A 142230-nucleotide genomic window follows, 5' to 3' on the forward strand; every position below is an offset into this window, starting at 1 on the left:
TGGGAAGTGCGCGGGGTCAGCGCAGAGGCTGGAGGTGGCCCAGCGGCGGCAGTGGCCTCCCCAGCACGTGTCAGTGGCAGCCGAGTGGCCTCAGCAGGCTGACCGGGGGAAGGCCCATGTCTTGGCGCAGAGCCCCAGAGTTGCTGGCTCCAGAGTCTAGCAGGTCTGTCTCTGGGGGCAGAGAACCAGAAAGGGGTGTTTGCCACGGCCACGCGGTTACCTGACCGAGATCACTGGGGTACTTTGCTTTACACACAAGGTGTGGCTTGATGCCACAAAGATGCAAAGCCACAGGGGCCTCCAAGGCCGTGGGCCAGCCCTTCACACGTTCATGTTCATTGCAAGAAACACACCCAGGCAGCTTTCTGGGAAAGGGAGCATACGAGTTTCTAAAAATTCCAATTGTATTGTAAATACAAAGGGAAAGTTCGTTTTTTAATGAATCCTGTAATGAAAATCAAGAAGCCTTTTGAAACACAAGTCATCAAGGACTGTTGTTAAAAAGCGATTTCCTAAGTAGGATCCATGCCACTTTCTTAAGTGGGACATCAGAATTGCCCCTCTGGGCTGGAGGAAATATAAAGACCCAATTCCCAGGCACCGTAGGTATGCCAATTGGTGCGACCTCTTTAGAAGACAGTATGGCATCATGAACCCAAACAAAAAATGTGCACAGCCTTTGGACCCTAGTCGCCCTTCTAGGGACCTGTCTGGCAGATACCCTGACTCTGCTTTGTAGGAGCAAACGTTGGAAACAATCTCAGGGTCCACTAGTAGGAGATTGGTACAATGCATGATACTTTAATGGGGTGTAATAGTATTCTGGCTTTTAAAAGAATGCGGTAGATACACAAAAGCTCCATGAGATGTTCAGAAATACTATGAAGTGAAAAAAGTAAGCTGCACAACAGGGTTTTTTTTTTAAATGAGGCCTTGCAAAATTATGCTTGCACAAGCATAGATAGTGTTGCAAGAATATGAAGTTGCTGGCCATGGGGCATTGGGGCTGGGGGTCTGGGCTGATAGGAACACTTACTTTCCTGTGAATTTTTACTATGGGCGTGTATTATTTTTTTTACTTAAAAAGAAAGGATTAAAGAAAAAAAAAAAGTCCGTCTCTTCCTTATGAATCCAGAGGGCTGTGTGTTGGAGGAGGTTATCTCCTGGGAGGCCACGAGCTCGCCACAAAAAGCCAAGGCTTCCCAAAGGATTTCACCCATGCCTTCTGAAACCCGAATTGTCTTTTTATTTATTTAATTTTTATTACAGAAAAGTAGTATGTGGTCGCAAAGGAAATCTGGGAAAGTGGAAGGAGGAAAAAGATTGCTCGTGGATAAGCTACCTAACTCACTAGCCTTCGTATGCAGTGATTTCCCAAGATAACATTTTTTGGTTTTGTTTTTTTGTTTTTTGTTTTTTCTGTAGTTGGATTCATACTGTAGCCTCAAATTGGTTTCCTGGTGTTTTTATTTTTAATATGTTCCTGTGTCCTTAACAATCTTGGCGAAAGACACAAGTTATTTTTGTGGATGTGATTTTCTCCCTTACCCAATTTTTCCCCAAATCAAGCCCCATTCTCCCGGTGGCAGTTCAGGTCTATTTGATTTCCTGGCAAGGGGAAAACTGCAGCTGCCAGGCCTTTGGTATCTGAAGGAAATCCTTGAGCACAATTATGGACTCGGTCAGCCCTGGTTGGGGGGGGGGGGGGGGGGGGTAGGGGAAGCCTTGGGAAATCGCCCCCATCACTGATGGCCTTGTTACTACGGGAACAGGAGAGGCGGGGCTCTTGGAAATTGACAACCGCTGCGCAGGGTCACCCAGAAACTCAGGGCCGGAGGCAAGAGTTGGAGGCTCCCCCTGGTGGTGGGGAGTCACAGGCTCTGAATCTGACCCATTTTAGGTTATTTTTAGTTGTAGGGGAAGAGCACTTTTATAGAATCCTGTCATCTTTGAGACCAGGGTTGTTAAACCAATGGCCAGGGTCACTGACAGTGGCTGCTGGCTGGAGTCCCACCCAGATTCTGTCGTCCAGGCATCAGTCAGGAGGGCCACCGTGGCCCTCCTCATCCTCCTCATCAGAGAGCCCTCACGTTACACCAGACACTTAGGAACCTCACAGACACTCTTCAGCAGAGATAGTACTACCCGCTTCCCAGAGACACAAACAAGGATTGGATGCTGGATCTTGGGTCCCAGCTGGGGCTCGGATCGGGTCTCGCTCCTCTGTGTGTGAGCTCCAGCTCTGAAACCAGGGATTGCAGGGGAAAGAGTGTGTGTGCGCTGTGAACAGGGACCCTGCCTTCCCACCCTTCATGGTGCGCCAGGCTCTGGGAGGCTTACGCCCAGGGTGAGAAACCTGGCCCAGCACTCGGACTGCTGAGCCGAATTCGTGTCTGCAGGGGTCTGGAGAGAGGATCTAGAAAGGCAACCTGAAGCTGCCACAGCAGAAGGGAAGCCGGGACTCACTGTGAGAAGGCAGGCAGGTGCAGCCAGGCATCCTAACAGCCCTTGAAAATTATGGGGGTGAGGCTGGGAGAGAGAGGGCTAAAGCAGGAGGGACTGGACCCTTCCTTCCTGGTGGAGGGTCAGGGGTATGATGATCCTCGCTATGTCTGGAGGTGTTCCAGATCTCAGGAGATCTCCACTGGGTGGGCTACTTACACTCTGGTCAGAGAGTAAGCCCCTTTCCCCCTCTCAATAACATTATTGAGGTCCTTGACCTTTGATTTGGGAGGGTCAATGCGGGCTGGGTAAATTCTCAGGACAGAGGAGATGGGGGAGCAACTCACCTGCCCTGGGCCCCCTGACATTGGGAGCAGTGCTGCTCGATGACAGGAAGCTCAGATCTCCTGGTCCTAGCCCAGTCCTTTGTGGGCACTCTGAGGGCACTCCCTCCCCTTCTTCCACCCAAGATGCCTTTTTATCAGGTTTGGTGGGGGGGGACATTTACTTCTGATGACACCAGCTAGTGAGCAGATTTCAAACACTTCCTTCTGTATTAGTAAGGGTTCTCCAGAGCTACAGTGCTGACAGGATGTGTGTACGTGAGTGTGTACATAAATGAGACAGATTTATTTTGTAAGGAATTGTCTCGTATGATTATGGAAACTCTAAGTCCAGAATCTGCAGAGTGGACAGGCAGGCTGGAGACCCAGGGAGGAGTTGAGGCTGTAGTTCAAGCCAAAGGCAGTCTGCTGACAGAATTCCCTCCTCTTGGGGCACCTCGGTCTTTTCTAGTAAGTCCTTCAACTGATTATACGAGGCCCACTGGCAATATGGAGAGTAATCTGCTTTACTCAGAGTTTACTGATTTAAATTTTATTTTTTTAAAGATTTTTATTTATTTATTTGAGAGAGAGAGAGCACAAGCAGGGGGAGCAAGAGAGGGAGAAGCAAGCCTCTCTCTGAACAAGGAGCCCAATGCAGGGCTCTATCCCAGGACCCTGAAAGCATGACCTGAGCTTAACAGACTAAGCCACCCAGGCACCCCCAGAGTTATTGACTTAAATACTAATCTCAGGGAGTGGGGGGATGAGTGAGCCTGGTGATGGGTATTAAGGAGGGCACGTATTGCAATGAAGACTGGGTGTTACACACAAACAATGAATCATGGAGCACTATATCAAAAACAAATGAAGTACTGTATGGTGACTAGTGTAACATAAAAAAATATAAAATATAAAAATAAGTAAATACTCATCTCATCTAAAAATATCTTCACAGAGACAACTAGAATAATGTTTGGCCAAATATCTATGTACTATGGCCTCACCAAGTTGCACTGAAAATTGACTATCACAACTCCCTTTGCCTTTGGAGACTCTATGCATAAACACTTGCTCTCCCTCATTCTCCAGCAGGAGTCAGTGGGTGACACCTCTCTACTGGCCCAGGCTGGTGGGCTGTGGGGAGCCCCGGGGTCCAGCAAAGGGCTTCCGTGAACACAAGACAATAAAAAATGGGATCTGGACAGGAAGCAAGAGCCTGGACATCACAGAGACTCTTCCAGTGCCCTGACTGGAAACAAAAGGTATACAAAATCACCACTTCTCTAGCCATTATTCTCAATCTTCATTGATAAATCACTATACCCCACACGGGTCCACGATTTTATAACACAAATTTTTAGTACATTGTGTATATAGACGTGGTCCCTGCAAAAAATATTTACCCAGGCCCCACCCACCCACCATAAGGGCAGTCCTGATCCAAATGTTGCCATTTTCCAAGCCTCCCCCGACAGAAGGCTCAGTCAGTTAAACATCCCCACTCTTGATTTCCGCTTGCGTCTTGATCTCAGGGTTGTGAGATGGAGCCCTTTGGAGGGCTCTGTGCTCAGTGTGGAGTCTGCTTAGGACTCTCTCCCTTTCCTTCTGCCCCATGTGTTCTCTCTCTTAAATAAATCAAATCTTAAAAAAAAAAAAGTATTGCAGTTTTTCGAACATGGGGAGCAGAAGGATGGGGGACCAGGAAGCTGACCATGTCAGATGGCTCAGGCAACTGGGTTGGGTGGAAGTAGAGATGGGATGGGCCCTAAAAATTAGGGAAACATATGTGTCATGTATGTGTCGTGTGTGTCCAAGGGAAATCACAGTGGAGTCAAAGGACAAGGGCAGTCCCAGTGATCACCCAATTCTGCTGAGAGGCAGGACTTGGTGGGGCTAGAGGCCTGAGAGAGGGAAGGCGGAAAGCTGGAGAGTATGGCAAGAAGATAGTTATAAACGGAAGAGTCAGTCTTCCATTTGTGATGGATGAATTGTCGAAGTCCTGAGGGGCCAGGATTGCAGATGGGTCCTCCTGATGGGCCTTAGAGAGACCAGGGGGCTTCGAGACTGAGACCAATGAGGAGGCTGGCGGAGGTTAGCAGGGAGGCAAGACCGGTGCTAAGTAGGTGATGAGAGGATCCATCTGTTGACTTCTGGAAGGCCAGAGAGTGGAGGCTAGCTCTTGTCCCCATCATTTCCCCATGACTAGCTCAGGGCCTGCCCAGAGGACCCTTGCTTCCTACACTTCCTGTGTTCTGAGGATTTGGGAGTTGAGTCACTGGTCCAGTGGAAGGAGAGGGGGAGGGGCAGTGGTTAGGGGAGAGGAAGCTCAGAGTGACTTGGGGAGGTGGGAGAGAGAACTGGGGAGGTCACTGGGCTGGAGTTTCCAGAAGGAACTTCATCTGGAGCCCAGGCGGCACACTCTGGGCCTCAGAATCAGAGTGTGGTTGTTCAGAAACACCTGCTATACGGGAGTATGTCCATGCAAGGGGAGGTGCTGGGGGCGCCGCAGCGCAGGTGAGCTCCCTTAGGAGCTACTTTCCTCAAGGTAGAAAAGAGGAAACGGGCTGACAGAGAAGTCTGGCAGCTCCTGCAGCTCAGATGCGGATGTAGAGCTATGAGTTTCGGATGGAGGCTCCCTGAGTTCCGGCCTGTGGAAGGTCTCCTGTCAGGTCTTGGTGGGGGACGGGGGCAAGGTCTGGGTGTGGGATTGGGGGGCAGCACACCTTGTGCAATAGGTCACAGTGGCCCTTGGCGGGCTTGACCCAAGAACTGAGTGCACCCCAGGACTGGGTGTCCGCTTTGGAACCCCCAGGACGTGTTGGTCTAGGGTGGTGGCCCCTGGGAGTCAGCTCTCCTTTGAGCCACCGGCACGTGCAGTCACGCCCAGACTGGGAAGAGCCACAGTCTTGCCGGCCACGCCCACTCCGCTGAGGTAAAGGACGCTGGAAGGTCCGTTGCTTATCCTTGGCCAGGTGGCCAGCCCATAGCGAAGTGTGATTTCCCCATCATCTTGGAAAGACCCAGAGGTGAAAACCCAGCCTGTGTTCGCCCTGTGCAATGTCCATGTTTCGGGCCCTCTACACCCTTCTTGTGTCACTAAGCAGGGCGGCCCTGGAGAGCAGGGCTCCTTCACACCCACAGTCCCCTGGGGACGAGGGTTAAGGTTGTCACAGAGCTGTCACCTGGGCCCTTGGAGCCCTTCGGTGGTGTCATCGAAGGTCCTCCCAGCACCCAGGGCTGCATGGTGCCCTGAGTCTCTCACGTGGGGCTGGGGCTCCACCGTGCTCCCACCCCTCAGTTTTGCCAGGTTCCGGGTGCGCACGCCGGGGTCGGAGAAGCAGCTCTGGGGCAATGTAGGCCCGAAGGCGGAGGGATCTAGCCCGGGCGTGGCCCTCCCACGTGAACAGCAGGCCAGGCCGCTGGTGGCCACTGCTTTGGCCGGTCCACACCTGGTAGGCCACCCTTCTTCAGAAGCCAGCCGTGGGCCTCCCCACCCCAGAGCAGCTGCCCCCCCACCCAGGCCTCGGTGGGGAGGGGCGGCAGGCGGGTGGGCGGGGTGGGAAGGAGCAGCGCGGCCTCCCCGGCTGGTCTCCGCAATGAGGAAGTTCTCCGCGGCCGCTGGCTTCCTTTCCCCCGCTGAGCTCCTGAAACAGGAAGTCGGTCAGGGAGCTGGTGGCAGCAGCGGGGCCGCCGAGAGGGGACAGACAGACGGCAGCTCCGGCTCCCAGTGCAGGGGCCTCGGCGACCCTTAGTGGCGCGTCGGTCCTGCGGTGGCCGCCGGCCCGGCCCCGGGAGGCCCGTGCCCGCCATGGTCCCCTGCTGGAACCACGGCAACATCACCCGCTCCAAGGCCGAGGAGCTGCTGTCCAGGACGGGAAAGGACGGAAGCTTCCTCGTGCGCGCCAGCGAGTCCATCTCCCGGGCCTACGCGCTGTGTGTGCTGTAAGTGCGCGGCGCCCGCCCTGGCCGGGGAGGGGAGGCCGGCTGGGGCCTCGTGCCCACGCGGGGACAAGTTGTCTTCATGGCACGGGATGCGTGTACCTGTCTTGCCTGTTGCCCAGATTTGTTGGTGGGTCCAGCCAAGGCCCACTGTGGGCCTTGCTGGGCCTTGGAGCTCAGGTTTTTTGCCCCAGGAGCTCCCTAGGACCACCGGGGATCTGGTCACCCTTGCCCGCTATCCAGGGGCGGTGGTGCCAGGGGCCGGGCCGGGGGTCTCCAGGTTCTGGGAGGCAGGCGGAAGCTTAGGGATCCGAAGCGGGTGCCTGTGTTCCAAAGCGGCTTGGTCAGCTCAGGTGTTGGTCTAAGATGCCCAGCCTGGAAACCCTCGTGGAAGAACAGATGTGGCAAGAGAGGACCTTTCTGGAACTTAGGCTTTGGGTCCCTGGAGGAAGTTGTTGTTCAGGGAGTCAGAATATGGGGTGGGTTCACTCCAGAAAGAGCTCTCAGTTCACCCAAAAGTTGCGTTCGGGGCCCTGAGAGTAGAGGAAATCACCATCACTGATAGGGAGAACCTCTTCTCTCCACCCCCCAGCCCTGGGCTGTGTCCTCAGCCCTGGGCTGTGTCCCCAGCCAGTTTTGGCCTCTTGGCCACCGTCAACTCCCCCCCACACCCCCACTTCACCCCACTTCCAGCTCTGGGATATTGCTGAAACCTCCAGTTGTCTTAACAACGGAGGAAACAGCCACTTGCTGAAGGTTCCTTTTTAAAACACCCTCGTTTGACCCATGTCTGAAAAAGGCCCTCACGCTTGCACGCCTGTCATCTCACCATCCCTCAAGGCACTGTTGGGGATAGGTTGTCCCCCTGCTCCTCTCAGGTAGTATCCATGGACTTGCAGAAAGTTCCCTTAGAACAGGCAGGATGGGAAGTCAGTCACTGACCGCAGACCTGTTTTGAGCATTGAGTGTAAGCGTTTGTCTTGGTGTTACCCCATTTCATCCTCATGGCAACCTGAACTGCAAGCCCCCTGTCAGTTCCCTTTACAGATGAGGAAACTGAGGCTCTGATGGGCTCAGAGACTGATGACAGTCAAAGCCAGGGCCATCTACCCCCAGAGGCTGCATGCACCCAGGTAACTGGACCCTTGCTGCCCTGCTCCTAATGCTGTCAGGCCGAGTGTGAGCATAGGGTTCCAGGGGACAGCAAGGGAAGCCAGGGTGCTGACAAGGATGCAGCTGGCCAGTGGTTTCAAATGCTGACTGCACCAGAGGCTCACCTCCCAAGGCCAACTTCCCCTACCACCCCCCACTTTTGCACTCAGGGGAAGGGACCCAGGACTTCCCCGCAGGCACTGCCTCTGTGGGCACCTGTCAGCAGGGCCTTGGAAAGGATGGGAACACTCCACACTGACTCCACTGGGCCCCCATGGCTCTCTCTTGCCCTGTGGACCTTCGTGGAAGGCTCAAGCTATTGGGTGTTGGCTATGGGCTGAGCCTCCCACTGAGAGTTTCCAGGACCCTCCCAGCGACCCTTTGGTCAGCATGCTCTGGCAGGGTGCTCAGGTTGTGCACAGGTTACAGACATGGTCTCTGACTCCACGCTGGCAAGCCAGAGCTAGGGCTGGGCCTAGAGGCCCTTGCGAACCTCTTGTCCCTTGGCCCCAGACTGCGAGTGAGTGGAAGGAGCTCTGAAAGGGGAGGCCTTTGGCTCCATTGCCCTGCTGGCTGGTGGCAGGCTGGGGTCCGGGCCTAGTTTTCTGTATTCCTTCTTCCCTCTCTCCTCCCCTCTGCCCATCCGCACTGAATTACTCTTAGAGCTGCAGCGAAGATACAGGGTCTCTTTCTTAGGGACAGTGCCAGTGGTGCCCACAGATGTCTGCTCTTCTCATCAAGCTCCCATCCTCAAAGCCCTTTTAGGTCCAGACCCCAGCACTTGGATTCCTCCTAGTGCTGGGAACCCTGACAGGGTGAAAAGCAGCTGGGCTTTTCTCCGTTTCCCAAGTGCTGTCTGTCTGGAAGTCAGCTAGGAGCGCAGGGATCCCGGGGAGCCAGGCCTGCAGAAGGAAGCCACCAGGAGCTTGCCCTCCCTCTCTAGAAACATCCAGGGTAAAAGGCCTCCTGGCCTGGCATGCCAAGACTTCCTTCTGCTTGTGCCCAGTGGCCAGAGCCTCTCCCCACTGCCCACCAGTGAGTGAGGGGACAGCAGGGAAGCTAAGCTGCTGTGTTGGGAGCACCAGGAACTGCGTACACCTTCTCCCCAGGGGCCTTGGTGCCCAGGAAAGAGAACAGGATTTGACTATTTAAATGAAATGAGGGAGGGGGGAGGGACACGCCGAAAGACAAGGCTGCAATTCAGGGCCGCCCACGTGACAAGAGCGCACCATCACCCCAGGCCTTGCAAACCCACATTTCCTCCCCAGAGGTCAGCCCTACCACCTGCCCCTGGGCAGGAAAGCTCAGCTCTTTCCTCCACAGCTCAGAGAGCCCTGCTGGAGGGAGACCCCAGAGGCCCTTCTTGGGCACAGAGAGCTGGATGGAGGGGGAAGACCCCAGGCAGCTGGCCACGTGGTTTGAGTCTAGCTCTGCCATCTTGCGACAAGGGGCTTGAAAACATGAGGGACGGCGGGCTTGTCCAGATGGGGCCCGCGTCAGCCTCCCCTGACCTGACTCAAAGCTGCCACGGGGCACCTAGAGGGGGTGTCCGACCCATCTGGGATGGGGAAATGAAGGGGTATCAAGCTCACGCCCTCCTCTCCTGCCAGGGTGGCCCATCTGCATGGGGCCAGTGTTACCTTCAGGTGCTTATGCTGCAGGAAAGAGATATACCTTTGGGGATGCGGGGGTAGGGGTGTCCCTCCATGGAAGGGGCCTGGGGTCAGCAGGGCCAGCCTCCTCTTGCTCAGGCCGCACAGGCAGAACTAGAACGATGGCCCAACCTCGTTGGGAACACCACAAGCCCAGTTGGGTGGCCTTCCAACCACAGTGCACTAGAAAGGGTTGGTTTTCCTCCTGGGGGAGGAGCAGGTGTGCGCAGCCTTTGGGTCAGGAACCAGCACCTTGTCCAGGGAGCCAGGGCAGGGAAGTGGTCTTGGTTTCCTCAGGGCACAACCCCCTGTCCCCTGAGGTGCCCAGGCACAGCCATAGTTGCATTCCCAGGGACAGCGTACCAGGCAGCCTTGACCGAGGCCTCGTCAGCACAGCCCCAAGGATAAAGAAGCACTAGAAGGACACTGAGCCACGACAAGTTCCCTCAGAGAAGGCATTCTTCTTGTTGGGACACCAGAATGTGATAGGGCCACTGAGGTAGAGTAAGCCTTAAGGCTTGTTTCCTTAACAGAAGGGGGTTGCTCACCTCTTCTGTCTAAAAATAACCCAAAAGACTCCTGAAGGCTTACTGTGTGCCCGGCTCCCTATTCTAGGTTCTTTACGTGGATTAATTCACTGTCCCTGATGTCCTTTGGAGGAAGGACTCTCATCATCCCCACTTTACAGATGAGGAAGCTGAGACCCAGAGAGGTTAGGTGGCCTGTCATGTTTATAGGACTGATAACGGTCAGGGTCAGGACTTGAACTCAGGCCGTTCTCAGGAGGGAGAAAAGGAGGGGAGCCAGCCATCCTGGGTGTGCGTGGGGTCAGGTAGGCCTGGAAAGGGGAGGCACAGAGAAGGGTTGTGGGAGGGCATTGATGTCCAGGAGAGGCGTAAAGCCATATCCTGTGGTGAGAATGCATGGCATGACCCCCCTTCCTCCAATCCCCTTCCAACATTTGAGTCAGGTTTGCACTGCTCATTGCTTATTTTTGTGCAATACAAAGAACTATTGGTTGTCATACCCGGTGTTGACAGAAAGTGAGGACAAATGCTGGCCCAGACAGTCGCCAGCAGCCAGAGCTAAAGGATCACGGGCTCTTGAAATCCCCTTTACATAAGAGCTTGTCCAAGGGCTACTCTTTTCAGTCTTCTCTCCAGGTTCAAGGCAGGCAGGAGGGGTGTGCCTGTGAAGGCCTGTGTGTTGAATGGGTCGCTGGCATCTTCTATTTGAAGTGACTCAGAAGAACCTGGTCAAGTCAAGTGTCTCCAGGCTTTCTGGGCCCGTACCAGGCATTCTGGAACCAAAACAGGCTCTGGCTTTCATGTGTTTTACAAGCTGGCCTACCTGACAGGTTACATTCACATGAGCACAGACCCTGGTGCTTCTTTGAGTGGTCCCCTCTCCTGAAGTGTGAGCCCAAGCATGGTGGAGAAATGGCACTGGTGCCCCTGGCCAGGCCTTCCTGCTTGTCCCAGCGATGGAGTGAGGGGAGGCCCACCCTTCTTGCCCGAATCCCTGCCCTGGGACACCGTCCTTAGGGGGACGCCCTCTGTGGTTGGCCATATCTGGTGTGAGTTCTATTCATGAGACACTAACCTCCCTGTCCCCACCCCGCATTGTCGCTGGTGACATGCCCAGTCCTTGGGTTATAAACGGAATCATATATAATATGTGGCCCCCTCAGTCTGGCTGTTTTCACCCGGCACAATGCGTTTAATTTCACCTGTGGGGCAGCCTGAGTGTTCCTTTTTATGGCTAAATAATCATTGTGTGGATAAACCACACTGTACATGTCCATGCATCAGTTGATGGACATGTGGGTTGTTTCCATTTTGGGGGCTGTTGTGAACAATGCTGCTGTGAACATTCGTGTGCAAGTTTTTACATGAACACGTGTTTTCGGTGGTCTCGGGCGGAATTGCTGGGTCCTATGGTAATTCTAGTTTTTTGTGGGATTGTCACCCTGCTTCCAGAGAAGCGGCTCCATTTTCTGTCCCTGCAGCTGTGTGTGAGGGTTCTGATGCTCCTGCATCTTTACCCAGCTTTGTCATTGTCTTTTTGGTAATAACCATCCCAGGGTGGGTGTGAAGTGGCCTCTTGTTGTGACTTTTGAGTTGTGTTTCCGTAATGACCAATGATGTTGAGTTTCTTTTCATGTCACTTGGCTATTTCTCTATCTTATTTGGAGAAATATGTATTCAGGTCCTCTGCCCCTTTAAAAAGATCGGGTTATCTGTCTATCTGTTGTTGTCATTGGATTATTGAGAGGGTAAAACGGGAGAATGTGGGCAGCGCGTGTGACCCAAGGCCAGGCATGCAATAAGCATCCACGGGCTATTATTTCATACAAGTGATAGAGTGAGTAGTGACATCTCAGATGCAGGGGAGAATGGGCCGTCTGTGAAGAAAATTCCACAGCAGAAGGAAAGAGGAGAGCTCGGGCCTGAGTGTCACTTCAAGAACTTCCTGGAGGCCTGTAAGCGCCTCTGGGAGACAGTGAGCTGTCATGTGGGGCCTCCTCGGAGGAAGCGCTCAAAGAGATAAGGCAGGAAGAACACTTGAATGGTGCATGAGTGTCCAGTGGCACTGGGGCCAGGGTTGAGTGCCCAGAAGCCTGAGGGATAGAGGGGTGTGGGGCACAGATGCCAGGAAGAAGCACCAGGTAGATTGAAGACAAAGTCAAGAAGGAATGGCGGCCATCTTAAGAGCGATTAACTAGTTTCCATTTAGGAGGGAGATCCTGAGGGGACAGAAGTCCTAAGGTTCTGAAGAGGGAGCCCAGCTTGTGGACAAGGTGGAGATCAGTGCTGGTAGCTGCAGCAGGCCTTGTTCCGGGGGAAGTGGGGAGAACAAGCCCACAGTTCTGGGGACCAGATCTTTCCTTTCTCCCATGCTCACGTCACACCCCCTTTGCCCATTAATTAGAAAAACTTCGTATTGGGGTGCCTGGGTGACTCAGTTGTTAAGATCTGCCTTCAGCTCAGGTCATGATCCCAGGGTTCTGGGATCGAGCACCACATCTGCTCAGCAGGAGGCCTGCTTCTCCCTCTCCACTCTCCCTGCTTGTGTTCCCTCTCTCCCTGTGTCTCTCTCTGTCAAATAAACAAAAATCTTTAAAAAAATAAAATAAAAAACAAAACAAAACAAAAAACATAGTTTTAACAAGTACCAGCACCCAAACAATTTGGGTTCAGCTACTTTTTAAAAATAACCCCAGGTAGGGCTGGCTCCAAAACAGTCCGCTGGTCCAGCCTCCTCACTTGCCAGCCAGGCTCCAGGCCTTCGGAGAGGAGACAGCTTGTGAGGCCATTGCTGGCATCAGAGGCCACATAGAACTAGATCTGCTGATAAGCACTGCCGTGTCCCTTTTAAGTAACTTAAAAAAAAATACAGCATTAAGGGGGTGTCAGGGTGGCTCAGTAGGTTAAAGCCTCTGCTTTGGGCTCAGGGCATGATCCCAGGGTCCTGGGATTGAGCCCCCCATCAGGCTCTCTGCTCAGCAGGGAGCCTGCTTCCTCCTCTCTCTCTCTCTGCCTCTCTGCCTGCTTGTGATCTCTGTTTGTCAAATAAATAAATAAAATCTTTTAAAAAAATACAGCATTAAGTATAATATATGAAGAGTACAAAGTGAAAAGGAGGAAAATAATCACCCAATTGCCGAGAGACCAACATAAATACCGTTAATTTGTGGGTGTATATTCTCACTCTCTCTGCATTCCTCTTTCTCCAGAGAGAGATAAATCTCTGTACTATATATTTAGCTCTAACCGTGTCATTTTGGTTTGTGTTTTTTAGCAACGCTAACATTTCCTGGTTAGTTAAAGTTCTTTTCCCTAAATATCATATTTAATGGGTGCCAAAATTCTATTACACGATGTGCTGCAATTTCTGAAGCAAGTCTTGTATTGTCAGACATTTAAGTTACCAGCAGCGTTTTGTTGTTATAAACATGATGGTGATGAAGGTCTCAGTGCAGATGTGACATTTCTGGATATAGATTCCCAGCGGTGGAATTACCGGATCAAAGAGCTGAAAAGTTTTTTTAGTCTCTTGATACAGAAGGACAAATCACTTTCCAGAAATTTTGTTCCATTTTGTGTTCCGGCCAGCTGTATGAGGGGTGCTCACCTCATTCCAGTCTCCTGGACTGAATATTTGCACTTAAAAATATCTGCACTTGGGACGCCTGGGTGGCTCAGTTGGTTAAGCGGCTGCCTTCGGCTCAGGTCATGATCCCAGCATCCTGGGATCGAGTCCCACATCGGGCTCCTTGCTCGGCAGGGAGCCTGCTTCTCCCTCTGCCTCTGCCTGCCTCTCTGTCTGCCTGTGCTTGCTCACTCTCTCTCCCTCTGTCTCTGACAAATAAATAAAATCTTAAAAAAAAAAATATCTGCACTTAAAAACAATCTGAGGGTTTTGAAGGGGCGGGGGGTGGGAGGTTGGGGGAACCAGGTGGTGGGTATTAGGGAGGGCACGGATTGCATGGAGCACTGGTGCAAAAACAATGAATACTGTTACGCTGAAAAGAAATTTTAAAAAAATTATTAAGTTGCAAGGTGAAAGGTGTTTCATTTCTTTTCCTTTTTCTTTGCATTTCTTGATGGCCTTCCCAGTAAACTTGTTTGGTAGGACTGTTGACCTTCATAATTCATCTTTGGTGAATGAGCTGTGCATTCTGTTTGCCATTTTTCTTATGAAGCTGTGTTTTTTCTGGTATCTGTTTGCATGAAGACCTTAGATCACTTTTTTTTTTTAAGATTTTATTTATTTATTTGACAGAGAGAGACAACCATAGAGGGAACACAAGCAGGGGGAGTGGGAGAGGGAGAAGCAGGCTGAACATGGAGTTGGACGTGGGGCTCCATCCCAAGACTCTGAGATCATGACCTGAGCCAAAGGCAGAAGCTTAACTATGGAGCCACCCAGCTGTCCCTTAGATCACTTTTGTTGCAAATATTTGCACTGTGGTTTGCCTTTAAACTTTATGATTTCTTTGACATTCAGAGATTGTAAATTTTCATGAAGTCTATCAGTCTTTTTCCTTTGTGATTTTTTTCTCCTTTGCTTTTCAATGTGAAGAGTCTGTGCACGGCTATTTTGTTTTGTTTGTTTGTTTGTTTGTTTGTTTTTGTCCCCATTGGGAGGTGGGAGGGTTAGGACAGGGTCTGTGGAACTTGATAGACTCGGGCTAAGGATGACTGTGCCTGTCCAGCCCCCAGCAATTCTATGGGACCTTTGTTTCCTCATCTGAAAAGCAGGGCTGAGAGTGGCTCCGTAGTAGTGGTGGCGGGTGGATTGAACAAATGTGTATATCACATGCAAGGTACTTGGCAAAAACAGATGGAGGAATGATAGGCTTTTTTTGGATTTTATTTTATTTTATTTATTTATTTTACATTGAACACTTTAATCTCTCTGGAATTAAATCAGTGATTCAATGAATGGTGTAAGACAAAGGTGTATATGTATTTTTTTAGTAAACAATCATCTTTCTCAGAAACTTTGACTGAATGATTTATGCCTTTTCTGAGTCCTCTTTCCCTGTATATTAAGTATTACATATCTCTTTCTTGCCTGTTTACCCTTTTCCACATATGTCTGATTTTCTTATGCCAAATACATCACCGCAATTTTATAAGTTTATTTTAGGATTTTCTTGTCTGTTGTTTTTGAGTGTTCTTCCAGGTGAACCAGCTAGAAATTTTGTCAAGTTGGAAAAAATACAGTTGGGACTTCAATTCCAATGGCAGGAAATCCATAATATAACTTGTGGAAAGGAACTTTTTAGTATTAGTCATTTATTTATTTAGTTATATATCAGAGAGAGAGAGCACAAGCAGGGAGAGCAGCAGAGGGAGAAGCAGGCTCCCTGCGGAGCAAAGAGCCTGATTTGGGACTTGATCCCAGGACCCTGGGATCATGAGCTCAGCCAAAGGCAGACACTTAACCAACTGAGCCACCCAGACATCCCAGGAATATTTTAGCATTAGTCTTAATGATAAGTTCACCTTCCCTTTTTTAAAATCTTGTAGTTTTCTTTCTATAGATCCTTTCTATTTCTCGTTAAGATTATGTCTGATTACTTTATAATTTTGTTACTTTTGTAAATGAAACCTTTTCTTCTCCAGTTACCCTTTTGTGGTAATGGATAACATACAGGAGATTTATAGGTTTTTATAAATTTAACTTTTATTCTATCATTTTACTTACTCCTCATTATTTCAAACTGTTTTTCATTTGCTTCTCTTGGATTTTCTTGAGAGACCATCATGTTATATATAAATTGTAATCATTTTGTGGTCTACTTTCCAGATACTTATAACTCTGATTAAGGTTTCATAGTTTATTACATTGGCCAGTATTTCTAAATTTTTTTTTAAAGATTTTATTTATTTATATGACAGAGAGAGATCACAAGTAGGCAGAGAGGCAGGCAGAGAGAGAGAGGAGGAAGCAGGCTCCCCGCTGAGCAGAGAGCCCGATGTGGGGCTCGATCCCAGGACCCTGGGACCATGACCTGAGCCGAAGGCAGAGGCCTTAACCCACTGAGCCACCCAGGCGCCCCTGGCCAGTATTTCTAAAACATTGCCGTGGAGGATATTGGGAAGAGAATAGATGTACCTCAGGAGGTTCTGTGAGAGTCAAACATGACACTGCCTGGGAAGGACTTGATATAATATCCACACGAAGTTAGCACTTGATAAAAGTGAATTTTTGCTTTTTGTCATGTCAAACAAGGACCCATCTTTTCCTAGTTTTATAAAGTTTTGAATGACTAAGTATTTAATTTGATCGAATGCCTTTTTAATATCTATTGAGATGATTATGTTGTTTCCCTTATTTCATTTACTGGCATAATAGCTTGAATTTATAAACTCCCTAACATTAACCTCTTTTGCAGAATTAAAATGAACTGTTCTGTTCTTGATTATATTATTTTTGGTACTGTGAATTTTATTTAGAATTTTTGTATATATGCTCGTAGGTGATATTGATTTATATGATTTTGGGCAAGTTAAGGTTTAAGAGCCATGGGAATGCCTGGGTGGCTCAATGGGTTAAAGCCTCTGCCTTCGGCTCAGGTCATGATCACAGGGTCCTGGGATCGAGCCCCACATCAGGCTCTCTGCTCAGCAGGGAGCCTGCTTCCCTCTCTCTCTGCCTTCCTCTTTGCCTACTTGTGATCTCTGTCAAATAAATAAATAAAATCTTTAAAAAAAAGGTTTTAAGAGCCATGGAAATGATAAAATATGGAGACATTTATGTGGCATCATTATTATCTGATTTTTTTGAAATAGTAAAAGAAGTTTGGCAGAGGTGCTTTTCCTCAGAGCCACTTACAGAGACCATTTTTATTTATTTATTTTTACTTAACTTTTAAGCAATCTCCACACCCAACATGGGGCTCTAACTCACAAGCCCAAGATCAAGAGTTGCATGGTCCACCGACTGAGCCAGCCAGGCGTCCCCAGAGATAATTTTCAAATATTTGCTTCAGTTTCTTCTTTGGTGTTGATTGATTCTTGTTTTCTATCTCTTGTTTCACTTTCAGTAAGTTATCTTTATTTTTCAGAAAACAGTCCATTTGTTGAGCTTTTTGAGTTTTCTAACACACAGTTGTGCATAGTTTTCTGTAATTTTCAGATTTCTCTTTTATTACTGTTCTTTCTTCTTTTTCTCTTTTTGATTTTGTTTCCTCTTTGTGTTGGCTGGGCTCCTAGCAGGGAAAAGATGGCTTAATCCAGAGGGTTGACAGGGAAGGCAGCACAGCCTAGAGCTAGCAACCTTGGGAACCCATTCCCATTACCTAAAGAGCCAGGGGGACAGGTTGTCACCAGGCCTTCTCCTGGAGGCAGGGTGGGGTCAGGGGACCAAATGCCTCCCTCAGGTGCTCCTCTCACTCTGCCTGTGCCAGACCTGCGTGAGGCAGCCCACACAGGTCCATCTCCCAGACACAGGGCAGGTGGAAAAGGATGGACCCAGTCTAGATGGCGGGTAGGAAGAAGGTGAACATTTTTTTCTTTCCTTTATTCAATTTGCCCGAGGGTTGGCCACTTAATTTTCTGCTTTTCAAGTCATACACTCTTAGATTCAGTACCTGTTTTGTTTTTTATTTTTATTTAAAAAATTATCTGTGCTTTCAGAAACCTCTACTTATGTTATGTTTGAGGACAGAGCTCTGTCTTCTCTATTTCTCTTGTTCCCTCCCTGTCTTTTCTTGCTGTACTGACTTTCTTGAGTTTTTCTTCTTTGTTAGCATTCTCCAGGACATGAGCTGCTGTTTATCACCTTGGTTGTGGTGTTTCGTGCTGACTCGTGAACTCCTGGATTTTCCCATCTGATCACTTTTCCTCGTCTCACGCTGCTCAGCCCGAGCCGGAGATGCAATTGTGGACTGAGTTCTCAAGTCAGATTTCGCCAAAATGTCTTTTATTCTTTGTGTAGTGATTCTATGAAACATGGAAGGAACACCTTTGAGTCCTTAGGAAAATGATGCCCTTCTTTCGAATGGTGCAATGTTTTCATAGGTCTGGCGATTTTTCTTTTCTGACAAAGAGCTGTTGGGAAAAGTTGGAACAGATTCTTTTGGAGAACAGAGTGGGTTTCTGCCCAAATCCTCTTCCCAGAGACATAAAAGACCAGCAGGGATGGGGGTGGGAGCCCCAATCTGAGATCTAGCTGATGGAGGTAAGTGATGAGGGGTGGTGTGGCTCATAGATAGGTGGGCTTCCTCCCAGGGGTCTCATACAAGGAACAATGTGCTGGACTCCCAGCTGCTGGGACAGGGTACTCAACAGACCACCAACAGCACTCTGGCTGCCTCCCCTCCACCTTTCACTTGGTCACCTGGCCTCCTCTCATCTTCTCTCTTCTGAACTAATGGCCTCTTATAATTCATCCATTTTCTGACTCTCTTTGGCTGGATTCTTTGAGGTTTTGGTGGTAAGTAGTGAACACCCTTGGTTCCTAGGGCTGACATACATTTTCCCTTGTCTCTTTATCAGTCCAAGTGGCTTTTTGAATGCAGGGTTTCCACCACTTGTTCCCCCACCCCATCTTGTCCAGAAGTCTACAACATTTAAGCAAGAAAAAAAATATGTACAAACAACACCAGAAATTAGAACTGATATATAATAAGAATTACAAACAGGTTTAAAAACAATTATAGAGCACACTAAGACGATTGACAGAGCGAGACAGAGATGTAATGAGTTTCTTGAACTTTATTTATTTTTTATTTTTCAAAAATGTTTAAAAGATTTTATTTATTTATTTGACAGAGATCACAAGTAGGCAGAGAGGCAGGCAGAGAGAAAGGGGGAAGCAGGCTCCCTTCTGAGCAGAGAGCCCGATGTGGGGCTCGATTCCAGGACCCTGGGATCGTGACCTGAGCCAAAGACAGAGGCTTAACCCACTGAGCCACCCAGGTGCCCCAGGTTCTTGAATTTTAGAGTTTGATTTCTTTGTCCCCTCCTACCCCCACCCACCATGAGTCTCACCATGGTAGAAGATGTTTCTGGGACCGCTTGTCAGTGTTCACTTGGCCCGGAGTAGTCATGTAGAAATAGTCATATTTATCCAAGAGAATAAAAATGCCATAGTGTTTCTTTCTGCTTCCATTGGCTTGTCCTCGTGTGCTCAAGTAGACCTTCCCAAACCATATTAAGATTGTTCTAGAAATGTGCTGCTCAGAGGAAGCATCTTCCCACTTAGGACAGGGTGGGCACCTGTTGTCACTGACAGCTGTTCAGTCATGTGGGAAATTTGCTCTCAGCCCCACTGCACCTGAGAGTGGAACAACGTCCCACGTACCTGGGTCTCCGGCGGGGCTCCTCCTGACAGGGTTGCCCTGAAAGGCAACCCAGTCCATGGAAGGAGTAGCAACTGAGGACCCAAGGGGCTAGCCCCCTAAATTGTTACTAAATCCCCACAAAGAGCTGGGAAGGGCTGGACGAGACCGTCGTAGTGCGCCATCTGGATTACGTTGTAGGGCAGCTGCTGTCAAAGAGGATTTCGTCGTGGAACCTTCACTAAACATGCCACGTGTAAGACTGTGCGTCTGTGTGTGTACATGTAGGTCACACATCTGTGTGTACGCACCCATATGTACATGTATACATGCGTGTTCTCTGTCTGTATGTGTGTGTATTTGTACATGTTTATGCGTCTGGGACCAGAGTGAAGCACAGCTGCTGAGGAGTGGTGGGGGAGGGCTGGGGACCCCCCCCCACCTGCCTACAGAGCCCCTTTTCCCCCTCATGCAGTCTGGAACAGCCCATCTCCTGTGGGTGGGGCGGGGCTGGTGTGGTGATGCTGTACATTTTCCCTCCCAGACTGAACTGACCCGCTGCAGGGACAGCGTGTCCAGCCCCATGTGTGGTGGCTGCTGAGATGTCACTGTCTAAGGGGGAGTGTTCTCTCTTCCTATTGTACTCGCTTTTGAGTTCTGATCTGTCTGAGTCACATGGAACTGGAACCCCTTCGCATTTCAGTGTTCCTAGAACTTCTCTGAAAAAGCCAGAAGGGCTTGTCTGCCACACTTGATTAACTAAAGGGCCTTCCTGTTGTGTGCAGCTGTCTCTGCCCCTCTCCTGGTGACCCTCTTCTTTTTGTTGAAAGGCTGATGTTTGGGGCCTGCTCCCCTTCTTTGCCCTCAGCCAACAAAGACTGTTCTGGGCCTGGTCTCATTTGCATATCTACCAGCGGAAGTGTCATGAGAACAAGCAGTGAAAGATAAGGGCCTGGCAGGGTGGGGCTACCCCAGGGCTCTGCAAAGGGGGCTGAGGCTAGGGGGGAAGGGGGAATGGGGGTCTGGGGTGGTTCACCATTTCTGGGACATCTCCAGGAGGTGAGGTGACAGTGCCCTAGAGAGTCATCCTTGCTGACTCTGAAATAAGCCAGTAGTGGCTTCCGCTCGGGCTCTGGACACAGGACAGGGTACACAGTGATGAGCATTCAGAGACGAGACAAAGACAGAAAAAGAAACTTTCCTGCGAGAAATGAAGAGCCGAGTGGAAGCGAAATTACCCAAAATATTCTCCAAAACTTTCTTGAAACATCCATTGGCTCAAAAGCCAAAAAAAGATTGTATAACTTGACCACATAAAATCATTAAATCTCTACACAGCCTAAAAAAAAAATATATATATATATATATATATATATATATATATATATAAACACCGTCAACAATAAATAATTCCAAAATATATTGCGGCATGTATTGAAGTCTTACAGATAAATAAGCAAAAGATGATTTAAAAAAAAAAAGAGTAAGCCAAACACATGAAAAGAAATTCTCAGAAAAAGAAAGACGAATAGTGAAACATGGGAACACAGTCAACCTTTCTCATAAAGAAAGGCAGATTAAAGTGAGTACTCATTTTTCTTTAACCTCTCAGATTTGCAAAGATTAACATGTCTGATAGCAGCCTGTTGGCAGGGCGTGGGGAAACAGACATATCCGGTTAGTGGGAGAGAAAAGTGACACAGACAGCCTTGCAGGGCGGCGATCATCAGTCCTGTCAGTCTCTCTCAAAACACAAAGCCCACGTCTTTCGTGCGGCTCTTCTCCTGGTGGTGATCTCCCCACAGCCACTAGTAAATGTCAGCACGTGCAGGGTCCGGCGTGTTCCAGACACTATCTAAATGCTCCTCCCACGTTAACTCACTCAGTGGCCGCAGCAACAGATGGCCGGGATTGTTAGGGTCCCCATCGCACTGATGGGGAGGCTGAATCCGTGACTTCAGCCATCCCACGAGGTGTAGGTGCTAAGAGGCTCACTGCAACACCGTTTAGGAGAGTAAAAAGCTAAAAGTAATTACCCAACCATCATCATGGGCCGGTCAAATAAATGACCGTACAACCGCATGGTGGGATGTGAGTTGGAGAGACCTGTAAAATATGTTTTTTGGTGGGAAAAGCAAATGTCAGAACAACATATATACGGTGATATTATGTGCACTTAAAAAGATATGTATATATATAAGTTTGAGTGTACATTTAAGAGTTCTGGGATGATTTACAAAAAGGAGTAGTAAATCGAAGAAGCAGGGCTCAACAGAATGGGGAGGAGACATTTCTTTTTCTTTTCTCTGTTTTTTTTAAAAGATTTATTTATTTATTTGACAGAGAGAGAGAGATCACAAATAGGCGGGGCTCCATCCCAGGACCCTGGGATCATGACTTGAGATGAAGACAGATGCTTCAATGACTGAGCCACCCAAGTGCCCCTAACTAGTGTATAATTTTAAATACTAGTTAAAGAGGAACACCTGGGTAGCTTAGTTGGTTAAGCAGCTTACTCTTGATCTCAGCTCAGATCTTGAACTCAGGGTCATGAGTTCAAGCCCCACATTGAAAAATAATAATAATAAAATAAAATAAAATCTAGTTAAAGAACACATACAAATGTTGAGTCAAGCGCCAGACACCCTGGAGGGGCTAAATACTCTTGAAGTTATGTCTTGAGGGTAGATTCCTTTAAATCAGACCACACAGCTGTCAAATGCCCATGTAAATCATGCCCAGAAGACCCCACATGGCTTTTCCTGGAGCTCCTTGAGTGGTGGGCAGGGGGCAGAGGGAAGGGTCCTCAGACTGGGGCTGCTTGATGTCACGGCTGATCTCCACATCGGAATGGTCAGCTCCAAAGTTCAGAGCCATGCCCAGCTTCTTCGAGCCATGTCAGGGATTACTGTCCTTTCAGTTCCCAGAGAAATGAATTCCCTCACATGCGTTCTAACGAAGCCTTTGGTCTATTTCAGATACCGGAATTGTGTTTACACGTACCGGATTCTGCCCAATGAAGATGATAAATTCACTGTCCAGGTAAGCCCTTTGTCAACCTGGACATCTGGCCCTGAGTAGAGCTGGTATTGGCAGAGAAAGGGACAGAGACAAAGAAGACAGAAAAGAAAGGATGTGCCCCAAACACACGGACATGAGGGCCCTGCTAAGCCTCTTTCTCCCCAGAAATCTGCGGGTGGGGGTGGCTTGGTGGGTAAGCGGAGACCCCACTCCGTTGGGGAAGGGCGCCTGGAGATAATGGAAAGGGACTGTAGCTTGTTGCTTATTTTCTTCAGTGAGCTTAACTGAGTAAGGGTCGGTGGTCCAGGAGGGAGAGGAGAGGAGAGGAACTTCTAGGAGAACAGACCAGTTTTGTCTGAGGGCCTAGATGATCGCCCAACGGGTCAACACAAAACAGTGCTTTCCATTTGTAGACACCTGTTCTGCCAAAGGCTGACTGATGCTCGTGGCACCTGGTGGCACGGTGTAGAGTCCAAGTGTGTAAAACTTGCTATTAAACGTTAACAAAGAATCAGCTGCAGCAAGTCTTTCCAAGGCTGAGTCTGAAAAGCCCACCCCCACCCCCCATAGTTTGCATGACAAATGTCACGGGCTCTGTGTGACCACAATGCATGAAGACTGAGCGGTGTGGAGGCCCAGGGAGCTATTTTTATCTGGCTGCATTAAGGGTGGGGGGTGGTGTCAGAACAAAGGAGATGTCCTCAGGGTGAGGGCAGAGGAGTCATGCTCCATTCTCCAGACCATGGTCAGAGGCACCAAAAAAAAAGCATGCACCCACATGCCCAGCAAAGAGCAGGGATGGACCAGGGTTCGGATGCCATGTCATGGAGGACAGCCACGGGGCCTGTGAGGTTTAGCTGAAAAGAAAGTCCAAGTGGAGGAGAGGTGGGGCATGATCACGGATTCCAAAATGTGAAAGGAACGACGCATTTTGGCCAGAGCTAGGATGCCTTTGAGGGCAGGACAACAGAAAGGTGTTGGGGACACTTGCATTGGAAATGCGTCAAGGAGGAGAAGGCCTGTGGAGTAGAACACCTCTGGGAAAAGACAGGGGCCAAAGGAATTGCTTCAGTGAGCCACTAAGTCAGAGAATGAGACCCTAAGAGGGTGCTTAAACCAACCCCGGGGCTTTCAAAGCTGCCTGCCTGGGCAGCTGGGGCTCTCTGAGGCAGGGGCTTCTGGGAGATGCCAGTTTGGGCTCATTTGGTGTCGCCACACCCGATAGAGGTCAGGCTGAGTCGCTCTGGGCTGCTTCATCCTTCCCAGTGGGTGTCTGCACCGGGATCTGAAGAATATCCATTTGGATGTTTCTAGTGCGTCTGGGGCGCCCACATGTCTCAGCCCTGTCACCAGGGATAAATGGCGGCGCCCCGAGCATCAGACTGTCCTCTCAGGTCCTTGGCAGCTGCTTGTCGTGGGCATGGTGGTCTCTCCGGAGGGGAGTCCTGTGTGGGGCAGGCAGTGGCCCCCACAGCCTCCGCGGTGTTTTGTGAGTCTAGGACGCTGTGAGCTTTCCTGGCCGGGTTGGCACCCTTGACAGGCGGTTTGCTAAAAGGAGCCTCAACTCTCTTAAGTTAAAAGTTGGTCAACGCTTTTGATCTTTTTTCCCCTTGTGGTTTCTTCTATTCCTTCAAAGTGAAGACGACTTCAAGTATGACTAGGCCTTGAGCTGGAAAAGACATAACTCTGTGGCTTCTTGTACGCATGGCTGTACCCACGGCCTGCAAACAGGCACTGACTGAGTCTGGCATGGCCACTCTCACCTTCACGTCCTTGTCACCGTGGCTGTGCGTTCCTGGGAGTTGTTCCCTGTCCTGAGGTAGTTTCAGAATCTGAGGCCTCATCAGGCTTTCAGGGTATCAAAGAATGGAGCCTTGCTTTGGCTGACCTCTGTAAGGAGTGGGCAGCCTGTGAGGGAGAAGGCCTGGCCTGGGACCAGAGGCCCCCCAAGTGTGCCCCGCCATGCCTCAGTCCCCCTTTGCCCGTCTGTTCTTCTCCCCGAGACAGGTGTCCTTCTCAATTACCAGTCCCCAGAGGGGATCTGGGTGGCTCAGCCACCAACAGCTTTCTCTGCACGGGCCACTCAGGGGCCACAGGCTGGCGTGTCAGCCAGGTGCCCGAGCAGCTACCCGCCCCCACAGTCAGAGCAGGAAGACAGAGCTGGTGACCCGAGGCCACGCTCAACCAGGGCGATGGGCAGGCAGTCTTCATAGAAAAGCTGGGGCCCTGCTGGACCGGTGGGCTGGGCCAGCCCTGGGCCTGTGACCTCTTGGGTGGCCCACAGCAGGGAACCAGGGTGCAGGGATCTGTGGGGCCCAGGCAGTCTGTGGAAGCTTCCCCTCTGAAGGATACACCTTCCGGTAAAAACACGACACCTTCCTGAGATCACAGAAGTAGAAGGCTCCCGAGGAGCACGCTGAGGCTCATGTGCAAGGAGGTGAAATCAAAGATCTGACCGGCTCTCAGTTCTGACCCACTCTTGCTTATTTTTAACCCTGGTTCCTCTTTTCATGTCGAGGCAAAACCTCATACTCTTTTCTGAGTCGAGCCACAGTTTCTAAATAACTCATTCCTTACACCTGAGCCTGCTTACTGCCACCAGTGTGGGGCCCCTAAAATAAGAATCTGGCTTGAAAAACTTGTCCAAAGAAAGCACCGGCGGCTTGACTCGCTTTCTTACTTGAGTTCCCTCCGCTCTTCTCACTGGGACTTCTGTCTTTTTGGACAAAACCAAAGGGCCACCCCACCTCCGATCGTCACAGAAGGACCTCAGGCGGTGGGTCTGTGCGTCATGGTGCATGACTGCCCCATTTGGGTCAGGAAGAGGAGCGATCCTGACCCTCCAGGGCCTTGCTCTCTCTCCACCTTTCTCAGACTTCGTGGAAATCAGAGAGGGGGAGGGAAGGCTGTAGCTTCATTCCCCTCCCCTGCTGTGAGTATGAAGGTAGCTGAGGCCTGCAGAAGGCGGAGCTCACCCCCCCCCGGTCTCCACCCCAGAAAGTGTGTCCAGACCTGGCTGTGTGTTGGACCCCTGGGAAGGGTGGACTCTATCCTAGGAGGGTACAGAAGCAGGGAGCTGTCACCTCTCAGGGAGAGAGGCCTCCTTTCCTTCCCACGGTTGTCAATGGCCTCTGATCAAAAGTGACCTCTGGCCCTTGCAGTTGATCAGTGAGGTACCTGGAACAAAGGCAGGAAAGCCTACAACGTGTAAAACACCCACCTGGGTGAGTGACTGGCAGGGGGGACCCACCACCACCTCCACCACTGTCGTCTTCACTGGGAGGAAACAGATGTCAAATAAAGCAACCACATCTGCTGACCCACATAAGTCAGTCCTACCTCCTGCTCAGGTGAGGGAGGGAAGGACAAATGGAGGACAAAGAGATGGAGGGAGGGGGAGGAAGACAACGGAGAGAAAGGAAAGAAGGAAAGAGAAATGAATGAGAAGAGAAAGAGGAAGGAGAGAAGAGGGAGGGATAGAGGTGGGTGATGGTGGGGGCAGTATTCTAAAAGGTTCTAGGCAGTGCCTAGGGGTGGCGAGAAGGGGGCAGTTGCTGTGGTCATCAGTCTCTCTCAGCTCTGCCCCTGGGGCTGTGGATTTCTCTGCCTCGGTTACCTCAGGAGCCTGCAGAATTATCATGGGGCTGGTGGGTCAACAGCTTTTCTGGCCCCCCAATCCTGAGAACCTTCTGGTCCTCGGGGGTGGGCAGCCGGGGGCAGACAGGTCTGCTCCACCCCTCAGCCTGAGTTTCCCATGCTCAGAGTTGCGTTTCTTGTAAACTCCTTTTCTGACTTGGAAAGGGAAGTGACTCTCCTCCGGAGTCTGTAAGCCTCCTAGGCCTTTCGAAATGGCCCTCCTCCCTGGGAGAGTAAGGACCAGTGTGAAGGGTAGGCGCGGACTCTGGCAGGAGACTCGCGAACAGCAGCCTTCAGACACGTCACAGAAGGGGCTGCCCCCAAACCAACGTCAGTAGGGCCCTTCGGCTGTATTCCTACAACCCCTCAACCCTTGCTCTCTTTCTGACATCCTTCCTACCAAGAAGAACAAAGCCGAAAATAAAAGCTGCCCCTGGACCATCACATCAGGGCTCGCCGTGAACTTCCTGTCTTTTTCTCATGGTTGAGACTGCGTCCAGGATACTGAGTGTTTGAGGCAGGAACACGCGCAAGCTTTCTAGCACGTTGAGGTGGAGAGGGAGTTCGAAACCGCCTCGCAGACTCTTTCAGTCTTTTTTCCCCATTTAGAGGAAAGGCCCAGAGGCTCCAGCAGCCTGGGTGAGAGGCTCATGACTCAGTTCCTGGTGTCTGACAGTGGCCGTGGCTGTGTCACCAGGGCAAGTGTGGCTTTTGGAGACAGTAAACAAAACAACTTTCTAAAAGCCGTTGTCATAAGGGTCCTGGAGGGTAAAGGGCTGAGCCATTGTTATTAAGTTCAGGAAGAGGGTGTCAGCTGTTATTGTTCTGAGTGGTCACCCAGTGAAGTAAAGATTCCGTCAGAGCCGCCCGGGCGAAGGATGTGGCTCTCACACACACTTCCTGACATTGCACAACGGGACGGAGCCGCGAAGGTGCAGGCGACAGGAGACACGCAGGGCCACCCGCCCTGCAAGACGGGCTCAGCCATGGCCACGCGGAGGGCGCTGGGCTGGGTAGGGACTGCGGGGACCCAGCAGTCCCTTCACACCCCAATGGCCATGATCTAGAAGCCTGCATATTTTTTATTTTTTATTTGTTTTTAAGATTTTATTTATTTATTTGACAGAGAGATCACAAGTAGGCAGAGAGGCAGGCAGAGAGAGAGGAAGGGATGCAGGCTCCCTGCTGAGCAGAGAGCCTGATGCGGGGCTCAATCCCAGGACCCTGAGATCATGACCCGAGCAGAAGGCAGAGGCTTAACCCACTGAGCCACCCAGGCACCCCTAGAAGCCTGCATATTTTTAAAATTAATTTTATTTTTTTATTTGTATCTGCTGTTGAACACGGGCAGCTCCAAACATCCCCAGTTGCCTTTGTCTTCAAAAGGGAACTTGGTGGAGATAAAAATTGTTGAGGACCAAGTTTTTTGTTGCTGTTGTTTCCCCCAGATTCTCCAGAGGCATCGCTCTGCTGCCTTCAGAAGCGTGCTATTACAACCAGCCCCAAATACAAAACCCAAGGCCAGCCTGGTGTTGGTTCTCATATACGGAATCAGGTTTTTTGTTTTTTTTTTTTTCCTTCTCTTTTCCTGCTTTGAAGCTGGTGGGAGTTTTTTCCTACCCTTGTCATTTTCCTTTTGTCGGTAGTTCCTGAAAATGTGTTCAGCCCGTTCTGTCTCCAAATGTGGGTCTTCCTTCGGCTCAGACTGCCCTTCTGTTTGGTCCTGGAGTACATGTTTAATCCAGCTCTTCCCACTTTTATTTATCATTATTTTATTTCTGACAATGGAACCTCCAGATGACTGTCTCTGCTTTCTCTGCCCTCCCCTCCGCACCCTGTCCCCATGCACCTTGTCCCTGCCGGTCCTTGCTTCAAGCCTGCTGGTCTGCCTTGCTCCTTGCCTCCCCCTCCACCAGTGGACCCATTTCCTCTTAGCTACCAAAGCAGAGCTCACAGGGGGCCCACACCGCTGTGGGGGGTGGGCTTGGGCATGAGACTAGAATGTAATTATCACCAAGGAGATGTGAAGGAAAGCTCCATGTGGGGCTTCTGGGAAAAGTTTATTTGTCTTAGAAAGAGATACAAGGATGAAATTGTCCCTTTTCTACCTTTGGAAGCTGTCATAGTATGGAACAGCTGGGGCTACCGCTCCCATCTCCCAAGCCAAAGGGGAGGCAGCTGGGGAGGGAGGCCAGTATGCGGAGGGCAGAGCAGACAGGTGCCATGAACCCATGTCCCCAAGGATGCCTCTGAATGAACTGGACAGAATCAGCCCATGTGATCACCACCGTGCCTCTTGTCTTCCTGTTTGTGAGAGCATTCGTTTTTGTTCAAGTAACTGAATTGGGGTTTTCTGTCACCTGCAACTAAAAGTGTCCCAACATGCAGAGGTTTGGGTTGTCCTAGGGGAATTTCAAAGCAGAAAATGAAAACTTTAAACTAACATCAAGTTTCACTGCCTCCAGCGCCCCCAAGCCGTGATCAGAGACCACCCCTGTGGTCTCTGACTCTTCCTTCTCTGAAACTGCGGCCTGCGCCGTGTTGCTGGACCCACTTGCTCCCTTCCCTCCCCTGCCTGCCCCCCGCACAACATTCCTTGTGCTGCATCTCTGTGCCAGACATCCTGGAGTTCAGTGTCCCTTTGTCCCACTGTAACCACAGAAAGTCCAAACACCAGCCATTTCTGCCTGGGAAGGCACCTCCATTACTTGCTTCCTATTGATGGTTTAACCTCTTTGCTTGGGATTGCCTTTCAAGGTGATGTTCTGGGTCTAGCTTTCACATACGCAAAAGGCCACTTAAAGTCACCCAACAGAAGGGATTCTTTCCTCTAAGAAAATATGCCTCCCCCCAGAGGCCTTCCCTGATGACTCCATAAAAATGTCTACCCGCCCCCATCCCCATATCCTAATGTATCTTCCCTGTGACACTTGTAACCGCCTGCTTTCCTTGATTTATTTATTGTCTGTCCTAGAATGGTCCCTGGCATGGGGAGGCCACTTGGTAACTATTTCTCAAATGGCTGGTGTCTGCTGCCACCCGTAAGCATGTACAAAGAGCTGCAGGTTTCTGCAACAGTGGTGACTTGTTTTTCTCTTGCCACACTTAGCTGCCCTCCAGTGGGTGTCCACGGGACGTGCCTGATCTGTTTGTTGACTCCTCACCCTTGCTGGTCATGCCTTGGCCAGTTTCCTCCACATTCCAGGCAGGGTCCCCTACTGCCCGGTCTCCGCTTTGCTCTCACCCCCTCCCATGTGGATTTGAATTTCACCACTGAGTTTTTCATTCTGCTCCAAGCCTGCCTGACCTGGCTGGTCTCCCTCTTTCACTGGCCCTGTTGTCTGTTGGTCTTTTCCGTTCTCTTCTCACGGGTTTTCACTCCTGGCTCTTACAGGCCTTGCCTTCTTTATGCTTGTGAGGACCTGAGATACTTCTCTCGGTGTTTTCCTACTTCCTGCAGCAGGGGCGTCCTCCAGGTCCTATTCTAACGAACCTCTGTTTCCTCTTCTGAAATATCGGGGTAAAGGCAGTCCTTCTCTCGTAGGCGCGTTTCCGGGATGGAAGGAGATGGTTTCTGTGGAGCACACGGCTCAGTGCTGGACATACACGTGGCTTAGTAAATGACCGTTTTGCAATGACACGGAGAGGGTCATTGAGAGAATGGGGGAGAGAAGTGTGGAGGCCAGTTAGCTCAGCAACACCCAGGCAGAAGCCGAGGCCTGCCAAGGGTTGGGGGTGCCAGGTGCAGGGGAGGCCGAAAGTCCGCACACTTGGAGGCACAAAACAGACTCAGGAGTCCTGGGATTGGGACAAGAAAGTCTAGGGGGCTGGGAAAGGAGAATGAGCAGTCAGGCATCCTGATTGGCCAGATTACAGCCCAGGAGCAGAGAGGAGAAGGAGGTGCTGTGTCTGAGCTTCTCTGTCCTCTCTGGATGGGGAACTGATTCAAGAACTGTGATGGTCCTGTGTCTGCTCATTGGGCTTATGTCAGTGCAGCTTTGGAGAAGTGGGAAGACAGAAGGAGGGGTCAGGGCAGGGGCTGGTGCCTGGGGTCCCATGAAGCAGCAGGAAGAGAGAGCCTTGGGGATACGGGATGGATCCAAGGGAGGGTCCCCTTACTCCCCCTGGGCCCTACCTTCTCATCCTTTCTCACCATTCCCCCATTTCTTGAGCCCTTCCTGGAGCCAGCCACTTGATCTATGTCCTTTAACCAAATCCTAGAAAGGAGTATCATTACCATTATTCCCATCCGAAATACAAGGAAACTAAGGGGCTAACATTGTTTGCTGGGTTCATACAACTAGTCAGCGGTGGGATAGGGATGTTATTTGATCTGCCATGCTCTGGCTTAAGGGCCAGGCCACCCTACCTCTCCTTGGCTTGGCTCTTAGTTACCAAGGTGCTCTGCAACCCGGGCATCTGCCTGGAAGGCCAGATTGAGCCTGCTGCCGCCGCCATGTTTGGCTACTGACTTTGGCTTTCCTGGCCACCTAAGGTTGACCCTCGCAATGGAACCGGCTGTGAGTGGTATGGCATTTGAATCTATAACCTTCTCAAATGAAGCTCAGGATGACCATACTCTCAAACCAAGTCCAATCAGCGCTAGAGCCCTATCTCCTGACCATAGTCCCTAATGACTTGTCATTCTAGAATGACTTAGCTCAAAGATTCCCCATGTGTTCATCTGCTTGTTCATTCAGCATATTTTGGTTAGGGTACTGGGGGTACAGTAGTTAGTCAACCTTGTACTGTGTCCTTGCCCTTATGGGATAGACGTTCAGTTTAGAGACTAATGACAAGCAATTGTCAAGATTATCTCTTGGTGGGCGCCTGGGTGGCTCAGTGGGTTAAGCCTCTGCCTTCAGCTTAGGTCATGATTTCAGGGTCCTGGGATCGAGTCCCCCATCGGGCTCTCTGTTGGGCAGGGAGCCTGCTTCTTCCTCTCTTTATATCTGCCTGCCTCTCTGCCTACTTGTGATCTCTTTCTGTCAAATAAATAAATAAAATCTTAAAAAAAAAAAAAAAAGATTATCTCTTGGGCCCCAGATTTGTATATCTAGAAGTAGAGGTGTTTCAGGCATTTCCATAGCAAAAGGAGTTCCCCTCAAGTGGGAGGAAATGAATGACCCAACCAATCCCTCCAAAAAATCATCACTCCCTCTTCTGTGCTCCCCTAGCACTTCCCCTCCTCCCCCTACCATGCCCTTCCCATGTGGGTGACTCTTAGCTCTGTGTCTCTCTCCCCCTATCTCTCCACCCCCATGAGCTGTGGGTGCCTTGGGAACACGAACAAGGACTCTTTTGCTTCTGCCTCTCCTCTAGAGCCTGATATAGGACAGAGAATTCATAACCATTCATTAACAATTGGACTTGGCTTGAGATAGAAAAATCCTAATTTCTTCATTAGTCATTTTTTTTAAGTTTTATTTTTTTAAACATTTTATTTATTTATTGACAGAGGGAGATAGAGAGCACAAGTAGGCAGAGAGGCAGGCCAAGGGAGAGGGAGAAGAAACAGGCTCTCTGCTGAACAGAAAGCCCGATGTGGGGCTCGATCCCAGGACCCAGGGATCATGACCTGAGCTGAAAGAAGCAGCTTCTTTCGGCTCAGGTCATCATCCCTGGGTCCTGGACCACCCAGGTTCCCCACCGTTAGTTATTTTTACAAAGAGATTCACCATTAGAGGGTAGGAAGTTCTGAGAGTCCCTTCATTACAGCTGCTCTTGACAGTCCAAGTGAAGAGTCCCTAGGGGGCAGATGGCCATCAGAGCACCTGCCCGTCTCTCCACCGTATTTACTCTCTTTCGTGACTTGGGGAGGAAAGGTTCTGAAGTTTTGAAATGAAGAACTGTGTTTTCCACAATCCAATATCTCTGGTAAATATCCACTCTTAAGATCCTGGAAAGAGGCCATAGTACCTCATACTGGGACAAGGACAGGACACAAGGACATAGTCCCAGCTTTAAAGAGGGAAACCAGACATTCACAACAAGTGGATTTCAAGGTTATTCAGAAGTCTGCAAGAAAAACTGTTGACTGCTCTGGAACCCAGACAACAGAATAGCTCTCCCTTTGTGAGAAGGCATCAAGGAGATAGTCACTCCTACCAACACCAAACTCCTCCCTGCCCCGGGATCTTTACACTTGCCCTGCCCTCTGCCTGGGACTCTAACCCCTAGATTATCATGTAGCTAACTGCCCCAAAGTTACTCCCAGGTCTCCCTCTCTAAAGCCATCCCCTGCCCTGACAGTCATTCCGCTATGACCCTGTTTTATTTATTATTTTTATTCATTATTCATAGCTCTTACCACTGTCAGCAATATATTAGTTTTCTTTTGCTGCTGTAACAAATTACTGCAAATGTAGTGATTTAAAAATCACCCAGATGTGAGGCACCCAGCTGGCTCAGTTGGTTGAGCATGTGACTCTTGATCTCAACATTGCAAGTTTGAGCCCCACATTGGGGGTAGAGATTAGTTTAAAATAAAATCTTTTTAAAAACCAACAAATGCATTTTCTTACGGTTTGAGGGGTTGGTAGTCTGAAATGGGTCTCACTGGGCTAACATCAAGGTGGTTGGCAGGACTATGGTCCTTTCTGGAGACTTGGAGGGAAATCGGTCTTTGCCTTTTGGCTCATAGCTCGTTTTTCCACCTTCAGAGCCAGGAATGGTTTTCTCCCCTTTCCACATCTCTAGTTCTGACTCTCTTCTTTCCCTTATGAGGACCCTCAGGATTTGATTGGGCCCACCTGAATAATTCAGAACACTATCCCTGTTTCAAGGTCAGTACATTGGTGACCTTAATTCCTTCTACATCTTAAACCTCCCCCCCCCCCCCCTGCCCCCCCGCCATGCCGTAAACATACCTCTGGGATTCAGGGATCAGGCTGTAGACTTCTTGGAGGGGGTTCTGCCCACCACAGTGACTATCTGTTATTTATTAACTCGCTCATTTGTCCTCTGTCTCCATTGTGAGGATGTGAAACCCAGGGGAGCTACGACCTTGTCCTTCTTGCTCACGGCTGTGTCTGCAGCTCTTAGGAGAGCAGTGGCCCACGGGAGCTTCTCAATAAACATTTGCTAAATGGTTGAACGAAGGGGTAAATTTGTAATATGAGTGGGGGAGGAAAGGCCTCCATTTCTTTATCTCTGCAAGGAGGGGAGTGCAATGGAGACCTCCAGAGGCCTCTGTGCTCTAAAATTTTACGATGCCTTCCATGACAATGACATTGACCAAGGTTTAGGAGAGGCGAGCAGCCATTTCGGACTCTGCAGCAAGAGCTGCAGGAACTGGGCCTGGGGCTAAGGGAAGGCGGCAGAGGAGTGTGGGGCGAGCAGCAGAGTCAATCAGGGAGCTGCCCCAGGCTGCACCTCCCCGAGGCAGCTCCTCTCCAGGCTGAAGATGTGGAACTTGTCTGCCAGCTGTCATTTCTGTCTCCCAACAAGTATCTCGAGAGTTTCACAAAGAGAAATGAAGCAAGCTAGAAAGAAGATCATCTCAGGACTGTGTAATTAAGGATAAAAATATCCCTCCCAAGCTCCCAGCAAAGAGGAGGTAGAGAATGCCCCTGATCCAGCGAAGCCATGAAGGGTTTTGAAAGATAATGATTGGTACAGGTTTTTAGTGTGGATAAGCTTGCACCATTACGGACACCATCTATCTTCAAAGAGCACCAAAAACCGCATGGTTACATTCTTCACGGCGAGGAGTTCCAAGTGTGCAGCTTTGTTAAATACAGAACCTTTGCTTGGGGTGAGAGAAAAAGGGGAAATGGGCATAGAGAAGGAGAAGATGGGCTTCCTTCTTTGCATGTAGCAGAAGGAAATGGTGATTCTGGAGGCAACTGCTCAATCCTGGAGGTGGACGAGAACTTAGGGGCTCCCAGGAGCAACCCCCTGCCCCCCCATCTCCCCTCCCTTCTGTCTTGAGCCAGAAGGAGCCAGGATACAGAGCTCATGCCCGGCTCACCACCCTCCCCCTGGGTCCCCACGCCCACTCCAGCCCTCTGCATCCCTCAGTCCAATCCCACGCTTCTTACCTAAAGGATGTATTCCTGCTGGGAGGCGTGAACACACTTCCACCCCAATGGTGCAAATGGTCACGAAGGAAGGAGAAAGATAAATCACAGGGCCTGAGAGAGATGAGAAAATAAGCGGCCTCTCCATCTGAGAGCAGCGAGAGTGAGGCCCCACAGCTCACACAGCCCGGCCATGCCCACTCCCTCCCTCACTCATCTGGCTAACTCTTCTTTTCTTTCTTTTCTTTTCCTCTCTCTCTCTCTCTCTCTTTTTTTTTTTTTTTTTTTTTTGCCTTAAGAGGGTTTCTTGCAGGTCAGTATTTATTATCTCTGCTTTTTCTCTTAGCAAAATAGTAAGTGGGGGTGAGGAAGTTCAAACCAAAAATACTCAGCACAGATAAAATCCCCAGCCACCGAACACAGACTTGCTTCTGGGGAAACTGTCCATGTAAATAGGTTTCTCTAAAATTTAACTTTAGAACCCGTACCGTACTTGCCAGTTCAAAAATAGTCTTAGAGACTTTGTGGGAAGTCCTTGGAGCACTCACGAAAGCATTCTTTTGAAAGTCGACTCTGATATCCGGGGGAGAGGTTTGCAAAAATTTGACAACGGGCGGCATCAAGTCCACTCAACTTAGGACAAACGGCACGATTTTCAGCGCACTGTGGTTCCCTTTAAAAGTGAAAGTGGTCGGAAGGTACAGACATCCACTTAGAAAATCAGTAAGTCCTGGGTGTGTAATGTACAACATGCTAGCTGTAATTAATGATTGGGCGTTATATATTTGAAAGTTGCTCAAAGAGTGGGTAGATGGCAAAAAGCTCTGATTGCAAGAAAAAATACTTTGTAACTGCATGTTGATGAAGTTAACTAGACACGTCGTGGTGATTGTTTTGCAATATATACCTGTCTAACTTGAGTCATTACGTTGTACCCAGGAAGCTAATATGATCTTATGTCAGTTATAGCTCAATTTTTTTCATGTGAAAAATGAATTTTATTGGAAATGTTGCCTGGGAACAGAGAGGAATGATAATGTTAATAACATTGTGGCTAAGAGTCCTCACGCCATCATCTGGATCTCCCTACTGCTACCTGTCCTGAAAAGGCTTTGGACCGCACACCCCCTTTGGCCAAAGAATGGTCTCACAGGTGTTTCTTCTGCCTCTACCCCGTTGGCCCTGTGCTGCTCCCTGGGCTCTAGAAACAGGTGGTGTGCTGGTGCCCTCGCTGATAGAGCCCAAGAGATTCTCCAGCTCTGGGGATGAGGTGGCCACTGGCCACATGTGGATAAGTACTTGGGTTGAAGCTAGTCTGAGTGTTTTTAATTGTTTTAACCAAGGTGTCACTTCTGTAATAATTATTTTCCTCTTAAATATTTCACTTCTTGCCTTTATTTTAAAATTATTGTGATGGGAAATGGGATCATCTCAGAAAATCTGGGGCTCAGAAATGCGGTAGCTGCGGGTGCCTCACAGGAGTCCCCGCAGAGACTGGGGAAAGGAAGTCTGAGACCTGACTGAGGAAAGGCTAGACGCTGGGCTGGGGGATTTGGAGACTGTTCTGCGGGCAGTGGGGAGCCATGGCGGGTTGTGTGTAACAAAATGAACCGTTTGCAAATGAGCAATTCTGGGACATCTCTTAGGTTCACAGTATTGTGTGACCACTATCTCTGTGGAGTTTCCAGACATTGTGATCATCCCAATATAAAACCCCAGACACATAGAATAATAATTTTGAAGTTAGTTGTTGATTGTTTTTTTTTTTTTTTAATTACCTTTCGTTCCTTATGCCCCTTTCCCTGGGCGTCAAGACCCATGTAGAAAGTTGTTCCTGTTCTCTCCCCCCGTTCCCTTTCTTTCTTATTTTCCTGTCTGTTTCTTTCCTGTTCTTCTTCTTCTTCTTTTTTTTTTTTCTTTAAGATTTTATATCTTCATTTGAGAGAGAAAAAGAAAGAAACAGAGAACACCAGAAGGGAGGAAAGGGAAAAGCAGGCTCCCCATGCAGCAGGACCCGGGGATCATGACCTGAGCCTAAGGTGTCTGCCTTAGCACAAAAAACCAACACCGCAATCAGCGGGCTTGTGCAAGTCCTCTGTGACACATGCTGCAAGTTCTATTCAAGACGATATTAGTAGGGTGAAGGAACACATGTTCTCAGCCTACATACAGCCTCTTCATCCAAAAACCCCTTCCAAGTGGCCCTCCCACCCGATGTCACTTGGGGCCCACCAACCATGTCCCCACATCCTCTCAATACTAGACATCGTCAGGGTCTCGAATTTTCACCACGCAGTGGGCAAAACATGCAATCTCAGTATTTTATTTTACATTGCCTTCATGATAAACATTTTTTCCTATGTTCACTGGTCTTTTGTATTTCTTTTCCTGTGACTTGCCTATTTAGAGTCTTTGCTAGTTTTTTCCCTTTAAAAAGAATCTTTCTGGTTAAAAAAAAAAAAAGCTCTTTATGTGTTTTGCATTTGGGGAATTAGTTAGTTATGATGTAAATATTTTCTCCTGACCTGTCATATTTTAAAGCTTTGTTTATGGTTCGTTTGTCATGTGGAATTTTAACAGTGTTTATGTAGTCAAATATTTTCATTTATGGATTCTAGGTTTTATGAATTATTCTCAATATTATTTATCCAGGAAAGATGTTATTTTTTTCCTAACACTTTAATGATAAGCTTTTATCTCTTTATGTTTTACATTTGTTATAAAATAGGAACTATACGCCCGTCCTCCCAATGGAAAGCCACACCATATGTTAAAACATCCTTCACGACGACCACCTTATCACACACTAAATCCTTACTACCTGGCTTTGTCATGTGTGTTCCCATCTGATGGACTAAGTTCCATTGCTCACTCGTCTCTTCATTCCTTGGGGGTTTTCATGCATTTTCTTTCCTAGGCCCATTTTGTAATCAGCTTGCAAAGTTCTTTTAAAAAATCTGTTGGAAGGGCACCTGGGTGGCTCAGTGGGTTAAAGCCTCTGCCTTCCGCTCAGGTCATAATCCCAGGGTCTTGGGATTGAGCCCCACATCAGGCTCTCTGCTTAGCAGGGAGCCTCCTTCCCTTTCTCTCTCTCTCTCTGCCTGCCTCTCTGCCTACCTGTGAGCTCTGTCTGTCAAATAAATAAATAAAATCTTAAAAAAAAATCTGTTGGAGCTTGTATGTAATTACATTGAATATATGGATTCATTAGAAAAGAAGTTATAACCTTGCCCTATCAGGTCCTTCCATTTGGGAGCATAGCATCCCTTTTGTTTGTTCAGATTTCCATATATATATATATCATATATTATATATATATAATATATATATAATATATATATATAAAGATTTTATTTATATATTTGTTAGAGAGAGCATATGCACAAGCAGGGGGAGTGGCAGGCAAGGCTGAGCAGGGAGCCAGAAGTGGGACTTGATCCCAAGACCACAAGATCATGACCTGAGCTGAAGACAGATGCTTAACTGACTGAGCCACCCAGGCATCTCTTAGATTTCCTTTGATGTCTGTTTTATGCTGTCTTTTATATTTTCTCAGTATGGTTCTTATATCTTACATTCTTACATGTGATGGAAGTTAGTTACCTTGGCAGGAAGAATCTGTCTTTTCCAGGGCATTTTCTGATTGGGCTCTTTTGATGTCTGGGGAAGTCGTGGTGCTTGGGGACTGTTCTCATCTCTGTTTCTGAATTATCTCATGAGTTTTCACTGTTTCTTTAATGTATTCTTTGGCCTTTAGAGAGTCCACATGATTGGAGTACACTGTCTTGTCTGCAAGTAATGTAGACGCATCTCTTCTTTTGGAGAGGACCGATTGCAGGGGATGGGAGCCATTTCAGGTGTCCCCTGCTGCCAGGGACCCACAGGGATGTCCATGGCGGGGCCATGGTGGTTGCTGTTGTCTTGCTTCTGATTTCTGAGCATGCAAATCAAAGACAAGGAATACAGTGGGAATGCTGGGAGAAGGGTATCCACCAAACAAGGCTGAAACTGGAGTGGCAGAGTAGACAGGCAGTTGGGTAAAACCAGGTGGCCAGTGCCCAATGGGCCCTCCCCCTGACTCACCCACTGCCCCACCTCACAGACCTCTGCTTCCACCCACTTGCGTCCAGCACCCAGCATAATTGAGCCAGACTCCTGCTAGCTTAGAGGTAGCCACACATGGGTGAGATCACCTCCTGGGTCCTAATTTGAATCACTGGTATAAATGAGAGGGAGAACCCAGCAGCACCAGAGGCCACATCCAGGTTGACCATCGGTGGCCTACTCCCCTCCTCACCCATATTCCTCCATGCAGATCTCAACCAAAAAAAATCATGGATGAATATGAAAAAATTCTTTATTGAAACTATATATATTTATAGCAAAAATCACAAACTGGTACACAACCCCACCCCGTGTTGGATTTTGTGTTCTTTTTGGCTGACATATGTTTTTAAAAATTACGAACCAGCTAAGAGCATTTTTAGAAATTCCTAGACTTTATAAAGTGTTCTGAATTTCTTAGTGTCCCTTGAAAAATTTAAAGACCTAATCAGCTTAGACCTACATCACCCCAGGGTAAGCATCCCCCTTTTGGAAGGTGTGGTATTTCCCTTTGATGGGTCGAAGTCCCCATCTCTTCCTCCTGCCTCAGTCCCAGCCCGTTCCACTTGCTTACACCACCTGGCTGGCCTCTGCAGGTGGCAGAGCTGTGATCGCTATCAGATGCAAGTGATCTAATTCATAAGCTAGCAACTATATATAGGCCTTCTGTGTACATAAAATAAGAAAACCAAGTTCACCTGACTTGGTCTTTTCCCGATGAACTCCTGCTAGTTCCCAGGATCGCCACTTGCTTTGGTACCTCTTACAAACCATGCTGTTAGTCATCTGATCTAGAAGCTTGCCTGGAATGGACACAAAGCTCACTAAAATGTCAATGACAGAAGAAGCCACCTGACCCACTGTGAAAATCACAGCCCGCCTGGCCTTCCCGCAGGCATCTGGCTGTCCCCTCTACTCTGCCCTCCCATGGTCAAGTCCCCACACAGAGTGTGCTTCCTCCCCTGGGGAAGGCTCGGATTCTGTTGAAACAAGTACGGCTGCATTCCCCTTTTTTGTCTGGGGCTTTGGGCCATGGTGTAAGGGTGCTTCCGTCATAGAGCAGCAGGAGCCTGCAAACGGTGACTTTCAGTTCCTCTACAGAGCAGGGTGTTTACCCCGAACCGCCCATCCCCTACTGTCTACTGCACTAAGCCTCTCACCCCCAGAAAGGGGGCACCAGAGGGCTCATTCTTCGCTGCATCTCGCCGTAGGTGGGAAAGGCAAGCGTGTACATGAGGCCTCTCAGAATGAAAGGGAGGATTTTGCCAAAATTCTAAGTGTTGCTGCACCCCATGCAGTGGCAAACATTTGATGCCGAGTTCTCCAGGGGAGAAAGCAACACCCTGGTTTGCAGTGTTTGCCAATTCCTGTGGTGTAAATACCTCTCACCAGGACTCCCACCACAGTGGCCACATTGAATAACCAGCTCCTGGGGTTCCAGAAGAACTGGGTTTTGAGCCAGGATGAGTTAGCACAGATGTCATGAACCAGCAGCAGCAGCACGCCCCTGGCCTGTGTATTACAAATATGCACCTGTTACTGCCCCATGAAGTCTGAGCACCTCTGTGCCAGTGGACGTCCTTATTAGAGACTCATATGGCTTGAAAGAGGTCAGCCAGATTACTAAGCACTTCTGCTTTACATAGAGCCCTTTTAATCCCCAAAACCTTATTTATCAGTTTTACCCATTCCTTTTTTTCAAATCACATTTGGGGAAGATTTTTTTTTTCCCTACCTGACTGTTCTACTTAATTTTCTACTCCTCTGAACTTCAGTTTACCCACCTGGAAAATAGGAGCTGATAATATATTAGCATATTCAACACAGCAGATTTCCGTGATGATAAGGGCTCTTGCTGACAGAGCCATGCCCTGGGCTTGGCTCATTTCAATGCCTGGCCAAGGAGATCTTAGAATCTTCACGTATGGCCAAGGAAATTGGCTTAGATTGGAAAGTTAAATGCCGTATCCTAGGCCGTACAACTATTTGGTGGTGGAGCTAAGATTTGAATTTGTAGCTGATGCAGGGTGTTTCTAAAAATGAGTTGCAAGCACTAAAAAATCTGAGATTTCATTCAAGAGTCTGGATTTTTACCTTCCCTTGAATATTCTGAAGTTCGGGCAACTTTAAGCCTGTGTTACCCCATGGGGATAGAATTGGATATAAGTGAAGCGGATCCCATCAAAAGGACATTTTTCCAATGTGCCACAGTCCCCACCTCTCCCTAGTGCCTCCCATCATGTCTGCTTCACTTGCATCAGGCTCCAGATTTTGTGCTTTTTACTTACAGGCCCCTTTGCTTTCTAACTAACAGTTACTTCCCCTTGCCACTTCTTCCTCTCCACTTGACCTGCGACATAGGAGATTTGGGTAATTAATTCAGGTCAAATCAGAAAGGCCATAACACAGGGAAGAACCCATCTTTTGCTATCAGGCTCCGTAATCAAAACCGCAGTGCATTCTCACTATACAGTATTGTCTTACCCACTGCTTTGGTCCCTTCTTGCCCTTTATGCACTTGTATACCCTTCCTTGAATAGGACAACCCCTGGGTGGGTGTCTTTTTATTTGAGTGTGTTCTTACCAAATGTACATTGTTGTTCTTGTGCAATTTTTTTTTTTTGATTTTTATTTATTTATTTGAGAGAGAGATAGTGAGAGAGAGCATGAGCGAGGAGACGGTCAGAGGGAGAAGCAGACTCCCCATGGAGCTGGGAGCCCGATGCGGGACTCGATCCCGGCACTCCGGGATCATGACCTGAGCCGAAGGCAGTCGTCCAACCAACTGAGCCACCCAGGCGTCCCGTTCTTGTGCAATTTTAATTCACCGAAATGATATCACAGCTCTCTGTGTACTTTCTACTTTCTTCACCAAAGGATCTTTATAAGATCCTTCCGTATTGCATCTTACACATGAAGTCTTTGTTTCTGGTTGCTGTGTGACACCCTATGTGTACCTTGATTGCACTTTGCCTCTCCACTCTCCCAGTGATGGGCACACCCAGATCTCCGCCACCTCAAAGCTGTGATGGTCATGTGAATAGGTGGCCCCGTGTGAATCTGAGGGCATATGTGCGGGTGTGAAAATGCTAGCTCATAGACAGCACACATACACTTTGCCTGAATTGTGTCTGATGTTCTCCAGAATGGCAACATGGTCTCCTTGATTCTTTATATAACACAGATGTTGAAGGAGGAGTGGAGGGAGAGATGGCTTATAGATATATAATATCCACTAGTAAATAAGGTCTTTTGGATGGAGTTCAAAACAGACTTGCCTCCTACCAAAGGTCCCAGAACACACAGGCAGAAAAATCAGAGGACAGTCCCCTTTCGGAGTCCAAGAGCCTAGAACCTCACGTAAGGAACCCGAGACATGGCTCAGATCTTGTGGTGCCACTTACAGGGCAAGGCATTTGGCCCTTTTGAGCCTCAGTTTCTTCCTCTATAAAATGGGAAGACCAACAGAAGCTCAAGGAAAGTTGTTTGGGTGCTCGAAACTTATTGTCCCTTCCTGCCTTCATTCTCAGCACTCAGATAATATGCGATGCATTTTGTCGCCAGAATGCTGAGTTTCTGAGTATGCCCGTTAGGGCATTTTGTCTAGCTGGCTCAGGGACACACAGGACCAGAGGCCCAATTGCCTGAGTGGGTTTTGGACTTGTCTGTGCAGAAAGTGGAGCAGCTTATGCACCGAGAGTGTGCTGAGCCCGAGGGAAGAGAGGAGGGAGGAAACAGAGACAGGTGTGGTGGTCCTCATGGGTGGCCGTGTTTGTGGGAGGAAGAGGAAGCGAAGGGCTTCCAGTCTGATCAGCTCCTCCATTAAGTGGGGGATGGGGGGGGGAGAGATCCAAATTCTTTGCTATTGGTAAGGGACTTGGGTAGAGGGCTTGAGGGAGAATTCTTGGATCAGCTGTTGAGGGAAGGCTCAAGATGAACGAGGACCGGTTTAGGGCAGTTGAGCATCACAGATCAAGATCTTCCAGAAGCAGACCTTGACCTTGAGTACCAGCAACTCACTCAAGAAAAGCTCTCAGGAGAAACCTGTACGGGGCTGGGAGATGCAGGCCAGATATGGGCCAGCCAAGCAGAGGTGCGGGCCAGGCGAAGTCTCAGACCTAGCCTGATCCTCCGAGGAGCTCTGGAGCATGAGTTAGACCTCACGGTTTGTCCCGCATGGAGGTGAAGAGTTGGGCTTTTGCACACGCACTCCAGGCACACGTTGGCACCTCTGGTGGGCACGGGAATGTAGAGCTCTCCCCCGTCTCTCCTGAATCTCTGTAGAGGGAGGCAACTCCAGGGCTCGAGGAGAATTAGGTGAGGTTGCAGGGTCAAGTCTTCAGCAGCAAAGCTCATGGCAGATTGCAGGACCCAGGAGGGGTGAGCAGAACCCCACATTGTCCATTAAGCCCTGAGCTTAGAACTGGCACTTTTGCCCACATTACATTGGCCAAAGCAAGTTGTGTTGCCAAACCCAATGTCAGTGGGCAAAGAAGTAAATTCTTCACATGCTAGTGCAAGATGTCGTGAGGCACCGTGATGAGGGTGTGGCTATGAACCCGAGAGCTGGGAACAGTCCTCCTTCCCCGCCAAGTCTGAAGCCCAGGCTTCTATTTATGTGAGCTCTCAGAGAAAGCGGGAAAGCTTTCCCTGACAACCTCACTGAGATGCCGGGTGTGGTGCCGTGTGTATAGGTGTCAGCTGTGACTGCTGACAAGGGACCCATCCTGTCCCAGGGCCTTCACTGCAGGCTTGTGGTCCCCAGATGGGGTTGCCACTATCCGAACACCCAGACCACGAGCTGGCTGGCGGATGGAGCACTCTCACTGCCCGCGCCGTGGCTCCTGCAGTGGTGGCACCAGGAGAGACCTCAGAGGGCGCATCTAGAGCTGTCATTTCAGTACCAGCTCGAGGTGTCAGTTTCTCTGCCCTCTAGCTTGCAGCTGCTTTGATGTGAGAGGTTCAAAGCACTCTCTAAGCCATTCAAGTCTGTGAGGAGGGCTCGGGGTGCGCTCCCACTGCACAGATAGCTGAGAGTGAAAGGCAGAGATTTGCGACCTCACGATCTCAGATCCCAGTGGGGATCCCAGCTCACAAGTGATAAAGCGTGGGGGTGAGGGTGTAGGGGGGTGGGATGTTGATCTGGCATCTGAGTTTTCCCCGGCAGGAGAGAGCAGGAGGCAGGAGGAGCCAAAGGGGCAGGACCGGGGGAACTGAACGGGTGGAGGGGTACAAGCCCAGGGAAGGGGCATGGGTTGAGAAACGGAGATGTTGGCTCTGAGCATCAAGGATTTAGAAGTAAGTGCAGACTGGCGGTGAGCAGAATCCACGCCAAGTCGTTCTGGGAAGTCTGCCCAAAACAAGGCAAGAGAAAAGCCAAAGAACCCAGCTTCAAGAAGCGGGGACTGGTTAGAACAAGGTAGATGGGAGATCCCAGCCTGTTGGCTGGGAGTAAGACAGAGCACTGCCCCCCCACCCTACAATGTGTTCCAGGCCGACCTGGCCCAGTGGGCAGCCTGGTGCTTGCCGGGGAGCTGGGGGTGAGGCATGGCACAAGCACGTGAGCTGGGAGCACTGACGTCCCGCAGGCTACAGCTGGCGGGTGTGGGGCTGGGGCAGGCTTGGCAATCCCCACTTTTCTTCCTTGGAGCTTCATGCCTTCTCTCGTAGCTGCCACATTATTGCCTTCTGCGCATGTGAGACCCTGAACGAGCCTAGTGTTGGCTTTCATGCTTCCTGCACCCTCAAACATGTGATTTGGGGACCCTGCGGGGGGGCAGGCCAGTGGAGACAGGACTGTGGTCACGGATAAGAGATGCCAGCCTCCCCACCCCCATCCCCGCCCACTGCAGCTCGGAGGGCAGGCCTGCTGCCACCGGGATTCGGGATTTGAGATTCGAGCTCCTCCCGCGAGCGCCGGGTTTCACACCATCCATCCCACCCACCAAGCCGCTGGAGGCTAAAGCCTGCCCAAGAATCGGAGAATTGCTAACCACCTGGTTCCACCCTGAGCTGGCAGCTCCCCGTGTCTGGTGTCCTCCCTCCTTTCTAGCCAGAAAGTCCTTGGGTCCCCACCCACCACCTCCCATCCTCAAGCTTTCCCGTGGGTGCTGCTCTTCAGACCTTGTCGCTCACCACCTGAGACTCTGTTTTCTCAGCTGTAAAATGAAGCAGTAGCACCCACCTGTGATGCTCGATCTGCTGTACATGGGACAGCAGACACAACGTACCTGGCCCAGTTCAGTGTCTTCCATTGGGGGAGGAGTGGGGCATCACCTAGGAAGAGCCAGAGAGGTTCCAGAAGCCTCCTCCTCAGAGGGACACCTTGCCTGCCCCTGACACAGGGCGCACCATGGGGAGCTGTGTCCTCACCACTTCGAGCCAATCTTCCCCGCCCCTGCCTCCTCCATCCACTTGTGCCGCGTGACCCTCTGTGGTTGTCTTTCTATTCTTGGTCCGTTATCTGAGCATCAAAGATGTTTCCAAGATGTAGTCTTTGTACAGAAACCAACAGAAGCATAGAGACCAGTAACTTTTTTTTTAAGTTTATTTATTTATTTGTCAGAGAGAGCAAGAGAGCACAAGCAGAGGAAACAGCAGGCAGAGGGAGAAGCCAGCTCCCCACTGAGCAAGGAGCTTGATACAGAACTTGATCACAGGACCCTGGGATCATGACCCGAGCTGAAGGCAGTCGCTTAACTGACTGAGCCACCCAGGCGTCTCTAGAGCAGGAACGTTTCTATACCACTTTTTAAAAAACCTGACACTCTTAGGCAAGATGCCTTGGAAGCCTCTCTCCTTGGAGTGTGTATGCTTGTGTCTGTGTGTGTTTTAATTAAATGGGCTAGGTTGCATAAACTAATTTTTGAAACTTTTTAATTATTGGGGATAGCTCAAAAAAGTGTTTCTGTGTAGCCACCATGTAGATAAGGGTAAGTTAATATGAGGTTGCATAGTTCCTATCTTTGCCTTTAAAATGACTGTTTTGTGGGGGGACATTTTGAGATGCGCAGACACCCCACTTCTCCGCATTGCTCCCACTGGTGTCTGCGTCTTTAGCGTCTGTCCACACTCGCCTGAGTCCCTCGTTGCCGTGACTCTGGGCGGCCGGCGACGACGTCCATCATCCCTTTGACGGTTGTCAGTCGGCATTCTCCTGTGAGGGAGAGTGTTCCCTTCTCATGTGTTCACATCAGGATGGACTCATCAGCTGCTTGTTTACTCTGTGAATTATAATTATTGTTATTATTCATCTTGGTGCTCAAATGGTGCTCACATAATCGTCATCACTTTCTGAGCATTTCCTTTCTTCCCCGGCCAATGGATGCTCTAGGCCGACCAGATCCCTTTCCTGCCAGGTCTCGGAATCAGCCTTCTCTCCCAGGAAACTGGGTCTTTTTAGCTAAGTGTCTTTTAGCAACCGAGACCTGAGCTCTGAGTGTGCTTGTGGCAACCTGGGCATCTGTTTTGGCTCCCAGGCTCCTGTCAGTGGATAGAGCAAGGACACGTGTGGGGAACAGACATGCATGCTCACACATGCATCCATATTTACCTGGGTACAGGTGAATGTACCTCGAGTGCCCTCTGATCTGTCCCCAACCAATAGGACACTACGGACAGTTCATTCTAGCCTGATTGCATTCCCAGGATGAAGCCTGGCTCCGGTTTCTCCTTATTTCTCTGCATTTGCACGTTTTCCTGGATCTAGCCAGTCTCCCGCTCTGCTGCCCCTGGGCCTCTAGGTTAGGCCTCCTTCTAAGTTCCCTCCTGCATCTTCTGCCTGCTGATCACCTCCTTGGCCCCTGCCCCCAGAGCCCCATGACCTTCAGAGGATGAGCAGGGAAAGGAAGCGAACCAATAAACAGGTTTGGTTTTTTTTTTAAGATTTTATTTATTTATATGACAGATCACAAGTAGGCAGAGAGAGAGGGAGAAGCAGGCTCCCCGCTGAACAGAGAGCCCAATGTGGGGCTCGATCCCTGGATCCCGAGATCATCACCTGAGCTGAAGGCAGAGGTTTAACCCACTGAGCCACCCAGGCACCCCCAATAAACAGGTTTTGAAGAGAAGAGGAGAAGGGGAGGGAAGAAGAGGGACAGACTGATGGGCTTTTATGCAGACACATCCTGGGGTCTCTCCTAGGCCATATAGTTGAAGAAGGATTTCTGTATCTCAAGCTGGCCTCCAAAGCACTTTCCAAACCTGCCTGTCCCTACTGTTTCTCTCATTAACCACGTTGCTAAAACAAAGGTCTGGGGTGTCCTCCCTCGGCCCCTCCCTGACTGTTCAGTCCAACTCTGGCCCCTCTCCTTCCACTGCACCTCCCTAGTGCAGAGTCGGGTTGCCAGCAACTCCCACTTCTGTCCTGACCTGCACACAGCCAAAGTGATATTTCCAAAAATACATGTCTGATTAAGTCACACACACACACACACACACACACACACACACACGCTGCACGCGCATACGCACTTTGAAATGCCTTCAATGGCTCCAAGTCACCTTTAGAGCAAAATCCCAACTCTGCAAGTCCCCAGAGGCCCAAGAGACCCATGAGCTGGCCTCTCCCTTTCTCCCTTCTTCGTCAAAGTTGAAGTCTGCAATTCTTAGAAAGAGGTTTTGGAGGGAGAAGGTGGAAAGGATTGAGAACCACCCAAGGGCAGAAGGGGAGCCGAGGAAAGCATTTCAGGGGCTGGCAGGGAGAGGGGAGGGCCAAGGCAGGGCCAGAAGGAGGTGGGTCCCTGCGGCAGTGTGCAGAGGACAGGACAGGGGGCATTAGTCCTCTGGGGCTGGGAGGTGAGGTTCTAGAACACAGAGCCTGGGCCTGGACATCACCCCTGACCCTGTTCCATCAACACCGTGCCTCGGTGGTTATATGGGAGTCCCGGGTCTGGGGGTGCTCAGAGGCCTGGGCTGAATCTCTTTCTGCCCCCACACCCACTTCTAAGCTCTCAGATACCCCTCCACCCTCTCCAGGAAGATGGAAACAGTGACACCAGCCACCTTAAGGCCCTCCTGGCTATTTCTTCATGGCCCCCAAATGCCGTGTTCACCCTGCTTCAGACCTTCTAGTGACTTCCTCATCGAACTTACTTGAAATGCTTTGCCACAGTGGAATAATGAGCATGGTTTAGTTTTTGTTTTTGATTTCCACTGCTTAATACTTTTTCATCATTTGTAAAATGTCCACCATGATTGGATATACTTGTTCATTTCAAACACAGGCTGGCGGAAGCTTGAGGACAGGGTGCCTTACAGCAGCAGCTTCCTGCCTAACCCCCTCAGCTCCCGCTCAGCTCTCCCTCGCCACCCTCCCCACCCCCGCTGACCTCCTGTGCCTAGACTTCTTTCAGTTCCCCATTTAGATCCCAGACAGTGCTGAAGTTAGAGCAGCCCCCTGGGAAAGTTGAGTCTGTCCAGTGCTCTGGCCTCCTTGCCCTGTTTGCCCTTCCTCTGCAGGGTGTCTGAAAGTCACAGCTATTTCTGGAAACACCCCATTTCTCGGAGCACACAGCCCTGAGCCTCTAACAGACCAGATGCTCAGCTGCCCTTTGTCGTGAAGACCTTGGTGGTAGTATCTTCCGGAGCCCTGGGGCTGGGACTGGGGCCAGCCGTCTTCCCTCACTCTGACCTTCCCCAGGAGTTCTGGACCTGGGTGAACGCAGGTGCCACATGATAGAGAGAAAGGGCCCTTCCTTCAATTCTTCTGATGTGAGGCCTGTTGTATGTACTGTCCACGTCTCTGAGAGCGGTGGTGGGGCAAGTCACTGCCCTTGAAGGGGCTTCAAGGACTGCATGAGGCAAAGCCAAGCAGGATCCCTTTCCTTCTGGGACTTGGAAACTTGTGGGAAGGCAAGCACCCCTGGGAGTGGTGGGGAAAGGCTTTGTGGAAATGCTAGTGCTGGAAAGCGCCTTAACCTTTCCATACACCTGGAGATCTTGATGGAGACAGGAGAAGAGAAAGGTCTCTTGTTTCACAATCTGAACTAAGCCCTACCATGTTTTTTCTGTGTGACTTTTGGTGATGAACCTAATTTCATGTCGATTCCACAAATCCCAAAAGGCCAATTGTTCTGGGCCCACGTATCGTAAGTTGATAGGCAGACTTAACAGAGGAAATGCTGCTCCTTGCTTTTTTAAAATCGAGCTGTCTGTGATGTGCTTTAGATATCCGCTAAAGAGAGGAGCTCATTCCTGATGGTCGGAGAGTAGCCGCAGAGCAGAAATCCAGCTGTCCACAGGCCCTACCATGGGGAGGGTCTTTAAGTGCATGGGGCTCACGTTCACGGTACAAGTGTAACGTAGGGCTGCAGGGTTTTTCTGTTTCAAAATGACTTGATAAATCTCTTCAGGAAGGCAGTGGCCACGGAATGAGGAACAAAGTCTGGAGGCCCCAACAGTTAAGGATAAAGGGCAGCCCCCCTTCCCCGGAAGCGTGGCCAGTTCCCCCTCCCAGCAGCCACAGAAGGCCCCAGCTCCTGCCATACAGCCCTCCTGGGGTTCCAGGGTCTGCCCTTCTGCTGTGCTGCTCCCAGGCTGGTAACTCTGCTGCTGCTGGCTCTGGAACGCTGCTCCCCTCTTACTGGTATCCCTACACCCTGTCCATGACGTGATCCCCAGATCCCCTGGTGTAACATGACATCTGGCTCCTGCCAGGACCTGACTGATACATACAACAATCTTCTTGTCAACATTTTGCATTTGGAAGTTGTTCAAAAGGCACCATGAGGGCTGGGGTCCAGGGTCATGGGAAGAGTGGTCCCCGGCTGCCAGCACCCATCCACACCGTTTCTTTGCATCACCTGTCCCAGACCTACATAGGGTCCTCTCTGACCATCTCCCCCGACTCCCAAACTGACTCCCCACGAGTCCATCCAGTCACTCTTGCTGAGACCCTCCAATTGTCATACCCTACAGCCCCGTTCGAGGGTAAAGCACTAAGCAGACCTGGCCCCTGACCACAGGGTACATAGTAATGTGGACGTGGGCTTGACCAGACACCTACCCCAAAGGCCCTCAGGGTTCCTGCTGGCCATGGTCAAGGTCCCATTTCCTTGGAAGCCCCAACACCCAAACCCTACTCCTGGCATTGACTTGGCTGGGTTTGTGAGGTCTCCCCCAAGTGTGGCTGCCCTTTGAGCAGCCCTGCACCCTTGCTGGCCCCCCACCCTGCCCCTTTGGCCACCCCACCTTAACAGAGAGTCTTTCTTGGTCTAGCTTAGGAATGAGAACACACCGCTGGCTTCTCCTTTCTCTCCTGGCTGGGTGGGACCTCTCCCTGCCTGTCCAAACACTGCTTACCCCATCACCCTCTCACTCCTTTACCCCCTCACCCCCTCACTCTACCCCAAGCCTAGGCCACCTCAAGAACTTATATAACCCTGGGCACCCTGACCTTTTTCTCTTCCTGTTTCTATTCTAGAATGTGCTTTGAACATAAGCTCTTAAAGGCATCTCTGCAAACCCCTTCAAATCTTAGTTCCAACAGCAAATACTGATGAGAAGAGCTCCTCAAAGTTAGGGTCAAAGAGACCCTAAGTTTGTCTAATTGGTACCCTGCCTTCCCCATTTCCTTTGCTTCTGTTCATGCTGCCTGTTGAGCCCCGTGTGTACAGTGAATCTTCACTCCAGGTGGGACCTACACACGTAGACCCTGCCTTCTGGAGAGTGGCCCATTTCCTGGGTGCATCCCTCTCGTGAGCGGTGGGGAGGTGCAGGAAGGCACTCCTCCCCAGGCAGTGCCTTTCAGTAGCTGGCCATGGCACTGGCTTGCCCGCCTGTTCCCCCAAGACAAGCTGCCCCACCGTTCTTGAGGTTTGGACTCAACCCTCACCATCTACCTTCCTGGGACCTGGGGACCCTAGAAGCAACCTTGGTTGTCCAGGCCCTGATTCCCTGGCCTCTGTGAACAGTCCAAGCACAAATAGGGTCCAGCATCTTTGTCTCACCAACAGTGCCCAGCACCTGCTGCTGGCTCCCGGGTCCCCCCGACCCACCTCCTAGCTTGCTGGATCTGTAAGGATTAGATTCATGGTCAAGGGTCCTGTTCTTCTGCAAGCTTAAGACACCGCATATTTCATCAAGTCCAAGATGCTGCTTTTTTCACACTCAACATCTCCAAAATAAAAGGTGTCCACACCGAATGGCATGTCCTAGTTCTGTTTTAGCTTTTCAGGTCACATGTAATAACGTCGGTCTTAGTTTCTGTGTATCTTAAATTCCCACATCCGATGGGCTGCCTCAAACACACATTCCCGGCTGGGAACCCTCTTTCAGACCCACACATGAGCTGTTTCACTTTGACTTTCTTCGGTGGTTTCATATCCTTTTCCCATATGCCTAATGGCTTGTCATCCATGAGCTATAAATTCATTGACAAAGATGATACTTATCACAGCTGCTTTAATGCAATCGAATTCATCGATCTTGGGTCATGTCAAATTATTTTTGTTATTCTCCTCACTTTTGGGTTTGAACCTATTCTGGTTACTTTTTAAAAGGCCTGGCTGCTGCTGCTCAAATATTTCTGGTTCAATAATACTTGAAAGAGATTGCTTAACATGGGGCTTTGTGACAACAGGGAATTTATTGGAAAGAATTTTTTTTAAAAGTTGTTAAACTCTATACATTTACCTAATAGCTTAAACCACAGAGTCAAACACACATATGTAGCCTCATGTAGAGATTTACATGTGTGCTGTGAGTATGCACACACAAACACACTTGGAGAGACAGAGAGGCCAAGTGGAGAACCCTGTGTCAAGGTGAAAGTCAGGTGGACTCTCCAAAGGCAAATGCATCCTCGCTACAACTTGAGGTTAACCACCAGGAACAGGGTCTCAGGGACAGGTCTGAGTCCTGGTCCTTTCGCACATGTCTGGGTCTGTCCCAGCCTGGGTCATCCTGCCTCTTTTGCTGTCCCAGTCCCACTTACCTGGAGCCCTGAAGACCCCCAGACCAAGGCACTATCCCAGCCTCTCACGTCAGTCCTAACCACACTGGAGCAACAGGTATCTGACTTGAAGGTGGGCAAGTCAGGACGATACAGCCACACTAAGCCCAGACCCTGTGTGTTCACCAACCTGGTGGACTGTCCAACCCCCATCCTCTTTGCCTGTTGGCCTTCTTTCCCACATATGATTGTCCCAGCCCCTTCAGCGAGAAGGCACCTGGCAGCCCCCAGGGGAGCAGTTGGACTTCTGGCTTCCAGCTCCAATGATGACACCTTCTCAACTCATTTTAAAATTACATGACTGCCAGGGCGCCTAGCTGGCTTAGTCAGTAGAGCATGAGATTCTTGATCTTGGTGTTGTGAGTTCGAGCCCCAAGTGGGGTGTAGATATCCCTTTAAAAAAAAAAAAAACAAGAAAAAATAAAATTGTACAACTGCCATTGATGAGATGGCTGTGATAATAATGCAGGTCAATCAGGCATTTAGTGGGAGGACCAGGACCGCTGGCCTCGGAGGCCAGGGAAGCCCTACCCAGGAGGGGGGGTCCTTTTGTCCCATCCCTGTACCCACCAACAGCCTGATCCTTTTCTCCTATCTAGCTGCCCCAGGCTCACTGCTCCTCCCTGGAGCCCAGCTACAACTTCCTCCTCCACCCAGGACTGCCACCCCACTCAGCCTCTTCTGTGAGGCTGAACACCTGCCACACTGTCCATTTTGCCCTCTGTGCCAGAGGGATCCCTCCAAGGGGATCCAAGATGCTCCTGGGTTTCTGCGAAGGCCAGTAGGGAGATGATGGTATCATTCCTTGAGACAGGGAACACAAGGAGAAGCAGGCGAGGTACTGGACAGGGAGGACGGACAGGGCTCTGGGGCATGTTGGGTTAAGAGCTGGAGGGTACATCATCTGTGAGGGGAGTCTCGTCCTTGCAGTTGTCCCATCCTGCCCTGCAGCTTGATACCCCTTTGGTGTGGGTGGGGCCTCCATTGGGCGGGGCCTCACTGGGTGGAGCCTCAGTGAGGTGGGGCTGGCTGCCAGGACCCACCTTGAATTTCTTGCTGGAGGGGAGCCTGGGTGGCTTAGTCAGTTAGGCGTCTGCCTTCAGCTCAGCTCAGGGCCCTGGTTGGAGTCCCACATCACGTTGGGCTCCTTGATCAGCAGGGAATCTGCTTTTTGCTCTCCTGCCACCCCTCCCCACTGCTTGTGCGTGCTCTCTCTCTCTCAAGTAAATAAATAAAATCTTAAAAAAAAAAAAAAGAGGGGGGGTGCCTGGGTGGCTCAGTGGGTTAAAGCCTCTGCCTTCTGCTCAGGTAATGATCTCAGGGTCCCGGCATCAAGCCCGACATCAGACTCTGCTCAGCAGGGAGTTGGCTTTTCCCTCTCCCTCTACTGCTCCCCCTGCCTGTGCTTGCATGCACTCTCTTGCTCTATCTCAAATAAACAAATAAAAATCTTTAAATAAGTAAAAATAAAATAAGAGTTTTTTTTTAAAAAAAAAGAAAGGGAAAGAATCTTTAAAACTGTTTGTGCCTTTTGCAGACTGGCCTTGGGCTGCTGGCTACAGGACGGCAGGGTGTGGGTGTGGTGGACAGACACTGCGTAGGAACCCAGGGCTTTTTCTGGATCGAGGTCACTCCCTCAGCTTTGTTGGTCTCTGCTGCAGATGGCCTCTGTGGTTAGGTGATGTCCCAGCCAGTTGAAATGTACTTCAGTCTGGGGTTCTGTCCTCAGGCATCCGAAGGGGTCCCCATGAGGTTCTTCACCAAGCTGGACCAGCTCATCGAGTTCTACAAGAAAGAAAACATGGGGCTGGTGACCCACCTGCAGTACCCCGTGCCCCTGGAGGAGGAGGAAGCCGGTGACGAGCCAGAGGAGGAGACGGGTAGGAAGAGATGGAAGGGAAGGCAGGAGGGGGGCACGGGGTTGGGGAGGGGAGTCCTGCGGTGTTTCAGCACAAGTGCTTGTAGATTAAGTGGGTCTGATTATCAGAGGGAGAGAGGGTGACATGGTGACCAAGAAAGCTGGCTCTGGGGTCAGACAGACCTGGGTCGGACTTCCTGTTCCCTAGCTTCTTAGCTGTGTGACCTTAGGTAAATTGCTTCACCCCTCTGAATCACAGACTTCTCTTAAAGAGACACTAAACACAATACCTACCTCTCAAGGTTTCGTCCCGGGAGGCACCGAATGTAGAGCCCAGAGCCTCTCACACAAGAAGCACTCAATAAATGCGGCTATGTCCTCACCAAAGTCATCAGCTGCGTTTCGCTGTAAAGAGAATGAAGGAGGAAATGCTTGTACCTAACTGGAAGGGGAAGAGAGGCCCTTAGAAAGTATGTGAGGGTCAAGCCTCTCCTTAAAACAGTGGGGGCCACAGAGCAACTAAACAAGAGGCCAACAGAGGAGAGCACGGTAGCCGGACCCCCCTGGATGGCAGCCTTCTCCCCTCAGAATTTCCCTTCCTAACAGAAACCCTGAGATACGTAACTGAGCCCCTCACCTGGTCAGGGATCTTCCTAAATTCCAGAGCCTGGAAACAGTTAGGTCCCCCACCCCCAGGGTTGCCCCCAGACATGCCGAGGTCCTCGTGGGCTGGTGCCTGCCCTTCCCTTCCTTGTGGGCCGCTCCAGCCCAGTGTACCTTCCTCCTGCCTTCCCAGAGACCCCTTTTGAGTGGATGCGAAGCCCAGCGGCTGCTTGGGCAGAGGGCGAATGCTGAGGGCCCGGCTTCTGTGTGGAGGACATGAGGGCCAGGCAGAGAGTTTCAAAAGGACCACAGCTCCATGGAGGCTGAGAGGGACCCAAGCAGCCCCTGCCTCTTCTCATCCCTGCTCCGAAATAGCCAGACCTGATATGTAGCCGTGGGGGCCTGGGTCGCTCACTGGATATGTGCTATGGCCACCTGTCCCCCAGCTGTCTCCAGGTGCCCAAGCCTTGGTCCTGGTGCTGAGAAGCCATCCTGTAGAGATGCCCTCCCCTCCCTCACCTCTGCTGGCCTGGCTATGCTGCCTTTCTGGAAGGCATCTAGAGAAAGCCCCCAAACTTTCCCTAAGGGCCGGGAAGAGAAGCCCAGTCTTGTGACTACTGGCTCCACTTCCCCAAAGGAGGTGCTGCTGTCGGCTTTAACTTGACCAGTATGACTGTCACCCCCACCCTGCCCCTTGGTCCAAGGGGTCTGATTTGGCTCATGTCTTCTCAAGGCACTGCCGGCCCCCACAGGGCTCAAAACATACTCACACCATCGCAAGAACCTCAGGCCAGGGGGGGACGTGAAGAGCTTGTCCTCTAAAGAGGACGTCCCCAGGCGGCCCTGTGGTAGGGGCCCTGGCATGGCCATTTGGGGAGGCAAGAGGCTGGAGCAGGATGTCGTGGACCCAAGAGGTTCTGCACCCTTGCCACTGGTCATGTGTGCAGGACAGAAGTCTGAAGGCAAGCGGGCAGGAGTCCCTTCTCCAGGGCCGAATTCAAGTTGTTTGTTTTCTATTTCAGTTCTCTGCGTGAAGGGGGGCCCCTCACATTCCTTTATTTGTCTCCTAGGGTCTGGCAGGGAGAGAAGGAACAGCAGAGGCTGGAGGGAAAGCAGAGGAAAGGGAGGCCAGGGTGGGAGAGAGGGGAGCAGCGTGCCTGCGGCCTGCCTGCTCCCCACCCTTGCTCCCCCGTCTCAGGAACTGGGCCTCTGCCCCCTCCAGGGCCCCTGCGCCAGCCTGAAAGCTGGACATCCTTCTGGAGCCACTGGCTCCACCTGTCCAAGGCCAACAGCCCAGCTGGCCCGTGTTTTCTGAGCACTTCCATGGGACAAACAAAACCCCAGGGCCAAAGACCACCAAGACGAGGTTCCTGCCATCAGCTGGCTTCCCATCTGGTCAAGGAGAGCAGACATGAGGGACAGCGCAGGCACAGATGGGGTCTGTGACTGGGCACAGTGGCCTGGATGGACCTCGCAGGTCGGGGAGGGGTCCCTCCACCAGGGAACCCTTGGTAGGTGGGGGATTCTGAGAGAAGCTAGTGCTTGGACCAAATGGCATCATTGCTTTTCCCTTGGGTAGAAGGTGTCCTGTCTCCACCCGAGCTGCCACCAAGGAACATCCCTTTATTTGCTGGGCCATGTGAGGCCAAAGACATCCCTCTCTCCAGCGAGAATGTGAGAGCCACCGAGGTCAGCAAGCCAAGCCTTTCGGAAACACTGTTCCAGCGGCTGCAGAGCATGGACACCAGTGGGTGAGTTCCCACCTGGCGGGCCTCTCCAAGGCCGACCTTCAGTGCCACGACCCCTGGGCAGCTCCCTCTGTGCTCGCTCCCAAGCGTGCCACCTCCTTGCTAGGACAGCTTGTTCTGGAGCACCTGCCCACCCGCCCCCCGGGCTCCCAACATTAGCTCTGAGGAGGCCTGGGTCACTGCTCAGCTGCCTGCCTGGCAGGAGCTGGTTCTGGAATGACCTAGAGTTCTCGGCTGCAGAGATGTGGCCCTGCTTCTGGGGTTAGGGGCCTCTGCTGGGATCCCCTTCCTGGGGCTTGCTAAGAACTCCATGTGTCATCCTTCCCCATTATGGATAGCTCTACTGCCATGGGGTCTACTGAGGCAGATGGCCCAAGGCCAGGAGGTGCCTACACTGTAGCCTGGACCTGCCACTCAGCCCTGTTCTGCTCTGGGATCTCTGCCGGGGGAGCCACCTTCCTTGTCACCAGAAATAGGCCGGAGCAGTATTTCCGTGTGTAGTATAGACTATGGCCTACACCGTAACAAGCTCCTTTTTTCATGGGAGACACAGTCATTCTGCTACTTTAGGTTTTCCTCGCTCTGATCCCGAGCTCTCTGGATCTCCTCCCGTAGGTAGGCCCACCCTGGCTCCTGGTGGTCCATGCCCAGGGTGTCTGGCAGTTTCTTGCTGTGTACTGCAAGAGGGGCGCATGGGACTGTCACTCTGAAGGGGTGTTGTTGTCTTGCACACCACAGGCCCCAAAAGCGAGACGGGGCAGGGGGATGGCTACAACCGGAAGGGAGCTCCATGAGCAGGGCTGTGTCCCCACGCCCCGCACGTCGCCTGGCACAGAGTAGGCCCCTTTCCGATGTGTGTTGCATGACTTAATAAGTTAGTATGCAGTGACTTCCGTGCATTAAAAATTTAAAGAGTTTTTTTTTTGTTGTTTCTTTGTGAGAAAAAGCAACCCCCCCGCCTCCCCCACCGAGAATATCCTAACGGGTTGGGGGGGTGGTTAATGCAACATCTCCAGCTTAGGGCTTCTCTCCTACCATCCAGTTTGGCAAAATACAAAGGAAATGCCTGAAAGTACATACAAGCCAGCTGGTTGCTATGATACCTGGTGTTTTTATAATTCAGCTTTGAATATCCTTTGATTCTTCTCTAGGCCCACCAGGTCCTTTTCTGTGCACACTCCTTGCAATACTTGGGTTATTTATCAAATAGCTAAGTAGCCAATGTTTTGAAGTCATGGGTGTGTTGCCATGATTACCCTATAGACATACGTAAATAACAAACCCTTAGTCAACTCTTCTCATTGTTGAGTTCCCTTGAGTTTCCACCTCTCTCCAAGGGTAGGTGCTCTAGAGCGTGAGCAAAGGAAATAAGCAAGGACGCTCAGTTGGTGCCCAGATCTGACCCCTCCTTCTGCCTCTCCTCCATCCCTACTTTCTAGGGACGGGGGTTCTCTGGGGCCTCCAGGCTCAGTGGGACAGGACGAGATAGGCAACCAAGCCTCTGTGCAGCCTCATGAGAGGGGCAGGGGCAGGTGAGGGCTTGTGTGCTCTCCTTGTTTGGGCTCCTCATCTCATATACAGCAGTGGAAACCTCCTAAAACCTCTGGCCAGAGCTTGGCATAAGTAAATGGAGCATGGTGACGGGGATAAGGGTAGCAGCGACACAGTGCTTGTCCTCAGTGCTCCTCTGGGTCCTGACAAACCCAGATTCTGCCTTGTGTTTGAAGAGAGAGAGTGAGCAAGTGAGAGAGAGAGAGAGAAGAGAGAATGTGCATGCACTTGCACAAGTGGGGGAGGGGCAGAGGGAGAAGCAGACTCCCCACTGATCAGGAAGCTTGGGGGGGGGCAGAGTGGGGGCGGTTGTCTATCCCAGGACCCTGGGATCATGATCTGAGCTGAAGGCAAATGCTTAACTGACTAAGCCACCCAGGGGCCCCTAGATTATTCTTCTTAATTGTAAGGTAACCTCCCCAGTCTTTTGTGCAAATTGATTACATCTAATCAGTTAGGTCATAGTTAATAGTTATGGCAAGACTGCTGGAGGAAATCAAGCTTCTCTGATGAACAGAGTTCACATCTTAATGTCACTGCTCTCCTATAATGAACGTCTTAACAAAGACAGCTTCCTGCAGCAAGAACTCGTGGTCTCAGATTTAAGAGTCAATAGTCATTAGAACTGTTAAAATACATATGTTAATACCATGGGAGCGACTTTGTCCTTTTCAGAAATAGACTTGGGCAGAAACTGGATTTTTAGAACGTCAAGACCTGGAATGAATGTAGATTAATGTTCAGTGTTAGGAAGGTGATGGGCATGTAAGTCGTTTTCAGTCTAAAGAAGTCAAAATGGCAAATGGCCCTTCCAGTCTGGAGAGCAGGAGCTTTTCATTCTTTCAGAGATCCTCTAGGGGGAAAACCTGTGTCCTCCAGCTCCAGCTTGATTAAATGTCAAGGCTAGAGCAAAGATTTTTAAAGCTTGTAATAGTTTTTTCACCCAGGTAGATCTACAACCTTCTCCTCAATTTGCTCGTCTGTAAAATAGGAAGGATCATAACAGCTGTGTCCTAACGTTGGTTTGGGGACCAAAGGGGAAATGGGCACGAGGTGCTAGGCAGAGTAAGTGTAGGGTTATGCCCAGGAAATAGTTGCTGTGACTGACTGCAGTCACTACAGGAACAAAGACTCACTCACAGTTACCTGGAACAAAAAATGGTGCTGGGCAAGAGAATGTAGAGGGACCATCAGACCTCTGAGACAGCCCTAGTGCCATCCAGCTTGGGCTCTGCCTCCCCAGGGGCCACTGTGTGCAGTGAGCTTGCCCTGCCTGCGTGTGCCTCGCCCACCCAGGAACCAAAGGGGCTGGGCCAGAGCCCTGAGAGCGAGGACAGGGCACCTGGGCCCACTACCATATTCCCAGCCCATCACTCACCACACACACTTCCCCATGGACCCCAGGACAGCTCAGAACATCCTCAGCACAGAGTTCCAGGTGGCCTTCGGCCATGACTTTGGAGTTGGTATGTGACCTAGAGCCATTTGCCATCTCTCCACTAAGCATCACTCAGCCCCGAGATGCTGTCTTTAGAAGTAAATGAGGTAGGGAAACAAGTCTGCTGACCGTTTCTCAAGTTGCTTTGTCTCCTTCATAAAGGATAAGCATTTTTAGGGTCACCTGGGTGGCTCAGTGGGTTAAAGCCTCTGCCTTCGGCTCAGGTCATGATCCCAGGGTCCTGGGATCGAGCCCCGCATCGGGCTCCCTGCTCAGCAAGGAGCCTGTTTCCCCCTCTCTCTCTACCTGCCTCTCTGCCTACTTGTGATCTCTGTCTGTCAAATAAATAAATAAAATCTTTAAAAAAAAAAAAAAAAAGGATAAGCATTTCTAGCCAGTATCCCTTCCTTCCAAGTATGGGCTTGGGAAAAAGCCTTTATGGTTGGGTGAAGAGGCATCCTCCCTCCCCCATCCTTTATTTAACCTTGCTCAGACTGATTCTCTAGCCCTCGTTGAGACCAGGGGCGCCATCCGGGAGCGTGCCCATGTTCTCCTGAAGGACAGTGTCTCAGCCAGAGACACTGACAATGAAAATTTCTTCTTTCACGGTTGGTGTTTGTGGCCAAAGGCACAGAAGAGGCATGTTTCTCTTTCTTTTATTTTCAGACTTCCAGAAGAGCATCTTAAAGCCATCCAAGATTATTTAAGCACTCAGCTCGCCCTGGATTCTGACTTTGTGAAGACGGGCTCCAGCAGCCTCCCTCATCTGAAGAAACTGACCACGCTCCTGTGCAAGGAGCTTTATGGGTAATGGCTCTGTGGGTCAGGCGGCTCCCGGGGATGTGGGGGGTTGGGGGCACAGTGCCGAGCGAGAGAAGCAGCTCATTAGAGTGACCCCTGCCCTCTGCCTGGCTCTCCAGATGCCTCTGATGTCCTCAGAATAATTGGGCAGTTGGCAGGGTTAGAAATCTTTGTGGTTGTTGCAAGGTTTTGTTTTCATGGTATTCGAGCTGTGGCTTTCTTTCTTTTTTTTTTTTTTTTAAACTAAAGTTAATTTGAGGCCAGTTGCTGTGGGAGGGGGTGAGTAGGAGGACACGGCTGGCCCTTTTACACTTGCTCAAGATCCAGCAGTAAGTCTGCCTTCTTGCTGCAGCTGGCACATTGGACAAGTCCATGAGTGCTCCAAGAGGAAATAAATTGAAGGCAGCCGACGTTCTGCCTGGGAGGCTGATGCCGGTGATGGCAGTTTGGTAGAGCGAGCTAATGCACCCAAACTTTCAATTTCTGACACCGAATTTACTGAATGACCAATTGGTAGAAATTCCGATGTCTTTTAGATTTTTAGAATTTTTCGTTTTACCTTATTGAAAGCTAAGATTAACTTCAAGTTTATTTGCATTTTAATTGTGAAAAGGGCAAAATTAAGTCAGCAGTGCTATCTGAAGAACTGACAGAAGGCTATTGTAAATGCTTGAAAAATGGGCCCCTGGGTGGTTCAGTCGGTTAAGTGTCTGCCTTCAGCTTAGGTCATGATCTCAGGGTCCTGGGATTGAGCCCAGCATCAGGCTACCTGCTCAGTGGGGAGTCTGCCTCTCCCTCTCTCACTTCCCTTGTTTGTGTTCCCTCTCTCGCTGTGCTTCTCTCTTTCTCTTTCTCGCTGTCTCTCTCTCTTTCTCAAATAAATAAAATCTTTAAAAATATAAATAAATAAATAAATAATAAAGGGTATTTAAAAAAAAATGCTTGAAAATAGAAAACCCCATTCAAAAAGCATCTGAGAGAAATCCTAAGGAGCCGAAAGAATCCCGTCATAAATGAAGGGTCAACATTTTGGTTGGAAAAATAGCATTTTCTGTGGGTGAGACTCTCTCAGACTATATAAAGTTTTGTATTTTATTATAAACGTACAGCAGCCTCAGAACTCTCTTGTCAGTTTCTCTGCGGCCATATCCATCTTGGCTTAGTTAATATGCAAAAACAAATCTTTCATCATCAGTAATCCAATTGAACTTTCCTCCTTCAAAAGCGCAATCTGTACGTTTGGTAAAGGTAACAAATAATTTCCTTGGTAAATGGAGCACTCATTGAATTGGCCAGTCAGGTCTCATTTCAGTGAATTGGCTTTCAGCTCACACCATCTCAGCCAATTGGACCTGGAGCCATCATTTTTAGAGATTTCCTTGGAGAGCTATTTTCCTATTTGATGCTGTTGTTATAAATCATGTATCACAAGGGAAAACACACACACATGGCACTTTCTTTTTAAGAGACACAGTTTCATGAAGACAGAATGAGCTGTTTGTGTTCTGATGGACGTCCTGTTTTGGCTGCTTCCTTGTTTGGGAGGAAATATCCCTCCTGGTCTCTCCACTGGCCTCCCCCACTCACAGGGTACTTCTGCAGCCCCCGACCTGTGCTACTGGATCGGGACACCTTATTTTATGGACTCAGCAGCTTCCCCAGTGGCCTACTTCTCTGTGCTCCTGGGAAAAGCTTCCTTTGTCTTGCTGCTCTTCCACATCTCTATTTGTGGGAGAGTTAACTTCTAGCTAGAATTAGGGACACTGTAATGTCCCCTGCACACCTGTCTGTCCTCACCCTTATAGGCAAAAGCATAGCCGGGCTTGGTGACTTGGTTAACTAGGGACCGGAATTTTAGAAAATCTGACATAGAGGCAGTTCTGTCTCCCAATCCCTAACCATGAACTTGTTGTTTTCAAACTACTTTGTTTGCCACAGGGGTTCAGTTCATTCACTCATTCCTTCAGTTATTTACTTAACAAATAGGTATGCCTCCTCTGAACTCTGTGCTGGGTACTAGGATATAGCCGTGAACACAATGCACAAGATTTCTGTTCCTTTAGACCTTGTTGGAGCAGATGTCTTAGTGAAGGGCACAACAGTAGATTGTCTGTAAATAAAGATAATTTTAATAAACATTATGACAAAATAAAACAGGCTCAAGTGACAGAGACATTGGGTGGGAGGTTCCCAGTGTCTCTGTGGGTTAATGAGGCCTCTCTGAGGTGGTATTGGAGCTGGGACCCTGGGGATAAGGGGGAGCTAGCCATCTAGCACTGTAGCAGACAGATGTCAAGAAGAAAGATCCTGAAGCAGGAATGAGGCCAGCCTGCGAAGAAGAGAAAGTCTGTGTGGCTGGAGCATTAATGAGGGAAGGAAAGTGTTAGGAGCAGAGGCTGGGGAGAGGCAGGCATAGAGTGGGCCAGACCCAGGATGAAGTTTAGTTCAGTCTGAGTTTTAGATAAATCACAAAAAGTTTTTTAGGATAAGTATATCCCATGTGCAGCTGGGATATACTTATTATACTAGTAGATGATCCATCTTTATCTGAAATTCAAATTCAGCTGGGTGTCCCATGTTTTATCTGGCAATGTCAAGCAGGAGCCACTACATGTATACCTCACAAGACTCTAGAGATTTTAGACAATCGTGCCATGATCCAAGCTGGTGGTGGAGCATGGATTTCGGGAGGCTGACCCAATGCAGGGAGAGCAGTTCCGAACTTGGGAGTTGTGACATGTGGGCAGCTTGTGAGCAGGGAAGGCAGGGATCTGTGTCTGTTCTGCTTCCTGCTGAGTCCCGGGGTTGAGGACAATGCCTGGCACAGGAGAGTGGCTGATAGATCTTAGTTAAATGTGATGACCCAAGGGCATGTGGGCGTGCAGGTGCTGAGAGTGGTGTGACCTGGCATATTTGTGGGTGGTAGAGAGGCCATACTCGCTGCCTGTGTGGATATAGGGTCTGGGGAAGAGGAATGAAGGGTGAACCCTGGGTTTTGGTGAAAGCAGCCGAGTGGGTGATGATGCCAGTTACTAAAAAACAAGAGGTCGAGGGGGAGGGCATGGGGCTGGGGGAGGTCTTCGTCTGAGCTCTGAGGCAACCCAGCAGCTGAACCACCAACCGCGAAGTTATGCTAGAACTTTTGAGCCCCTAAGACCTCAGGCCTGGGTCTCCATTTGGGACTCATTAGCCTGCAGTTGGCACTTCAAGCTGAGAGATAAGTGAGGTGAGGTCACCACAGGGGGAAAGCGAAAGGAGATGGGGTCCAGGCTGGACGTTTTGACGTGGGGTGCAGCAGGAGGAGCTGGAAGAGGTGACTGGGTCCATCCACTCAGACCACCTGGCCCAACAAGAATGTCCCCAGTTGGGAAGGTCACAGAGAACCGAGGAGTGAGAAACAGTTCAAGAGCCTCCCCTGTCAAATGTCACACCAGTTGTGTGTGTCTGAATGTCTGCAGCACAAAGGCTTAACCAAGATTTGGGACCTGAGTTGTATTTTCTAGAACCAGACAGAGAATTTTCAAGAGAAAAAAAAAGAGAGAACAAAGTCCCCAGAGTCTGGAAGTATTTGGTAACCCTTGAAATGGAGAAATGAGAAGAACCCCAGGTGGAATTCTAAAGTAAAATGTCCAAGTGTGGAAGAGAATACTTTATCTATTAATGAGAGTGGGGTTAAGATTATTTTTTTCCCGACAGCGCTCTCACGTGCAACAGGGATGGGGGACCGAGGGAGAGAGAGAATCCCAAACAGGCTCCCCATCCAGCACAGAGGCAGTGCAAGGCTTGATTTCATGACCCCTGAGATCATGACCTGAGCTGAAGCCAAAAGTCAGACGCTTAACCAACTGAGCCACCTAGGCGCCCCTTGGTTAAGATTTTAATAGGTGAATAAACTCAAAACAAAAATACTTCACTGGCGGGCGCCTGGGTGGCTCAGTGGGTTAAGCTGCTGCCTTCGGCTCAGGTCATGGTCTCAGGGTCCTGGGATCGAGTCCCGCATCGGGCTCTCTGCTCAGCAGGGACCCTGCTTCCCTCCCTCTCTGCCTGCCTCTCTGTCTACTTGTGATCTCTCTCTGTCAAATAAATAAATAAAATCTTAAAAAAAAAATACTTCAGTGGCATTATAACTGCTTCATTGGAGGCCATAAAAACCAACCCATAGCTTTCAAATCAAATCTGAAAATTAAATCACAAAACAGAGCAGAATGTCAGAGAGGTATCTATAGAAGACACCAGAGAGCTAACTAAGCACAGGTGAAGAATGCATATCACTAAAAAAAAAAAAAAAAAAAAAAATGGATAGTTTTTGGAAAGAGGGCATAGAGATTCAACTAAGATCTGGCAGGTGGGCTCTCAAGAAAGCAGGGGAAAAAATGATGTGTAATTGTTGGGAAATATAGATAAGAAAACAGTTCCCCGGACTTGTAAAGGACCTGAATCCAGGTACTGAGAAGACTTATAAAGATCCACTTAGCAGAATAACCAAATAGTACCATCTAAATCTCTTCCGATAAAGTTTCTAAAACACAAGGGAAGATGACTTCAGAAAATAAATAATTACAAACAGCACCATTTCTTTCAAAAATTACAATACTTAATGTTATTCCCACGGCCTGATGATATAAATTCCAAAGGAGGTATCTCCAAGGAGAAGACAATGGACCTGGGATTAACTGAACCTGGGTGTCACTCAGGAGCACATCGAGTCTTTGCAGATTTAAAAAAAAAAATTGTGGAAGTGTTCTAATCACAGGGGTTTACTTAAATGAGGATCCGAGAATTTTTTTCCCCTGAAATCTTAGAGTGCTGGTGATTTTCAAAAGAAAGAAGAAACCAGCAGGTTCCTGAGCAGCTGGATATGAATGCACCCAAAGTGAAAGTGTTCATTTCTATGTGCCCAGAACACGATGTGACAAAAATAGAAACAAATAAGAACACTAGCCACAACCACCCGACCACCTGGATGCTTTTAGATCGCCTCCTAAATAGCAGCTGAATTAAAGGAGGAACAGACACAAGGAGAGCCTACGTGGGTAGATTGGGAGGGCGGGGGGCACGGAGTAATCAAACCTCTGTCTGTCAGAACTCTGTAATGCAGCCAAAGCATGATTTGGAGGAAAAGCCATAGCCTGAGATGCTCCAATATGGAAAAGGGAGGATAATAATGAGTCAAACAGACGACTTAAATCCAGACTGTGAGTCTCTTGAAGGTATCATGGGCTGTGTCCTCATTGCCTTGATAGTTCCCACATCCAGCACAGTATCCGAAACATTTTGTTTATTCCGTGTTCACGCACCAAGATCGTGCGCTGGATTCATGCCACCCCATGCTATTCCAGGGGCTGAAGATACAGCAGTGAACAGAACAGAGTCTTTAAGAAATCTCTGTTGAGCAAATAAACAATAACAACAACTGGCAAGGAAAAGAGCCAGGGAGGGAGGGTTGGGATGGTAAAAATAAAACCAGAAATAGGAAAAAAGTCAATTACAATTTTAGTTTACTTATTTTTAAGATTTTATTTATTTATTTGACAGACACAGGCAGGAGGAGTGGGAGAAGGGGAAAGAGTCTTCCTGCTGAGCAGGGAGCCCCGTTCAGGGCTTGATCCCAGGACCGCAGGATCGTGACCTGATCCAAAGACAGATACTTAACCCACTTAACCACCCCATGGTTCCATAAGTGTCTGACTCTTTTTTTTTTTTTTTAAGATTATTTATTTATTTATTTATTTGACAGACAGAGATCACAAGTAGGCAGAGAGGCAGGCAGAGAGAGAGGGGGAAGAAGCAGGCTCCCTGCTGAGCAGAGAGCCCAATGCAGGGCTTGATCCCAGGACCCAGGCGTCCCCCATAAGTGTCTGACTCTTCATCTTAGCTCAGGGCTTGATCTCAGGGTCGTGAGTTAAAGCCTCGTGTTGGGCTCCACCTTGGGCATAGAGCATTCTTTAAAAAGAAAGAAAAATAGAGGCTTTATCTAAGAACTCACTTCAAAGAAGAGTCAATGTAAAGAAAACACCATAATTCAGTAGATTAAAAGATGAAAGAATTGGGGCACCTGTGTGGCTCAGTGGGTTAAAGCCTCTGCCTTCAGCTCAGGTCTTGATCTCAGGGTCCTGAGATCGAGCCCCGAATCAGGCTCTCTGCTCAGCGGGGAGTCTGCTTCCTCCTCTCTCTGCCTGCCTCTCTGCCTACTTGTTGTGATCTCTGTCTGTCAAATAAATAAATAAATAAAATCTTAAAAAAAAAAAAGATGAAAGAATCATTTGCATGGGCATCCTAACAGATATATGATTTTAAAAGAAAAAAGAAATCATTTTTGTTTTTTTAGAGAAGGGAGGGAGGGGAAGAGGGAAAAGGAGACTCTCCAGCAGACTCCCCACTGAGCGCAGAGCCTGAGCCGGGGCTCTATCCCACGCCCTGAGATCATGACTTGAGTCAAGATCAAGATCAAGAGTCAGATGCTTAACTGACCGAGTCATCCATGGGCCTCCCCAAAAAAGTCATTTCTAATTTTTAAAAAACCTTAAAAAAAAAAGAGGATAGAAGGGTACCTTCTTACTAATGTAGGAGATGTCAATGTAAAACCAGTTACACCTGGTAGGGAAACAATACAGTCATTCCATTAAACATCTGAACAAAAGAAAAAGAGATGCCCTTTATCACCTAATTTCACACTGTGTGGAAATTTTTTGCCAAAGAAAGATGAGAAAAGGAAGCAAAGAATAGAGAAGGCAAAAGTTAAGAAAACCACATCTAGTCAGCGCAGTGCTTCTGAGTCTGGAGTTCTGGGTTGGGGCGCGCTGGATGTCCTGGCTGGATACTGAATGGGAAGCTTGGGGAAATGAGCCAACTTGCTGAAAATAGGGCAGAGACGAGATGCTCACTCTGGGAAGGCTGGGACAGTGGGTCTGAGCCCCTAATGAGCTGTCTCTGGGGTGTGACCTACCCCAGGACCACAGCCTTCTCAGTCTTGGTCCCCTGGCTTCCTTTGAGCTGATGAACTGATACTGGACAGGTTTTCCAGGGACCCTGCTCATGGTTTCCACGTCCACAGACAAATCTTTCTGGGAGCCAGTCAGTTTTTTCAAATGTTTACAAAGCTTAAAAATACAAGGAAAGCCAGCGTCACTGTTAGAAAGCCCTAAGGATTCAGCTTCTGTACGTCTATTTGTGTTTTTAGGATAACATTTTGAAAAAGGAGAACAGTGAGGGAGATCTATTTGATGTTAAAGTGTATTCTGAATTAGTGCCTTGGAATTTCTTGGTTTTTTGTTTTTAACCCAGAATTCTTTTCTGACAATGACAGTTTAAAGGGAGTGTCACTGTGCACCGATGCTAGAGCTCTGGCGGAGAGGGTGGGGAAACCCAGAACCCAGTCTGCCCCACATTCCCCCTGCCCAGCAAGTCAGCTCCCTGCCCCCCATCCTTGGTCCCCAAAGGAAAGCCACGTGTGACCTCCTTCAAAGTCGGAAGGCTATAACACCATCCCCCACCCCCCAAGCTGTGAGACATCCTAAATCTGAAATCAGTGACATTGCCTGGTGCATGCTGGGAGCTCTGGATTTTTCGTTAAATGAATGGTATAGAGCCTAAAAAAACAAATTCTTCCATATTCAAGAAGAGCTTATGCAATGGACTAGCCCAAGGGAATGATGGAAAAATGAGTGAGCACTGTTGAGTGGGATTGAATAGCAAGACAGAGAAAGATGAACTTAATTCCACTACATATATATAAAAAAAAATTCTAGAGGAGAAATTAAGAATGAATCTATAATATCAACAAGAAAAACCCATATATAACTCTAAAAAAGCAAGTGAGAAACCAACTTAAAATGATCAAATAATTGCTGATGATACATTCTTAACAAAGGTAAGCAAAGAATTACCAAGGAAAAGATGAAAAATTGAACAATAAAAAGGTACCAGGTATTTTACAATGAGATCCAGCCTGCCTAGGATGACAATAACAGAATGGGAAAAAAAAAATCCTTACAACATCTAGATTAGATATAAAGCAAAGCGGTGTGCTGAGTTTATACCAATGTCTAAAAATTCTAACAAAATTTCCAACAGGACAGTGACAAAGGACACTAGCAGTTTATACAAAGAGAAATATAGTAGAAACCAACCATGTAGAAAAATGTTTAAAGACAATAAATTAAAGACATTCTGTCAATATATCAATACTGAAATGCACTGTTACACCCACCAAAAGAGAGAGAAGATCATAGAAAGGAGGCAGACATTACCTCGAATGAGCAGGCTCAAACAGTACCTGAGGCCCGTGATTGGACACCATCACTCATCATAAAATTGTAATTGAAAATAAGAAAAGCTGTAGGGACAATCTGTTCAGAGCAGTCTTTATTTGTAATCACCAAGATCTCAAAATAACCCAGATATCTAGCAATTTATTTTGGCACATTTTCTTGATAGAATATTTGGAAACCGACAGAATGTTAAACAGGTAAAGACATGAAGTTTTGGGTGAAATCCTAAGTGAGAAATAGAACTCAAAATTGTCTGCTGTCTAGCATAAACCAATGTGAAAACAATAGAGAAAGACTGAAGGGAACAAAGAATGGGTAGCTCTGGTGTAGGAGTCGTGGATGAATTAGACATTGAAAAATCTCTCCAGGTGTCCATCTCAGTAGTGAGCAGGGGATTTGAACCAGAATGCTCAGACCACCAGCACAGGAAGCCCCTGGGGCATGCATTTAAAATGCAGATTCCAGACCAAATCTGGTTGGGGCCCAGAAATTTGCATTTTTAACACTCCGAAGTGTTTGCTATTCTTATAAACACTGAAGGTTGGGAATCATGGCTTAGTCAGTGATTTCAAAGTAGTTTCGTGACTCTAGATTCCAATTACCTGCAGGCTCCGAGTCTGGCTAACCAGAGGTAAATCAGGTCTACGCATCACGACTCCAGTTCGGCCCGGGGTGGGGGACGGGAAGAAGTGGGGGGCTGGGGTGGTGGGCTGGGGTGGGGGTGGGCCAGCACCGGCAGGCCTGGGATCTTTGCCTGGGCTTGTCCTTCTGGGGAGGATCTCTGCCTTTGCCAGATCGGTTGTGACCGTGCCTCCAGCTAAAGCCTGCGATGCCTCGTCTGGGTCCTGACTAATCCTTGACCTTCACCTTGTCCCCTGCTCCCAGCGAAGTCCTCCGGACCCTCCCCTCCTTGGAGTCTCTGCAAAGGTTGTTTGACCAGCAGCTCTCCCCTGGCCTCCGTCCACGGCCTCAGGTAAAGGCTTCAGGGTTGAAAAGACGAGACTGATAAACCGGGGGTGGGGGTGAGGGGTGGGGGATAAGGTAGCAGGAGTCCTGAGGGCTCAGAAGGGAGCCCCCGCCTCTTCTGTGCTCTCCTGCCTGGAGTTGGCTAGACCACCAGAACATGGGAGGGGGGCTGGGAGTCTCAAAACTCTGTTCCTCCAGCAAGGCATTTCCCCGCTGCCTGATTTTGATTTAAGGAAAAAAAAAAAAAAATCAAATTACACACCCATCAGCAGAAACTAGTAGGTGCTAAATAGGGAAGCCGGGAAGGGGCTTTTTTAAAAATCACTGCTCATGGGAAACTATTGGGAAAGAAGAACGTGAGGTGCCTAAACGCTTGATCCCACCTCTTGCCCCAAAAAGAGCAGGGAGAAAGTGCTTCCTTACTCCCGCAACAGGCTCACAGTCTGGCAGGGGCCAAGGCCAAGTCATCCGCTGAGCAAAGCTGTGTGCATCCAAAGGTTGTCACCAGGAGAGGTAAAAAAAAAAGCAAAAGCAGTATCTCCAGAGAGAGTACATGCAACAGATATAAGGGACAAAGGATTAAGATGTTAACAACAACAAAACTTCCTCCAAATAATGAAGGAAAAACCCAAGTTTTAAAATGCAGAGAGGTTATAAAGAAAGGCTGTGTTACTGAAGAGGGATAGGAATGACCAATATACATATATATACATGAAAAGATGTTCAACGTTATGACTCGGGTTCTGGGGTCAGGGACTCACATAGGGTCACCACTCTGCTCTGTGGCTGGGAGTGGATTAAAAAAGGGGGATTTTCTAAAAGGCCATTTGTCCACCTGCAGTGGCAATGTTAAACGCACACATCCTTCAAGCAAGCAGTTCTATATGTACGCAGCTGTCTACGGGGCAGAGATGTTTATTGTGGCTTTATCTCTAAAAACACAAAAAACCTTGGAAACCACCCAAATGTGGAGTTGGTTAAAGTATGCCACAGAATTCTGTTCTAAGGTGGGCACACTGATGTGGACAGATTCCCCAAGGCATACTGGGGGGCAGAAAAAAGCAAAGGGCAGAACAGTCGATAAATGATACATGTGTGGAAATCAGACCAGAAAGATTGGAACCCAAAGGGCTCCTCTGGTCACCACGTGGAGGGATAGGATGAGGGAGAAGAGGCTGGGCCGAGAGGGACTTCAGGCTTGACCAGACTGTTTGCTAGAGGTTTTTTAACCGAGAAAAGGTCTATGTGCTATTGTGAACTTAAAAATTCATCCAGAAATCGGAAAGGTAATTTTGCTTTCCTTGAAGTGAACGATGAGACGTTAATTTCTGGGAAAGTAAAAGCAAATCTAGGCAAATCAGGGGCCCTGCCAGACACTAACATTTAAATAGTTTGAACAGAAGACCACACACCCACATCTTTGAAACAGATCAGAAGACGGTGAGGCCCCCAGAGAGTTAAGCGAACCCGCCAGCTGGTGTTTACTTTCAGTGACAAGACCGAGCAGGGACGAGATGGAGGGTGGCATCAGACATGGATGGAGAGAAAGGGTTCTCGTTCCCACTCTCCCTTATGAGACCCTGACTCACAAAAAACAAACGCAGAGAGGTCATTCTTGATGCCTTCAGAAATTCCCAGGTAGAGGAGGAAGTGGGAAGGCTGCCTGAGGTTGAGGAAGGAACACTGTCCCCGGGATGAGAAACAGCTGAGTGCAGTAATGGCCCCACCCCCCACCGGTGCTTGTTTTCCGCATCTCTGGAATGGGCAGAGCGTGTCTGCCACTGCAGGGTTCTGCGAAAGAGTGAGTGAAATCGCTTGTATGAGACAATTGACCGCCTTACTCCATTGACATGTGGCCCTTCCTCTCTGGTCGGCGACACAGGCTGGGGCCCCTGGGCCCCGTGTGGAATTTGAGAACTGATGGGAGGGGCAAATGCAACGTTATCAACCATGACTGCGGACCTCAAGGGCTGGGAGACATGGCTCTGCCCCATGTGAGAAAGAGTCGTTAACCTTGGAACCCACATCCTCCCTTTCAAAGGGCGACTAAAAACCAAAGTACAATAACTGGACCAGTTATGGGAACTCCCAGGTATCATACATTCAGACCAGTTCGCTCACTTCTAGGCTAAGCTGTGAATTATGTCCTCAGCCTTGACCTGAGTGACTTTTGGGGCCAGATTATTCTTGGTTGTGGGGGACTATCCTGTGCGTTGTAGCATATTAACACTTCCTTGTCTCTACTGGCTAGATGCCACTAGCATCCCCTCAGCTGTGACAACCCGAAATGTCTCCAGACATTGTCACATGCCCTTTGGTGGGCAAAGTTGCCATCAGCTGAGAACCTGGGGCTACATTTACATTCAGGTCTCAGGTCTACAGTAGCTATGTGACCTTGGACATGTTGACGCAACACTCTGACTCAGTTTCCCCTCCGAAAAGCAATGATTAGAAGAATCCGTTCCCGCGAGGATTAGATGAATGGATGCATTTAAAACGTGCTTGGCGTCATGGAAGAACACATCCTGTTCTGTATGTTCTTCCCACCGGGAGACAGGCTGGCAGGCAAAGCTTCACCATCATGCTAATAACTTTTGTTTCAAGAACAGGCTCCCTGTTTGTCAATAACTTCATTTACACTTGGTTAATAATAAGACACAGACTCAGAGGAGAGGGCACGGTACCAGCCTCGAACTGTAGGGTGACTGCTCCAGGTGGCAAGTGGGTCACTAATCCAAGTGTCTGAGAGGGAAAAGAAGTGGTTGAATCTGTGATCTCTTCAATTCTTTATGAGAAAAACCACCCAAAGCAAAGGAATCCTGAACTGCCCCACCGCTGACCAGCCAGTCTGTTCCACCCCCCACCCCCCCAACCCGTGTCTCTCCCTCCGTTCCATATCTCCTTCCTTTCCATACCTCGAGGCTTTTCACTCCTGGATGATAAGCGATGATAATAAGCACAGGCTGATTGTGAGCTTTGTTGAGCAGCAGGGCAAAACCAAAATAATCGGAGAAAGTGTTGGCAAATCTGATGTGTTTGAAGTGTTGACGAAGCTAGGACAGTTGCGAGGGGTGATGGGTGGTGGTTGGGGGTGGTCGTGGTAGCCGGTGGGGCTGGTGCCCGTAGTACTTTCAGGTGGTGGGGGAAGGCGTGGAAATTTGAGGTCAGAAGCAAGTGTAGCCTGGCTGACTTTCTAAGCAAGGGCTGGGGTAAAGGGACTTCACAGGGTTGGCGATAACCCTCATTCTGTTCCATACACGTGTCTGATTTTATCCTCCAACTTCTGAAAGGCGGGGATGGTGTCCTTAATTCCACATGTGTGACCACTCACCTGGCACAGAATAGATGCTTTGTAAATATTGGTTCCGGGAGTAAATGCTTGAGACTGTGGACTGGGTCTCCAGACAGTCACTGATTCAAGTCCTGCTCTGCCGTTCACCAGCAATGTGTCCTCAGACGAGTAACTTCGGCTCTCTGGGACTCCTGTATGGGTTGAACTTGACTGAGTACCTTCTTGGCCAGGTGCTGTTCCGAGCACCCAGGTCACAGCCCTGAACACCATCCTCACAGTCCCAGTTCTCACAGGGCTCATGTTCCAGCAGGGAAGGCACAATGAGCAAATGCATGACCAAGGTGACTGATAAGAAACAAAGCAGGATGGTTTGATTGAGATGCCCTCATGGCTACTTTTGCTAGTGTGGTCTCCCCAGGTGACCTCCGTGTCTATAGGAATTCCTCGGGGAGTGTAAGGTCAAGGCCACAGGCAGGTCAGAGATGAGGATGGGAGTGGCTGGGGATGACGGGTTATCATACAGAGTCTTAGAGGGCAGGGCAAGGAGCATGGATAATTTTCTCCCAGTGGTGGGTTCCAGCAGTGAGACGGCTGTATTTTAGAAGTAGAGGAGAAGCAGCACTGGAATTGAGGTAAGGGGGAGCAAAGGTCATGATCAAGGCCAATCCTAGAATTTTGTTTAAGCACCTGAGTGGATGAGGTATGGCAGTTGGAGAAGCAGGTTTAAGAGGGGAGATGAAATGAAGGTTTGCTTTTGGCCATTATAATCTAGAGGTGATTATAGATAGCTCTGATTTCCTTGTCTGCAAAGGGGAATTATCATAGTACGGAGAGGGCGAAATGAGCTGGAGTGTGGAAAGGGCCCAGCGGAGCACCTGTCCATGGCTGACACTCTGTGACTGCTGTCCTTCCTTGTCCTTTTCCCCAGGTGCCCGGTGAGGCCAATCCAGTCAACATGGTGGCCAAGCTCAGCCAACTGACAAGTCTACTGTCCTCCATTGAAGATAAGGTACTGGGGGATCCTGCAGCTTCTCTTGGCTTCTTTTTGGCCCTCTCTTTGCTTAGATAATGCCCAAGTGTACAGGCTGTAGGCTCCCTTTGACCCTGTCCTCCAAAGGAATCTGCCTTCCCTGCCCCTCCCCGCCTGAAGGGCTCTGTGTGTTTACATCCACAGGTCAAGGCCTTGCTGCACGAAGGAGCTGAGTCTCCCCACCGGCGTTCCCTCATCCCTCCAGTCACCTTTGAGGTAAGTGGCTGTGTCCTTGTATTCCACAGTTGGAGGCTGGGGACCATTCTTGTCCTTGTGGAAGGACAGATCTTGGCTCAGCTGTCCAAGGGCAAGGAGCCCAACACTGAGGGTGGTGGCAGGCAGAGCCACCTGTGGAGAATGGGCACCCAGACAGGTCTGTGCAACCTTCAGGAGAGGCTCCCCAGAGAAGGGCTTCTCAGCCCAAGACGCTGCATACTCTGTCCTTCTCCAAATGGGCCCAGTGAGTGACATCAGACAGCCCTCACCCCCCTGCACTGAAACTAGCTGCAAAGTAGTGCCTCAAGGGAGAAGTAGGAAAAATATATAATTCCCATGAATTCCCCGAGAGTGACTGAGTTAGAACCTCCTAGCTCAGGCCCAGAAATTTGTTTTTCTTAATAATCCACAGAGATCCTGGTGTAGGTAGGCAGCCTAGCCCTGGTCCCACATTCAGAAACACGGGACAAGATGCCCCCCACCCAAAGGCCTTTCTGGCCCTGATGATAATTCTATATTTATGTCTCCAGCTTCTGAGTGTACCTGCTAGACAATTGTCTTTTTCCTAATTATTATCAGTAAACGTTTAGTTGTTAGTTGTAACAATGCCCAGGAGCCGAACGAAATCTGTTACTAACATCCTTTCTGGGAAGTCGATGGCACATCAGATGAATGAGTGTTGTCACATGGAGGCAAGACTGACTTACTCTCCAGCAGTGCACCTGCTCCCTGCACCAAACCTGTTGGCAGAACAGGCGATGGGCGTACTAGGCATAGCAGCGGTCTTTCGCACAGTTGCGTGGTTCTGGGGGGGCTGCCTGTAGAAACGTGGACTTGGGCTCTGGGGCGAGGGATGCTCAGTGGTTGAAGTCCGATGGCACCACCTGGGATGCCAGGGCTGGACTGGCCAGAGGCCGCCCGGCCACACAAGCAGGGGACTCCCGGGCTGGACCCCGGAGCCCGCCCACAGCGAGGATGACCACATCTCCCCATCCCGCTCTTCCTTGCAGGTCAAGTCGGAGTCTCTGGGGATCCCTCAGAAACTGCAGCTCAAAGTCGATGTTGAGTCTGGGAAGCTGATAATGAAGAAGGGCAAGGACGGTTCCGAGGACAAGTTCTACCCCCACAACAAGAGTAAGACCCCTGCCACCATGGCGCTCTCATCCTGCTGTACTGCTCCTCGTGGACCGGCTCGTCACAGAACAGCCGGAGGAGGAGTCCTGCCAGCCACATCCACCCCTGCGCTTGACTCTCACCGCCTCCCCTCACCCTGTCTGTGGAACCCCGAGCCAGCTCTGAGGCCCACCTCACACACCCCTCCTTCTCGAGGCCTTCCCATACGTTTCGCCTCCTTCCACCAGACCCTGGGGAAGTGAGCTTAAAGGCGTGGCCCTGGGGGGCTGTTCTCTGTGACTACACGCCTCCCCACTAGGAGACCCCCACAGTCCCCGGATTCACGTGCCCCAGCCTCACCCCATCAGGAATACCAGACCTGGGCTGTCTATTCAGATGGCACCTACTGGCTTGACAGCTGAGCCCTACAAATAATGTCCAGTATGGCTGGACCTCCAGAGGGGCGGAAAGGGAGACCAGATACTCAGTGCCAGCTTGGGGCCTCACAAGACAGGGATAAGCATGCAGGTAGCCCTCGTGGCTTGGCTGCCCAGTTCGGACGTAGGCTCTGCCACTGGCTGGCAAGATCATGTTCACCTGGTTACTTAAGCTTTCTGGGCCTCATTTTCCTCATCTGTGAAGTGGGAATCATATCATTATCATAATGGATTTCTCCTAGGCTTGTCGTGAGAAGTAGATGAGCTAGTGCATATGAGAGCACCTCCTCTATGTCCCGCCACAGCACTGACCCCTGGCAGAGTGCCCAGGCAGAGGCCAGGGACTGGAGGTCTACGCCCCAAGGTCCTGGCCCATCTTGCAACCTCTTGCTGCCAAGTCCCATCTGGGCGGTGGCCCCCAGAGTCCGAGGGATGCTCTCAGGCAGCAGGTGGAGAGAGAGCCTGGGGACTAGCCCCATGCGGGGAGGGGAAGAGCGTAGATAGCACAGGGAGGCAGTTAAGAGTCTAGCCTCATATCCCGGCTTGGCCACTTGTGACCCTGGTCTAGAGCCCAGATGTCTCTGATGCTCAGTGTACACTTGTCAAAAGGGTCTTGATGACTCTTGTCATGGCAGCCCTGAGTCTTAAATAGATAAACTTCACAGTAGGTAGTAAGTGCTCAATTAAACACCATCATCGCTGTAACGATCCTTCCAAGGTAAGGCAGCACAGAGCAGCGAGTAGGGACCAGGGAATGAAGTCCATAGACCCTGGAGAGTGACCAGCTGTCCTGTTGATGCATAGTTGAGGTCAGTGTTGAGATGGCTGCCTCATCCACTGCCGCATTGGGCCAAGAGATGGTGTGTTGAGAGTGATCCACTTAGAGCCATGCTTTCCTCTCACCCGTCACACACAGAATGAGTTACAGCTGAAAGGGGTAGAAGAGGAAACCAAAGCCGAGGATGAGGAGAGAGAGTGCCAGAGCGCCTGACTGCTCTAACCAGCTCAAGGTTTCTGAACTGCAAGAAATCCCTTCCGGGTACTGGGAAGCACTGTGAACCCTTGCCAATTTAATTCAATGGACATTTTCTCTTTGGAGTATTTTCATGGACAACCCTAAGTTAGAGCCCCCCAGAGATGCAGTGTTGTAGAAGGGAGAGTCGACCTATGAGCATGTGTGTCAGATGGGAGGTTGGCCCAGAAGGATTGATTAGCTCTGTTGCAGGGTGTGTAGGGGGGCTTCACACCACAGATGGCTCTGTCTAGGGCTTTGAAGGGTGAATAGGAGTTCACCAAGCATAAACTAGGGGAAGGCCCTGGGACTGAGAATGGCCTGTGCTGGAGCAGAGTTGTTAGGGAAATCCCATGTCCCTTGTGGCCCTAAAGGGAGGAGCAGCAGGGCATGGGGTCCCAGATGTGGACAGGGTCCTTAATGCCAAAGTAAAAGTTGGAGATGTTCTATGGAATGGACAGCAATGATGATGGGTTGACCACCTGGAGGGTGAATGAATATTCCTTTGTGGAATTCTGAACAGTGTGAAAGTTGCCATGAGATCAGGGATGGGTGAAAGAGCCAAGCTGGAGAAGAGGTACTCTGAGAGACCCCAGCTCGAGTCAAGATACACTGTATAGTGGGGGTTCACGAGCCCTTAGAAAGAGAAGCGTGGATGCCCAGATCCTGCCAACCCAGACTCTGCGGGCGACACCCACCTGCTTCCTGTCCTCCCTCTAGGCTGTGGAGCCCAGCTCACCCTCTGCCATGGCCTCTGTCACATCAGAACACAATTACTTGTCCCCAGGTCCCCTCACTCACGAGGGCCGGGTTTTGATCTCACATGCTCTGCAATCTGTAGACCTAGCACGGGACCTGGTATTCAGCAGGTGCATACTCAAGGACTGCCGATGGACTAAGGCGCTTGCAGTGTTGCTCATAAATCCCCAGCTCCCCCCACCAAATACATGGGGCCTCCACAGAGGCCAGGAAGTGGATCTTTTTTGTCATCTGCTAAATCAGTCCCCAGAGTCTAGAACAGCACTTGGGCACAGTACGTGACTGGTCAGTATATACTGAGTGAATCCATGAATGAAATGAATGAACAAATGAATTCACGGCCAATGTAGAAACACAGTCCAAGTGGCCGTGTGTTTGGGTGCCCTCTTTTATTTATTTATTTATTTTTAAGATTATATTTATTTGAGAGAATGAGAGAGAGCGAGAATGTGAGAAGGGAGAGGGTCAGAGGGAGAAGCAGACTCCCCACTGAGCAGGACATGATCCCAGGACTCCAGGATCATGACCTGAGCCAAAGGCAGTCACCTAACCAACTGAGCAGGTTGCCCTCTTTATAGCTAACCTTGGAAGCAGTGTGCTTGTGCAGCGAGGGGCTCTGGGTAAACTGGATTTACCACTGCCTTCACAGCTTGATCATGGTGTGACCTTAAATTAGTGACTTAACTATTCAGAGCCTCTGTGTCCACATCCATCAGATGGATTCCTAGGGTCCTCATGAGCACTGGTGGCATAAGGCATGCCATTAGCCCATCCTGGCACAATCAGTTTCCAATCATGGTTATTGTAAGTGATGATCATCTGGAGGAAATCTTTGATGGCAGGTGTTGGGAGTTCCTTTCCCTGCTCCTGTCCCCATGTTCTTGAATGGCTTGGCATTGAGGTCTTCTATGCGGAGGAAAAGTCAGTGGCTGTATGAGGAAATCATAATGTATTCACTCACTGAGCGGTCACAACATGCCAGGCCCTGGGGATGCAAAGACGAATGAGCCAGGAGGGGTCCTGGCTCTCGGGGAGGTTCCATGCAAGTAAGAGTCAAGGAGAAAATTACCAAGTACACAGATAACGTGAGCCAGGAAAGTGTCAGGGAGTGAGGAGCTTGAGGCTGGGAATGTAGAGAGGATGTTAGGACAGTGATGGAGGACTGCCATTGGAGCTGGCATCTGTCTGTCAGGAAGATGCTAGCCACGCAAAAACCACAGAAAAACCCTTGGGCAGAGGTTCCGAGATGGGGGCAGCCTTGTCATGTGAGTGAGCCTCGAGTGGCCGAAGCACGGATGATGTAGAGATTGGGCACCTGTCCTGGGCTTGGTGAGCCCCGAGGATGTTCTAAGTGCAGTGAACCACTGTTAGGAGATTTTAAACAAGGCAGTGGTTTGATCCCACTTTAAAATGAACTCTGGGCACTGTGCTGAGAAAAAAATTGTGGCAGGGAGTGGGGAGACAGATCAATTAGGAGGCCTTTGCAGTCACCAGGCAAGAGGTGGTAGTGGCTCGAGATGGGGAAAGATGGGCATTGGGAACGTCTTGAAGGTTTGACGGCTCATACCCACTCGTGGGTGACATGGAGAGTTGCAAGGAAAAGAGCCACAAAGAGCTTCTAGTTTTATTTAGTTGGGTGTGGGGGCCAGTGGGCCCCTAACCAGCCCTGATAGAATACTAATCCTCACCAAGCATCTTGGAAGCAGCCTCACAATCCTATAAATGGGAGTCAAGGAAAGAAACAAGTTCAGAAGGAAGGAGACAGCCTCATAGTAGCAGACTAGAGAGAGTCTCAGGGAATCCTAGTTGGCAGCAGTAGGAATCAGACCATGGGTTATTTACTGCTGCTGACAAGGCTGATGGGATTACTGAGCACAGAGGACGCCCGCAATTTCCCTTGGGTAAGATTTCCAGTCAAGATGGCAGTTGAACATACACGCTTGTCAGTTTCCCTCCTAAAAGCAAAACTCACAGGAACCAAGAGAGTGAGATGGCAGCAAAATTCTAAGTGCTGAAAAGCAGATGGATAATGATAACCAACTTAAAGGAACCCAAAAGGCTCAATGTTAAGCATGTAGTAGGAAAAATTGAGACACCTGACTCATACCACAGAACCCACAAAGGGTACAGGAATTGATACTGTCAGGGGCCCCTAGAGGTGGCGAAGGTGAGATTATAAACATCAGGATTGGATGAAAATCTGTTTTAAAAGAGACCCACCAGATCTTTCTCACTCCTCATAGCCTGCCCTCTGCTTCCCCTCACTCATTAGACTCAAGGATGTTAGTTTTCTGGAGAAGGTAAAGGGCTGGGGGGACACCAGGCCTGGTAAGGACGGAGGAACCCACTGGAAACAGGACTAAATAATGGTTACTTCTGAAGGTTGATACCATAAACTTCATCACTGCCCAGCCAGGATGCTGCCAGCCAGGCCTACACCCTGCATGCGGGAGGTTGGAAAAGTCTTCTCTGGAGCATGTGACCAGCCCAGGGGTTTCCCTGTGAGTCAGCGCATGAGACTACCCATTGGCTGAAGCCTCGCTCGACAGACCCCCACTGTCACCGTTGGAACACATAGCCAAGGATCACTGGACATTGAAGGGAAGCCTGGGAGGGGTAGTGAGGCTCAAGGCAAAGAAACAGACAAAAGAAATTGGAGGGAGCAAATTATAGGTTAAAAGAAATTGGACCATAAAACAAGAACAGAATGCTATTTTAAAAGGAGCATTCAGAGAACAAAATAAAAATGAAGAAGGAGGAAGGAAGAAAGGGGAAGAAGAAGGTAGGGAAGGGGAAATTAAAACATTACAGCAGAAATTTTTAAAAAATAAAAACAGAATGGAAGGGAGACAAGATAAAGTTGAGGAAGGGTTCCAGATGGTACAACAAAAGGATAAAGAGAGGGAAAATAGGAGAGAAGAGATTATTTTAAATTAGACCAGTCTAAGACATCCAATACCAAAATAAGGCAGTAAGAGAAAATGGAAACAATGAGAGAAACTCAGAACCAAACACCAGTTTCCAAGTTGAAACTGGCCCACAAAGTGCCCAGCACGACGGAAGAAAATTGTTCCACTGTGAGGCACACACAACACTGGAAAGTCTTACAACACTGGAGTCAAAGAGAAGATCCTAAGATCTTCAAAAGATAGGTTACAGACTGTGTCAGGGCTCCCCAAGATTATTTCTGCGATTCACCAAGAACTCCCAGGACTTGGCATAAAGTCATGCAGCTGTGATGTATTACAGTGAAAGGATGAGAAACAAAACCAGCAAAAAGAAAAGGCCCATGGGAGGAATTCCATGGGGAAATCAAGCACAGGCTTCCAGGAGACCTCTCCCAGTGCAGTCACATGGGGCATGCCTAATTGCTCCCCCCGTGAGCTGTGACAGCACATGCAAAATGTTGTCTACCAGGGAAGCTCATTAGAGAGTTGGCACCCAGCGTTCTTCATGGGGACTGGTCACATAGGCACCCTCTGCATGGCACGTACTGAAATTCCAGACTTCCAGGAGGAAAGTGGGTGTTCAACATAAACCACACTGTTTAAGTTTAGGGATATTGAGCTGCTCTTACCAGTTCAGGAGATGCTGGGGACCCTCCCCAAATCCAATTCCCAGATGCTAACCAACAATGACCTTACAAGCATCTTTTCCAAGGATGACAGTCAGGCTTTCTTTTTTTTTTTTTTTTTTTTAAAGATTTTATTTATTTATTTGACAGACAGAAATCACAAGTAGACAGAGAGGCAGACAGAGAGAGAGAGGAGGAAGCAGGCTTCCCGCTGAGCAGAGAGCCCGATGCGGGGCTCGATCCCAGGACCCTGAGATCATGACCTGAGCTGAAGGCAGAGGCTTTAACCCACTGAGCCACCCAGGCGCCCCAGTCAGGCTTTCCAGGTTAACTCTTATGCAGACAGGTAGATCAAAATGACATTGAATTTCTCAGCATCAATGCCAAAAAGTAGAGATGGGGCAAGTTTTCCTAAGGAAGGGTCCTGAGGAAAATTATTTCATACTGTCAGTGAGGTGTATGGGTAGGGTTTTCAGGCCTGCAAGGCCTCCAGAATTTGTTATCCATTTCCCTTTCTTGGAAAACTACTAGAGATGTTGCTTTACCAAAATGTGGGCATTCAACAAGAAAGAAGACATGATATCTGAGAAATTGGATCCAGTACGAGAGAGGTGAATTCCTGAATGAAGAAGAGGGAAGGCCATAAGGTAATGGCTGTGCATGAGACCTAAAGGTCACCAGTCCAGAGAAGAGAGGACCCAGAGGCTCTGGATGGTAAAACTGATGAAAGTGCTTGATTACACAGAAAAGAGTTATGAGCTAAGATAGTTAGGACCAATGTAAAAGCATGGCAATTTTTAACTCCTGGAAAAAATGAAAGTTGTGTAGGAAAAGAGAAGCAATCGAGGCTTATCTGTCAGTAGCATTTCCATAATCATAGCACACTGAATACTTACCTGACCAAAATGATATTATTACTGGAAGGTGATGGAGGGGTTGAAATTATATATTGGTAGGAAGAGAGGATGATAAGAGGGGAGATAGGAGTTAAACGTAATTGCCTGTAGGTAGAAGGACATTGGAGAGAGGTGGAACTGGGACGATACTATTGTTTGTAAAAAAAAAAAAAAAAAAATCTTGTAGAACAGCCCGAGTCTTGATTGTTGATAGAGGTAAACAATTTTGATTTAGATATGAACTAAAAGCAAAGCAAAAGAAGGAAGCAATGGAGGTAGGGGGGAGGAGTAGAGAAAGAAAGTAAGGGAGAGAGAGAGGAAGATGAAATTCACACTGCTCTGGCCAGGCTACCTCACGACCATTCCCAAGCATGAGTCCTTCTCGAAATACAGCCAGGAACAAAGGGATCTAGGATACTCGGCACAAACTGGGTCTTCTTCTGGGGGTGGGAAGTCAGGATTGTTGATCAGGTGCCAGAATATAGCTTAGACTACATATTGGGTGATAAGTCGATGAATGAGTAAATGAACTTTCATTGCTCTTAAGTCCTACAGCTCATCAAGTCTCAGAAATTCCTGAACAAGTTGGTGATTTTGGTGGAAACAGAGAAGGAGAAGACCCTGCGGAAAGAATATGTTTTTGCTGACTCCAAAGTAAGTGAGGAAAACTACTTAAATGGGTCAGGAGAGGAGTGAGGGACACATGTCTTTGGAGGCTTGCTTGTGCCTAGGAATTTGTACCATTGTCTTGCTCAATTCTCACCATCCATTTCCCACCTGGGAAAACCAGTCTCAGGGAAGTTAGGGGACACATTCCGGGTCAGTGGGGATTTGAACAGCTGCGGTTCCATCCTCTGCCACCTGTGCCACATTGTCTGCCCCCGAGAAGGTCCATCCTTTATCACTTGTGTCTTATCCAGCCCTGATCCCCACTGGAAGACTTTTTAGCCTCTCTGGGCTGGACAAAAGCCGTCTGGGGCACCTCAGATTTAAATCTGAATACCAGCCAGCACTCCTTCCATGGCTACCTTTTGCCTCACTCTGCAGGAGTGAGATGCCCCACCAGGAGTGGCTCTTGGAGCAGGAGGTGGTGTGGGCCAATGGAAATACTCGGGGTCTTTGGACATTGCACTGAGTCTCTGTATATCCAGAGGCTGTGTTCTCTGTGATCTGATCACTCCCCTCTGACATCCCAACCAGGGCCTAAGACCCTCCATCTTGGCCTTACTCTTTATCCTTTAGTAAATGGCTCATACCAGAAGTGCACAAGGGGCTCTCATCACATCAGGTGTTAGCTGGCCAGGCATAGCTCCATGGCAAGGCTGAGGGACAAGGGCTCCCAGCTCAGACTTACAGGGACAGCCCCCATCAAGTGCCAGAACCTTCCTTCACCTGTACCATGGATGATATGGCAGGGGTAGGGGAATGGAGGCTGTTGGGAGGCCAGCAGGAGGCCAGGCGGTGCCCAGAACTGGCTGGGGGTGGGGGTGGGTAGGACTTGGAGGAATGACAGAGAAGGGCCTGGGAGAAACAAAGATGCTGGGGCCAGACAGGTGGTGGGGGAGGTGGAGAGCAGGAACCTCTGGCCAGACATCATTCTGGGTACATGGACATAGATCCAAAAACCAATTCTGCCCCTTGCTACCAGCTCAGAAAGATTGAAACACGGCAGTAAACTGAGGCACTGCATTTTGAGCCATCCAGGTGTCAGTAGTGACAGTCATTGTAACATCTTTGTGAGCAGGTTTCTTCAGAAGGGATTGATTAACTGAGGTTTGCAATTTTTAGGTTGAAGCATATGAAATTGCCATCTCTGTAGATGCGAAACTGTTAATTTCATATGGTACAACCTAAAATGTGTGGGTGCTTGTTTAGTCAGTCTGCCCTTGACCGTCATCTCAGAGAGGGCTGCTCTGCTTCAGCCCCCCATCTCCCCGCCCCGTATGCCCGGGTAGCCAGGACAACCCGGTGAAGACCATTGAGGAGACTAACAGCCTTCATGTATTCTCTTCTTCCTTTTTTTTTTAATTTTAAGATTTTATTTTTTATTTATTTGACAGAGAGAGAGTGCACAAGTAGACAGAGAGGAAGGCAGAGGGAGGAGGGGGGAAGCAGGCTCCCTGCTGAGCAGAGAGCCTGATGCGGGGCTCGATCCCAGGACCCTGAGATCATGACCTGAGCCGAAGGCAGAGGCTTAACCCCCTGAGCCACCCAGGCACCCCCCCAGTATTCTCTTCTTTTTGGTTTCTTTGATCTAAATTTTCTTTAGTTAAATAAGTAATCTATTCTCATTGGTGAAAAAGTAACAAATACAAATAAGCAAAAAGCGGGTTTTGTTTTTTTTTTTCCAAGATTTTATTTAGTTGAGAGAGAGCGAGGGAGCATGAGTGGAGGGGAAGGGTAGAGGGAGAGGAAGAAGCAGACTCCATGCTGAGCAGGGCGCCCAAGATGGGGCTCAATCCCAGGACCCCAAGATCATGACCTGAGCCAAAGTCAGACGCTTAACTGACTGAGCCACCCAGGTGCACTCCTTGTTTGTGTTTTTAATAAAAAAGCAATAATGCTATTTATACTGTTTTGTCAACTAGCTTTCTGCTCCTAACAATATAGTTTGGGCATCTGTCCTTGTTGAGAAGGTATTTCTGAATCAAAACTTGTGAACCCTGCAATATTCCGGCACGTGGATGACCCGTGCTACGATTATTAACTTGCTTCCTAGGACTGGACATTAAGGTTGTTTCTAGTTTTTTCGGTATTGAAGTGCATGCGACAGTCCGCATGAAAATGGTTGGGCCTTTGTGTGGTTTCTGGTGGTTCTTAGCCTCAGATCCTTGCAGAAGAGTGGCAAGGTCAAAAAGAAGCCACTTCCTTAAGACTTCGGACCCTCTTTCCAGATTGCGCTCCTGCAAGTTCGTACTGATTTGCGCTGCTCTCAGTTTTCTTGAAGCTGACCAAGCCCTTTGAGAGTGTAATGTGCAGGGAGGCAGAAGCCTTTCTGAGTCTGTCTGCCCTTCAATCCCTAGAAGAGAGAAGGCTTCTGCCAGCTTCTCCAGCAGATGAAGAATAAACATTCGGAGCAGCCGGAGCCAGACATGATCACCATCTTCATTGGCACCTGGAACATGGGTAGGTCCATATGTGCCCCACCCCCCCACTCTCTCCCACCACTACCTCTTGGGTTCTGCTTTGCTGCCTCTGACATCTGCAAATGGGTGGGCGGGGGCGTCTGTCTTCCTCCCAACACCCCCCTCCCAAAGTATCTACACAGCCTCCTTTCTAGGGAATTCTATACTTTTGCTGAGACAATGATTAAGAGAAGTGAGCTCTGGGATTCTCATATCCCAGTAGCAGCTGGGCTGGGTTACTTTGCCTGTCTAAACTGGAAAGTTCTAGGTACAGTCTGGATATATAGGTGAAGAGGCTATTGGGTACCTTCCAGCCTTAGGCAGGTCTCCAAGGGGCCTCAGGCCTGGAAGAAAGAACTCCCTCTTTGGGTGGGGTTGCCAGATGTATTGAGAGAGAAAGAGAGAGAGATGATTCCCAATTACATTTGAATTTCATGTAAACAGCAAAGTTTTTTGAGGATTGGTATCTAGCTAGAAATGATAATGCTAAATATATACTACATGTATTTGTATACTGATCTGTATTATGCTAATAAATGTACTGAATATAAGTTGTAGCAAATAGTGTAACAATTCAGCTAGAAATAAGTACTAAATATACACCAAATATATATTGGACCAACCGTATACTGTATACTTATATACTAATATATATTTACATACCAGATATATCACACTACATATAAATTATACTAAATAATTATTTCACGGAAGTATTCAACTAGAAAAAAAATAAGTAGATACAGGATGTCTAGTTCATTTGAATTTTAGTTCAACGGATACAGCACGGGACATACCTTTTCTAATAGTTGTGTGTTGTTTATCGCAACTTGACTTTAACTGGGTGTCCCTCTGACCTCACATTGTCCAGAACAGAGTCAGGCCCACCCACCCTTCCACAGAGCAGATAGCCAACCGGCAGCAAGGCAGAGGGTGAGCAGCAGCCCTTCGAGGAGGGGCAAGGAGTGGTCTGGAAGTGAGAACGTAATTTGCTACTTGTGGAGAGTCAACCAGAGCACCTGAGCCCGATTCCGCAAGCCACCAGCCCTGCCCAGGCACTCACGCCCAGGTGTTCTTGGGGTCCTGTATCCTGTTCTGTCCTCTCGTGTTTCTTGCTGGCCACCTGATTTTATCAACTGTCACTCTCAGGGGTTCATGCCCGGGGGTACACTGCCCTTGTTTTTCCCACTGTGAGTATGGGGGTCTTAGAGTTGGCTGGACCTAGTGAAGTCCATCCTGGAGGGGATGCCCTTCACACAGAAGACATTGTGGAAGGTGCTGTCTGGGTGGCTGGGAGGGTCTCCCCAAGCAGAGACCACCAGCCCCTAGGGTGTTCGCTCTCACTGTGAACCATAGCAGGGAGCAGAGCGGCTGCCGTCAGGTTACTTGGATTCTTGGCCAAGGTGGTTTTCTCTCTAGGGGAGAAGTTTACTCAACCTTGAAGGGGCATTCCAAGGAGAAGTAAATCCTTCACTCTATCTTCATTAAGCTGCTTTGACTCATTTTTTGAAATGAAAATGGAGGAGGTGTCCACACTCCTCCTGCCTCTTCAGCTCTCAGTTTGCGGCTGAGATCTCTCTGTTTTGCAAGGAAGCCCCGTTGTCTCCCAAACCTGTCGGCCTGCTGGGCCGTCCTTGCCAACTTGTAAACTCCTGGAGGAGGGTCTCAGTCACTCAGTTAGCCGCAAAGGCTAGGATGGTGTTTGGTCTCACACAGCTAGTTCAAGTCACCGTATGCAATCTTCGGGTATTTCAAGTCTCTGACACTTCACGTTCTCTTTAAAGAGAAACTTAACTGTGCTCTGACCCTTCCTGACATCCTGGGAATAATAGTACCTAATTCTCCATCTCCGGCATTTCATGGGGTGGCCCGAATGATTTTCTGTGATGGGGTGGCCTTCCTGCCCCACACGCTTTACCCCCACCTGTGTTTTGAATTCTCCTGATGTACCTTTGACTCACTTGGTGTTGGGTTTTGCTGTTGAAGGTAACGCCCCCCCTCCCAAGAAGATCACGTCCTGGTTTCTCTCCAAGGGGCAGGGAAAGACACGGGATGACTCTGCGGATTACATCCCCCATGACATCTATGTGATCGGCACCCAGGAGGATCCCCTGGGAGAGAAGGAGTGGCTGGAGATACTCAAACACTCCCTGCAGGAAATCACCAGCATGACTTTTAAAACAGTGAGCAGCTGGCCAGGGCGCTGGGTGGGACCCCGGGACAGTGGGCTCTGTGAGGCTGGCCAGGAGCATCTCAGGGGCAAGGGTGGGCTCAGCCTGTGAGCTCTCACCTTCCAGAGAGGCCCAGGGTGCTCTGTGGTCATTCCCCAGCACCACCACCACTACCTTTCAGGGCTGGAGGGGAACGCTTGGGGCTTCTGAAATTGATGGGGGTCTGTAGCCATTGCTGAAAATCACTGTCCTTGCCCCTGCTTGTAGATCACCCTTACTTCATTGAAATGTGGCCTGTCCTGGCTCTCATCTTTAAGATACTTTGTTTCATCTGCGGGGTATCCTTAGAAGCTCCCCTGGTTTAGGGATTACAAATGGGGTCCTCCATCTTGGGGGTCAGAGTTGCGGGGGGGATCTCTTGCCCTGTGGTCAAGCACTGTGCCCTGGCCAAGGGTGACTGTGTTGTCAACCCCACCAGATTGCCATCCACACCCTCTGGAATATCCGAATTGTGGTGCTGGCCAAGCCGGAGCATGAGAACCGTATCAGTCACATCTGCACTGACAACGTGAAGACAGGCATCGCCAATACACTGGGTGAGCAGGGAGGGGGCTACACTCCTGTGCACTGTGACATCACTGGGTTTCACTTCCTGGGCTCCCCTCAGTCCTGGGTGAGCCAGATGTTGGGCTTCCCCAGCCTCAACCCACCCAGGGTCCACACCAGCTCTGCTGGCCCACAGGCCCCCACTGGGAGAATCAAGGACCTAGGACAGGAGTTGACAGACACTCTGTAAAGGGCCACAGAGTAAATATTCTAGGCTTGTGGGCCACGTGCCGCAACACAAAAGGAACTTCAGAGAGCATGAACGGGAATGCGAGTGGCTGTGTTCCAGAAAGCTTTGCTTACAGACACAGGTGGGGGCTCCATCTGGCCTGTGGGAACCCTGGTGTAGAAAGAGAGCGACTCAGGTTGGATGAGGAAATCCTGGCATTAGCAGGGAGCTGGGGGACCCATCATGGCACCTCCAAGAATTGAACTCAGAGCAGAGGACGGCTGGAGTACCTTGAGTGTGAGCCTGTGTGGGTGTGGGTGGAAATGCTTGTGTGTCTGTATGTGTGACTCTGTGAGTGTGTGTGTGTCTGTGTGTGTGAGTCTGCATATGCAAATCCAAGTATGTGTGTCTGTGTACATGCAGGTCTCTGTGTAAGCCTGTCTGGGCATGAGTGCTTATGTGGCTCTGCATCTGAGTGCACATGAGAGTCTGTGTTCGAGTCTGAGTACATGTGCATCTGTGTGAGCTTGTGCTCAGGTCTGTCTGAGCGCGTGTGTAGGTCTGTGTGTGAGTGCATGTGCAGGTCTGTCTGAGTGCACGTGTGAGTGCGTGTGCTGGTCTGTGAGCACGTGTGGGTCTGTGAGTGGTGTGCAGGTCTGTCCGAGCACATGTGTGAGTCTGAGTGCGTGTGCAGTTCTCTGAGCATGTATGTGTGTGAGAATGTGTGCAGGTCTGAGTGTGTATGTGAGTCTGAGTGTGTGTGCAGGTGTCTGTGAGCATATATGTGAGTGTGTGAGTGCAGGTCTGTCTGTGAGCGCGTGTGTGAGTCTGTGAGCACGTGTGCGAGGCTTGAGTGTGTGTGGGCAGGTGCACCACGCAGGCCATGGGTGGGGTTGACGGCGAGGCCAGTGGTTTCTGGTGGTTGGAGTCAGGGACAGGGCAGAGTCCCCAAGACAACAGGAAACAGAAGAATTGCTGCAGTCAAATGTGAAGAACTCTCTCGGCTTTTCTGCTGACAAACCGCAAACTGCCCGCGTCCACACCCACTTGCCCCCTTCCTTCCTGTCTCGGAAGCTGCCCTGTCAAAGCCCACCCCCTTCTGCTCCCCAGGAACCTCTCTCTGTCCTTGCTACTGCCTGCCTGGCTGCTCGCCTGCCTGCCACCAGCCCCTTTCCAACAGCATGGAAGGTACTCAGACCTCCCGGTACAAGACAAAACCACCCCACAGCCAGACCTCACCTCTGGCTGCTCCCCCAGCTCTCATTCATCGTGACATTGTGACCAAGCTGACCATGTGTCCTCGCCCCCCCCCCTACTGCCCCCGCACGGTGCTAGGCACTGAACAAGCGACTATGCAGACAGCAACCCACTCACATCCCATGTACCTGCTCCTCCCTTCCCCCGACCCTGGGGCTGCCCTCTTCCCCTCTTCTCCCTCCAAATGGCTCCCAGCCATGGTTAACATGGGACAGAGCCCAGTGAACGCTGGTTGGCTCATACTGGTGGACATTATCCCTAGAAGAGCCAAGACCTTGAGAACATACATGTGCACCACTGAGAGCTAAATGCTCTGTGAGATTACCCCATTTACTAGAAATGCCCTGTGGGTGGGAGAGCAAGAACCTTTGTTGGCCCCACTCACAGAAAGATGCTGGAGGCATCAGTGATGTTCCTTAACTTGTCCCAGGCCCAGTGGCCAAGTGGTGGTCAGGGATTTAAACTGAGGTCATATTGCAGAATGTGGAGAAAGCCAGAAGGTGAGGCCCCTTCCCCCCGCCCCAGGACAGGGGAGCAGGACCATCCATCATTGCTAGGGGCCCCAGTCCCGAGGAGGGAGGGTGGATGACCGAGGAGGGAAAATGGATAATCTTTGAGGTCCTTTCCTAACATTTAATCAAACATCATTTATTCAAGATTACAGTTTCAGTAGGTGTTCACTATAAAAATTATTAACTATTTTATGTTCTATTTTCCTTACTGAGGCCTAACTCTGGTGCATCTGTATGCTTAGAGCCCTCCTCTGTTTGGACCGGCCACATTTCAAGTGCCCAGTGCATATGCTCAAGCTGTGGACCAGAGCAGGCTCTCAGACTTCTGTGTGTGTCAGAATGTCCTCGAGCAGGGCTTGCCAAATTTTGCCTCTAGAAGGCCAGCCAGGAAATAGTTCAGGCTCTACAGGTCGTGCAGCCTCTCTTGCAACTACTTAACTCTGTGGGCATAGCTGTGATCCAATAAAATGTTATTTATGGGCTCCTATTTGAATTTCATACTGTTGTAATGTGTCACAAAACCTTCTTTTGATTTTTTCCCCCCAACTATTTAAAAATGTAAAAATCATCTTCACCTGGCATCGGGCCAGCGTTTGCCTACCCCTGACCTGGAGGGCTTGTTTCACCCACATTCCTGGGCCCCGCCTCCAGAATTTCTGATTCAGCAGGTCCAGGGTAGGGCCTGAGAACTTGCCCTCCCAACTGTTCCCAGGTGCTGCTGTGGCTGTTTGGGGAACACACTTGGAGAACCACTAGTCTAGAATAGGTTGAAACTCAGAATCTGAGAGGTGGTCTCAGTGGGGGTTTTGGACATTAGCCCACCCAGTCCTGGGCTCCCTTGTCTAAATCTTCCCCAGGCTTCTGGCTGCTTTTGGTGGTCTTGCCTGCTTGGCCTGTGGGGTAACTGATGAGACCCCAAGAGGGGGACAACAGGATGACTTAGACCGGCAGCCTGCATCCTTCCCCCGTGGAGGACTCCCAAGGATGCAGGCCATTTACCCCATTTTCTTCTAGTCCTGGAGGAATGTCCCCCACCCCCCGATTCCCGGCCACTGCTGAGTCTTGCTCCAGATGAAGCTGTTGAGCTTCTCTCGATCTCCTCTTAAGGAATAACCGTGCTCCACCTTGATTTCCCTCCCCTGGCCAAGGTTGCCTGTTGTGCTCATTTCTTTCTTTTTTTTTTTAAAGACTTTATTTATTTATTTGACAGAGAGAGAGAGATCACAAGTAGGCAGAGAGGCAGAGGCAGAGAAAGATGGGGAAGCAGGCTCCCCACTGAGCAAAGAGCCCGATGTGGGCTGGATCCCAGGACCCTGAGATCATGACCTGAGCCAAAGGCAGAGGCTTAACCCACTGAGCCACCCAGGTGCCCCATGTTGTGCTCACTTCTTGCCTCCCCTCTCCCTTTAGGGAACAAGGGAGCCGTGGGGGTGTCGTTTATGTTCAACGGAACCTCCTTGGGATTTGTTAACAGCCACTTGACTTCCGGAAGTGAGAAGAAACTCAGGTAATGGACCTCCCTGCCCGAGAGCATGTAACAGGTTCGTCTGCCCAGAGATACCTCACCTCCCCAAATGCCACAGCCATGTGCAGCCACGACTTTACCCGCACCTATGGCACAAGAGCCACCGCTCATGTGGGTGAATCTTGTTGGGAGGATGGGACACACGCTTTCTTATGTCATCGATCTGCTAGATGATTTCTAAAGGGAAAGACCTCTTCCAGACACGCTCACAGATGAAAGCCCCTTGCGCCTGGTCACGAAGACCTCTTTCTAGAATAACCGTGATGCCAGTTCCCTGCTGAATGGAAGCTCTGGGGGCCCCTGTCCTGTGCTCTCATTTCCACCTGAAAGTCCCTTTGCACCACCTGCACACAGAAGGAGTCTGCTGCAATGCCAGGGGCCCAGAGTTACATCTCCACCACCCCCTCTCCCCGCCGCCGGCTCCCTTTGCCTTCCCACCACGGTAGCGAAGTAGGGAACCAGCCACCCCATGCTAGGTGGCTACTTCTTCATTGAAATAGGCGAAACCAGAACTACATGAGCATTCTCCGGTTTCTGGCTCTGGGGGACAAGAAGCTGAGCCCTTTCAACATCACTCACCGCTTCACCCACCTCTTCTGGCTTGGGGACCTGAACTACCGCGTGGAGCTGCCCACCTGGGTAAGGGGCCGCCCGCCCAGGACAAGGGCTGCATGGGACAGAGGCTCCCTCAAGTTAGCTCGGGACATGGGGACACAGGGCCCAAATTGAGCCGGGCCGAGGCCACTGTGTCCCCTCTGGGACCTGATGCCACTCTGTTGTTGAACCCCTGCCTTTAGAGTTAACCTCTGTTCACACTTGGTCCCCACGTACTTGAGGAGACCAGCCCAATTTTCTGTCTTGATGGCGGGTCCCTGGGCAGCTAAGGAAGATGTTGCTTTTGTCAGGTGCCCAGGCATGGTCCGCCGAGCAGCAGTCTGAAGGCCCATGTGACAGACATGGCCTTGCTTTCTCAGGGAGAGCAGAGGGTTCCCAGAAAGGGAGGGTGGACAGGCCTGGGAGCAGAGCCGTGTGGTTGTACAGGTTGTACATCCCTAACCGGTGTGTAGAACCTTCATTCTGCGTCCTGTTTGGGGAGAAAGGAGGATGGCAGAAACCGAGGGGCAAGAACCCTGGGACACAGACAGGCTAAGGGATGGCCTGGGGTCAATTGCCAATCATGGACAGTTGGGCTGGAACCCAGACCTTCTCATTCCCCTTCCCTCCTGTTTCCCCAAGCAGCCTGCCGCTCACTCCTGCTGCCTCAGCTGCTATGCAGAGACCGAGGAAGAGCTTAGGGCCATTTGTGCCCCTCCTGCCTCCCCACCACTTCCTCCCTCACTAGAGACTCCCTGCAGTGTATGGGAGAGAGCTGGACAGGGACCCCACAAATCCCAACCTTTCACGGTCTGTGGGGCTGTGGTGGCTGTTCCCTCAGCAGGTGGTCTGCCAAGGGCATTTTCCTGAGCAGAGGGGAGACCGTGGGGTCCAGGGCACCGGCACCTCCCTGCCGATGCCCACGGATTCAGGGGGCTGGGATTCCAGATCCTTCCCTGCCCTCACAGCAAGCTGCCTCCGTTCCCACAGAGAATAATAGAAATAGCTACCTGCTCGTGGGGTGTTCATAAGAATAATACTAGAGGTCAGAACAAAAGTAAAAGTTTCTTCTGCAAATCTAGACCAGCCAAAACTTGTACTGTCAGGTATAAGTTTGATGTTTGATGACTTTTGCATTATAAAACAGTTGATTGCTAAGACGCCCCAGCCGGGCAGCCCTGGGACCAGGGTCTGGTGCAGCCTCTGGGGCTCTGGGTCCCAGGCGATGGGCCGGCAGGTGGTAATGGGCCTCTTGAATGTCGGCAGGGGTAGGGGGGGTCTCACTGGGGGCCTGGCCGTGTCCTTGCTCCAGGAGGCGGAAGCCATCGTCCAGAAGATCAAGCAGCAGCAGTATGCAGACCTCCTGTCCCACGACCAGCTACTCATGGAGAGGAAGGAGCAGAAGGTCTTCCTGCATTTTGGTAAGAACTGTGTGTCCCTCTACTCCTGGGCCCCCTCCAGCCGCTGCTGTCTCCTTTTTTTTCCTGAATATCCTCAGTGGAGAGGGGAAGGACTATGCCTGAAGAAGACAGAAATGTCGCCCATGTGAAGCTTGGGGAGTCAAAGCAGAAACCAGAGTTTTGTTTGGTTTTCAGAGGAGGAAGAAATCACGTTCGCACCCACCTACCGTTTTGAAAGACTGACTCGGGATAAGTACGCCTACACTAAGCAGAAGGCCACAGGGGTGAGTTCTCCTCACAGGCATCACTTTGGCCCTCCGTCTCCAGCCCCCTGCACATCACCCCTCTTGCGTCTGTCCCCATGAGGGTGAACGGGATGTGAAGGGCATCTTCATCCACTAGGCCACAGGAAAAAAAGAAGGGAAATTAGAGATCACGTGTCGATTTGCATCACTGAGCAAAAACCTTTTCTAAGGAGAGGGTAGGCAACCACACTTGCCCACTGCAAGACACTAGACTCTGATACTGGATTTCCCTTCTGTCCAGAGAGTCTAAGAGTCTGAGAGGATTTAAAGTATTTCTTTAACTAGGTTCTGAAGATTTTTTTTTTTTAAAGTCCTGTGATGAAATCTATTTGCTAATCTGCCAAGTAATCATTAAACAAGCTCCCTGACTGCAGGACTTATCAGAGCCTTTACAGGTTTATGAGCATTATGGTTCTCCACAAGGAAACTTCTATGCCAAACTCAGTTAGTCATGGAACACTAATTATTACCTTATGAAGTTCCTTGGGTTCCAAGGAACAGTGTTTGGGAGGAAGCTGCAATAAAGCTTTCATTCATTCTTGTTCAACAGGTCCTTACTGATGACCTGTGATGAGCTAGATGTTCTCCTAGGTTGTAGGAGATCAAAGATGAGCCCCAAGGAGTTTATAGAAGGAAAGAGGAGACAAACACACAGCTAACTAATCAGAGATGGAATATGAGATCTCCAGATGCACTGAGGAGCCTAATGAGGATATGACCATTAGGGCAAGGAAAGATCAGGAGAGTCTTCTCAAAGTGGGCCCACTTGTGGTGCTGTGAGGGACAGCTTGGCTATCATAAGAGGACAGGATGAGGGCTGAGGGGGGCTGATCCATTTCCACTTGGAAGAACTGCTGGAACAGATACGGAGGTAGGAAATTCTAGGGAACTCTCAGGAAGCCCTGAGGCTTAGAGGTGTGGAATGCTGAGCTTCTGGGGCTGCTGGAGGCCTAAGGAAATGGAAAACAGTTCAGAACGTTGCCTGAGGGCTCAGGGCAAGTGGAGAAGTGCAGGAGGAAGGGTCAGGCCATGCGAGGGGGTGATGTCAGAACAAGGCAGGGACTAACAGAGAAAACCAGACAGAAGAGGAGAGAAGATCCTGGTTTGCTGTAGAGGAAGGAGACTGAGAGACCTCCAGGACACCTGCTTGGGGGGCGTCCACAGGCTGCTGTATGACTATGGTCCTCTGGCACTATCAGGGCAGGTCCATGGGGATATGTGGGGACACTGAGAGCATGTCCAGGTTGACTCGAGTATCAGGGGACATAGAGGCTGAGCTGAGGGGAGGGAGGCCCTAGATGCCAGGGTAAGGTTTTGACCTGTTGGCTGGAAAACAGGGAAGCCACTGAAAGTTCTACTGGGGGCTGGCAGCACAGCAGTGATAGGCAGAGAAGGTGGGTCTGCGTCTGTGGAGAGGGTGAGGAGGGTGCCTGGGACCCCTGAGGAGGCCGTGTGCTGGGTCCTGCTGAGAAACTGGGGCCTGAGTCAGAACTGGGAACAAACAAAGCAGAAGCAAAAGAAAGCAGGATGCATTGATAGATCTGATTGCCATGGACAAAGGCGAAAATCAGATCGTAGAGCTTGTCTTCAGACTTACTGTATAATATGGGTGAAAGACCTCAGAGGAAACATACAGAAGGCAATTGAAAATATTAGGTGATGCTAGAGAGAGACAACAGGGCTGGGTCATATATTTGGGAGTTGTGTGCGCCGAGAACATGGACACCCCCTGGCGTAGGTGACGTTGGCAGGAAGTGAGTGGAAAAGGCAAAGGGAAGGTCTGTGGGCAGATTTGGGGGCCATCCCCGTTCAGAGGTGAGAGGGGGAGGCAGACGTGACAAAGGAGGCAGGCCATGAGTGCTATCGTGGGTGGTGGGCAGACCAACCAACCAGGCAGCTGGGCATCACAGAAGCGGGGGTTGAGACAGCGTCAGGATTAGCGGTCGCCCGTGTGGAATGTAAGTCTAGGAGAACATGTTCCCTGTGCGTGAGCGCTGCACGAGGGGCTGGATATGTGGTCCAGAAGGTTGGGTGGACTTTAAAAGAGCCGTTTGCATTGTCTTGGGTGAAATCCAGCCCCAGGGTGGATGAGAGTGGCTCTTTACCAAGCGTGTGCAGGTGAGCCAGGAGAAGCTTTCCAGAAATACGGATGTCCGGGCCTCATCCCCCAAGGCTCTGATGCAAGATATGCAGAGTGGGCCGTGGTTTCTGTATCTGCAAAGCTCCTCCCTTAATTTCCTGGGGCAGCCAGTGCTGAGAACTGCAGTGTTAAGAGAAACAGGATGGCAACAGTGTGTGCTTACCCTGGGACCCAGGAATTCCACTTTGGGGGAGCCCCAGAGGCATTAGTACTTATGTTCACCAAAAGGGAGATATGAGTATGTTTATTGCTGCTTCGTGCACAACATCCAAAAACTGGGAAGAGCCCTACTAACGTCCACAGTAGACTAGATAAATGCGGTGTGTACGTCTAGTGGAATACAACCACAGCCGGATGGCGAGTGAACTTCAGGGAACAACATGGGTGAAGGAAGCCAGACCTCAAACAATATATACCAAGCGAGTCCATTTGTAAGTTCAAGGTAAGACAGAATGCGTCAGGAGAGGCATTAGGCACAATCATGTTCACCTCTGCAAGGTGGTAGTATGGACACAGGACATCTCCCTTTGAGGTGAGGGAGTTTTCTCTCTGTTGGGGTTAAATGAGCGTGTACAAATATCAAAACTCCTCAAGCTATATACTTAAAATGAGTACTCTTTACTATATGTAAGTTGCACCTCAAGTTTAAAAAACAAAATGGGTGGTCCCAAAGTAGAGGCAATGAAAGTAGAAAGAAATTCTGGAAAGAAAACTGGGAAAAAGAGAACAGTAACTGCAGGAGATGGGAGGGGTAGGCTCTGTTAGAATGAGTACCTTTATATTTATAGGCAGAAGAGAAAGAGCTAGAACTTAAGGGGATAAAGGATATTGTTAGTTCGCCTTGTCTATCACCCTCAACGAGCATCTTGCTCTCCATTGTAGCCTGGAGAGGTCTTGTCTTTTTTTTTTTTTTTTTAAGATTTTATTTATTTATTTGACAGAGATCACAAGTAGGCAGAGAAGGGGTGGGGAAGCAGGCTCCCTGCTGAGCATAGAGCCCGATGCAGGGCTCGATCCCAGGACCCTGAGATCATGACCTGAGCTGAAGACAGAGGCTTTAACTCGCTGAGCTACCCAGGCGCCCCTGGAGAGGGCTTGTCTTAATACATATTGTTTGAGTGGTTGGATAGGTATAGGTGGATATGCAGATGAGTGGATGAATGGTGGTTGGATGGATGGTGGATGGATGGATGGATGGATAGTGAATGGGCAGGTAGGTGGATGGATGATAGATGGATGGATGGATGGTGGATGGGTTGGTAGGTGGATGGATGGTGGATGGATGGATGGATGGATGGTGGATCGGCAGGTGGGTGGGTGGGTGGGCAGACTGACCCAGGTGAAGCCCACAACTTGCACTTTCAACCCAATCTCTCAGGACTGAGGACTTAAGGCAAATGAAACGGGTTGAAGGCCACCTATGGGGCAAATCTCTTAATGACCCAACAGCTCATGAATTTAAGGATGACAGGGTTTACAAGTCAACCTCTTCTTACACTGATTTCTAGATACAGAGAATTAACAGGCATTTACAAAGCTCGTGACTTTGATTTCCAGATGAAGTACAACCTGCCTTCCTGGTGTGACCGAGTCCTCTGGAAATCTTACCCGCTGGTGCACGTGGTGTGTCAATCCTACGGTGAGGAGCAGTTTGGGAGATTCCGGTGCCTGGAACTAACGGGCTCCAGTCTGTCTATAAAATGGGAGAAGTCCCAGTGATCCCAGTCAGGTGACCTGGAGGTGACCATGGTCCCACCAAGTTGAACTGATATCCATTCCTTTTTTTGTGTGCATGCCTCCTGCTGCTCAGAAGGGACGAGCACAAGAGCCCTGGGAAGGCATGCACGTGCACTCTCCTAGCACCTGAGCTCTATCTCCCAGAAGTGACTTCCCAAGACAAATGTCACACCTTTAGATAGGCAGAAAGGTATCCCAAACCCCTAGCCACAGCCTTCAGGACCTACAAAGGCCCATATCCCTCCCACCGCTAACCATCCCATTTCTCAGTGATGCTTTTCTTTCCCACATCCTGCAACTCCATGAGTCCTGCCAGTTCTCATCTCTGGAAGATTCCACCAGATGCCTTCTGCAGCAGGCGTTCTGCAGAGATTCAGGGGAAGATAATGGCTTGTACCATTACAGCCTTTTGAACCAAAACTTGGCATTCACAAAAGCTCCCCAGTGAAGGTTTTTAGGAAAACAAAGGGAGATTGCTCTGGAAGTGGCATGAGGAGCAGGGAGGACACACCTTCCCACTCTGGACCCACCTAGGAGGGAGGGAGCAGAAAATCAGCCCTCCCTCGAGAGGCTGCAATATCTTCCAGGAAGGACTGGATATAGAACATGAAGGCAAAGCTGAAAATGTAGGGAATTTTGCCAGTGGTATTTCCCTGAATGCTCGAGGATGCAGTGGAAGGGTTTAGTGAGTTGGGGGTGAGCAAGAAATTTGGGAAAGAAGGGAATGAATGTCCAAAGCTCAGGAAGCAGGGTAAACTAGGAGCTTGGGTCTTAACAGTGATTGGCATAAATAGGATGTATCAGTTACCTATGGCTGCGTAACAAATAATCCTGAAACTTGACATCTTACAGTTCTCTGGGTCGAACTTGGGTCTGTTCATCTCTGTTCTGCTTGTTGTTGACTGGGGACACTCGGGCCAGGAGCCCCCACCCCCGCCCCCGAGATGAGGGGCTGGCCGGCTGGTTGGCTTGCTGTCAGCAGGGGTGATGGTAGTAACTTGGCAGTGTTGTTCATCATCCAGCAGACTAGTCCAGGCTTTTTCCGGGTCCCAGGGATCCCACATCTGCAAATCCCAGATGTGGAAGAGCTTCTTGAGTCTCTGCTTGCCTCACATTTACTAATGTCCTTTTGGCCAAAGGAAGTCACATAGCTAGGCCCAGACTCACTATGGGAGGGGTCATACAAGCTGTGGTTACAGAGGTTACATCAAGGTCCCTGTCGCCCTCCTAGTTTTTAGGGCACAGGCACCATAGGGCTAGTGCTTTATGTTTGACATAAAATATGGTTAAGAACATTTTTTTTTTTAAGATTTTATTTATTTATTTGACAGACAGAGGTCACAAGTAGTCAGAGAGGCAGGCAGAGAGAGGAGGAAGCAGGTTCTCTGCTCAGCAGGGAGCCCAATGCGGGGCTCCATCCCAGGACGCTGGGATCATGACCTGAGCCGAAGGCAGAGGCTTTAACCCACTGAGCCACCCAGGCGCCTCTGGTTAAGAACATATTTAAAACCCTGCTTGTCCACCTGTTGACTTCTGTTAACTCCTGTTAACTTTTCCATCTGTTAACTTCTCACTGGAACTCCCCCTCTTCCATCGCCACATCATTCTCAGTAGACTCCCTCCACCCCAACCCTCTCCTGTTTCATACACCACTGGACCCTCCCTGACTTCTTCCTGCCCACATCCCAACGTGACTTAGGTTGGTGCCTCTCCTACCTTTTGCCCTCTTGTCTCAGAGAAGGGATGTCCTCCCCCTCCTCTCCCGGCTAACCTTGTTTTAACCTCTGGAGTGAGGGCCCTCTACTCCAGCCCCAGCTCCTCCCCCAGTACCCCCACTTTTCTCCTTCTTCTTGTTCTCTTTTATTCTGACTCGATGTTTCAGTTGTCTCTCTGATGGTCATGAGCCAGTGAGCATTTTTTCCCATGTTTCTTAGCCATCTGTATTCCTTTTAGAATTTTCTGCCTATCTCCTTTGATTGGTTGAAGTCTAGGATGTTTATCTTTTTCTTGCTGATCAATAGGAGGTTTCTAGAAAATGATCTAAATTGTCTTACTGCCTTCTTGGTCTCTGCTATTTCTCTTTGGCCCTTACTGGTCAGTGTGGCCTGGCCTTGCATCCCATGTGCCTCCCTTGGGGAGCCCAGACATCCTTGTGGCAGACATCCTTTCTGCTTCCATCTAACATCGTGACTCCAAACACAGAGAAATCTCCAGCCCTGAGTACCCAGCCAGCTTCACATAGCTCTGTTATAACCACATGGCTCCATCATAAGCTCTATTATAAGAACTCAGCATCTCTAGAACGTTCTTTACCATACACCCTCCAAATATGCCCTGCTACCTTCTCTCCAAGCCCCATGGTCCTTAAAAGAGGTGTCTACACTCCATGTCTACCCTTTCTCACCTTCTACTCTCTCCCAGTCCTGGGAGGCATTGTGGTGACCTATATTTCCATCCTGCTTTGGGCCATGAGCTTATCAGTGCAACAAAGTGCCAAGACCAGAAAAGTGTTCATGGTTCACATCCCATGATCTATTTAAAAACCCGTGTGTCTCTAGGAAAAACTAGCTCAGGCACATTTTTGCTGTGGAGGAGAGAGTGGCACACACTTCCACTGAGACTCTTAAGCGGGGTTGTGGAAGGTCAGGGGAATGTGCAAAACCGTGAAACTTCTGGAAGCTTCCATCAATAGAGGTTGATTTCTGCCGTGAGTTTGCCATCCATGGTTTGACCAGAAGGGTTTCTCCTTCCCTGCTTAGAAATGCCTTCCCTCCCCTCCAGGTAGCACCAGTGACATCATGACCAGTGACCACAGCCCTGTTTTCGCCACTTTTGAGGCAGGAGTCACCTCCCAGTTTGTCTCCAAGAATGGTAAGTGGCAGGCAGCATCCGTCCCTTGGTTCTCCATGAAGACAGGAGGCCTTGGGCTCCCGCCTTCCTGTTGCAGCAGGCCATTGTCTCTGATAGATGGAGGCTCATCATTCCAGGCACGTCCACACTCCATCCAGGGGCCCTCCTCGCCTTTAAGTCCTATCACGATTTCAGAGCAGAGCATGTTCTTGGGCTCTTTGGCAAATATGTCAGCCTTTAAGCCTTGGTTTTAATTCAGTCTTTAAAATGGAGTAAATGAGTGTTTGTCCAGGGTGTGGTGTGTCTGCCACCAAAGGCAGTTCTGGGTGGGACATGGATGAACCTTTATCAGTAATGCATTTATTGGTAATACGTTTCACATTTGTCTCTTCTGTGTAAGGCGAGCAGGGCTGGTTTTCCACTTAGTCTTGTGATGTACTTTCTTATTTAAATATGTTTACTTAAGTTCAAAAAGTCTATTTAAAGAAAATATTAAGTCAGTATTAGTGTGGGTGCGTGGTAGGTGGAGACAGTAAACATTGTAAGGATGGGATGTGATGGCTGAGTCTGGGAAATGCTGGAGTAAATAATACTTAGATTTGTAGGTATGTTTTCAAATAACCTAGCTCAGCCCTGCTCACCAGGCTCTGCTCGTCCCAGCAAGGGCCTGGTATTCTCTGTGGCATGCCCAGTCTGGATCTAGGTGACTAGGGAGCCATGTTGTCACCTCCTCTGATCATCCCCCACTTCTGTGCTCAGCAGATAGTCCAGGCTAATTGAGGAAGGTTGAGGGGCAGTGGGGGGGGCGGTGGGCAATGGAGGCAGGAAAAGCCTGTATTGCTGTTTCTTTCATGCCCTGAGGGTTAGAAGGGAGGCTAGAATACTGTCTTCTAGCGCACTCTTCCCCATGCTGTTGGGTCTAATGTCTGCTCTGGCAGTGTGACCTCTCCTCTCCACATAACCCCTAGTCCACCACCTGGTGCTAGCTCTGGGCACTGTCTTTCTAGAACCTTCCATCTCTCCCTGGGCTCCCATCCATCTCCCCTTTCTCTGAGCTCCTGCAGCATAAATGGGGTGGCTCATGTCATCACACCCTCAGTGAGGACCTTCAGCACATCAGGCTTGCCTACCCTCCACTGGGACTCAGCGCCAGACGGTGCTCACAAACACCCATTACCTGGATCGAGCGTTGGTTGAACGTCGTCCTAAGCGGAACCCGACCTAGGTGCTAGGGAGTTTAAGGAAATGGAGGAAAGCTTAGTGAAATAAGCCAGACAGAAAACATACCATAGGTGTATGGTATATCATTTATATGGGGCATCTTGGAAAAAACTGCCAATTTCATAGAAACAGGAGAGAAAGGCAGCCAAGAGCTGAGGGGGCCGGAAATGGGGACATGTAGGTCAAAGGGTACAGACTTTCAGTTCTAAGATGAATCAGTTCTGTGGAGGTAATAGTCCACATGATGACCCTGGGTAATAATAATAGTAATACAATATCGTACACTTAAGATTTGCTGGGAGCAGATCTTAAGCATTCTCACATCAAAAAAAAAAAAAAAAGGCAAAAAAAACCCAGTTAATTATGTGGGTGACGGATGTGTTAATTATCTTGATCTTGGTAAGCATTTCACAGTGTACATGTGTGTCAAATCATCACGCTGTACACTTAAAACATGTACAATTACATTTGCCAGCTCCTCAGTAAAGCTGGGGAAAAGGAGAAGAAAGGAAAGAAGGAAAGGCTGGGTGGGAGAGAGGACGGGAACGTCTGTCTTGGCTGTCGCGTGCTCAGAGTTTACCTGGAAGGCCAGAACTTGCTCAAGGCCAGCCTGAGCACGCTCGCCAATGCATCCTGTCAGCGAATCCCACGATGGGCCAGACACAAGGGTGGGAACGGGGGTAAATGAGCAGTGGAGGGAAGTCGGCCTGAGGAAGGAAGAGCCGGTATCCCTTGCTACCTTAACTTAGATACAAGGCAGATTTAGGTATTGAGGCACTGAGCCTTTATACAAGCTCTCTCAGGCAGAACAAATGGGGACACTGAGGCACAGAGGTTAAGGGCATTGCCAGAGCCCCCGCTGTTCAGCAGCAAAGCTGAGACTCGGGCTCCTGGCTCCCTGAACACTTTGCTCTCCCCATCCAGCTCTCCGCGGCCTGGACGTTCCCATCATCAGGGATGCTCAGGGTGGGTAGTGGGATTCAGGGACCACCTTGCCTTCACCCAGACCTCACCTTCCCTGGAGCCTGGTGTTGAGGGCTGATTGGAAATGCTCCATGTCTGGGCACATCATGGAGCCAAATCCCTTTGTCACCCACTCCAGGCCCCGGCACTGTCGACAGCCAAGGGCAGATTGAGTTTCTCAGGTGCTTCGCCACGCTGAAGACCAAGTCCCAGACCAAATTCTACCTGGAGTTCCACTCGAGCTGCTTAGAGAGTAAGTGGGCCTTGAGCTGCCGTTGGCCGGGCAGACAGGACTCTTAAGTGCCTTTTCATCGACAGTGCATTGCACCACGTCTCTCTCTCTCTCTCTCTCTCTCTGGGAAGGATTTACAGATGGGCTTATGGGGGGCCTGGGGGAGAGTGCTCAGGGGTTCGGTTACCAGGGGGCACCCCCCCTGGCCCGTGATGCTGCCCTTGCAGCCTCAGAGACAGGGACAGCCACTGTTGTGTGGACCCATCTAGGTGACTGAGCCCCTGGATCCTCTTCTTGCCCCTCAGGGCAGAGTGTAACCCACTTGGGGGTCCCCCCGCCGCAACTGGGGCTCTGATCCAACCAGAGGATCCTGGGGAAGGTCCAGAGCGCGAGGAGGCCAGTGGGGGGTCTATTCTTCCCCTGGGGTCCTCTGCTCTTTCCTGCAGGACGGGGCAGCTTTCTCAGCTTGTCTGGGGTGTCCCCAAACGAGCTCGAGATGGACAGCCTCCTCCCAGCCAGCAGCAGTTAGCACAAACTGTGTTTAGCAAACACCCTTTCTGGGTGACATTTGTAGGCATATTGTCTAAAGCTGTTCCATGGCGAGATCTGTGTGGTTTCCAGCTCCCTTTGCTGAGATGGTCTGGAGGTGGGGGTGCAGGGCCAAATCAACGCTACCCAAGGAGGTATTTTGTGATGGGATGACGACTGCTTCCAAAAATCCAGATGGATTGCCCCCTCCCCTCCCCTGGCTCCTCCCACCCAGCCCGGGCTCAGTCTTGGCTACAGACCCACCTTTTCCATGAAGTTTCTAGGGCCCCGGTCACCAAGCAGGGGCAAGGCACTTCCAAAAATGATGGATTTTCATGCGGGTGTTTTTAATAAACTATCAAGACATTTGCATACATTTCTATGGAAACAGCATATTAGGAAGCTCAAATTAGCATTTGAAAAGGCTGCTATCTTGAGTGGCGTGGGACGAGCTGTCATGTTTCCTAATCTCTTTGCCTGTGATGTGATGATTTCTTTGTTGCCTGGTTTGTTGCAAAAAAAAGAGCTGAAAAGGAGGGGAATCTCTTAGATTTTCCTAAAAATAATTCAACCATATTGGCAAATGACCATCCCCTGCACCAAAACAGAGTCCCCCGCAAGCCTGACTCCCAAACAGGAGTGGCCCCTACAGATGGAAGAGTGAGACTATATCCACTGGTCTGGAGGGGGCGACCCCAGGAAGCTTTTCTGTCTGGCTCTTGTTCTGTTTTCTGAAAACCAGCCTTCTTGTCCTCTGACAGGTTTCGTCAAGAGTCAGGAAGGAGAAAATGAAGAAGGAAGTGAAGGGGAGTTGGTGGTGAAGTTTGGCGAGACCCTTCCAAAGGTAAATCAAGAACAACAGGATGTAGCCACGCAGAGCTTGGCCCCAGGGGCCCCAATATTCCTAAATGCATTTCAGTTCCCATAATGGATCACGGAAGAGATCTAGAGATGGGTTTGTCCGACCATGTGACTTTTCAAAGAAGGAAACTGAGGCAGATCCCAGAGAGGCTGGTTCACCATCACACGGCTGCAGTGACAGACATAGGCCCTGCGCTCTGCGACCCTGACCCCTCCCCTCCTTGCAGTGTCCTTTTACCTGCTCAGCCCCAGCTTGGAGGATCAAGTGAAGGGGCAGAAGGGGGAGTCCACTGGCTCCTATCCAAACACTGGACTTAGAAAGAACTTGACGGGTCCATGACCCCATGAGGGTAGGGGGTGGAATCGAAAACGCATAGACAGACCTTAGTGGGAACACATTCATCTTTCTTGCTGAAAAGAAAAAATGGTTTCCCCCCTGGGATCCCAAACAGCTTTTGTGATGTTGAATTGACAGTGGGCCTCCCCGAGTGTTCGTGCTAGGTGCACAGTGGAATAGGACCTTTTTCTCGGTCACACAGCAAGGAAAGGGTACGCAGATGAAAGAACATGGCCAGGCAGATCTGTCATGTATCCAAGGGTCTCAGGGGCTCTCCTGGAAGGTTCCCTCAGAGGGGAACTCCAAGGGGAGCTTTAAAAATGGCCTTAAACAGGTAGAAGGACCCATCCTCTCCTAAGGCTGGGGTGGGACATGGACAGTTTTGGGGGCTGGGCTACCCACAGTGGCACTGTTGATTGGAACCCAGGCTTGGGCCGCACGTGAGAAGGCAGATACCCACATCGCAGAGTCTCCTAATGTGGGAGCACTTCTAATTCGGGTCTTCCACAAGGCCAGGGCCTAGGTCAGAAGTCCCCATCCTTGGGCTGTTTTTAGGTTACCTGCAACCTGGTGGTTTTGGGTTCCAAGGTGACATCCCGCCTCACCCACCCACCCACCCACCCACTCAACCCTTCTGTTCCTCCTCTCTCGGCAGCCCCACGCAGCAACCAAATGGCTTGTTTGCTCCTTGGGTCAACTTGGGAAAGATAGCAGCCTCCCCGTCCACATCGTGCATGTATCCCAGTCTGGTTCAGGGGACTCTAAGGAACCTCTGACCCACAGCCTCACAGCTACCTACACCTGCTACTCCTCTTGCCTCTGTCCCTCCTCTCCACCCCAGTGCTTTCTCCCAGGGGGTCTCCATCCTGCCTGCCTTCTTGCTGAGGCATCCCGAAGCCTGATGGATCGTTCTAGAATGCCCTTCTGATCCTGGCATCCCGCTCTTTATCTGGTCAACTCCCAGCTGTTAACATGAAACAAGCCCAGGCTCCTCAGCATCCAGGCCCCCTCCTCACTCCCGCTTCATGTGCGGGACGCATCCGTCTCCTGATGGCGCCCTCTCTGTGCCCTCTCTAGTCCCACCAAGGCTCCCTTACCCCTACTCTCACCCCCACTATGGTGACTGCGTCCCTCACAGACCTTCTCTGGTCTGATAACCGCCAGCCTGTTCCTGTTGCTGCCTGAGAGCGCGGCCTTTCCTGCCTCTGCAGTGCCCAGCCTGGGTCTAACTTTGAGCCAGTCATTACTACAAGTCAGTGAACTGAGCGTTTGCTGTGGCTCAGGAACCCGAGAGTGCCCGCAAGGGCCCACAGTGATTTCCAGTGATTTGTTCTGGAGCTTTCGGAATGGAGATAGAGTCCGTCCTGTCTGGCAACAAGGCACCCAGAGGCTGGCACAAGGCGTCTCTCGGCCTCTGGATGGGAAGGAAGGGCCAGCCTGGGACAGCGTATGGCCTCTTCATCAGGCTCCTCAGCATCCCTGTCAGTGAGAGGACCAGCCTTAGGGGATAGCACGCACATGAAGCTCCTCCCTGTGCTTGCACGGGTGCAGCCCTACACTGCTGAGGTTCGGGTTCTCCCCTGTGCAAAACCTGACACAAACATGCCCTGAGCCAGACCGGCAGGGCAACTGGGAGCCAGCCGTCCCTCGCTGCCGCAGGAGGAGGGGGACAGGGTTGGAACCCGGGATCTGTGCCTGCCATTTGCTGAGCCACCCTCCAGCAGCCTGCAGGACACCCCGGGGGCTCCCCTGCAGTCCAGATGGAGGGCAGGTCTTGTGTACCGCCTACAGTGCCACCTAGGGTGGGGAGTGGGGTGCATTCGGACCCACTTCCTGGTCCCATTACCTCTTGTCAGCCTGGCCCCCACCCCCATGAAGCTGGGGTATGCAAGGGAGGGGAAAGGAGGAGAGGGAAGTAGTGGAGGTGGGGCACACTTGGGGTCCAGTTCTCTCCTGGGGTGCAGTATGATTGGAGGGAGACAGGGAAGAAGTGAACCCTGCATCCTGGGGAGTGTGGATGTGTGGTTCCTTCCTACTATCTTGGACATGGAAAGCCAAAATTCAAATTTGATTACTAAGCACACCTGCAGTCCTGTTTGCTCAGGCGCACCCCTCATCTGGGCTGGCAGCCTCTCCCTTCCCGTCCCCCAGCGGGCTGCTCTAACTCTGCGTCCTTCCCTGTGCAGCTGAAGCCCATCATCTCTGACCCCGAGTACCTGCTGGACCAGCATATCCTGATTAGCATTAAGTCTTCCGACAGCGACGAATCCTACGGTAAGTGTCCCCAGACAGGCGCTGTCGGCGCCACACCTGCTCTCAGCTGGTGGCCTGTGATGTAGGGAGATGATGGCATCTCCATCGAGGAAAGCCCACTGTCTTGCTCTCGTGCCTTTCCTCTCCCGTTGCCAGAGGGACAGATACTAGTCAGTCACCCTTCCTGCCCCGCGGGCTTCTGGGAGGAAGAGCCAGCAGCCACGACACCTCTTGTTTATTGGGTCTTTCCTGTGTCAGATTCTGGGCCAGGTGCTTTACTGAGGATTATTTGATCCTGACAAGGTCTTGTAAAGCAGATACTAGTCTCCCAATCAGTACGTGGGTAAACTGAGGCTCTTAGAGGTTAAGGGACTTGCTCAAGGCCACAAGGAGTAGTAATTGGCTGAGCTGTAGTTTGAACCCAGGTCTATCTGGCATTGCTCATGGCCCCTACTGGGCAGACACCAGCCATCCTACTAGAGAGACATCATCTTCTGTGACATTGTCTTCAGCCGGTCCCTGGCTCCAGCCCAGGGTCAGGTTCACCCACCTACATTCAGTGTGACTAGAACACAAGGGTGGGAGGAGCAGGTGGCCAGAGAGTGGCTGGAGGCAGGTGCCAGGTGGAGCAGCTCCTTGCATAAGACAGGCAGGAATGTGAATCTGGGTCCGGGGAGGGTGTTCGTTTTCGGTGGAAGAATTTGAAGGTGCTTAATGCTGATTCAGGGAAGCCAGGACATGGGAAGAGGCTGTAGACACAAAAGGTGCCCGAGTGTGTTGGCTGCCCACTGTTCGGCCTCTGCCAAAAGCCCTGGGATACAAGTACGGTTGCTACACTCATTGCACAGGTGAGGAAATGAAGTGACTTGGCCAAGGTCATATGGCCACTGAGGTGGCCTTGGACTGGAATCCAGGCAACCCAGCTCCAGAATCCTGCCCTCCACCCTCTCCTGGTCAGCACCGGGAACAGGGTCTCTGAGCCTGAGCAGTGGGGGGCAGAACCTAGGGATTGCACTGGCCTTGGCTGGGGAGGGTCTGTCCGTTGTGCCCGGGCAGAGAAGGGATCTGTTTGGAGTCAAGGTGTTTAAAGTTTTGGTGGCAGACCACAGGCACACAAGAAGGATGTTTCCGTTTTCTTGTTCAAAAACTCTCTTCTTCCTCTGTTTTTTTTGCCCCGGTGTTCATATAAACAGCATATCCTAATAATAACAGAAAAAAGGTCAACCCACAGTCTCCTCTCCTACTTACAGCCACCATTTTTATTTTGGTCTAATACTTCCTCATACAAAGGCATACGTAGATTTCTATATTTATAACCATCTTAGGGATTCCGTTTTCTATTCTGCTTCCCTCACCCAGTGAGAGACAGGTTGGGTGAGACACATTTTCCAGGATCTTCCTCCCACACGGCCTTCATGATGGCGGCATTTAATGGCTCCCTAATATTCCATGGGCTTCCTTCTGGCTGTTTCTGTTTGTGTTATCAGTAAAGCTGAGATGGATCTTTGTGAGCGTTTGTTATCCTCCTTCAGCTACAGTTTTAGTTCTTTTGGAGCGTTTCTTGAGGATAAGTTCCTATCTGTGCCGGGTCAAAGGGTATAAAGAGGTTGGTGATTCTTGACACTCGGTATCCAACCGATTGCCGTAAAGGCTGTGTCCTGCCGTGGTGACCTTGCCATGTCCAAGTGGTTAGGGGCCCCCATATCCTTGGTGGCACTGGGTATCTTCCTTCCTTCCACTCTTAGCTAATTTCCTATCCATGAGAGAGTCCCTGAGTGCTGCCTTCATTTGCATTTTGGATGGCTAGGAAGACTGAATTCATTTCCATGTATTGAAATCAACCTAGAATTGTTTTTATGTGAAATGCCTGCTTGTGTTACGTGCCCAGTTATCTGCTGGGATTTGATTTTGAGACGTTCCTCATGGGCTTCAGGTAAAACACCCTCTTTGTGAAGCCGTCAGTCTCTCCCATTTTCCTTTTTTCCTCTGTGCAGAAGTTTTAAGCTTTTCTATCTTATTATCTGTCAGTTTGTTTTGCCATTTCTTATATTGCTTCAAACCCTGGGAAGTTATCTTTCCCCTCCCGCAATCAGATTAGTAGTTAAGTCTGCTTTTTGCTGGATTTTCTATGATTAATTTTTTTTTTTTTTTTTTACATCAACTAATCCACATGTAGTTCATTTCACTGTAAGGTTTGAAATGTTTTCCGAAGTTGTTCCAAGAGGTTATGATAATCCCTGCCTTGGACATTGTTTCGAAGGATCGTCTTGGGGTGAGGGAGTTAAATTTACAGGCTGAATGCAGGTTCTCCTGTGAAAAGGCGGGCTCTTGATGTGACCCTTGTGCCCACCTCCCCAGGCGAGGGCTGCATCGCTCTACGGTTAGAGGCCACGGAAACTCAGCTTCCCATTTACACACCCCTCACCCACCATGGAGAGATGACAGGCCACTTCCGGGGGGAGATTAAGCTGCAGACCTCCCAAGGCAAGATGAGGGAGAAGCTGTACGGTAAGTAGGCATGACCACCCCCGAGCTCCCTCTTCAGTGCTGCTGGGGTGAAATGAGTTGTCTCTCAGCCCAGCCATTGACTGTTCTCTCTGCTGTGGCCTCAGAGCAGAAATCTACCATTGGAAGGGCTATGAGAGGCGATCTGGCCCAGTTCTGGGTTGATTCCAGAATTTCCCTGTGGAACCACACCGCCCCACAATCTGCACATCGTCCTTCCCGGACCCTAGTCACCTTCCATCTGCTAGGATGTGAAGTTTGTGAATGTTCCAGGGCCTCTCTCTGTCTTTGATTAGGCTCTTAGGCCTAATCGTTCCCTGTTAGTGCCTCCACCGAAGGACTAAGATGACACAGGAAACCTGCCTGATCCCGAATAGCTCTTTCTAGGCTATAGGCGAAGGCGCTGGCTACAGCTGAGATTGAGAATTTCCAGAATTTCCCATGTGGCCCCTGTTCTTCCTCATGCCCATGTGCTGTGCAGCTCACACACATGTACATACTTGTACACACCCTGCCTTCATGGTGCCTCCCAGGGCTTCTGGGCCTTCTAGGCTGTTTCACACATCAAACACACCAACCAGCCCCCCAGCACCTCTTACGACTTGATCTCAAATCTCTGTGTCCCGCAAAACGACACCTGCTTCCTTCTGCTAGCCATTGGGAGGAGGTGTCTGTCGTGGCTCTCAGAAATGACACCGGTGCAGCCACACTCGGGAATAAATACTCACTGGAGATGTTTCCTTACCCACTGTGAAATCCCAGCCTTGGGGAAGTCAGCTCCTGTCTGTCCCCAGGAGAGACCCTGCTGATTCCCAGTAGGCAGGTGTAGATACCTCATCTCTTAGAACCTCTCTGCTTGAGGGGCGCCTGGGGGGGCACAGTCGGTTAAGCATCCGACCCTTGGTTGCAGCTTAGGTCATGATCTCAGGGTTGTCATTAGATCAAGCCTCGTGTCAGGCTTCATGCTCTGTGAGGAGTCTGCTCCAGATTCCTTGCCCTCCCTTTAAACTGGGTGGGCTTTTCTATCAAATGCACTGCTGGAGCCCCTGCTTCTCTTGGTTTTATTCGGATCCACCAAGAAATATTTGCCTATCGCTTGTGACACCAACAAGCTGAAAATGTCCCATGAAATGATAACTCTGGGTCACACATGCCAGCTCTCCTCCCTTTGCAACCACGGTAGACATAACAAGTCAATCAGTGAATGAGCGTGAGGCCTCAGGATCTTGCTTAGCCCACGGCCCTGCCAGCCGTTCGTCACTGTCCAGCTTTGGCTGCCATCCTGCCCAAACTAGGCACCAGGCCTCACGGGCTCTTTCCTGGCTCTTTCTTTGCAGACTTTGTGAAGACTGAGCGAGATGAATCCAGTGGGCCCAAGTCCCTGAAGAGCCTCACCAGCCACGACCCCATGAAGCAGTGGGAACCTGCCAACAGGTAGAGCAGGGGGAGCGGCCAGGGTTTCCCTGCAAACTAGCATGGTTTTGCGGACCCAGGACCCAGGAGAGGGTGAATGGAGTGCAGAGAAACCAAGGACAAAGAGGGAATGGAAGCTCAGGCCCAGGACGCCCAGCTCCAGGGATGAGGGTGTGCCTGTACGAGGCCTGGGAGATGCTTCCAGGTCAGAAAGGAGTTCAGGGGGCGCCTGCGTGGTGTGGCTCAGTCAGTTGAGCGTCTGACTCTTGGTTTCGGCTCAGGTCATGATCCCGAGGACAGATGGAGCCCCACGTCGGGCTCTGTGCTGGACATGGCTTCTGCTTAAGATTCTCTCTCTCCCTCTGCCCCTCCCCTGCTCTCTCTGTCTCTTTAAAAAAAAAAAACAAAAAAAAAAAACAGTTCACTGACATTGGCTGAACCCTTGATGTGTGTCAGATTCTGGAGAAACCGAGGCAAAGTTGGTGAAGCCCTGACTTAGGCACCCTCAGTCTAGCAGAAAGACACTGAAGGGAGGGAATGGCTCCCGTGTCTCCTGGGGACCAGGGACAGCAGCAGGCGTGACTCTGTGGTCAAGGAGCCCCATCCTGTTACAATGAAAAAAAATCATTGAGGAAAATGCACCCAGGTTGCTCTTGACAGAGCCTGCACTGGAAATAATGCAGACATTAAAGTCTCTATGCCTAGGGTACAGCAGTCCCCAACAGCAGGGTCACCTCGGCTCACCGATGTGGTCCCAAGCCCTAGAATCAAGCCAGATGGCAGGGTCACGGGCTCCATGACAATTTGCCTGCTGAGGGGCCACCAGGGGCAACTGGTGCCAGTTGGCTGAAGCAAAATCCCTAACACTGGTGTAGAGCCCAACTTCATCCCCTCCTTTGGGTCCCCAGACCACCTGTCCCACCAGCCCTCTTCCTCATGCCTGCCCCACCCCTTGCACCCAAATTCCTGTCACCTCTAGGACCAGCCATCCCCTCCACGGCGTTAGGCTGAACCACCCCCTCCCACATTTGAGGTTCAAGCCTTGACTTCTGTGACCTCCCACTCACCTCTCCATATGCCTGCATGGCCATCTCCATTCTGATGTTCACACAGATGTGCAAGCTGACATATCCCAGATGGAGCCCTTCATTGAACCCCCAGCCCTACCCTGCCCTCCCCACTTCTACTCAGCCTGGCCTCGCCAACCTCTATCCATCAAGCATCCCATGAGAACAGAGACCAGGCCTGCCTTGGTAACGCCCATATTCCCTTCCAGCCTGAGGCCTGCTGCTTACTAGACACTCACTAATTATTCTGTTGTATGAATCAATCAGTCCATTGTCCAAAAAGTGAAGAAGTAGCAGAGGGCCTGCAGTGCCCCAAGGGACCTCAGAGGACACTGTCCTCATGGTGCTGACCTGGAGGAGGGAAGGGATCTTCGGGGTGTGACTTCGGGTGTCTCTCCCCACCAGGGTCCCTCCAAGCGGTAGCTCCAGCATCACTGAAATCATCAACCCCAACTACATTGGGGTGGTACCCTTTGGGCACATGAAGCAGTCCCTGTCCCCTGACCAGCAGCCCACAGCCTGGAGCTATGACCAGCCACTCAAGGACTCTTCCCTGGGGCCCGGGAGAGGAGACAGCCCCCCAACGCCACCCTCCCAGCCACCCGTATCCCCAAAGAAGTTTTCGTCCTCAACAGCAACGCGGGTCCCTTGCCCCAGGACACAGGAGTCAAGGTAAGTGTCCTCTTCATCAAGCCCTCTCCCTTCTCTGGGTTTTCACCACCGGGGAAACGGACTCTAGATTAGAAGCTACATGAGGGTAGTAGGATTGTGTGTCCACTGTGACCATCGACTCCTCTTCAGGGCCTGGAACACAGCAGGCACTGGAGAAATGCCTAGGGAATCTCCATGTCCTACCCTATTGGTATAAGTTTGAAAGACTTTTTAAAAAATATAAAATTTTAAAGATATTGCCCACCGCCCACCGCCACAAAACAGCTTCCCATAAAAACTATATTTATTGGAAAATACATTTCTGTAACTAGTGAAACTTCATGCAGTCTCTCAGGGAACAGCGGGATTTCCTCCTTCCTCTGCCTTTTCAGCTGCAAGGTTCCTATTCCCATCCACAACCTTTCCATCCCTCCTTGTGGGGCCAATCAGAAAACATGGCCACCACAGGGGAGTGCGAAGGGCAGGAGAGCAGCTGGCCTACAGGAGGAGGGGTTTGGCTGAGAAATTTGGGGAAAGGCCAGGAACCCAGAGAAAGTCGACCTGTACCTAGAACCAGTCAGGGCAGCGTGGGCTAGGAGGATGGAGCCCGGGAGGGTAGGGGGGGTAGTCTGGGCAGCCAATGCCACAGCCCCTTCTCACAGGGGCCACATCCCAAGTGAACCCATCTGTGAGCACCTCATGGAAATGCCAGATAGGGAGCCCTGTGAGTTTTCCAGTAAGCACCGCGTAACTGGGAAATTAAAAGTGCAGATCCCAATGAACAGTGATGGGAGATGGACCAGGTATCACTAGCTTTGTCATTCCTTGGTCTCTGTCTTTGGAATGACTGAAGGGGGACTGCTCCAGACCTTGCTTCCTATGAGGACACTGTGTTCCTCAGTGCTGGTGTCTGTCTTGTCTGAGGAGCCAGGGAAGGAAGCATTGTCAAACATCATTCTTTCTTTCTTTTTTTTTTTTTTAAGATTTTTTAATTTATTCATTTGAGAGAGAGTGTATACAAGAGCACCTTTTTTTTTCTTTTTTTAAGATTTTATTTGTTTATTTGAAAGAGAGAGAGACAGAGCACAAGCAGAGGGAACGGCAGGCAGAGGGAGAAGCAGGCTTCTCGCTGAGCAAGGAGCCTGATGTGGGACTCGATCCCAGGACCCTGGCATCATGATCTGAGCTGAAGGCAGACGCTTAACCCACTGAGCCACCCAGGCGTCCCAGAACAAGGAGATTCTTGAAGTGAAATGTTTGTAACTTCCCAAAGTCAGCGTATCTTTGTGCTGAATGACTTGCACACAGCAAGCACATGGCATGGAACTGGGTGGAAATGTGTCCCCTCTGGTTCCACAGGTGACAGCTTCAGAACGGGGACATTCTTAGGCAAGAGTCCCCAGAGTGGGGTTCGAAGCTTTAGAAAGGAAGACTCTGGAATCTGAGAAGTGGGGCTATTTTACCAGAAAAATTAACTCTGTCCTGGATATTGGTACACGCATTCCCCAGCCATGGCCTCCTATGGGACTTGGTTTCTTGTTACCTGTGGTCAGGGACTTTTTAAATTTTGTGTGGTTTCCCCACCCCGGTCTCCCCCACCCCCACCAGACTTCCCCTCTCTAGGAGCGACAAAAGTTCCCCTCTCAGACAGAAGAGATAACTTGCTTCCATCTCCCTGCTCTTTTCCCAGAGAAGGAGCTTGGGAATCACCAAAATGCTTGTACCGTGGGGTCTCTTCCTGGCGCTGCCCCTAATCCTCTGGTCTCATTCACTGGGCTGCCAGGAATCAGGGCCGTGCATTTTCCTTTCCTACTTCTTGCCTCTTCATCAGAAACTTCTAATCAGTGCTACTTGGACTTTCTTGCACTTTCCTCCCTACACTAATTCATAGCAAAGGTCTCTCAGGATCCAGACAGGGACGCAGAGGGTGGTCTGAGGCGGAGGGACAGCTTTCCAAAGTCTTTGTTCAAAGGTCCCAACATTTCTGGTTATATAGCTGCTTCTAGGTCTTACCAAAGAGTAATGAGCAAAAACACCAAGTCTACAGTCAAGCTCCCTTTGGCATGTCCCTGAGGCTCGCCTCCCCCGCACCCACGTCCTCTCATCTCACTGGCACCTGGGTGAGGATGACATCAAGCCTCTGTCCCCTGAGCCCACTCCTAGTCCCAGAAGAATCTATTAGCCTTGGCTGGTCAGCAACTTGCAACAGTGTTTCAGCTCACATTCCATCAGTAAGAGGCGTCACTGCCCGAACACTGCGGTGGGTCCCCAGGGACCTGCTTCCCTTTTTTCTGCAGAAAGCAGAACCCAGAACACTCCCCCAGGAGACTGTGCTGTTGGCCAGAAAGTAAAATGTGTTCCCATTCCTGGTTATAATCCGCTCAGCAGGAAATCGCCTTGCATCAGAGCAGCAGTAATTCCGGAACCACATAAACAAAGCAGCTCATAGCTCCTCTGAGCCGCAGCCTGGAAATCCTGCGCCGCCAGCGTCGGGCAGGCCTGTTGGCTCGCCGCGGGCTTCTCTTCCTGGTGCTGCCTCATTTCTCTCCAGGCTCCCTCAGATTTTCAGCACGACCACCATTTTTTCTTTCCCAGTCCGTGTGACGACAGGAAGGAAAGCACAGTCCCCAGGAGCTCTCCAGGGAGCTCCCTGAGCACAGATATTGTCTGCTTCGTGACCCCCCTCCTGTGCCAGGGGCAGCAGCTCACACATAGGGGGGCTCTGACATGTCTGTTAAGTGGGGCTCCTTGAGCTGGGGCCCTCACAGAGCACAGATGGTCACTGAGGGGGTCTGGTCCCCTGCAGGCTTCTGTTCTCCTGGGAGTCAGGATAGAATTTGCTAGAGACTACATAGAGGCTGCGGATTCCTTCCACAGGGAGCGGGGAGTCCAGGAGAGGAGGTCTTTGGCAGCCGTGAGGGGCAGGGGCTGTGGAGGGCAGGCTTCTCTGACAAGGACAGAAGAGGTGGTTTTGGTATTGGGTACGTTAGTGAGCTCCTTTGCCCCTTTCTCCTGCGAAATCTTCATTGACGTCCCCCTTGCTTACTAGTGCTCTGGTGTCAGCAGTTTTTACGGTGGAGACAGTCAAGGCAAGAAGTGGGCTTACCTGTGAGATCATCAACATTTCAGCCACACAGTACCTGCTCCTCTCATTTTTTATTTTTGCTTAGTTGAAGTGAAATTCCTGTAACAAAACTGAAAGAAGTCTCTTATATGAAACTCCAAGAAAATCACTGTTAGATGCTTTTTTTTCCTTCAAAATTTTATTTAAATTCTAGTTAGTTGACAGTGTAATTGGTTTCAGGCAGTCGCATTTAGTGATTCATCCCTTACCTGTAACACTTGCTCAACACAAGTGCCTTCCTTAATACCCGTCACCCATCTGGCCCATCCCCCGCCCCAAGAGGAGCCATTTTAAAGTCAACAGTTTGGTGGCACTCAGTGCAGTCACAAAGTTGGGCAACCCCCACCTCCCTCTGGCGCCACACGTTCTGATCACCCCAAAAGAAAATCCCCTCTGGATGAAGCAGCCGTTCGTCAAATGTGCTGCTTCTCCGTGTCTCCCCTCTGCCACCCTCAGGTCCTGCGACGTGGGCAAGAACTCCGCGGAACCTTCCCCTCAAGAGGACACGCAGCTGACCAAGCCGGAGATGTTTGAGAACCCGCTGTATGGGTCCGTGAGTTCTTTCCCTAAGCCGCTTCCCAGGAAAGAGCAGGAATCGCCCAAAATGCTGAGGAAGGAGGCCCTGCCCTGCCCGGACCCAGGAATCGTGTCGCCCAGCATCCTGCTCCCCAAAGCCCAGGAGGCCGAGGGCACCAAGGGGACAGGCAAGCCGACACCCACGCCCTTCCTCAGCCCCACGCCCCGGCTCCGCTCCTTCACCTGCTCGTCCTCTGCCGAGGGCCGGCCGGCGGGCGGGGACAAGAGCCAGGGGAAGGCCAAGGCCCCCGCCAGCCTCCACGCCCAGGTGCCCGCCAAGAGGCCCATCAAGCCCTCCAGGTCGGAACTGAGCCCGCAGGCCCCGCCCCCGCCGGCGCAGCGGCCGCCCCTCCCGGTCAAAAGCCCTGCCGTCCTGCACCTGCAGCACTCCAAGGGCCGGGACTACCGCGAGAACGCCGAGCTGCCCCACCACGGCAAGCACAGGCCCGAGGACGCCCAGCTCGGCCGGGCGGCCATGCAGGTGCGCTAGGGGCCACGTGCGTGTGAGCGCGTGCGCGGGAGACCCCCGCGGGCCCGTGGGCTTGCACTGGGCGCATGCATGCGTGTGATACGACAGCCAGGTCCCTGTTCAGATCCCAGGATTTGAACCTACGCCTGTCTGTCCCCAAAGGCCCTACTCTTAAACTTAAAGACTTAAATGAGGCGCTGGGGTAAACTCTCTGAGCCCTCCAGTGTCTGCCCTTTAGGAATTCCGGGAACTTAGGAACCCTAAGTAAACAGCCCAGATCATTTACCTTGCATTATCATCATTACCATTAATACTTAAAATTTTCCCAATATTTTAGAGACTTCAGATGCACCGTCCCCTTCCTTCCTATAAAATAGATTTCTTTTTAAGCAAAACTAAGAGTGCTTATAAACTCCCACTGGAGCCAGACTGTCTTGGGTTTGAATCCCAGCTCTCCCACCTCCTGGCTCTGTGCCTTGAGCCTCGGTTTACTCATCTGTAAAAGGGGTTATTCATGGAATCTGCCTCATAGGTCTATAGGGAGGATGAAATTTCATTACATATTATTACTATGTTATAACCTACATATAAACTAGTATGTCTTACATTGCATATTTTATTTCTCCCATGTACTTTAATTACCACATATGCATATGATGTATGTGCATATGTACTGAAATATATGGAAAGCACTTACAACTGTGTTGGCTCTTCTCGCCACCACGTGGAAGGAAGCCTGATCTAGCCCAGGACATGTAGGGACGCGGGCACCTTTAGTTCAGTCTGGCCTGGTGGAGAATTTGGCACTGACAGTCTTCTGTTCTTGTCCCACAGTAAAGACCCTGGTGAGCTGCCACTAAGACCGGAGCCCAGAGGAACAGCGTGAAGCCACTCGGACCTTCTCCTAGGACCCCCTGTTGGCTCCTCCTACCTAGCTTCCGGTGCTGGGCTTCCTAATTTTCAGGAGAGGGCCTAGCTTCTGTGTGGCCAACAGAGTGCCCTGACTGCGAAACTTGGCACCAAGTGCTAAGGGTGGAAGGGAAAGTGAAACTGGGCCCCTGGCTTGATCTTGGTACTTGGGACCCATGAGCCTTGTTCCGGTCATCATTTTGAAGAACGGAACTAAAGCGCTGATTCGCAGGTGGAGATAGAGAATAATAATAATAATATTAATAATAATAACTGCTATGTGTCTGGAACGCTCACCACGTGCCAGGTACTGTGTTAAGTGCTTTACAAACACGAGCTGGATCTTCTTCAGCCGACCAAAACCACTTTCCGGACGCCCAGTTCAGAACGTGTGTGTCCTGAGCAGTTTGGACAAAGCATTAAAATGAAGGCCAGTGCCTTCCTGGAGTGAAACAGGGCTCGGGCTCTAGGGAGCTGAGTGAGTGGTTAACTTAGGGTACAACAAACCTGGCCTTGTCTAGGTTCAGTGACGCCAACTGCTTTAGCTAAAGCCCCAGGGCTGTAGCAGAGCTGGTGCAGAGAGAAGGGCTCTCTCCCCATCTTCTCTGTCCTTTAGTCGGAAGGAGAAGGAAAATCAGCTCCTGCTCCAGGGGAGAGATCCGGCTTTGACTCGTGCTAGAGGCTCCCGGGCCCTCCTCGAGGTGGGCCGCCATCACCAGGCCACGGTTGGAGCCAAACCCCCCCCCCCACCAACACTTACTGTGCTCATAGAAAAGTCTCTGCTGTCGCTCCTGAAAGCTGAGCTCTCCCGCGGGGCTGCCAGGGAGATAGTCCTCTCGGTTCCAGCTCTCAGAACAGTGCAGGCATTTCTTTCCAAACTCCGTGGCTTTTGGCCTCGCTTCCTTGGTTACTAGGAGAGTAGATTGGCGATGTCTTTTCTCGGGTTGCTTTTTGACATACAGAATTAGCATAGGAAACCAAATCCAGAAGTGTGAGTGCAGGAAAATGGGTACGCACCCCACATCCCCGTGTGTGTCTGTCTGCGTGACCAATAAATGTGCCTTTCTCACTCAGCTCCCAGATGTGTGGCATTTTTTCCTGACATTCAGCCACAGACGCTTAGGCTGTTGGGCCTGCAGAGGCAGGCAGGGGAGGAAAAGGTTGTTGGGGTTCGTGGTGGTGATGGGCTGATTGGTCCCCTGACTAGAGGGGACTTTGTAAGGCCAGTTAGAAGTTGGCATAAGTGGTGCCTGGGTAGCTCAGTCGTTAAGCGTTTGCCCTTGGCTCGGGTCATGATCCCAGGGTCCTGGGACCAAGCCCCAAGTCGGGCTCCCTGCTCAGCGGGGGGCCTGCTTCTCCCTCTCCCACTCCCCCTGCTATGTTCCCTCTCTTGCTTTCTCTCTCTCTCTGTCAAATAAATACAATATTTTTTTTTAATTTTTTTTTATTTTTTTTTTAAAGATTTTTATTTATTTATGAGAGAGAGAGAGAGAGCGAGCACAGGCAGACAGAATGGCAGGCAGAGGCAGAGGGAGAAGCAGGCTCCCTGCAGAGCAAGGAGCCCGATGTGGGACTCGATCCCAGGACGCTGGGATCATGACCTGAGCCGAAGGCAGCTGCTTAACCAACTGAGCCACCCAGGCGTCCCTCTTTTTTTTTTTAAAGATTCCACTCATTTATTTGACAGAGAGAGAGATCACAAGCAGGCAGGCAGGCTCCCTGCTGAGCAGAGAGGGAGCCCGATGCTGGGCTTGATCCCAGGACCCCGAGACAATGACCTGAGCCGCAGGCAGAGGCTTAACTCACTGAGCCACCCAGGTGCCCCAAATAAATAAAATCTTAAAAAAAAAAAAAAAAAGGAGTTGGCATAGACCCGGAACAGCAGTAAAGGCCACACAGCTTCGTGGACTCTAAGGCACCGTGTGGCCAGCCAACTTCCGCTGATGTCATCACGCCCCTCCCACACACACGCTACCATCACCACCTGCTGTCCTCAGCGCACGTTCCTCCTGGCGTTTATAAAGTGTTCCCTGCTTTGCTCTGGAGACAATAAACACATGTAAACAACACCCACTTTGTGGGTCTCCAGCTCCCAGCATTCAAGAGTGACTCGTACTGTCCGTGGACCCAGGAGCAGCCCACACCCAGAGGGCCAGTGTGGGGGCTGCTGGGCCCCACCTCCAGGGCGCTTTGGCCCAGGCTGCTGTCCCCACCACCTCAGCCCACACAGCTGCTCGGCTTCACGGACGCCAGGCCTGGACTTGAGGCAGAGCTCGAGGGAGCTGTGTTCTTAGCAGCCACGGAACGAGCTATTCGCGTCCCTGCAGCAGGGGCCCCGCTGCAACTGCCCCTCCTCACCGCACTCAGGTGGGACCCCCCCGCACCTCGCAGGCACACTCCCTGCTCCTCACAGAAACACCAGCTACCCGCCTGCTGACTCCGCTAGGCCAGGTGCTGGGTGGAAGGACAGTTGGAAACACCCAGACAGCCTTTTGGTCAAACCCCCGACCCAGTAACCATCACTCCGTGGCTGAAGACCTGGGCATGATACCTGGGGCTCCTGGGGAACCCACTGGCTGCCAGGACGGCGTGGAGGGGTTGCTACCAGCAGCAGCCCGCTCCCAGGAAGAGTATAAAGCTGGAGCTAAGGCCCCCACCTGGAATGGATGTCCGGACCCTCCCCACCATTTCGGAGGGTTCCCAGAAGTGAGGTGAGGACTAGCACTGTGAGGTGCACCTTGGACTCCCCATCATCTTTTGCTCTGAGTTCTAGTGGCCTGAGCAAGTGTCGTGCCCCCTCATGGGTTTCCCGCAGACCGTCCTTTCAGCTGCTCAGCCCCGCACCCCCTTGCCCACCTCGACGTCCTTGACCATCTTCTCCCTGGGCCCCAGCCTGCCAGCACTCTTGGGGACCACTCCAGCCAGCTTTCTCCCCTGCGTCTGCTGTGCTCGAAGTCCTGGCCTGCCAAACAGCCGCCCCACCCCATGGCGGGATGACATGGGGACCCAGAAACCCCCACCTCCTTATCACTTAGGTAATTTTCCTCTGTTTTGTTTCAGCTAGTCTGCCCAGGCTCCCTAACAATGAGGCAGCGGATTGATTAACACGCTTTCCTAGAAAAATGCCCCCTGCCCCAAAGGGGAATTCCCTCACCCTCTGAGTCGTTTTTTCCTTAATTTTTTCCTTCTTTGCACTTATAGGAACATGGGCTAAAACAGCAGATGTTATGCTGACGGGAAGGTGTAATCCTGGATGGGATGTTCCCTAATGGCGGATCATCCCCAGCAGCTTCCCCCACTGCCCAGCTCGGGGTGTGTGGGGGGGGGCGCCCAGGGGCGGGGACACATGCTGCCACAGCTCCATTCCCCCAGGGAAGGGGTCAGCCCTGCTGCTCCTTCTTTTTCCTGGGTTTCCAGGATTTTTTGCCATGCCATTTTTTCCCCCATCTCTATTGGAGGGAAGTTAGTGAGTCATTCAGAAAAGCTCTCTCCTACAGCTACCTTCCCTAACCCTAGCCCACAGGTTCTCATCTTCACTTGTCCTCAAAATAGCTCCTTTCTCTCTGCAAACGAATTTCCATGGAGATCCAGCCATCTGAGGGCCTTGAAGCTTCCTGCAAGACAGCAAACAGCAGCTCCCAGCCTGCACTCCACTGGAAAGAGACCTTTATAATGCAAATGCCTGGTCTCACTCCCACAGACGCCCCCACCCACCATCCAAGAAGGACATCTCCCACCCAAAAAGGTCCCATTTTGGGAAATCCACGCTGCTCCAGAACAGAGCTGACAGGTTGTTTCCTGTTCTTTGCTGATTCGGTGGATGGTCTACACTGACCCCTTTTCTCAGGTCACCGCAGACCAGTCCCAGGGGGCTTGGCTGAGCACTTGTGCCCTGGGTGTGCCCAGCCCAGTCCTTCCCTCAGCCACACAGGTGTTGATGGCATGTGCCGGGCCTTGGGGGCCAGCACGCTTGTTAAGGGGGACCTCAAGGGGAAGGGTTGGCCTATCCTGGGTTATGGGGTTGGACGAAATGGAGGTTAAACATCTTGTCTGTCATGTCCCAAAAATATACTCTCATACTGGGCAATCAGCTTTTCTGAACCTCGGTCTGCTTGTCTCTAAAATGGGGAGAGGGACGCCTTCTGTGCGGTGGTGTGGTTGAGCAGGTTCATGAGCTCAGCTCACAGAGACTCAGCCTGGCCTGGTGTAGGCTTCCCTGAACATTGGCAGGAGTCTCTCCCCTTCTTTGGGAGCCCAGAGGGTGTGGGAGGACCCTGGGGAGATCACCCTGAGAAAGCTGGAGGGAAAAGGTCCAGGCCTGGATGAAGGAGGGTGCTGAGTTGAGCCTTTTGGGACTGTAGGAATGTCCTGGAAGGTGGTGGGTAAAAAGCGCCCCACCCCCCCCCAACTGTGGGCCAGAAAATGACTGAACAAAGCCAGGAACGAGGGGCAGGTGCGGATGGGAAAGCCTTGCCAACAGGGATCTGGCTGAGGCCAGCTGGGCTAGATGAAGCCAACGAATGGCTAGTTGAGCCAGGGGGCATGTGGAGTTTGGGAGGAGGAGGGACTAGTTGAGACCAGAGGAACTAGGTGAGGCTGGGGGTAATTAGCTGAGGCCAGGGACCTAGCTGGATTGCTTTAGCTACACGGACCAGAGCTACTCAGACTGCCTAAGCCGGTGGAGCAGGGCTCAGGGACACGAGGAAGTCCTTGTGCAGACAGCTGGCCACAGCTCCCAGGGCAGCCCTGGCCAGCCTCCTTTCCATCCGGGGCCTCTCGGCTGTCCTGGTCACCACCCAGCAGCCTGGGCCCAAAGGAAGTTCTGGATCGCCCTGTCCAAAGTAAGACTCCGCTCCGACACTTCTGTTTCTTCCCCAGTTGGCTTCTTCTTCCTTTCCTAACCAAGGAAAATGACTCACAGCCCCTGCTTCCTTCTGCAGGCACTGGGCGGCGGGGAGGGGGGCGGTGGGGGGGACAGAGACTCAAGCAGACAGTGACGTGCTGCTCGTGTATTTAGGCAGGTCAAGAATACAGTAGGGCAAGTGAGGCGCCTGGAGCAAAAGTTAAGGGGCATTCGCTCTCAGGAGCTCATCTGAACTTGCAACCTTGAACGTAACCCCCCCCACGCCCCTCCCTCTGTGCCTCCCTTGCCTCTCCCTGGCCCAAGCCTGCAGGGGGGCCGGGTGCGGTGAGCACTGCCACTAGATGCCAGGAGGAGTGACAGCCGTGCTCCCAATGGTAGCGCTGGCGGGGACCCTGGGAAGGAGAGGGAAGGGGTAGGGGGGCAGGCAGGAGAGAGTGTCCTTGGGATTATGTAGAGTCATACTTTAGTTCACAGGATGTCAACAGAATTTTCCTGTCTAGTTTTGAGAGTATCCCCAAAAAGGGTTTGTCTTGCTTCGGTTATTTTAAAATCGCATTCAGTATGGGGAGCAGCTCAGAGCCCACAGGGCCGAAATGGGGCCAAAAGGGGCCAGGCTCCATGCCAGGCTGTGAGGCCCCCTGAAGAATAAGGTAATCCTCCTGGCTTCAAGAAGAGGCATATAGCAAAGAACAATAAAACAAGATGTGCCTGTATAAATAAAAAAAAAAAAAAAGAAGAAGAGGCATACACACTGGCTAACGGCTATGTGGCCGTGGGGTAAGAAGGTGCGTGGACCACAGGCCTGTGTCATGAATCTCCTTTAGGAGTTAGCTGGGGAAACATTTTATGACAGCATCTAGTAAGTCCATAACCATGGCGGTGTGGATCTTGAGGTCTGGGGTCAGACCGCTTGGGTTTAGCCCCCAGTTGCCCCGTTGACTCACCATATGACTTTGGCCAAGCACTTCACCTGGTTTTGCCTCAGTTTCCCCATCTGTAAAAAGAGGAGAATATTGGCATGAGCCTTAGGGGGTCTTTGTGAGGACTGGAAGACCCACAGGGGATATAAAACCTTGGCCATGAACACACCCTCAACAAACGTCAGTGGGAGCCACGGTGAAGATCCAGAAAAAACACACAGTTGATGTTTCCATTTCAACTTCCGCTGCTGGAGAGTCTACTTGTGTGGAAACTGCTGAGTCCTTGCCACTCATGATGCCTTCTTCCAGGTGACTCCTTCCTTCCCGGGGTCCTGGGGACTATCTTGGCTCCAGATCTGACAACCTACACGACTTTGGACTCATGGGTCCCACGGGCCACACCCATGACACCCAGGACAGGAGAACAGTGGCCTGAAACTGTCAGGAGTGGTGGGGGCCTCCAGGCTCCATCCACACCAGCCCCTCAAGTTCTCTCCCCCGCTCCCCGCACCCCCCCATCCTCCTCCACTTTCCCCAGCCCCCTTTGGCCATGGATAACACGCAGACAAAGCAAGAACAGCCCTGGCCCGAACCAGCCCCCACTTGCAGGTTACCTCCCTGGGGGAACTGAGGCATCTGCAACCAGAGAGAAACAAAGGCTCCTCGCCCAGAGGGCAGTTTGGGGCTCATTTGGAGTCCTTCTTTGTTGTGGGGCCATCCTGTGCCACAACCCTGACCTCTGCCCACTGGATGCTGGGAATCCCCGCCCCCTAACCCCCCAACATGCCAAAAGTGGGGGGGGGTGTGCAAAATCAACCCCAGAAGTGAAAAATTGTCATTGCACACTTCCCCTGAGAAAGAGTTATTCGTTTTGAAGAAGATAAGGATGCTGATTGTGACACCTACCAACAACAGCCAAAAGCTGTTGGAAACCAGGAAGGAGGCTCCCCCTGCAAGTCTGTAAAAATATCACCAGGCCAGTCAGGCTCCTTCCATTTCAAGGGACAAAGAGGTGGGGGTCACCTCAGGGGATGGGGTCTGTCACCAAGCTGCTTGGGAAGGGAGGAAGTTTCACAGCTGTTCCTTGTGGAACAGGAAGTGAGCCCCTCAGCAGTTCGGGAACAAGCCCCCTGTGCGTCCAGGTTAGCCCTGGGGCCCCATGAGAGGCAGCCCCTCTGCTCACCACCCTGCTGCTTCTTGTCTCTGCCTGGTCCACAGTCCTAGCCCTCGCTCAGGATGGCCTACGTTTAAAACTCCCAGGGAGCTCAATTTGGGGTCAGCTAACCTCCCCTGTCTTATTAGATGGACTCCCCAGAAACAGGCTCCATGACAAAGTCAGGAATTGAGAAGAGAAGAGAAGGAAAACAATAAAGGATGCTCCAAGAGCAGGTAGCCACTGGTGCCAACTGGGGCTTAAGAGGGAGCTGGGGGCTGACACATCAGCTTGCCCAAACCCAGGCATGTTAATTCCTTGGCTCTTCTGGCCCATCAGCAAAGACAACTCCAGCAGCCGGAGAGAGCATGACATGACGGGGGTGGGCACCACCTTGCCCGCTCCCCAGCCGGTAGGGTCAGCATCAAGGGCAAAGTGCCAGAATCCAGCCCCCAGGCGGCCACTGGTCTCTCCTGTTTTTACTCTGCGCTTTTGGCCTGACATTCCTGGGTACTTAGAGAAACATCTCTGAAGAGACACTTAGTGTAAGTATGTCCCAAGTAATAAAATGAGAGACTGAAGATCCAGACAGCGGTCAGACCATATATAGAAGGAGAAGTCTGACCCATAGCCTGCCAGGAAACCAAGCCCTCATCCACAGCAAGCGACCCAGGAAGGCACCCTGCTGTTTCCTCCAACTGTCCAGGCAGCCAGACGCCAACCACTCTAAGAACTAGCCCCAAACATTCAGGATTTAACTAATACCTGAGAGCTTCCCCAATTTTTTTTTAAGATTTTATTCATTTATTTAACAGAGAGAGACACAGCAAGAGAGGCAACACAAGCAGGAGGAGAGGGAGAGGGCGGAGCAGAGAGCCCGATGTGGGGCTCGATCCCAGGACCCTGGGATCATGACCTGGGCCGAAGGCAGACGCTTAATGATTGAGCCACCCAGGTGCTCCAGCTTCCCTAATTTTTGTCCCTGCTTCCAACTTAGGACCAACCAGAGAGGGCCAGATATGTCCCCCCCACCCTGTCATATGGACACCCCACTTCTAGTTAGCCCACCTCATGCTTCCCCAGGCTCCCATCAGGGCACCCCTGAAGCCTCCCCGTGTTCCCCCTAAGTTCCCCCACTCCTCCGCCTGCCTCTGAGGGTTTGCTAAAATGCAAGTGACCACTATCAGCTCTGAAAAGATAGCCCTGCCTTTTCTCATTTGCTCTGTCTTCACTTATGTCTGCAGTGAGTCTGTCTCAAATAACTTACACTAGAAAGGGATGAGTTATTAAATCTGATGTTAAAATTTAACAGGGTGTCCTGAATTTTATCTGGCAATGGTAAGGCTGCTCCGTCTATTCAGGGACCCAGGTGAGGACTCCACCAGGAGCAGGAGGACTACGCGCTCCCACAGCGGGTAGAAGGTATCTCAAATCTGTAAGGTACAAGCCTGTAGCAATCAAAAAGCAGTAATAACGAATAACACTCATTGTGGACCTGTCTGTAAGTTCTGGTTTCCTGTCAAAAAAAAAAAAAAAAAAAAAAAAAAAAAAACCAAATTGAAGCTAAGGGAGTGCTTGTTTCAGGGTAGAAGTTTTTTTGTTTTGTTTTGTTTTAAGATTTTATTTATTTATTTGACAGAGAGAGATCACAAGTAGGCGGATAGGCAGGCAGAGGGAGAGAGAGGAAGAAGCAGGCTCCCTGCGGAGCAGAGAGCCCGATGCGGGGCTCGATCCCAGGACCCTGAGATCATAACCTGAGCCGAAGGCAGAGGCTTAACCCACTGAGCCACCCAGGCGCCCCCAGGATAGAAGTTTTAAGCTTAGGTGAAAATTTAGAGAAGTGGGAAGCCTGGGTAACTGAGTCAGTTAAGTGTCCGCCTTTGGCTCAGGGCATGATCCCAAGGTCCTGGGATCGAGTCCTGCATTGGGCTTGTTCGGTGGGGAGCCTGCTGCTCCCCCTGCTTATGCACTCTCTCTCTCTCTCTCATAAATAAATAAAAAAATAAATAAAATCTTAAAAAAAATTTAGAGAAGTAAATATTCCCTGTCAGAGTTATATTTCACTCTTTTTAAAAAAAATATTTTATTTATTTAACAGACAGAGATCACAAGTAGGCAGAGAGACAGGCAGAGAGAGAGAGAGAGAAAGGAGGAGAGTGAAAGCAGGCTCCCTGCTGAGCAGAGAGTCCAACATGGGGCTCGATCCCAGGACCCCGAGATCATGACCTGAGCCGAAGGCAGAGGCTTAAACCACTGAGCCACCCAGGTTCCCCTATATTTCACTCTTAAGGTATCTAAAGGCAGCATCTGTTAGCTGCATTACCTTGGGCAAGCTGTTCAATACTTCAGGAGGGACTGGATTTGCTGTGTGAGTTTACCCACACCACCTGCCCCCTCAACAAACTAGCTAGCCCAGACATTCCTACTCCTCAGAGAAACAGAACAGAATTCTGAGAGGCCACAATTTATGACTCACAATAGCCAGGATACATCATTCACAATGTTCAGGACCCTTTTCAAAATTGCTTTATATAAAGGAATCTGCAACATGTGACCCATTTCAAAAGAAAAGGTAAGCAACAGAGACCAATCCCATTCCATATGTTAGAATTAGCAAAGATGTTAAAGTAGCTAGGAAACCATACCCTAGAACCTTAAGAAAAATACTCTTGGGGTGCCTGGGTGGCTCAGTTAATCAGCTGCCTTCAGCTCAGGTCGTGATCCCAGAGTCCTGGAATCGAGGCCCACATCGGGCTCCCTGCTTGGCGGGAAGCCTGCTTCTCTCTCTCCCGCTCCCCATGCTTGTGTTCCCTCTCTCACCGTGTCTCTCTCTCTGTCAAATAAATAAATAAAATCTTCAAAAAAAAAAAAAAAGGAAAAATACTCTTGGTGTATAGATATAGATATATAACACCCTTAAAGTGTGTGTGTTTGTGTATATATATATAAAATACCTTAGAATATATATATCTTTATGTATTATATATTTTCATCTAGTATCTTTATAAAATACATATGTACTTAAGATATATATAATATATATATTTAGGAGTATTATATATCTATATCTATTATCTATCTATCTATCTATAATCTCAGCAGAGAAGTAGACATTTTTAAAAAGTCAACCCCAAATTCTAGTCCAGGTCAAAAGATCCTTCAAAAATTAAGGTGAAGGGCACCTGGGTGGCTCAGCTGGTTAAGCGACTGCCTTCAGCTCAGGTCATGGTCCTGGAGTCCCAGGATGGAGTCCCACATCAGGCTGCCTGGTCGGCAGGGAGTCTGCTTCTACCTCTGACCCTCCCCTTTCTCATGTTCTCTCTCTCTCTCATTCTCTCTCTTTCTCAAATAAATAAATCAAATCTTTAAAAAAAATTAAGGTGTTGGGGCGCCGGGGTGGCTCAGTGGGTTAAAAAAAATTAAGGTGAAATAAAGACATGCAAAAAATGCTAAGGGAATTTCTTGAGGCTGATGGATTATGACAATAGGTAGAAACTCAAATCTTTAGGAAGGAATGAAAAGCATTGAAAGTGGAGAAGTAGGAAAGACCCTTCTTTTCTCTTAATTTCGTTAAAATATGACTGTGTTGGCCTGTACCCCTGAAACAAATAATACATTATATGTTAAGATAAAGCCCGGCAGGGACAAAAACAAGCAAACAAACAATATGACTGTGTAAAGCAATAGTTATAACATTCCATTGCAGTGGTTGTAAAGGATATAGAGGAAGGACTTATGACCACGAATCATAAAGGATAGAAGAGGGTGGGAAACAGCAACGTAACTGCAAATTTTAGACATTTTACTTGGAGTGGGACAATATTCACTCTAAACAGATGTGTATTGTCAGCTCTAGAGGAACCACCAAAGAAGGGGATTCTTGGGAAACTTCTTCCAGTGGTCTCGGTCCCACCTCCGTATTTCCTCTGTATGTCTGGTCCTTTGACCCTTTTCTTTTTTATTTATTTATTTTTTAAGATTTTGTTTATTTATTTGACAGACAGAGATCACAAGCAGGCAGAGAGGCAGGCAGAGGGGGGTGGGGGGAGCAGGCTCCCGACTGAGCAGAGAATCCAATGCGGGACTCGATCCCAGGACCCTGAGATCATGACCTGAGCTGAAGGCAGACTCTTTAATCCACTGAGCCACCAAGACGCCCCTTTGACCCTTTTCTGTTCCATGCCCAACCTTGCCCTCATCTTTTCACTCCACCAAACAGCACCAGTACAAGTCCACATGTAAGAGACTTCAGGGAAAATGTGGGGCAATTAATGATTTCTCCAACACAGAACATCACAGCCAACAACTTACAAATAAAAATTCAACATGTTTGTTCTTGTAATTCTTCAGTCACTTAGCCAATTTTTCTCTGATCTGCTTTCTCTGGGAACCCCCTGACCCCCGCACTTGCTCTCACTCTCCGCGATCTTCTCGCTTTGTCCTACTGGGCAGAACATGGTTCTGCATCTCCTTCAAAGCCCATCCTGCCCATGCCTTGGGGGTCAGCTCCTCAAAATAACCATAATACTCCAAGATGTTCTGCTACAAAAAGATAGTTTTCTCTCTGAAAAATTCCACTACTAGCTTTTAAACCCATCTTCTCCTCCTTCCTACATATAGATAACACCGTGGAGATATCTCCCAGCTCCCTTCTCTAGTATACCAAGCAAATGAGCTCCAACTCAAATTTGCGTTCATCCACTCATCCAGGTTCTGAGCCAAACAAGTGTGTTCGAAGCATCAAAACCCACCTTTAATGGTTATGGTTACTGAAATGTCCCCCTAGGATCCCACTCCCCATCTGGCTTATTTGCTCATCCAAAATACAAATTTCTGAAGCACCTCCTACGTGCTAGGCTCCCAGGGCTTGTCATGTTACGTATACATCTCTTCCTAAGAAGGGTTTTTCAAAAAGCTCCTTGGAGGATTAAGGAAAAAAAAAAATTCTAGTATCTCTGGGTACCATCTCCTTGTCGCTGATAAATGCAGGGCCACTCAAAGGCCAGTTTAAACCATACAAGTCTAACCATAAATGCTCTGTGCCCCTGGGTGCCGGGGTGGCTCAGTTGGTTAAGTGTCCGACTCTTGGTTTGGCTAAGGTCATGATCTTGGGGTTGTAAAATAGAGCCCCTTGTTGGGTTCTGTGCTCAGGGTGGACTCTGCTTAAAACTGTCTCTCCTTCTGCCCCTTACCACTCCTGCAAATAAAGAAATAAACCTTTTTTTTAAAAAAACCCAAAGCAAAACAAAACAGCTTTCGTGCGAGCTATCTATTGCCACATAACAAACCACCCCAAAACTGAGTGGCTTTAAACAACAATACTCATTTGGCTCACAGACCTGCAATTTGGGGAGGGCTTGTGGGAAACAGCTTGTCCCAACTTCCATCGCCGTTATTGGCTGAGCTTGAAGACCAGGCTGGAGCTGGGACCGGTGCAGTAGCATCCATTCATAGGCCTGGTGGTGGAAGCTGGCTGTCAGCTGGGACCTCAGTGGTGGCAGGAACACCTATGACCCAGCTTCTGGAGTTCTGCAGAATCACTGTGCTATGTTCTGTTTGAAATAAGTCCCCATTCCAGGAGAAGAGAATTAGACTCCACCTTTTGATGGGAAAGTGTCAAAAAACTCACAGACATGTTTTAAAACCCTGTGGCCTTAAAGAGAAATGTTGCTCATAACTGGGCTGTGTAAGCCCCAGGAAGCTTCCTCAACATCCTCCTTGCCAGTTTTCTCCAAAGATCAGGGTATCCTGCTGCTTATCTCTCCCCCCCCTTCTTCTCCCTCACCCTTTCCTCAACCCCATCCCCCTCCTTTTTCTCCTCCTCCCCCTCCTTCCTCCCCTCTACCCTCCCGCTCCCTCCGCCCAGACAGATGCCCAGTCATCCTCATTCTGTTGGTTCTGGCACCTCCGGTCCCTTTTTTTTTTTTTTTTAAACATTTTGTTTTATTTGTTTGTCAGAGAGAGAGAGAGAGAGAACGCGCAAGCAGGGGAAGCGGCAGGTAGAGGGAGAAACAGGCTCCCCACTGAGCAAGGAGCCCAATGCAGGACTAGATCCCAGGACCCTGGGATCATGACCTGAGCTGAAGGCAGACACCCAACCGAGTCATCCAAGCGCCCCACCCGTAGTCCTTTTTACATCAAGTTACACTTAGGTGCTCATGTGTTCCTTTCCCTGGGCTCCATCCATTGTCAGTTTCCTCAATGGAACCAACAAATTCTTCCCGCCCAGGGAAGGTGGGAGGGGGTCAGTTGTGACTCTTTACTATTTCTCATGCTGACCCCTGAACTGCGTGGGTCCACTTAAACACAGATTTCCTTTTTATAAATGCAGTGGAGTACTATAAACGTATTTTCTGTTTCTTACAATTTGTTAATATTTTCTTCTAACTGACTTTACTGTAGAAAGACAGTATGTAATACATGTAACATGCAAAATAGGTGTTAATTGATTGTTTATGTTGTTGGTAAGGCTTCTGCTCAACGATAGTCTATTCACAGTTGAGTTTGGGGGGAGCCAAAAGTTACCCATGGTTTTTCTTTTTCAAGATTTTATGTATTTATTTATTTGAGAGAGAGACAGCGAGTGGAGGAGGAGGGGTAGGGGGAGAAGGAGAAGCAGCTCCCCACTGAGCAAGGAGCCCGATAGGGGACTCGATCCCAGGACCCTGGGATCATGACCTGAGCTGAAGGCAGACGCTTAACTGACTGAGACACCCAGGTGCCCTTACATGTGGAATTCTGACTGCGTGAGGGGGTTTGGCACCTCCAACCCCATGTTGTTCAAGAGTTAGCTGTATACATATGTGTGTGTGTATATATGGTATGTTTATATATTTGAAAATAAACCCAAGAGTTCACACAGTAATTATATTTGTGAGTTGAGCCAGTATTCTGGATAGACTTGACATCTTTGCATGCACATAGCCCATGAATGTACAGGAAAGCATGGAATGTATGAATTCAGTGAATGAATGAATCCCTGAATGTATTGGGAGAGGGCACACCCAGGGGAGAGCTTAATGAAGACCCTGTTTACAGAGGCACAGGCAGACTGCAGAGAACCAGGGAAGGGTGTTGAGACACCCAGGGACCAGTCACAGCAAAAAGTCACCACCTCCCCGAGGTCCCTTGTTATCCAAGGCAGTGAGATTTGGCGGCAGAAGGGGGGCCCCTGCTAGACACAGCGGCCATAAAAGGGACCAGGAACAGCGGAGAAGGGCATGGCTTAAAGGCACCTCTAACTCCTTTGTCTCCTTCTCTTTTGTCCCCTGCTAGTTCTCCCATTACCCAAACCAAGCAGAGGCCAGAGGGCAAGGGAGCCCAGGAGACAGCAGTGTCTGTTAGGGGTCAGCTTCCACACAAGGGACGCACTGAGAAGGGCAGAGAATGGAGGAGCAAGAGAGTGGGCAAAGCAGCCAAGTCAGTACAACTCATAACAAAAATGAATTAGATCATCTTTTGATGGCAATTCTTTCAAACTATACATATACTGGAAGTAAACCATGGGGGGGCCACATATGCAAACAATTAAGAGAAATAGACATTGACAGTCATTGGCACGGCAGCCGCTGTTAATTACATGAGCTAATGGAGTGGGATTCTTGGCATGACTTACTCCAGAGTAATTTATATTTGGCTTGGAAAGCGGAATGGTTTTTATAACAGATTTTTCTAATTATGTTTTGCTTATGTTAATATGAGGATTTGATTCCTCAAGTAAATACCACCTGATCACAAAGCAGGATGGCTCAAAAGCACGCTGGGCGCCAGGTGGAAGACAGGCTGGGATTTCACAATTTGCTGCAAACGATGCAAAAGTAAATGGAAGGTTTCGCTTTGGTTTCCCCGGGGGCTGCGCTTTCCAGCTGGTGTGTAGACGCATGAAGGGCAGCTCCTCTATCTCATGCTTCCTCTGGATTCATCGAAAAAAATAACATCCAAACAGCTATGGATAAGCATCGTCCGTAGAAGCTGTGAGAATGCATGTCCCTGGGCCTGCCAGAGCACAGGGTGCCCTTGGTCTGGATGGTGCCTGGGAATCTGAATTCCAGCAAACATTCCAGACCAAGGTGACGCCGCTGGTCAAGGCATCACATCTGGGGAAAATGCTGCTCAAAGTGCGGGACATAGTCATGCACAAAGGAAGCAACGTGGTGTAACAAAGCAGGGAACGATTTGGGGTCAGAGCTGGCTTCAATCCTGATTTTGCCGTTAGTTGAGGCCAGTTTTCTTCTCCGTCATTTGCAAGTGCTTTCCATTAGGGGTACACTTGGAAATGATGAATGAAAATTGAAGATCATGACTGATACATGGTAGCTATCACTATTTGTACCCAGAAGCTTGTTGATTGAGCCTTTCTCAACATAATTGGGTTCTGGGAGTCCTAGCTCAGAAGACCCAGGGACACAGCACCCAGGAGGTGTGCCAGGTCGGACGCCCAGCCCTGCGTCCCTGCACTCACTGAGCTCAGCCCTGAGATAGTAGATTTCATACATTCCATGGTTTTCGAGGCTCCGTCTCCTTGTTTCCATGCAGGAAATTATTACTCATCCTGCAGCATATGGACAACAGGTTTTTACCCATTCTCTCTTGCCTCTGGCATTATACCATCTAACAATCTGGTGTTAACAAAAAATATTAAAACTAGCCATCTTAAATTTTTGGTTCTGGTTCATAATATAACACCACGAAAGGGAAAATCTTTTGCACAGTCCCAGTGGTGCAGAAAATTTAGAAATGATTCTAAATATAGACTCCCAGATGACAGAGGGGTTGTTTTATGTCATTCTGTGATTTCGTTTTCACAGCATGTTCTATGTGCTGGCATAAAAAAATTTTAATGAAGTCAGAATGCTAAATTTAAGTGAACCTTTGCTCTCGTTCATTGCAAAGTACAGCCCATTGCCATTTAATTGGTTGTGCATCTTGGCATCAGACCGGCAAGCAGCAAAACAAAAATCAGACCTCATAAAGCAACAGTCTTGATTATGCCGCAATTCTAAGTACCACTGTGGGTCTTTCCTAATCTTTTATGTAATTGACCTTCATGAATACATGCAAAAAGTGTTTTCAATTGTTCCTCTTAAATCACCCTAATTGGACAGAAGTACGTAATAATATATGACTTGAGGAATCGTTTACATAATCTAATTACTTATCCTTGATGATATAAGATAAGCTCCAAATTTTTTTTTTGTCAATAAATAGCCTACAAATACTGCTTATTATGGGGAACAGATTTATACTGCAAGCTGTTCTAAGCAGGCCGTTCAAAATGATCACTTATAACTTAGGTACAAAATCTACAGTAACCTGTTAGTGACTGTACAATCCAGAGTAGGTCTGCTAGAACACTAGAACTATGCTTCTCAAACTTAGGGGTACATAGGGGTGCCTGGGTGGCTCAGTGGGTTAAGGATCTGCCTTCGGCTCAGGTCATGATCCCAGGGTCCTGGGATCAAGTTCCACATCGGGCTCCCTGCTCAGCGGGGAGCCTGCCTCTCCCTCTGCCTGCTGCTTCCCCTTCTTGCGTCCTCTCTCTCTCTCTTTGACAAATAAATAAAATCTTTTTAAAAACCCCAAAACTTAGAGGTACATAAAGATCACCTGAGGACACCCCTTCAAAATGTGGACTCTTGGGCCACCCATAGAGAATCTGATTCAGTAGCTCCTAGAGCAAGGGAGAGAGGAAAACAGAAACATGCATTTCGATCAACTTCCCAGGTGATACTGATATAGCTAGTGAAGTAAGTAGTCCATTTTTCCCGGATGGGCGGACTCCCAACCTTGGCATCCTCCCCTGGCTGGATGCTTCCAGCTCTGGATTTCTCTTGGCCTGACCCCAGGACAGTCCAATCACAGAATAAGTTCATTAATATCTAGCAGGTTACTAGTTCAAGGATTGCTCAGAGAGGGTATCCTAGATGCCTTTGGGGCCAAATAAAAATGTACTGTTATATGTGTTCTTTGCTTGATCCTCATGATGCCATAGAGTGAGTCTTACCCATATTTTATAGAGAAAGGAACTGAGGATCAGGGAAGGCAGGTCACTTGGCAAAGATCACAGAATAAAAGGTAGAAAACTGAGTCTCCAAGCCATGTCTTCAGTCTTCAAATGCATTCTTTCCAACTCCTTGTCAGGAGTTTGGTTGTATTGCCAGGATGTGTGGAGGTGGGTTAAACATTTTTCATAAGAAATAAAAACTAATTACCTCTCAGAATTAATTCTCTATGCGAGAGGAGATTTCTCTGCATTCACAGAACAGCAGCGACACAGGAAATGATTAAAATTCTATGAAAACTTTTCCTCTGTCTCTCTATCTCCAGACATTTTACAATGCTTCCATCTTTTGGTTATGTGTGAAAATAGACAAACAGGTTGAGTCCTGCGTTGCCTCTGATTTTCAAACCCTCTCTCAAGGGCCCAAGGTCCCCTGGCTTGGCTCCCTGGAGCTGAGCAGAGTCGCTGCTGGAACTGTTTCCCAAAGGATCAGAAGCATGATCCTCACAAACCTAACCCTAGAATTTCCTTTTGCCTTTTGCAGTGGAGATGGTTTTGTAGTTTTGATGGTCTGCTCAGGCTGTCATAAGAAAATATCATACCGTTCAGTTTCCGGTGAAAGCCCACTTCCTGGTTTGCAGAGAACAATTTTCTGGGTGTCTTCACGTGCATGGCAGAGAGTGAAAGAGGTCTCTCTCCTCTTCTACTTTTTAGAAGGTCGACATTCCTACCGGTTTAAGGCCCTCACACTTAGGACCACATTTAACTTTAATCATCTCCTGAAAGCCCTTCTCCACTTACAGTCCCTTAATCCCCGGGGATTAGGGACTCAGCACATGAATTTTGAGGGGGACACAATTCAGTTGATAGGAAATGGAGTCAGTAATTTTCCTGGAAAGCAACTTTGGAAAGAGGCAAGTAGGCAGGTTTCCTAACTGAAGCCAAAAAGTTCTGTGTGAGAAGGTACCCTCCCAACCTTTTCTTGGAGAAAGGGATGGTGTATGAAGAAGTCAACGTGTAGGGTTATCGGCCCTCAGGCAGGGCACAAGGAATACTATGGCTCTGAATCTGTTTCCATAGCGTCTCAGGCAGAGTTGTGGGCCAACGTGTCTGTATTTGTACGTTTCCTGGGGAGGTTTACTTTAGTCACAATGGCTTCCCTGCTGGTTTTCGGACATATCAAGCAAGCTCTGGCCTTAGGGCTTCCTTGGGCTGGGTTCCCTGGGAGCAGAGCCTGAGACTGGGATTCTCATGCGAGGGATTTATGGAGGCATCAGGAGAGGTGGTGAGGGAATCAGGATAAGTCAGAGGAAGAAGTTAGGCAGACGGCAGTTTTTGAAGAAGTCTAGCCTAAGCCTATCCCACGGGGAGCTTGGGAAAGAACGAACTCCACATCATGGAGATAGTCCTGTGCAAGGTTAGGGCCCCCTACTATCAGTCAGTCATTGGCCACCCCCCAGGCATCTCCAAGAAGGGAGGTTGGCCTAGGGCAATCCTCCAGAGAAGGGGACATGTGTGAACCTTTAGGAGCCAACACCTACTACAACAAGGGGCTTGGTGCCCCAGATGGTACAGAGCATTGGGTGAGCTCCAATTGCACCTGCCACAGAGCCTGTTGTAGCCGAACCTTCTGCCCGAAAGCTCCCCGTCCCTGCACCGCCCCCCTGAGATAACCTCTTAGATAACTCCCTCATCTCCTTATGGTTTTCGCTAAAAATCTCAGCTTCTCAGTGAGGTCCATCCCAGCCTCCCTATCGATGTGTGAACTGCACCCAAACCCCCTCACCCTCACTCTGGTCCACTTTTTCCTTTCATCCATAGCTCTCGTCGCCCACACATGCACATAATTCACTTCTTTAGTACGCCCAGTCTTTTTGGCTCATCTCTCCCCATGAGACTGGCAACTCTTTAAGGATAAAAACACTGGTCTAGCCTTAGCACCTAGAATAATGCCTGGCATATATTAGGCATTTAATAAATGCTCACTGAATTCATTAAGTCTCGAAGGGGTCCTGGCCCAAAGCAAAGAGGTCAAGAGCCTAAAGCAGCAGATGATGTCCCAAGGGCTCCAGCCAATCCTTTAGGCATGTAGGCCCGACCCCTCTACATGCCTACACCCACTGGGGCCTACAGGAGGGGTACCCCTACCTCCAGGAATACATGGATGATACCATTTGGGTATCCAAATGAATATAAAGTTGCCATTACAATGTGCTCTGTGTCCCGCCATCCAACACAACTGCTCTGCTGGGGACTTAAATTTTATTTGCCCTTCTGAAATAACCTGTCTGTACGCCCCCTCAGGAGTTTCAGCTTCGGAAAACTGTGACCCCTCCCCCCCATGATAATCCCTTACTTAGCAGAACTTCTCATTCAAAGACACATGATGCTTCGCAAACAGGAAGTGAGGCATTTTCACGACTTCCTGGGAGGACGCTTCCTAACGCATGTTCTCAGAAGTTGAGTGACCAGGTCGTTGATAACTACATTCTATCTGCTTGACAAAAAAGGTAACTGGGACAAATCCTGAAAAGCATTAAAAAAAAAAAAATCAAGTCTTCCTCGTCTTCCCCTCCGCAAACAACACATAAGAAATTTTTTACTCCTCGCCTGGACAAAATGGGCAAAGAATGTAGACAGATGTATTACCCAGAGAATGGATGACAAATACACAAATAGATGAGAAAATGTTCCATTTTACCAAAGAAATGCTAAGTAAAACAATAGTCACATACGATGATCATCTATCTAGTTAATTTTTTTTTCTACTGTACTACCCAAACTGGTAAAGATGGGGTCACAAAGAACTTTCTACAGTGCATGTGGAAGGTACAGCAGAGGCAGCTGATGGAAAGTGTGTGGCCAGCTGTTTCCAGAGACTTTGCTATCTTCGTCATCTTTGACCTGCTAGAGTTAGAACTCTACTAGGACCCCGTCCTACCAAAATAATCTGAAATTCAAGGAAGGGAGGTCTTTTGAAACCAGCCCTATGGGTTTTTTGTTTTTAATTTTTAGCAGGAACCCTGCTTACCAGGTCACTTGCCATTTCCAGTTTTTGAAGGTGGTGCTTCTGCAGCAGAGATCTTCCCTTACTACCCCAAAAAATATCCACCCAGACTTCATTTGCTTTGGAAAAACGAACTGAAATGTGCTGTTTAGTCACCGGAATGGAAAGCAAATCCCTATGCATCAATCTTAGGGATGTTGTAAAATCACCCCAAATGGGAAGCCAGGATCGCTGTGAGGAGGGGCAGAGAAGGTTCCACCCACTTACCCCCATGTAGGAGACCTGCTCTCTTGGTCTTGCCTGAGAGGTCACCGTGGGGTGTGGCAGGGAGGACATCCCACACTGCAGCATGAGGGGCTCTAAACTCCCCAGTCATGAGTCAGGGCCTGAGAAAGGGCCTGGAGAGGCCCCTTTCCCTCTGCCAGGAGTCCTCCCCACACACTCACTGTCATCTAGGACCTGGAGTAACACTCTGGCTTCCTCCAGGACATACAGCGGCTCATTTCCTCAGATCCTGGCAAAGGCAAGCAGGACAGGATGGGCATTTTCTGCTTGTAGCCTCTGTGATGGAATTACATCTAAGGGGTTTTCCTGACCTAAAGTTCTAAAGTTCCATTTTAGTCAAGGCTCTCTGCTTACAAGAAGAGAAACGAGCTGAGGAAGAGCAGATGCTGGACTATTGGGGCAGCTCCATCCTGGGCCCTGCTTTCTTGGGACCCTTCCTTGGCCCACCTTGTCCTTGCTCCTGTCCACAGAAGGCTCTTTGGCCCATTCCTGGCCTCCTTGGCTTCGTCTTGTCTTGGCATGGCTGCTCCAGAACTTGAGCTCTAGCTCCCCATATTAAAGCCCCTGGAAATGGAATGAGACCCCCGCTTGGGTCTGCATTCATGGCTGGTCCAAAGAGTGGAGTGGTATAAGGGCTCAGTGATGTGATAGAATATTAGCCACCAGACCCATGATGTTATCAGAGGGAAAGAGAAGTGGACTTGGGGAGGGGCAGGACCCCTCAAACGTCTCCAGCAGAGTTGGAATCTCCTTTCTTCCCCAGCCTTCTCCTGGTCCTGCGGTTCCTCCTCTGGTTCCCGGAGCAGCACATGACAAGGGGAACTCAACATGAGAAATGTATTGAAGGGGATGCCTGTGAGGGAAGATGGGTGGTGCGCTGGACAAGGCTGGTCCTCTCATGGCCAATGGGGTGTCTATCTTCGTCAGCTCAGGCAGCAATAACAGGATACCATAGACTGGGGGGGAGGGGAGGGGCTGTGTTTAAATAGCAGATATTGATTTCTTGTAGCTCTGGAGGCTGAGAAGTCCAAGATCAAGGTTCTAGAGATTCTATGTCTGGCCAGGGCCTTCTTCTGGGTTTGCAGACAGCCATGGGGAGAGAGAGATCATCTCTCAGGTGTCTCATCTTTTTATATATATATATTTTTTTTAAGTTTTATTTAAGTAATTGCTATACCCTCAAACTCCAGGGGCTCAAACTCATGACCTTAAGATCAAGAGTCACATGCTCTTCTGACTGAGCCAGCCAGGTGCACCCTCAAGTGTCCCTTCTGAAAGGGCACTAATTCTGCTCATGAGGGCTCCACCCTCATGACCTTCCAAAGGCCCTGCCTTCAAATACTATCACAATGGTGGGTAGGGCTTTAACACATGAAATTCCCGAAGGCACATTTAGTCCATGACAGCACCCTAGAGGCAAAGTCAGAAGAGGAGTCTCCCATGTCTCAGAAGGTCCCCTGTGGTGTTCCGTCACTGGTTGGGGCGTCCGAGGGTGGCATGCACAGCTCAGATGTCCGGGTGGATTCGGAGCACAGCTGCTGGAGTCATAAGTCTATTAATCTTCCCCAGTAGGGGAGCTGAGAGGCACGAGTACAAAGGCCAGACACCCAGGACCTTCTTTAGTTTAAAAATGCGAAACTCCTCCCCTTGAAATCTGTACCAAAACAGAAGGCGAGCTAGATTTGTGGGTGATCCCTGGTTTAAGTTGCAGGTTAAGGTTTCTGTTGCTTGCAGACAAAATCCTCCTAACTTCCATAAGAGGCTAGTATGGTTGACGCGAGAGCACTGACTTAAGGCTGCTTGTCCTTCTGATTCCCTGTGTAAATTAGTCCTTGACGTTCAGGCCTACAAATCTGCAGACCATACCTTAACTTGCCTTCTTGTGTGTACAAACTGGTAACTGAAGGGTAAAGTAGCAGGTGTGGAGTGGGGCAGGGTTTCTGTAATAGACCTGCAAGGACAAAGATACCCTTAGAGTTTAACAAATCATAGGAGAGTCCCTAGCAAGAATCGAAGATCTGTCTGTGAGATCTTTCCCTGTTACCCCAGTCCCAAGCACAGCAGAGGGGTCCCTAACTCTGGCCGCAACACACACTCCTAAGTGAGATGGAGCTGAGAATGGTTGAAAAACAACCTTCATGGAGGTGGAGGTCAGGTTGGATCCCAAGGAGATGGGGTTTTGGGAGAAAAGGGGTAAAGAGAATTAAAGGAACTGGAAGGAGAGACGGAGAGAAAGAGACAGAGGGAGAGAGTGACACAAGAGAGAGACTGTGGACGAGCTGTTATGCGCCACTTTGCCCACCAGGGTGTGACCACGTGGTGCCACGCCCAATGTCTAGGGCAGGGTCCAGGCCCATGGGAGATCTCAAGAGGCAAGCTGGAAAGACCAGAGGAGCCCTTTCCGAATCTCCAGCTCCTGGCCGACCCTGCACGGGCCGGAGGGATCACTGGACCCTGCCGGAAGGACAATGGAATATTTTCCACAACACTGCATGGCCTTCCCAAGCTCGATCGTTCTGCTCTGGACTGGACTGCCCCACACTGCCTGGGAAGCAAGGGTGGTGCGGGGGTTACTCAGGTGGTTGGAGAAGCCATGTGTCCACGTGCAGTCTTGGACAAGACTGTGGAAGCTCTGCAATTTAACTGTGGGAAAGCTTAGGAGCCCGAGGTCCCGTGCACACCATGGGATAGAAAAATTTCCTTATTGGAAAGAAGAGGTGCAGGACAAAATGCTGGCATGCATGTGAGTCACACACCACAGAGTGGTTAGTCCTGCGCTCCGTCCCTGCTGGACACTGCATCCCTGGCTGTATCCTCCTTATTTGGAGAATCTGCCTCCCAGAGACAGTTCCCAGGCCCTGGGATTTGCAGAATGGACTGCTATTTCGACTTTAGGTGTTTTTAAAAGATGAAAAATCCACTTGATACCTCAGCAAAGGTCCATATCTTATGACATGCAATATTCACTTATTTCCTTCATCGGAACCCTTCTCCACTGCTGCCTGCTTTCTCTGTGGCTTTATTGCATGAGAAGACAGTGTGGGGAGGGGCTCTGCTCAGCTGTTGATACCCCATGAGTCTCTCCAATGGTGCCATTTGAAACGGTGTCCCTTCACTTTCTGTTGTGGAGGAAGAAAAAATACATCTAACATAAGGCAACCGTATTTTCCCATATTCCAGGTCTATTCTGATATTTCTTTGTTGTTGTTGTTGTTGTTGTTTTAAAGAATTTATTTATTTATTTGAGAGAGAGACAGAGAATGAGAAGAGAGAGGTCAACAGGAGAAGCAGCCTCCCTGCTGAGCAGGGAGCCTGATGTGGGACTCGATTCCGGGACTCCAGGATCATGACCTGAGCAAAAGGCAGTTGCTTAACCAACTGACCCACCCAGGCGCCCTATTCTGATATTTCTAATTGTAACATTTGGGTTATGAACATTTTCTCTCACCAACAAATATTATTATTCAGAACAGAGATGAACTCTCTCAGAAGTTCAGGATATTTCTTTTTTTTTCTTTTTTAAAGATTTTTTAATATTTATTTATTTGACAGAGATCACAAGTAGGCAGAGAGGCAGGCAGAGAGGGGGGGGAACAGGCTCCCGGCTGAGCAGAGAGCCCGATGCGGGGCTCGATCCCATGACCCTGGGATCACGACCTGAGCCAAAGGCAGAGGCTTTAACCCACTGAGCCACCCAGGTGCCCCAGTTCAGGAGACTTCTGATCAAGACAATTTTCTCCAAAAGCCTGGAAATGGGGTGCTGATTAACACCAAAAGTGCTTGGTGAAAAGAGCAGTGTGTTTGTCAAGATTGTCAAGGGGACAACTCTGACATCGTGCCCACCTGGGGGTCCTACCATTTTGCCCGCCCAGCCCTAGTCTTTTCTTGGGTTTGTCTGAAGTATTAATCAGGGTTCTTGGATGGCAAGAGGAAATAAAAACCCAATGTAGGGGCGCCTCTGTGGCCCAGTCAGTTAAGCATTCAATTCTTGATTTGGGCACCGGTCATGATCTTGGGGTCCTGAGATGGAACCTCGAATTAGGCTCTGCACTGGGCATGGAGCCGGCTCAGGATTTTCTCTCTCCCTCTCCCTCTGCCTCCCTGCTTGTATGCTCTCTCTCACTTTCTCTGAAGAAAAAAAGAACAAAAAACAAACCACAAAAAACAAAACAACAACAACAAAAAACCAAAACAGTGTAAACCAGCTTTGGTGAAATGCAGTAATGTATTTGTTCAAGTAACCAGACTGGGAAGAGAATAGGACTGGGTTAGTTTCAGGAATGGCTGGAACCAGGGACTCCAATGCCATCAAGATTCTCAGTTTCTCATCTCCTCTTCTCCTTGTGTGATTGCCCCATTTTCTTTTCAGATTAAACTTTTCATGAAACATGGGAAGGCACATGGCGACCCATGAAACCTGATGCATATTCTCAGACTTCCCACCCAAAGGAGGAAAAGGCTCCTTTCTCCCAGATCCAGTTTAAAAGTTCCTGTGCAGAACAGTGATCGGCAAGGGTTTCTGTGCTCATTCCTGGGGCTAATTTGTGGCATGGAGGGACAGGAAAATGACATGAATGTAGTCAGGAGGGCAGAATCTGCTCATAAAAGAATAGGGAAGGGGCTGGGCTGTCTGAACAGAAGCTGTGTCCTATGTCTCCCTTCTTCTGAGAACCATTCTCTTCCCTTCCAGCCAGGGGGAGCCATCCTGGAAGGCCGATGCTGCCCCTTCACCCCATCGGATCGTTAGACATGGGCATCTGCTAGCACTACAGCATCCTCTCCCAGGAGTTTAAAACTGGGGCTCAGAGGTGCCAGAGCAGTGGCTTGCCTGTACTGACAGGCCCTTACAGGGGCCATGTCTTCACCATCAGGGTGGGAAGACTGAGAAACAAAAGAAGCCCAGCTGCCAAACTATAGGAAAAGGAAGCAGCAACTTACGGAGGGAAGGAGATGCCAAGGGCTGAGCATTCTGATGGGATTTGCATCCTGGTTCCTCTGATTCCTGGTGTCCAGCCATCTCCCCATCCACTGCCAGCTCTACGGGACACCCTGGATCCGTGTATCCCCTCCCTCTCCCTTGAGGAAGCTCAAATTGCACTTCTATTGCTTGTCATTAAAAGCATTCTGCGGGCACCTGGGTGGCTCAGTCGGTTAAGCATCTGATTCTTGGTTTCGGCTCAGGTGGTGATCTCAGGGTCCTGGGGTCGAGCCCAGTGCTGGACTCCCCGCTTAGCGGGAAGCCTGCTTGAGGATTCTCTCTCCCTCTTCCTCTGCCCCTCCCTTCCTCTAAAATACATAAATATTTTTTTAAAAAAGGCTTCTGATAGTCTATTCATCCTAAAAAACCAGCCACAACCCTAACGTGCTGACACACAGCACAGCAGCATGGTTAAATAGGGGGAGGGTGTTCATTCTTGCATCTAAGTGTCAGTTTTCCTTAAATGAATCTGAGTTCTGCCTCTTCCTAACTCTGTGACATACACAAGCTACTTGACCTCTGTGTGTCAGTTTCACACCTGTAGAAGGAAAGATTAATAGCACCTGCATCTGTAGGGTGAGAGGGGGGAAAAAGTTAAACCAGGTGGAGCCCAGTCCTGGCATGTAGGAATCACTCAATAAAGTTTGGCTGTAATTCACAGTGGGAGACAGCAGAGTATCTGGGAGAAATTTAAACATCTCTTTAAAGATCAAAGAAACAAACCAAGGAAGCTAACTTCCCACAAACACCCTCCCTAGCCAGGGATCATATTCACAGCTTGTTAGATGCGCTATGCCAAACCCTCCAGCCACCTTTCCAGTATTTGGCTGCCAATACAGAGGAGAGATAACAAGGACTTCCTCTAAGAAAACTGAGCTCTGCTATAAAGCTTGTGTTGGGGTATAAGGCTAATACCCA

At 49.9% G+C, this 142230-nt stretch overlaps 1 protein-coding gene across 2 annotated transcripts; it reads left to right on the forward strand.

Moving 5' to 3' along the window:
* The first annotated feature begins 6442 nt into the window (after positions 1-6442).
* On the forward strand, positions 6443-117179 carry INPP5D (inositol polyphosphate-5-phosphatase D). 2 transcript variants are annotated; one of them, XM_032857516.1, is made up of 27 exons: positions 6443-6710; positions 22286-22349; positions 52771-52921; positions 55082-55253; positions 58906-59046; positions 68196-68283; positions 72497-72577; positions 72743-72814; positions 73825-73948; positions 81153-81259; positions 83629-83731; positions 85717-85913; positions 86380-86497; positions 89856-89952; positions 90471-90609; positions 91877-91985; positions 92160-92248; positions 95967-96048; positions 98928-99017; positions 101320-101433; positions 102702-102784; positions 105325-105412; positions 107750-107899; positions 109234-109330; positions 110782-111048; positions 114608-115208; positions 116031-117179. In XM_032857516.1, the coding sequence occupies exons 1-27, from the start codon at positions 6577-6579 to the stop codon at positions 116031-116033; spliced, it is 3561 nt and encodes a 1186-aa protein (XP_032713407.1). In that variant the 5' UTR covers positions 6443-6576; the 3' UTR covers positions 116034-117179. The 2 variants fall into 2 exon arrangements, with proteins under 2 accessions (XP_032713407.1, XP_032713406.1); XM_032857515.1 differs by lacking the exon at positions 110782-111048 and having other exon boundaries at positions 6465-6710.
* Positions 117180-142230: the final 25051 nt, after the last annotated feature.

This window comes from Lontra canadensis, unplaced genomic scaffold (genome assembly GCF_010015895.1).
Source record: "Lontra canadensis isolate GAN:19392208 unplaced genomic scaffold, GSC_riverotter_1.0 scaffold13, whole genome shotgun sequence".
Classification (NCBI taxonomy): Eukaryota; Metazoa; Chordata; class Mammalia; order Carnivora; family Mustelidae; genus Lontra; species Lontra canadensis.

Bases quoted from the DNA above. Each gene is read 5' to 3' on its own strand.
- INPP5D (XM_032857516.1), top strand. From the start codon at position 6,577: ATGGTCCCCTGCTGGAACCACGGCAACATCACCCGCTCCAAGGCCGAG. The intron at 85,914-86,379 runs GTGAGCAGCTGG...CAACCCCACCAG, and splicing joins CCAGCATGACTTTTAAAACA to ATTGCCATCCACACCCTCTG. The intron at 86,498-89,855 runs GTGAGCAGGGAG...CTCTCCCTTTAG, and splicing joins AGGCATCGCCAATACACTGG to GGAACAAGGGAGCCGTGGGG.